The sequence below is a fragment of the Urocitellus parryii genome, chromosome 6, assembly GCF_045843805.1.
Source record: "Urocitellus parryii isolate mUroPar1 chromosome 6, mUroPar1.hap1, whole genome shotgun sequence".
Classification (NCBI taxonomy): domain Eukaryota; kingdom Metazoa; phylum Chordata; class Mammalia; order Rodentia; family Sciuridae; genus Urocitellus; species Urocitellus parryii.
This window is the reverse complement of record NC_135536.1, coordinates 37,031,131-37,152,312: the sequence shown is the minus strand read 5'-3', so window position 1 is coordinate 37,152,312 and position 121,182 is coordinate 37,031,131. Positions and strand designations below refer to the sequence as shown.

At 48.5% G+C, this 121,182-nt stretch overlaps 12 protein-coding genes and 1 long non-coding RNA gene across 38 annotated transcripts; 4 read left to right on the top strand and 9 right to left on the bottom strand.

Moving 5' to 3' along the window:
• Positions 1-2,620: 2,620 nt before the first annotated feature.
• On the bottom strand, positions 2,621-7,579 carry Irf9 (interferon regulatory factor 9). Its single transcript, XM_026406047.2, is given in 10 exon segments — positions 2,621-2,729; positions 2,732-2,762; positions 2,918-3,033; positions 4,115-4,456; positions 5,065-5,136; positions 5,240-5,333; positions 5,452-5,582; positions 5,814-5,997; positions 6,347-6,527; positions 7,474-7,579. Coding segments are annotated over 9 exon segments (1,185 nt in total). The 5' UTR covers position 6,527; positions 7,474-7,579; the 3' UTR covers positions 2,621-2,694.
• Positions 7,580-7,967: 388 nt separating this feature from the next.
• Positions 7,968-20,311, bottom strand: Rnf31 (ring finger protein 31). Its single transcript, XM_026406046.2, has 21 exons — positions 19,918-20,311; positions 19,682-19,828; positions 19,382-19,537; positions 19,099-19,158; positions 18,923-18,998; positions 18,504-18,681; positions 17,707-18,094; positions 17,260-17,550; positions 16,757-17,005; positions 16,482-16,667; positions 16,155-16,361; positions 12,569-12,742; positions 12,389-12,487; positions 12,210-12,299; positions 10,411-10,525; positions 10,177-10,295; positions 9,795-9,908; positions 9,580-9,637; positions 8,795-8,891; positions 8,366-8,534; positions 7,968-8,255 (listed from the first exon to the last, which is right to left on the bottom strand). The coding sequence occupies exons 1-21, from the start codon at positions 20,104-20,106 to the stop codon at positions 8,202-8,204; spliced, it is 3,216 nt and encodes a 1,071-aa protein (XP_026261831.2). The 5' UTR covers positions 20,107-20,311; the 3' UTR covers positions 7,968-8,201.
• Positions 20,312-20,511: 200 nt separating this feature from the next.
• On the top strand, positions 20,512-24,620 carry Psme2 (proteasome activator subunit 2). 2 transcript variants are annotated; one of them, XM_077799762.1, is made up of 11 exons: positions 20,512-20,666; positions 21,539-21,571; positions 21,987-22,049; positions 22,293-22,379; positions 22,489-22,519; positions 22,606-22,703; positions 23,473-23,541; positions 23,675-23,742; positions 23,895-23,949; positions 24,328-24,414; positions 24,507-24,620. In XM_077799762.1, the coding sequence occupies exons 3-11, from the start codon at positions 22,026-22,028 to the stop codon at positions 24,585-24,587; spliced, it is 600 nt and encodes a 199-aa protein (XP_077655888.1). In that variant the 5' UTR covers positions 20,512-20,666; positions 21,539-21,571; positions 21,987-22,025; the 3' UTR covers positions 24,588-24,620. The 2 variants fall into 2 exon arrangements, with proteins under 2 accessions (XP_077655888.1, XP_026261850.1); XM_026406065.2 differs by lacking the exon at positions 20,512-20,666 and adding an exon at positions 21,101-21,221.
• A 1,220-nt stretch (positions 24,621-25,840) lies between these two features.
• Emc9 (ER membrane protein complex subunit 9) lies at positions 25,841-28,125 on the top strand. Of its 4 annotated transcripts, none has more exons than XM_026406031.2 (5): positions 25,841-26,265; positions 26,418-26,494; positions 27,492-27,561; positions 27,676-27,743; positions 27,898-28,125. In XM_026406031.2, the coding sequence occupies exons 1-5, from the start codon at positions 26,068-26,070 to the stop codon at positions 28,076-28,078; spliced, it is 594 nt and encodes a 197-aa protein (XP_026261816.1). In that variant the 5' UTR covers positions 25,841-26,067; the 3' UTR covers positions 28,079-28,125. The 4 variants fall into 4 exon arrangements, with proteins under 4 accessions (XP_026261816.1, XP_026261815.1, XP_026261814.1 ...); XM_026406030.2 differs by having other exon boundaries at positions 27,649-27,743; XM_026406029.2 differs by having other exon boundaries at positions 26,064-26,265; positions 27,320-27,561; positions 27,649-27,743.
• Positions 28,126-28,128: 3 nt separating this feature from the next.
• Positions 28,129-30,896, bottom strand: Psme1 (proteasome activator subunit 1). Its single transcript, XM_026406028.2, has 11 exons — positions 30,727-30,896; positions 30,030-30,062; positions 29,821-29,883; positions 29,609-29,719; positions 29,473-29,518; positions 29,261-29,358; positions 29,004-29,072; positions 28,841-28,908; positions 28,681-28,735; positions 28,520-28,606; positions 28,129-28,352 (listed from the first exon to the last, which is right to left on the bottom strand). Exons 1-11 carry the CDS (start codon positions 30,763-30,765, stop codon positions 28,272-28,274), a joined length of 750 nt encoding a protein of 249 aa, XP_026261813.1. The 5' UTR covers positions 30,766-30,896; the 3' UTR covers positions 28,129-28,271.
• Positions 30,897-32,926: 2,030 nt separating this feature from the next.
• Positions 32,927-34,233, bottom strand: Fitm1 (fat storage inducing transmembrane protein 1). The gene is made up of 2 exons (XM_026406088.2): positions 33,953-34,233; positions 32,927-33,564 (listed from the first exon to the last, which is right to left on the bottom strand). The coding sequence occupies exons 1-2, from the start codon at positions 34,216-34,218 to the stop codon at positions 32,952-32,954; spliced, it is 879 nt and encodes a 292-aa protein (XP_026261873.1). The 5' UTR covers positions 34,219-34,233; the 3' UTR covers positions 32,927-32,951.
• A 3,218-nt stretch (positions 34,234-37,451) lies between these two features.
• Positions 37,452-45,341, bottom strand: Dcaf11 (DDB1 and CUL4 associated factor 11). Of its 16 annotated transcripts, none has more exons than XM_026406001.2 (15): positions 45,223-45,341; positions 44,434-44,617; positions 43,266-43,393; positions 42,904-43,031; positions 42,582-42,646; positions 42,211-42,311; positions 41,834-41,980; positions 41,572-41,626; positions 41,164-41,232; positions 40,760-40,817; positions 40,486-40,671; positions 39,884-40,037; positions 39,264-39,416; positions 38,387-38,493; positions 37,452-38,291 (listed from the first exon to the last, which is right to left on the bottom strand). In XM_026406001.2, the coding sequence occupies exons 1-15, from the start codon at positions 45,326-45,328 to the stop codon at positions 38,157-38,159; spliced, it is 1,776 nt and encodes a 591-aa protein (XP_026261786.1). In that variant the 5' UTR covers positions 45,329-45,341; the 3' UTR covers positions 37,452-38,156. The 16 variants fall into 16 exon arrangements, with proteins under 16 accessions (XP_026261786.1, XP_026261787.1, XP_026261789.1 ...); XM_026406002.2 differs by having other exon boundaries at positions 44,434-44,590; XM_026406004.2 differs by having other exon boundaries at positions 44,411-44,645; positions 45,028-45,314.
• An 11-nt stretch (positions 45,342-45,352) lies between these two features.
• Positions 45,353-67,716, top strand: LOC113194804 (uncharacterized). Of its 2 annotated transcripts, none has more exons than XR_003302338.2 (4): positions 45,353-45,411; positions 49,896-50,023; positions 67,240-67,338; positions 67,647-67,716. It is a non-coding gene; the product is annotated as an uncharacterized LOC113194804 (long non-coding RNA). The 2 variants fall into 2 exon arrangements; XR_013343795.1 differs by having other exon boundaries at positions 45,393-45,422.
• Pck2 (phosphoenolpyruvate carboxykinase 2, mitochondrial) lies at positions 50,458-59,721 on the bottom strand. Its single transcript, XM_026406064.2, has 10 exons — positions 59,462-59,721; positions 57,194-57,439; positions 56,590-56,774; positions 56,301-56,504; positions 55,776-55,963; positions 55,309-55,471; positions 54,828-55,046; positions 52,060-52,197; positions 51,681-51,776; positions 50,458-51,413 (listed from the first exon to the last, which is right to left on the bottom strand). The coding sequence occupies exons 1-10, from the start codon at positions 59,488-59,490 to the stop codon at positions 50,959-50,961; spliced, it is 1,923 nt and encodes a 640-aa protein (XP_026261849.1). The 5' UTR covers positions 59,491-59,721; the 3' UTR covers positions 50,458-50,958.
• A 4,182-nt stretch (positions 67,717-71,898) lies between the features above and the next one.
• Nrl (neural retina leucine zipper) lies at positions 71,899-75,444 on the top strand. Its single transcript, XM_026406000.2, has 2 exons — positions 71,899-72,320; positions 73,121-75,444. Exons 1-2 carry the CDS (start codon positions 71,940-71,942, stop codon positions 73,451-73,453), a joined length of 714 nt encoding a protein of 237 aa, XP_026261785.1. The 5' UTR covers positions 71,899-71,939; the 3' UTR covers positions 73,454-75,444.
• Positions 75,445-76,589: 1,145 nt separating this feature from the next.
• Positions 76,590-82,120, bottom strand: Cpne6 (copine 6). Of its 2 annotated transcripts, none has more exons than XM_026405997.2 (15): positions 81,953-82,120; positions 81,345-81,524; positions 80,168-80,242; positions 79,926-80,000; positions 79,675-79,758; positions 79,488-79,577; positions 79,020-79,124; positions 78,697-78,783; positions 78,396-78,455; positions 77,996-78,129; positions 77,868-77,922; positions 77,728-77,779; positions 77,283-77,416; positions 76,903-77,139; positions 76,590-76,727 (listed from the first exon to the last, which is right to left on the bottom strand). In XM_026405997.2, exons 1-15 carry the CDS (start codon positions 82,118-82,120, stop codon positions 76,590-76,592), a joined length of 1,674 nt encoding a protein of 557 aa, XP_026261782.1. The 2 variants fall into 2 exon arrangements, with proteins under 2 accessions (XP_026261782.1, XP_026261783.1); XM_026405998.2 differs by having other exon boundaries at positions 76,903-77,136.
• A 3,509-nt stretch (positions 82,121-85,629) lies between these two features.
• Carmil3 (capping protein regulator and myosin 1 linker 3) lies at positions 85,630-101,929 on the bottom strand. Of its 5 annotated transcripts, none has more exons than XM_077799890.1 (40): positions 101,890-101,929; positions 100,286-100,380; positions 99,970-100,020; positions 99,823-99,882; positions 99,622-99,737; positions 99,339-99,436; positions 99,033-99,103; positions 98,860-98,933; positions 98,561-98,636; positions 98,397-98,485; positions 97,798-97,892; positions 97,488-97,574; positions 97,168-97,277; positions 96,948-97,025; positions 96,335-96,411; positions 96,151-96,255; positions 95,991-96,060; positions 95,472-95,553; positions 95,277-95,373; positions 95,073-95,127; positions 94,820-94,992; positions 94,556-94,624; positions 94,266-94,359; positions 94,074-94,172; positions 93,582-93,710; positions 93,305-93,418; positions 92,685-92,860; positions 91,846-91,933; positions 91,582-91,719; positions 91,256-91,319; positions 90,909-91,117; positions 90,301-90,404; positions 89,369-89,684; positions 88,891-89,019; positions 88,162-88,228; positions 87,964-88,053; positions 86,271-86,389; positions 86,012-86,192; positions 85,760-85,879; positions 85,630-85,658 (listed from the first exon to the last, which is right to left on the bottom strand). In XM_077799890.1, the coding sequence occupies exons 1-40, from the start codon at positions 101,927-101,929 to the stop codon at positions 85,630-85,632; spliced, it is 4,134 nt and encodes a 1,377-aa protein (XP_077656016.1). The 5 variants fall into 5 exon arrangements, with proteins under 5 accessions (XP_077656016.1, XP_077656017.1, XP_026261780.2 ...); XM_077799891.1 differs by having other exon boundaries at positions 90,301-90,401; XM_026405995.2 differs by having other exon boundaries at positions 85,763-85,879; positions 90,301-90,401.
• An 861-nt stretch (positions 101,930-102,790) lies between these two features.
• On the bottom strand, positions 102,791-114,943 carry LOC113194764 (dehydrogenase/reductase SDR family member 4). Its single transcript, XM_026405999.2, has 9 exons — positions 114,716-114,943; positions 112,984-113,161; positions 108,453-108,554; positions 106,074-106,144; positions 105,923-105,974; positions 105,503-105,637; positions 104,997-105,052; positions 103,173-103,316; positions 102,791-103,066 (listed from the first exon to the last, which is right to left on the bottom strand). The coding sequence occupies exons 1-8, from the start codon at positions 114,844-114,846 to the stop codon at positions 103,202-103,204; spliced, it is 840 nt and encodes a 279-aa protein (XP_026261784.2). The 5' UTR covers positions 114,847-114,943; the 3' UTR covers positions 102,791-103,066; positions 103,173-103,201.
• Between the last annotated feature and the right edge of the window lie 6,239 nt (positions 114,944-121,182).

Here is a 121,182-nt window from a genome sequence, read left to right as displayed (position 1 = left end):
GAGAGGATAAATGGTAGGCAAATATATCGAAACAGTGGTCAGTGCTACGATGAAAAATAATGACATAGAAGGAGGACAAACCCTAATGAGCATAGGAGGATAAGAACTATTTGGGGAGGAAATAGCTTCCTCAGGGAGACCCTCTCTGAAGAGATGATATGATTACCTAAAGGAAGAGAGTTTTAGACAAAAAAGAAAAAAAAAGCAAGTGCGAAGACCCTAAAGTAAGCCAGGTGTGGTGGTGCACACCTGTAATCCCTGTGGCGCGGGAGGCTGAGGTAGAAGGACTGTGAGTTCAAAGCCAGTCTCAGCAAAAGTGAGGTGCTAAGCAACTCAGTGAGACCCTGTCTCTAAATAAAATACAAAATAGGGCTGAGGATGTGGCTCAGGGGTTGAATGCCCCTGAGTTCAATTCCTGGTACCAAAAAATAAAATAAAAAAGATCCTAGATCCTAAGGTAGAAACGTGTTTGGTGGATTCAAGGAGGCTGCCTAGAGCAAAGCAATGGAGGGAAAGAATGACAAAGGGCGAGGTTGGAGAGAATTGGAACTAGGTGTGATTATGCACATCTGTAATCCCAGCTAACTTGGCTGGGCAGGAGGATCACAAGTTCCAGCCAGCCTCAGCAACTTAGCGAGGCACTGAGAAAGTAGTGCAGTAATGGAGCACTTGCCTAGCATGTAGCATGTGCAAGGCAAGTATGTAGCATGTCCCAAGTATGTGGGGGTGCAGGGGATAGAGAGAGAGGCAGAGGGCCACAAAACAGGATGTTGTAAAGGTCTTTTACCTTGAGGGGGTTGGGAGTCAATGGAAAGTTATGAGCAGATTTATATGCCAATGAAGATCTCTGCTGCCTTGAGAATAGGCTGAAGACAGACAAGAGTGGAAAAAGAGATGTGGAAGGAAGCAAAGAAGAGAATTAGAGATCATGGTGGTTTGTTTTGTTTCAAAGTGGTAGTGGTGGAAGCAGAGAGAAGTCAGATTCTGGATATATTTTTAAATAAAAAGATTTACTGATGGACTGGATGTGGGATGAGAGAAGACGGAAGTAAAGGAAATAATTTCAGCAAATTGAGGACACAAAAAGGTTTGTGCACCTGGGTACTCAGTATCTTTCTCTGCTGCTAGTGCGGATGTCTGTTTAGGCTCTTGACTTCCCAGGAGGAGAATGGATAGACCAAAGGAAAGAGGGAAGTGTAGGAGGCAGAAAGGCTCCAAGGCAGCACTGAGGCTGATCGATTGGGATAGTGAGATCCTAAGAGCGTTTAGGTATCTAGATTTGATCATGAAGGTGAGCCACTGAGGGTTTATAAGAGTGATAGAGCAGGAAGGAGTCTGGAAAACCAATCTGGTATCATGTGCAGGAAAGGGAAAGCTAGAGGCTCTGACAAGTCAGGTGAGCAAGTGACCTGGACTGGAATTAGTCTAGTGGAAGTGAATATTCAGAAAAGTGAATGACAGTGGCCATGTAAAGGAAGAACTTCCAGTTTGGTGGTAAAATGAACATGGAGTAAGGGAGAGGAGTGTCAGCCAATCTGGAGTCCACAGATTTCAGCAAACAAGGTGTTGGGAACAAGACATTCTAGGCCAGGTGGTCTTTTATGGGTCTCAGGTGGAACAAGGAATCCAGTCTGGAAGAACTTTTTTGTTTGTTTGTGTGTGTGTGTTATTGGGAATGAAACCCAGGGCCCCACCCATGCTAGACAAGTATAGTTTACCACTGAGCCATATTCCTAGCCATTATTTTTTTTTAGAGGCAGGGTTTTACTAAATTGCCTAGGCTGGCCTCAACATTCTGATCCTCCTCCTCAGCCTCCTGAATTGCTGTGATTATAGGCATGCACCACCATGACCTCCTGTTGGGTGACAGTATACTCTGTGCTGGAGGAAAAGCATCAGGGTCTGATATGGCCCCACAGAGACAGGAGCAACAAGCACAAGAGGTTCAGCAACTCTTCCCTCTCTTCCCTCTATCCCCAGGTCCCAGGGCTTCTAGACCATAGTTTCAGGTCAACCTCAAGTATCTCCTCCTTCAACCCAACCCAGGCCTGAAGTAGAGGTGTCTAGCAAAAAACTGGAGCCCAGATCTTCCAATGTGAAGATGGTGGCTGTAATGTCTGGCTGTTTGTCTATAGGCCCATACCCTCTTGGGGGATGATTCCAACCTCTCCCTTATCTTGGTTACCTATTGGGTACCCCTCTGAAGAATGCCAGGTCCAGAACCCACAGAGCCCAGACAGTGTCCCAGCTAGTATGTATGGGTGGAGTAGAGCAAAGGGGCCTAGATATGTCAGGAGGAAAAGAACCCAAGTGCCACCTTCTTCTTCCAACAAATCAGATACTGATTCATCTTTCAATAAAATTTTTATTTTAAATCCTTATTGGAGATGTAGGAAGAAAATGTAAAGTGCTTGGCTTTTGAATTGGAGGTTGGGTGAAAAGGGAAAGGCCCCCTTGAGTTTCTACCACTTGGAATATCCCAGTTCCTTAGAGATAAAAGAGAGTATGTTTTTTTAAAAGGACAAAAATAATCCTTGAGTTTCTCATGAGCCAGGGTGGGTAAGCAGTTCAAGGACATAATTTACAGCCATGACCATTATCACAAGGGGAAGCAGTAAAACAGAGTGAAGCATGAGTTTATTTCAAAGGAGAAAGGAGGAATAGAGAGGTGAGGCAGCAGGTGGGTCCCCTAGACTACAGCAGGATAAAAGTGGCTGCCTGCTCCTCTTCTCCAGTAAATGTCGGGCAAAGGCCTGCTCCATCTGTACAGGAAGAGATGAGGAACAGGGCTCAGTGAACACAGCAGGACAGACACTACCCCCAGGAGCTCCCTTCCCACAAAGAAGACCCCTTCTTCTTGAATACCTCTTCCCCTCTCCCCAGCAGACAGGTTATTCTGCCCCTGCTCTGAACTCACTTGCACTGTGATAAGATTCTGTGAGGTATTGTTGGGGTCAGAGCTTCTCTCCCAGAAATGCAGTGCTACCTGGAACTTGGGTAGGGGGCCCAGGCCCTGGGAGTACCTGTCCAAATCTAAAAGATAAAGGGACAAAGGTTAGAAAGACAGAGAGAGAAGACCGAGTATGATGGAACACTCCTGTAACCCCAGTGACTTGGGATGCTGAGGCAGGAAACTGCAAGTTCAAGGCTAGCCTTGGCAACTTAGTGAGACCCTGTCTCAAAATAAAATAAAAAGGGCTGGGGATGTAACTGAGTGATAGAGTACCTGTGGGTCAATCCCCAGTACCAAAAGCGGGGGGGGGGGGGAGAGGAGAGAGAGAGAGGGTCCACAGACAAGGAAGGACTATCAAAGAATCCATGTTGGAGAAATAGAGTTAGGAGTGAGCCCACATGGAGACCAAGGCCAAAGAAGGAGCTGTGGGATAGGAGGAATGCTATAAACTAAGCTGCTACTTGCCCATGTGCAAATAGGAAAGGGGGCCCGTTCCTCAAAAAGTGTTTAGAGGTAGCAGCTCAACTTGAAAAATTCTCCACTGAGAGTTTAGCATCCTCAAAGGCAGCAGCCCTGGTTGCTAACACCTTTGTTGCTTGCTCACACCCTTCCAGCACTAGGGTACCCACAGATCTGGGAACACCCATACTCTATCTCCTGTGTTCTTGACCCCATTCCTAAGGTCAGATTTAGAGTTGAATGGAGGCAACTAGAATTACAAGACTGGATGGAAGAGAGAGATAGCTTTAGAGGATAACTGGAGTGTGGCAGAGACAGGGGCAGTGCACCAGGGCATATAAGGTACACTGGCTCTCTCACACATGCAGAGTTGTATATGCCAGTGAGTATGTAGGAGATGGCCCCAAGGGTCAAAATCTCTGTGCTGACTTGTTCACTCAACTTCATATAATTACAGTATCCTTCAAAGTGATGATGTTCCCCAAAATGTGACTCTCATACTAGGCTCCACCTGAAACTAATCTTCCATGACCTTGGCTAGGGAAGGAGAGCTGCCAGGGATGAGTTTATGACTACACTGGATGTGCACAGGTTACAGTGAGGATCTGCTGGACAGGCTGGTGGCAGGACCCATCAAATCAGACCCAGGGAATATTAAGAGCTAGGGGGCAAGGCCTAAGTACCCAGCTGGTGCAGTCTTACCTCTGCAGAAATAGGTGGTCCTGAAGAGCTCTACACACTTATTGCTGGGTAGCAAATGCGGGCCTGGCCCAGGTGGGGCCTGGGGTGCATTCCAGGAGATGGGGATGGGGCAAAGGCGTTGTACAAAGAGGCCTCTGGAGTTACTGGCCACCAAGATGCCTCTCTCAATCTGGCTCAGGAGGCGCTGGATGGGCTCTGATGGATCAGGCTTGGGAAATACAACCTGTTCCATGCTGCTCCTGGAGTCTGAGAACTCAGCAACAAGGCGGCAGTCCAGGCTGTGCACCTGGGCTTTACCTACCACACGCCCACTGTAGATGAAGGTGAGCAGCAGCGAGTAGTCTGGGGACAGAAAAGCAGAGCTGCACCAGGTCCTGGAGGAGCATGCAGGCTATAGCAGCCTCTACCCCCAGGGATACACCTGGTCAACACGGGCTTTAAGAAAACGAAGTAGAGCTTCTTGCCATCTTATGTCCTCATTTTGCTAATGAGGTCCAGAAAGGGAAACCAAACAAAGGCTGGGGAACACAAAGGAGGCTCTAGGGCTAGGGCAGCAACTGCACTTTCTGAGGTGGCTAGTTAGGAGCTTCCTATTGGGTTTTCTTGTTATTCAGAAAATCAGCTAGCATATGGGTTCACCCATATCAGTGCTTACTTCATGCAATTTATAAACTTGAGGATGAGGTCTTACATTTTACAAGAAGGTCCCTGAAGACTGGGCCTCTGCTAAACCCAAAGAAATCAATGTCTCAACATGGATATCCAGGGAACAGAGCATGTAGGGTGGGGTCTGGCCAAGTACATGGAATTTTCACTGCCTAGAAACCAGTGCCTCTGTCTAAATAAGGTGGGCTCAGTTTGCTGTAACTGGTGGACTAGACATGCATGCAAAGTCAAAGGAAGCAGATCTGAGGGAAAGGGAGCAGGAAAAAGTCAGAAATGCCAAGTACCTGAGTTCAGAGGGGGGAGATGCTCCATGGATACCTGATCCTCTTGAACAGTAGCCTCAGTGGTATCCACACCTGGAAGGGAAACAGAGACACTGGTTATTCAGAGTGGAACTGGGGAGTCCAAGGGCCAGAGGATGTGGTAAGGCAGACAACACAGAGGCAGGGGAGGTAGTACCTTCCTGTGACTCAGGGCTGCTGCTTCTGCTGCTGCTGCTACTGCTACTGCTTCTACTGTCTGAGTGGCTTGCTTCCCCATTAGTCCTTACCTCCTGCAGATAAAGCATCTATCATGAGCCCATTTCTCTAGTTCCTGTACTGCTCTTAGGCCCACCCTTTACTATCATCCCCTAACTCTCCCACCTTTTACCACCACCACCCAGCTCTCACATTATTGAGGGGGTCCTGGAGATAGTTGGGACTGAGTGTGCAATTGTTCGAGGTATCCTCCTCCTCCTCCTTCTCAGAGGACACGGAACTGTGGCGTCTCTTTGATGGTGATTTCTGGGTCTCTGGCTGGGCTGTGGAATTGTTGAGAGGAAAGACAGGAAAAGAAGGTAGAGGAGAGGTCTATAGTGTGAAAGGATGGGCAGAACTGGAAAGGGAATCTGGATAGCAGCTTCCCAAAGGTAGGGACAGGGCAGACTCTGAGAGGCCAGGGGGAGAACCACCACCTTCCCAAGAGACTCGTATCTCCATCTTTCTGCTCCAGGCAGCTGATTCTAGGAAGGGTTCAACAAGGGAACACTTACCAGGGAGAGTGCCTGGTGGCAGCAGCCGATATACCTTGTAGGGTTCGGCAACATCCATACAGCCTCTCTCAGGAACTTCTTCAAATTCTGGACTCTTGTTGAGGGCACAGCGCAGGCGAGTCTTCCAGACAGCAGGGCCTCCTATGTCGCCCTCCTTGGACTTTCCCTTAAATATAGCCCAGGCCTAGTAAAGAGAGGAAGCAAAGAAGAGACAACATGTCACATATATCAGCTGTCCCTCCAACACTATTGGCTTTACAGGTGTGCAGCCTGAGCACTTGCATAGGCCCTTAACTCAGATGGGCTTGGAATGGGTTTGTGTTCTGATGTTGCCATCTTGCAATGCTTAATAAATGTTTAATGTGGGCTCTGCATTTTCCTTTTGTACTGGGCTCTGCAAATGACACAGCTGGTTCTACTCTCCAATATGCTCTTTGTCTGAAATCCAGGTAGATAAAGGTGTTCAAGGGGAAGTATGCCATGGTATACTCCATTTCTTGCTTGGGGGGGATGGTGGCTTCCAGGCCCTTCACCTTGAAGAAGGCAGCATCCTGGTCCTCCCGAAAGTCCTGCTTGCCTGCGTGCTTCCAGGGAATCCGGAACATGGTCTTATTTGTGTCATCCCAGCACACTCCTGGGAAATTCCCACTCTCCACTTGCTCTACCACCCAATTCCGGAGCTTTCGCGTAGAACGTGCCCTGCCTGTTGCCATCCTGAGAGATAAGAGGAGCAAGAAGCATCAGAACTAACACTGTGAGAGAACATCTGTTAAGATTCTGACCACTGAGGTGAGTTTCTAACAATAGCTCAGACCCATGCATCTTCTTTTGGCTCTAGACATACCTCTATATTCTCTGAGGCAAAATTATTTTGTTTCTGCTATCACTAACAATTATTATTTTTTAAAAATTCACTGGACATGGTGGCACATGTAATCTCAGCAACTTGTGAGCTGAGGCAGGAGGATTACAAATTCAAGACCAGCCACTGTAACTTAGGGAGTCCTTAAACAACTTAGCTAGATACTGCCTCAAAGTGGAAAAAAAGTGAAAAAGGTGCTCAATGGCTAAGCACCCCTGAGTTCAATTCCCCAGTACCAAGAAGAAGAAAAAAAAAAAAAGAAACAAAAAACAAACTAAGCTCTAACGTTTGGAGTTGATATTTGGAAGGAAACCACAGGTCTTAATTTCAAGACTTTTCAGATATGTATTGTTTAGGAGAGAATTCCCTTGATGTTCTGGTCAGAGGCTCTGTCTAGACTGCTAAATTTCTGCAGAAGCTATATCCTTCTGAGATGTCCATCAAACTTTTGCACCTGCCACTCTTAAAATTTATCCTATCTCTCCTTTGCCCAGGGGCCATGAGGAGGGGGGAGATAGGGGTGGAGTTTCAGCATAAGTGGGCAGGGCCAAAAAGCAAGAAAATAAACAGGGTAATCTGAGGTTGGGCCAAGAACCTTCCTCCATAGACAAATGAGTTTTTTCTATGGCCCTTGCCTACAGGGGCCTAGGGTACTGGCCCTTATCAGTTTTTCACTCAGGCCAAACCTCCTACTGACTCTCAGGCTTTTCTCTCTCTGCCTGGCAGAAGCGTCCCAGGAGCCACCAACCCCTACTAGCTCCAGATCCCAGGAAAAAAATCCATCTTGTCTGCTCTTACCTGAATTGCTGTGCCTCAGAGATCGGAGAGCCTTAACTCTGCTTGAGCCTAAGCAGTCTGATTTCTCCACCCCTCTCTACAGTCCCCACCCTCTAAGTTTCGATTTCCTCCTGGGAGGTCCTTTTCCCAGAAATCACATGGTCTGAGTTGTAGGGCAACTGGCTACCACTAGGGGGAAGCAACATCTGAGAGCCTCACTGTCAATTCCACTGTCAGCAAAGGAGGACCACTTTCTACAGGCTCAACTCCTGTCTGGCTCCTTCCTCTCTTCTTCTTCCCTCTTACACTCCTTTCTTATATCTAACCTTCTCTGTGTGATGTTGCTGCTTCCCCAGTGAGGCCATTTCCTCTGGATCGTTGTGTTGCACATCTGTGTTCCCCCATAGTGCCCTCTTGGGGACCTCAAATACCAGCAGAATTTGATGGAATGATGAAGGGAGAAAGGAACGGAAGAAGCCTAGGCTGGGTGGTTGGATGGGGAGGTCCTCACTTGCCCATCCATATGTCAATTTCTTCCTTGCCCTGGGTCCAGAGTGAATCAGATGGTAGGCTGCAGGGGGCCCTTTAAGCAAACTCTGTTCACCCCCCTTTCCCTGGTGCCCCTAGATGGTGGGGCCAGGAAGAAGGACCACCAAGAAGCTGGGGCAATAAGATGCCTCTTTATTGGTGCTGGAGCTGTTCCTGAGGGAGCTGGGCCACAAGACCCTCATCAGGACCTTTGCCCTCAGTTACTTCCTCCTTCGGGGGATACTCTGTCCCAAGGGCACTTCTTCCATCAGTTTCTGTAGAAGGAGAAAGGATAATGATAACAGAAGCCTGGAGATCAGAAACAGGATGGGACAGGAGACTTCCAGAGGGTGGTGTCAAGGGAAAGGCTGAGTGAAGGCTTTACCTGTAACAAGCGGGCTTGGTAGACAGGGGGATCTTCTCCAGCCAGTGGCTGGGGGTGCACATGCAAGTATCGCTCAGTAGCCGTCTCCAGCTCCTCGACCTCATAAAGGGTGGCTGGGTCCAATGAGTGGGCATTGATGAGACTCACAAGATATTCTTTGTAGTGTGCCCTGGGGATATGAAAGAGCAGACTATTTGTTCTTCTATTGGCTAATATTAATTGAGTGTGCCTAGCACCTTGATGAACACTGGAATCCTCAGGGAAGCTAGACTAGGCAGAGCCAACAAGTGTATGCTGCCTGCTACTACCCATCCATGCCCTTGTCTACTCTTTGTAGGATCTACTGTTCCCATTTTACTGCCTGGGCATACCCTCACCATTTCTTTCCCCATTTCCAATATCATGCTCCATGCCCTGCCTGGCACTTACTGGCAGAGGCCGGCATAGCCAGGTGGGGTTTCTTTGCCACAAGCTTCATCCCTGAGACCATTGGGAACCTCTTTCTGCTCCATCACTCGGCACCCACCTAAGGGTAAGAGAAGAAACCTTTGGTTAGGAGAAGCTCATTGACCACAAAGCCCCTGGAGAACTGGGATATGCATGCAGCATGGGAAGGAAGCTTCCAGACAGGGGACTGAAAACAGGGACTCTTGCTCCTGTGGGAGATACTCAGAGACGCCATCAGCAGCGTACAGAGGCAGGGACCTTGCTCTTCCTACTTTTATCCAAGCTGACTTTTGGCCCATGAAACAGCTCTCTTGGTCGTTATTTAGCTCCAGCATAACCAGTTAACTTATTCTGAGGAGATCTTACCTCTATCTAGATGATGAGAAGTAAGGCAGGTTAGAATCTTATGTAACATTTTTCTGTTGCCCCCAAGGAACCCAAAACAGTGCCCTTCAGCTAGCGGGCCTCATTATTCATGGAGTTAATTAATGAATCATTATCATTTATGAATCATTACCATTTGAGAATGTGAGAAAAAACTCAGCATTAAGGACCACTGCTTTAATGATCTTTTACATAAAATAGCTTAGTTGCATGGAGGGTATTATTACTCTCATTTTACAGAGGAAGAAACAAGATATGAGGGGGTTAATTAACTTGTCAAAAGGCACTCAAGTGATTCCAGACACAAGACTCCCCACTTTACCTACCGCATGGTAGGAGCCAACTCACTACCTTCCCTTCTCAGAGACTGTACTGATACTCACCCCCAGGGACTGTCCGGGCCCCAGCTGGAGGCTCTGTATTAAACATGACGTTATTGTCCTGAGGAAGGGCAAAGACAGATAGGCATTATGTCCCCTGATGCCAGTCACTGTTGCATCTCCTAGCATACATACAGCCTTTTCCATTTTGCCCACCCTGGACTCTGTCTCCTCTTCCTGGATAACTTGCAAACTCAGCAAGGCTGGGGACCTCTGACCTGAAGCAGTTTCTGAAGACGGACAGCAGTCCAATCCCGAAGGTAGAAGAGACAGTCTCGCGGGTGGTGGCCATGCAGGGACTTTTTCACCCTACAGTTAGGGTCTGGACATTTCTGGTGGAAACCCAGATGGGAGAGGGGTAGTTGGAGACTGCTGGAGTCCTAGACTCTCAAGAACCCCTATGTGAGAGGTAAGGGGGTGAGGGGAGATAGAGACACTGGAGGGTCTGGAGCAAGCAAAGGGGAAAGAGGAGAGAGAAGTACTTTACATCTCACTGAACTCCTCTTCACCTGGGTCACTCCTCAATGGCCTCTGTCCCTCAAACCAATGGCAGCCCCCCACCCTTCACCCTTCTCTTCCTTCCCCATTCTCTGAACTCACATTCTTGGCATAAAAGGCATTGTAGCAGCCACTGCAGAACTGGTGGCGGCACTGAGTACAGTGAAAGTGCATGCAACCTCCTCTGGCCAGTGCGTATGAGAACTTGCATTTGGGGCAGTCTGTAAGGGACACTAGATTAGGGCTGGAGCTGCCACTGCAACTCAAGGCCCTCAAGAAGAGAGCTACTGCCAATGACAGACTATTGAGTAGACAGGTCCAGAGAGGCAGCCTTACCAATGCCATTTTCCTGAAGATACATTGCCAGGCCCTGGGCCTGGTATTCTGGGTCATTTGTGCGTTTCCAGTTCTGGAAATCCTCACAGCTCCGCCCTCGGTGCTGCTCTTCCCACTGGCAGAAGGAAAGTAGGTTTTGCATGGAAGTTCTATCTAATGCCCTGCCTTTCTTGCTGGTTTCCCCACTTATATCCATCCAGTGGTACCTAGCATAGTTTATGTTGCTGCCATCTATCATTTGTTCAATTCCTAAAATTGAGGAGCCATCTTGGTTTCCTCACTTTTCCCCACCACTTCAAATTCATTCATAACTCTTATTGTTTTCACCATCCAAACCTATCTCAACCCTGTCCCTTTTCTTCATCTTTACTGCTACTGCTACCATCTTACGCCAAGCCATCATTAGATATTGGCCTCAATCGCTTGCTTGAATTATTAGTCTCTCTGATACTACTTCTACTCCCCAGTAGCCTATTCTTCACACTGTAGCCAAAAGACCTTTCTTTTTTTTTTTTTTAATTTTTTTTTTTTAAAGAGAGAGTGAGAGAGGAGAGAGAGAGAGAGAGAGAGAGAATTTTTAATATTTATTTTTTTAGTTCTCGGCGGACACAACATCTTTGTTGGTATGTGGTGCTGAGGATCGAACCTGGGCCACACGCATGCCAGGCGAGCGCGCTACCGCTTGAGCCACATCCCCAGCCCAAAAGACCTTTCAAAGTATAAGTCAGGAAGCATATTAGTAGTGTGCTAGTTCTGAAGTCGGGTGGTAGGGTTTGGGATATTCATTTTATTATCAGCTTTCATAAAAGAGATGCAAGTTTTTAAGTATCATGCTTTACATTTTTATTTTTTTTTTCATGGTACTGGGAATTGAACCCAGGGGTGCTCTACCACTGAGCTATTCTCCTAGTCCTTTTTATTTTGAGATAGGTCTCACTAAGTTGCCCAGGCTGGCCTTGAACTTGAAATCCTTCTGTCTCAGCCTCCCATGTAGCTGGGATTATACACATGAACCACCACACTGGGCTCAAACACTGAACTTCTTAAAAGATAAATAAGAGCGTCACCCCTTGCCTAGTCTCAGAATAAAAGGCAAATATCGGGGCTGGGGATGTGGCTCAAGCGGTAGTGCGCTCGCCTGGCATGCGTGCGGCCCGGGTTCGATCCTCAGCACCACATACAAACAAAGATGTGTTCGCCCAAAACTAAAAAATAAATATTAAAAAAAAAAAGAGCATAGGTTATTTAAAAAAAATAATAAATAAAAAAAAAAATAAAAGGCAAATATCTGCCTCACTTGACCTCAAGGGCTATCCTGATCTGGCAGCTACCTTTTCTCCAACTACCTCCCAGTTTCACCCTTGCTCTCAAGATTCCAGCCATACAACTCTTTTTCTAACTCTGGCCATTCCCTGGGTTGTTTCTTCTCCCCAAATATTTTCTGCATGGCTTAACTTTCAGGCCTGAGCTTAAACTAAACCATTTTGGAGAAGACTTCTCTGTCTTCATTAGGTCCATGCTCTCATTCCTGTCAGATTCCTACTTGTTTTCTGCATAGAACTTATGCCTATGTATAATTATTTCCTCCTCTCCCTTGATTTTCTTCCCTACTTCCTCCTTTCCTTCCTCCTCCCTTTTTCTCCCCACCCCTACCATCTTCCTTTTCTCCTTGTGCCTGGCTTCCTACCTCTTATAGCTCAGAGCTTATGTCTATTCTGCCTTCCAAAATACTCCATGAGTCTAATGCAGTACTTAGCAATAGTTTAGCAAATATTTGTGAAAGAATGCACATGACTCACCTGGCGCTTGCAGCGCACACAGAAGGTCTGGTGACACTGGGGACATGTTGCCTCCAACTGTTCACGCTCATATATGAAACCAAAGGAACACTGAGTGCAAGAGCATAAAGTTATTTGAGGACCAAGCTGGCATCATCCCCTGTTCCTCCACAGTCAGTTGTTATGGGCAGGGCACTTACCTGGGCACACCACAAGAACTTGGGGTCCCGCATCAGCACACCTTCAGTTAGCTTCTTATGGAACAGTGCATAGGCATCTGGCTCTAAGCTCTCCCGAAGCTGGGGACAGGATGCAGAGGCAGTGGGTAGATAGGAATCCTATTTGATGCATAGGCACCTGAACATTAGGGGCTGTAGTACCTGGATGTCAAGGGTAGAGAAGTAGCTGAGCAACTGTGTGTCATCCGTAAGGTCAGGGCGGCCACAGGCAGGACACACCATATCTGTGATATGCTTTTCCTTCACGGCAATGGTGAAGTGTTGGCGGAAGCAGTCAGGACAGATGGTGCATTCACAGGAAATCAAAGCCTGCATCTAGAGAGAGATGGAAGAAGAAAGGGAGGGAGTAAGAAGCTATACCCAAGGAAGGGACAGTTGCCAGATGTCCACTGAGAAACCAGGGTCTAATTAACTGGGCAGGGATAGCATCTCCAAATGCCAACATGTGCCAGGTAGGCAACTCAATAACCCAAATGTCTGAGGACAGCTGAGTGGAGGAAAATAGGCAATGGCAAAAGTAAATGGAATAATTTCTCTGAAGGCATTCATTCAATTAAAAGCAAACATACAAAAAAACCTTAAAATGACAACACTACAGAGATGAAGAACAGACTAGTGGTTGCTGGGAGACTGAAGGCTGACTACAGGGGGTAGTAAAAGACAATTCCTTTGAGGCAACTATCAATCTGTATCTTCATTTACTTATTTACTTTATAATTTTTATAGCACTGGGGAGAGAATCTAGGAGTGTTCTGTCTCTGAGGTATATCCCCAGCCCTTCTTAACAAAGGGTCTTGCTGAATTGCACAAGCTGGTCTTAACCTCCTGAGTAGCTGGGATTATAAGCATGCACCTCTGTGCTGGCTCAGCAGTCTGTATTTTGATTACAGTGGTAGTTATATGAATTTAAACATGCAGCTTATACAAAACTGCAAAGAACTACACACATTCAAGCAAATAATGAACAATTAGAATGTTGTCAGTATATATTTCTTTTCGTTCTTTCTTTTTTTTTTTTTCAGACCTGAGGATAAACCTAGGCGCTCTACCACTGAGCTACATCTCCAGTCCTTTTAATTTTTGAGATAGGATCTCACAAAATTATGAAGCTAGCCTTGAACTTGGAATCCTCCTGCTTCCCAAGTAGGATTATAGGTATGCACCAGACCTGTTTTTTTAAAAAATATATTTCTTTTTGGTTGTAGATGAACACAATACCTTTATTTTATTTATGTGGTGCTGAGGTTTGAACCCAGTGCCTCACATATGCTAGGCAAGCACTCTACCACTGAGCCACAGCCTCAACCCTAAGACCTGGCTTATTTCTTGGTCTTGATAATGCACTATAATTATATGTCAGTATTAGAAGGTGGGTGAAGGGCTGGGGATATGGCTCAAGCGGTAGCCCACTTGTCTGGCATGTGCATGGCCCGGGTTCGATCCTCAGCACCACATACAAACAAAGATGTTGTGTCCGCTGAAAAAACTAAAAACTAAAAACAAAAAAAAAAAGGGTGGGTGAAGAGTCCATAGAACTCTGTACTATTTTTGCAACTTTCTGTGACTCTACTACTATTTTCAAGTAAAAAATAAAAGCAAAACACAGAGCAAGACTAAACTAGACCATCCTGGCCCAAGAACTGCCATTCTGACCTAGTTTAAGAAGTGGTTCAGGAGATAAGGGCCTGTTTCTACCAGATGGATTTTCTGTGGGGGAGGGGTACTGGAGATTGAACTCAGGAGTGCTTTTTGTTTTCTGAGACAGGATCTTGCTAAATTGCTTAGAACCTCACAAGGCTAGCCTCGGAACTTGTGATCTTCCTGCCTCAGCTCTAAGTTGCTGGGAATATAGGTATCCGCCCAATACCAACTGGATATATTTGTTTTTTTTGGTATTAGGTACTGAACCCAGGGGTACTTAATCACTGAGCCACATCCACAGCCCCCCCCTCCTTTTTTTTCTAAATCTTGAGACAAAGTTTCACTATAATTGCCAAGCCGGTCTCAAACTTGTGATCCTTCTGCCTCAGCCTCCCAAGTCAAAATATACAGCTGGTGCTAACTGTATATTTTCAAGTAAAAAATAAAAGCAAAACACAGAGCAAGACTAAACTAGACCATACTGGCCCAAGAACTGCCATTCTGACTAATTTAAGAAGTGGCTCTGACATTACAGAATTCTTGGAGCAGTAGTACATCTGTAACCCCAGCTACTTTGGGAACCAGGCAGGAAGATCCCAAGTTCAAGGCCAGCCTAGGCAACTTAGACCCTGTCTCAAAATGAAGAAAACAAAACAAGACCAAAACAATTACTGTGGGCTGGGGTTGAGGCTCAACCGTACAGTGCTCGCCTAGCACGTGTGAAGCCCTGGATTCAATCCTCAGCACCACATAAAAATACATGAATAAAGGTATTGTGTTCAAGTACAACTAAAAAATAAATATAAAAAATTATTGTATTATTGTTAGTTCTTTTTTTTTTTAGAGGAGAGAGAGAGATAGAGAGAGAGAGAGAGAGAGAGAGAGAGAATTTTTTTTTAATATCTATTTTTTAGTTCTCGGCGGACTCAACATCTTTGTTGGTATATGGTGCTGAGGATCGAATCCGGGCCGCACGCATGCCAGGCAAGTGCGCTACCGCTTGAGCCACATCCCCAGCCCCTATTGTTAGTTCTTTTCAGTGTGGCATGATATTGTGGATGTGTTTTCCAGATTTTTACCTTTTAGATACATACACTGAAAGATTTACAGATAAACTATATGACACCTGAGATTTGCTTCAAAAGTAATCACATGTACAAAGATGAAATACAAATTGGGCATACACTGATAATTGCTGAAGCTTGGTGATAAGTACACTGAGGTTGGAGGGGTTGTGGAGAAAGGGAATTCACTAACAATTTTCTCTACTTTTTTATGGTGGTTTCCTTTTTTTTTTTTTTAATGTGGTACTGGGAATTAAACCCAGGGGTGCTCTACCACTGAGTTACATTCCTAATCTTTTTTTTTTTTAAGTTGTATAATTGCTAAAGTTTGGATCCTAAGTGCTCCCCAAAGGTCCATTTGGTAAAGGCTTGCTCTCCAGGTGGGCACTACTTGGAGAGGGTGATGTGTTCAGGAGGTGGGGCCTAATGGGAGGTCCTTAGGTAATAGAGGAGGTGTGCCCTTGTGGGGATCCTGGTCTCTTCTTTTTCAGCTTTCCTGTGAGGTGTTTTTGCTCTACTACATGTTCCTTCCATGTTGTGCCACCATAGGCAAAAGCAACAGACCAACCAATCATAGGCTGAAACCTCTAAAACTGTGAGCCAAAATAAACCTTTTTAAAAGCTGATTATCTTTGGCTTTTGTTATAGTACTAGAAAGCTGACAAATATAATATCTGAAAATTGCCATAATAGAACATCTAAAGAAATGAAGAAGGCAGGGCTGGGGTTGTGGTTCAGTGGTAGAGTGCTTGCCTAGCACACGTGAGGCACTGGTTCGATCCTCAGCACCACATAAAAATGAATAAAGATATTAGGTCCACCTACAACTGAAAAACAAATATTAAAAAAAGAAAGAAAGAAAGAAAGGGAAAAGGCAGCCTGTTCCTGTGCTCCCCTTCTCAGAAGCCTTCAGAAGTATCTGGACAACTATAGAAAATAAGAGAGGATCAGATAGGAATGAGGTGGGGGTCCCAAAAGGAATAGTGCCATTCTAAGGCCAGATATAGTGGGGAGTGGCTTACTCTGTTGCGGGGCAGAGTCCAACCACACACAGCACATTCCTGGGCAAGCAAACGCCGCAGGAAGGCCCGGTCCTGGCTTTGTCTCACAGCCTCTACCACATCCAACAATTCATAGTTCCTGGGTGTCTCCTGCAGCAGTGAAAGTGCCAGCTCTGCTCGGCCCCAGCTGGGGAGTGTGTAGACTGCCAAAAGCCGTCTGACAAGGCTCTGTAATGTGATTCAGATGGAGAAGACAGAAGTGGTAGTAAGATCCCAGGAGATCCTCTCCCTCAGTCTTCCCACTTGCATCTCTAGGTGGGCTCTTGGGCTCCTCATCTACCCCAGCACCTGCTTGTCTGGCCCATCCCAGGACGGAGTGAGCTCAGGGCCACTGTCCCAGAGGCGCTGGTGGAAAGGCTCTAGGCGCTGGCGTTGTAGCTCAGTTAAGGCTCGTGCCACGTCACCCCCATGCTGGAACAATGCCTGAAGAGACCCGTCCTCAGGCCCAAAGCCCAGCGACCGGAGCTCTTGCACCTACAAATTGGGAGGAGGGAAAGGAAGTAAAAAGGGAAAAATAAGGGAGAATGTGAGAGACTCTGGAACCCCAACCCCAAAGCTGGTACCTTTCTCCTTCGGGTTCTCACACACTCTTCCACAGCTTCATCAAGATTGCCATGACGATCCAGCCAGGCTTTCCGAGCTTCCTGGCAGGAAAAGGCACCCAGTCCTGGGTCCTGCTGTCCAGCCATCTCAGCCACCATCTCCAGCACGTAGGGAAGCTCTGAGCGCAACCACTGTAGGGGTACCTCAGTTCCTGAATATTGCAAAGCTGAGAAGATCTCCTCTGGGCAGGCCCCTGCAGCTTCTCCTTCCTTATGGGATAGTCACACGCAGACAGAAGACCCATCAGCAGGGGCACTCTCACCCTCATTAAAGATGCTGACAGTGGCTCAGACATGCCAGTCACATGACTACCGCACACTATAGTAACTGCCATGTAGGAAGTATTCAATAAGAGACAGATGCTGCTAACAATGACAAGTTTTATAAGAACTCCTATTATAAGTTACAGCATCTTCCTTGCCCCGCCAGTTCAGTCCCACTTCATCCCAGGCCCAGTCCTTACCCGGATCATGATCACTAGCTGGAGACCTTCTTCTCGCATCTTGTCTTGGCGCTGTTTCTCAGGGTTTCCACAGGAACTGGGCAAGGGGGCACTGAGATATCGTGGAGGCCCAGGCTTTGGGAGTTCTTTTTTCAAAGAGCTGGCATGGGGCTGGGGGGCATGTTGTTCAGGGATGGGGCTGCTGGTCCGGTTGCACATAGCACACACCCAGCCAGGGCCCGAGTTGCAGAAGGTACAGTGAATACAGTACCAGACTTGAGTCTGGACAGAGGACAGCAAAGAATCCCCCTGCTGGGAAGGTAGAGAAAATTATCCTATTAACTGGATGGCTGAGGTTCATGATGTAATTAGAGGGAGCTGGGGGGGAACTGAAGGAAACAGGGAATAGGAAAGTAGAGAATGATTTAAGGTAAGAAGTACAAATAAAAAAGGCCAGGAAGAGGTTACCTGAAGGGGCTGCAGACAAATTCCAGCATCATGGGAATCTACCACCAAGCTGGGAGGTTGGGCCAGCCGAGGTCGCTCACATATGGCACATAGTACAGCTGCCGCCTCATTCTCAAAGGTACAGCTCTGGCAGGCCCATTGACCTCGTGAAAGCTCAGGTTCTAGGCCTCCAGTTCCTTGGGGATCCTCAATCCCCAACCCCAATACCTTACAGCCTCTGGGCCGATCACAGGCCACACAGAGCACTGTCCAAGGCTCATTTAGCATGGCACAAGCAACACAGTGCCAAGGAAGACAGGCATTTGCAGGATCAGGTGAAGAAAGAAAGTTGTCTCCTAGGGCTAACAGGGAGGTTGAATGTGGCTGTGGTTGGGCTGAGGCAGATAAGCTGTAATAGAAAAGTAGATATGATCTGCTGAGGTAGAACCTGGTACCTGGGTCCCTCGCCCCTGGGCACCTTCTTTGCACATGCTATTCTCTATCTCTTGAACATTTAAATGATACTCTATAGCCCATTTCTCCCAGATAAATATCTTCAACATAGGGCCTGACTTATAGTAGGTAATTAAAACACTGCCAACTGATTGAGCTTATCCTTTAGATCTGTATACCATAATAATGTATCTTACTGTGACTGCCACTTGCTTGATATAGATGTTTATAATCTCCCTGAGAGCTGTGATTAGTTGCTTATCCTTTATTAACAGTCTTTAATACAGAACCTTGCACACAATAGATAAACAAATAATTTTAAATTTTCTTAATTTCACTCCCACCAAGAAGAGAAAGCCTCTCACCTGGGGCTCAGGTGGGTGGCCTGGAGGGCCCCAGGCAGGGTCTGGCGGAGGTGATGAGCACGTGATGGGTGTCCATGGAACAGGCGGTCACAGGCTGGGCATGAGGCCTGCTTACAGGCTGGACAGTGCAGTGTGCCTGGGGCAGAACCACAGAGAAAGCAGGGTCCAGGAGTGGAGTCTAGAAAATAGGAGCCAAAGAACAAAACATTGTTTATTAAAAAAGATCAGGGTATATCTGAGTCTACTATGGATGAAGGCAAATCATAAGACTACTTTTTAGCACATCTGGACCCAATGAAATAATTTTAATCGCTTTACAAAACAACAAGAGCAACAACAAAGATAACAGAAAAGGTAGAAGGAAGTATCCCCAAATTTCCATCAAAATAGTTACTGTCCCTCCAAAGGACCAATAATACCTGGGGCAGAGGATATGGTAAGGTGGCTAGGAGCAATCTCTCTCAGTAGGGGGTCAAACTCTGAAAGTTGCAGGATCTGAGGAAGAATAAGCACAGAATGGGCAAGGGTTTAGGGACTCAGAGTACCACAATTCCTTGTTACCTTTGTTCGACAGCACCCTTCCTGCCTTCCTTACATCATCTTCCACTTTGTCTTTTAGCAGCTGCTCCAGGGCCTTCTGTCTTGGATGGGTATTCTGTAAACAAGATAAAAGGGTTCCCACCTAGAGCTCTAGATAGAACAAGACTCTCTTAAGACCTGGTTCCCTAACGTTCACAGAAAGAACCGACCCGGGAGCTCCCAAACTGTTGTGGGGACAAGACCCATGGTTCAGCAGCACAGGATCCTCAAACTGACTTTAGTTAGGCTGGACTTACCAGCCTGGTACTTAAGGTCTCAGAACTAGAGGAACATCTCACCTGCAACAGCAGGCTGAGTTCTGTCCGAAGCAGCAGTACTTCCAGTGTGACTGTAGCAACCTGATGCTCATCTGGCTCCTCTTGACCTTCTGGGAAGCTCAATCCATCTGGACGTTCCTCTGTATAGCCATACAATCGCAGCACATCCCGGCCCCCCTGCCATACATTCATAATCAGTCACTGCCCTGAAGGCCCTGTTGGCAATAGAACTGGACCACTCCTCATTCAGACTCAGGCCCTTTCTAGCCAACCCGCAGCCCAGATCTAGTCCCCTTCTCCCATAAGGTCCAAGGGTCTCACCTGCACAGCATCTACCGTGCTGCGAAAGACAGGGTTATTAAACTTGACCCCACGCCAGTACCGCGGCCGCTGAGGGCTGAGGAGGTTGCGGCCATATTTCTCCAGGATATTCAGGGCCGTGGACAGAGTATTGAGGTAGATTCGGGGCTGGGAGCAGAGAGCAGACCTGTGAGCCTAGCTCTGGCCTCAGGACCTATGTCCTCCTCCCGAGCTGGGTTGGGAGAGCCTGGTCTCACCTCCCCACGGGCGTTGCAGCGGACCAGGCGTGTGGCGTCCAGCTGCAGGTAGCGGGCGGCTGGCGGTAGGGAGGTGACCAGTAGTGGCCGAAGCTGCTCCTGGGAAAATGTCTGTCCACAATCACTCCTCAGGGCGCTCACCAGCTCCTTGCGGGCAGCCAGGAAGGCTTGCTCCTCCTCCCCGGGCATCCCGAGATAGGAGTCGGCCCCAGCCTCGCCGCCCGCCAGGACCCGGAGCAGTGTGCGCGAGGCCGGAGAGCCACCCCTCGCGCCTGACGTCGGACTCTGCGGCCCGACTAGCTCCCCGCAGCCTCCGGGTATCACTCAAGGCTCGGTCACTCTCGGGTCTCCGGCCCAGGGCCAGGGGAGGTCTGGAACAGGAAGTACTGGGGAAGAGGGCGGGACTGCCACCCCTTTCGGAGGAAGAGGAGGGATTTAGTAAGGAAGGAGGACGTCGGGAAACGACAGGGCGCGGCCTAGAAGGGTAACAGTGTTCCAACCAATGAAGAAGTAAATCGCCAGGCTCCTCCCTCAGCACCTCCCAGCACTTTTCTCAAATTTAAGAGTCCTTCCCCGCCTTTCTGCAGGCTGATTCCGCTCCTTCCGGGTAGCCCTAGGCGTGGGGTTAACCTATTTCGCTCACAGCAGCCTTCTATCCCGCGCATTCTGCTACGCTCCGGTCCCCACCGGGGGATTCCAACCTGCCAGGGACCCGATTCTGACCGTCCCCTCTCCTGTTTGTCCTCAAGGCAAGGCGTTCTCTCAGCGCCTGCTCTCTTCCACATCCTGCTAGCCCGCCTCCGCCCCACACCTTCTCTCTTACTATTCTGCCCATCGCTCGGATCCTTCTCCGTCCTCCCTTCGGAGTTGAACCCTCTCGGGCGACCCTAGACACCAGATACCCACTGTCCCTTCTTCCACCCCTCTCCAACCCTGACTTCCCCGGGACTGCCCTCGCCCTAAGCCCCGCCCCTCTCCGAGGAACATCCCCAGTTCCCGTCTCCAAGTCCCCACTCTAGTCCCTCCCTTGGGCAGCCCCTGAGATTGCGACCCAGGCAGCACCGCCCCTCCTAGTGGCAACTGGCTGGGAATGGCTGAGGGACTACCTACTTTTTGCAGCCCGACAGAGGGTGTGTGTGTGGGAGGGGGTAAACCGAAAGGGGGCGGGACTGAGGGGGGCGGGCCTGGACCCAGGGAGTGAAAGCGAAAGCCGGGGCTAGAGTCCCGGAGATCGAAGATTTGGCAACTGGAGCAACATGGCCAAGCCTTGTGGGGTGCGCCTGAGTGGGGAGGCCCGAAAACAGGTAACGGGGAACCGGAAACCAAGACGGAGACGGGGGAGACGGGGAACCCTTCTAATGGAGGCCAAGCTGGGTGCTCTAGGGGACCGAGGCCGTGCCAGAGAACTCCCCCAACCTGTCTGTAGTGCTTTCACTTCTGTACGGTAATTTCCAGATTCCTGCCCTTTCATCTCTTTCTGTACTGGAGAAGGGACTTCCAAGGAAAACTGACATGTGGAAAAGGCCATAGCCACAGTTGGATGGCAACCCTTTGGGGCTGGGATCTTACTCTTGTCAACTGAAAAACTCTTAAACTAACATCCGGGTATTGCTGTCTGCAGGTGGATGTCTTCAGACAAAATCTTTTCCAGGAGGTAAGTTTCTGAATTCAAGTGATTTGGCCCAGAATCTTAGAGCAATATTTGAGTGTCACAACCCCTCAGTGACCCCGAATCCACCCTAGACTTTGTCCCTACTTTCCTTACCAAGTCTACACCCAGGATGAACTCCTAATTATTGATTTCTACCTTTAATTTGACCCTCTAAGAATTCTTCCCCACTTTCCTCCTCTCTTTTGATGGGGAGGGAAAGGCATGACCCTCAAAGCAGGAACACCTCAGTCCTAAACTTGGTTCTAACACTTACAATCATGGGCAAGTCCCTTCATTTCCAAGACTTCAGTTTCCTTATTTGTAACTCAATAATTTCCAAGGGCCTGTCCAGTTTCACTTTTCACACATTTCACTGATGGTCTTCTATGGTTCCCCAAACTTTCAATGTAACCCACAGGCTGAGGAATTCCTCTACAGATTCTTGCCACAGAAAATCATGTACCTGAGTCAGCTTTTGCACGTGAGTAGTGTGGGTCCCTTCTGCCCCATCCTGTGGCCTCTCCTCTCTGCACACCCTCTTTAACTATCAACTGGGTTCAGCGCACAGAGAACAATTGTGTGTTGTGGATTGAGAGTATCAGAATGGTATGTAAGGCCTGAGCCTAGATTGCAAAGCAAAGGGCAAATGGAATGTGTAGAGGGAAGGCTATGACTTAGGGTGAAGGGAAGAGGCTGGGCAGCACCGACACTGAACTCTGTGCAGGAGGACTCCCTCAATGTGGCTGACCTGACCTCCCTCCGGGCCCCTCTGGACATACCCATCCCAGACCCCCCACCCAAGGATGATGAGGTGAGGCACCCAGGGTACAGGGTTTAGACTATAAGCCCAACTGAGCTGATAGCCTTTTGGCCTCCATGACTTTTCTAAAGAAAGCTTCTTTACCCCGTTCTTGCCTTAGATGGAAACAGATAAGCAGGAGAAGAAAGAAGGTAATGGAGGAAGGGGTGATCAGGGAAGGGGAAATGACACACTGACTACTAGAGGAGAAAGGACCCAAATCCCTTCTTTCTCACAGTACCCAAGTGTGGCTTTCTCCCCGGGAATGAGAAGGTCCTGGCCCTGCTTGCTCTAGTTAAGCCAGAAGTCTGGACTCTCAAAGAGAAATGTATTCTGGTAAGCCTGGGAACTGGGAGAAGTGGGAAGAGAAAATAAATATCTTCTTCAGAGATGCAAGGCCTTCATCCAGAGACCTAGTCCCAAACAAAGAAACTTCCTTCTGTGCTTTGGATTTAGATCCCCTTTGTTCTAATTCTGTTAGACCTTTGCTATTACAGTAGCACCCTTGAAATCTGAGACTGCTATATCCACTCTATAATCTCATATTGTACTGCTGTATCAGGTACACAGTGGAGATGATGGAATAGAGTGAATTGGTTTAAAGGTGTGGATCCTAGAGGGAATCTGGGTTCAAATCCTTATTTTCTCACTTACCAAGTTGATAACCCTAAGTCACTTAGACATTCTGTAACTCGGCAGGGGGGCAGGGGAGACATTCTGCGACTCTGGTGTTTTATCTGTTAAATGAGTACAATAAGAATATATAAGTTGGGCTAGACATAGTGACTCCTAGGGAGGTTGAGACAGAATAATCACAAGATAGAGGCCACCCTTGGTCACTTAACAAAATTCTCTCTCAAAAATAAAAAGTAAAAAGGGCTGGGGATATACCTCAGTAGTAGAGTGCCCTTAGGTTGTATCCACAGTTTTGCAACACACACACACATACACACAAACATGCACATGACAATTAAAAATTAAATGAGATAAATAATTTATAGCACAAAGCCTGGCATATAATCAGTGCTCAATTAAATTGAGCTGTTATTAGAAAGTGGCATAAGAACCCAGTAGGTTTGTTGAATGATTCTTCCTCTTAATGTAGGTGATCACTTGGATCCAGCATCTGATCCCTAAGATTGAGGATGGAAATGATTTTGGGGTGGCAATCCAGGTAAGAAAAGGGTGACTGAGGACACAGAAAGGAAACTTGGGAGACACAGGAGTTATGCATGAATTAGGTGGAAAGGGAGCTAATGAAGGAGATAGGAGATGAAGTATTCTCTTTGCCTCCCATGTCACCACAGGAGAAGGTGCTGGAGAGGGTGAATGCTGTGAAGACAAAAGTGGAAGCCTTTCAGACAACCATTTCCAAGTGAGGGCTGCTGCATGAAAGGCTGCAAGGACATTGATTTGGGACTGCCAAAGCTAGGCAGTCCTATCAGGGTGATGGGAGATTCTGGGAAGGGGGTTTGAATATATCTCCCTGAACACAGATTGCTGTGTTATATCCTTTGCTTGTGACAGGTACTTCTCAGAACGTGGGGATGCTGTGGCCAAGGCCTCCAAGGAGACCCATGTAGTGAGTGCATAGCCCACCAGTCTTTTAGCTGACTATGGGTGGGACTGGAGGTGGGTGGGAAGAGGTCTTCTTCATGACTTTCCCAATGTGGAGAATATTAAACCAAAAATATTTCCTAAAAAAAGTAATTACAAAAATTAACAAAGAAAAAAACCCTGTCCCCTAAAAATTTAAGAAAAAATTACGGAAGAAAGAAAAAGCATTGCCTAGTTTGGGCTTCCACAACCATGACATTTTCTTCTGCCTTATCCTATGGGATACCCTTCCTTGGTGCTGAGTAGGAGCTTATCTTCAAGTTACCTATTACCTATATGAGGAAACCAAACTGATAATCCAGCCTCCCATGGGACTGAGTCAGCTTTGCCTCCTGTATCCCAGATGGATTACCGGGCCTTAGTGCATGAGCGAGATGAGGCAGCCTATGGGGAGCTCAGGGCCATGGTTCTGGACCTCAGGGCCTTCTATGTGAGTGTGGAATAGACTCCTAAGGGAGTTGGATGGATGGGGTGGTGCTGGAGGCTAAGAACCTAACTCCTGCTTTTCTGCCCTTCCTGCAGGCTGAGCTTTATCATATCATCATCAGCAACTTAGAGAAAATTGTCAACCCAAAGGGTGAAGAGAAACCATCTATGTACTGAGAGGGAAAATAAATGACCTATACTGTGTGATTACCTGTGGTGTGTCATTGATTGAAGCACATTCATTGAGTGCTGAGGTGAATGTGGTGGGAATGGGAAAAAGTACCAGGAAGACAAAAATGAATTAGATGCTCATTTTCTTCTTAAGAGGTCTTCTTAAAGAACAGGGTGGAAATTGTTATACGCCATGCAGATAATCCACATTTTGGAGTATCACAGTTATTTCCATCTAGTGGTCTTATGAATGTTTCATGGTAAAAACACACCTGAACAGAGAGCCCTTACAGAAATAATCAAGTTTTAGATAGATGGGAAAGTTCTGTGGCTGAGGTCCAGGAATACAAACCAAATGAAAATCCTTAGCTCATAGCAAGCCTGGAAAGAGAATGTTGTTTCCCTGGGAGGATTAAGGGCGAATAGCTGAACTTCTTAAGGGCTGGCAGAGGGGGAAAGTCCTTCAAAGCCATTGTGATAAAGTTAATGTATCACAGATCATTATGAGAACAATGATTTGTAAAGTTTGTTTTGTTTTGGTCGATTTCAGCTATTTGCTTTCTTTGTAATTGCCTTTTGGTATTCAGCTCTGAAAAAGGTGGTAGAGACAAGGATCCTCTGTTGTGATCTTTGCTATAAACTCCATAGGACTGTTCTTTAACCTAGGGCCTTGTCCCGGTTTTTTTTTCTTTTTATGTTTATATTTTAGTTATAGGTGGACACTATCATTTTTTATGTGGTGCTGAGGATCAAACCCAGTGCCTCACGCATGCTAGGCGAGCGCTCTACCTTTAAGCCACAACCCTAGACCCCTCGTCCCGTTTTAAAATATGGAATAAGAACGCTCCATAGCATTTGACAGTTTGGAAGTCCATCTATATCTACGTCTTTATATATCTCATTTATAATAGGAGCAAGGGAGTCGGCTTTTTCCCCACCTTCAAAGATCCTCTGTTGCCTGATTTCGGGCACCCAGCTAGTTCTGAGGGGATCATTGGAGAGATAACAGGTAATTCGCAGAACCAACCAGCAATCAAGAGCAAAAGTCGGGTAGCCCAGCAACGAAGCGCGTGGTTTCCTTTCTTTCACTTCTGCGCATTACTTCCTCCTCGCCCGAGGCAAGGGCGGGGCAAGACTCGAGCGCGGTCGTTGATTGGACAAGATGAGATCCTCTAGACCTATCAAAGAGCGGAACTTGGGCGGGACTCAAGCGTGTACTTCTAGGAGCCGGCGCCGACCTGAGCCTGTCGCTAGGGGCCGAGAGGAGGAGCTTGGCGTGGCGGGATGCGATCGCGACCGCCTTCTCCGCCACGCTGGGGGCGGGCTCCCGACCTAGATCTCCCTGAGTCCACCGGCTGCCTTCCAGACGTGTCATCATCACGGTCAAATCTAAGTGATAGGGCACCGGGAAAGGCCAAGCTCGCCTGCGCGGGGTGGAGAAATCACACTAATCCGGTTTACTGCGTCCCAGCAGGTCCCGCTTGTCATGGGGGAGGTGGAAATCTCGGCCCGGGCCTACGTGAAGATGTGTCTGCACGCGGCCCGGTACCCGCACGCTGCGGTCAATGGACTATTGCTGGCGCCAGCGCCGCGGGCTGGAGAATGTCTGTGCCTCACCGATTGTGTGCCCCTTTTCCACAGCCACCTGGCCTTGTCCGTCATGCTGGAGGTCGCCCTCAACCAGGTGTCACTACTGGGCACATATCCCCAACCCCGACCCTCTGGCTAGTCTCCTAACACCATTAGCTCAAGAACATGCCCAGCCCCTTGGCAGCAATGCGCACCCACAGAGCCAGCAGCATGGTTTAGTTACTGATGGCTCCTTTCCCACGACAGGTGGACGTGTGGGGCACACAGGCCGGTCTGGTGGTGGCTGGGTACTACCATGCCAATGCAGCTCTGGATGACCAGAGGTGAGTGGGGTAGTCAGAAGTAGAAGGCAAAGGATTATGGAGATTGTGGGTGGGATGCAAATGAACTAATGTCATTCATTCCATCTTTCTTTCATCAAACGCTCAGGAGCAGGGTCTGTACATCAGGCACTATGCTGGATAGTAGAGTAAGGAGATATAAAGATAAATAAGAGATATAAAGATAAATAAGACGGGCTGCCACATGGGTGGGAAGGACAACTGTGTTTCAACAAGATGGGGCTGATCTTGCTTTAACTGAGGTGTCACCCAAGTGCTGCAAGAACACAGAGGAACCCTAACCAGCAACTTAGAAAAAAAAACCCTTGATATATGTAATTATATATATGTGTTTATATATATACATCACATATATAAATCAAGTTAGAAATACTGTTTTCTAATTTGCCTTTCTCCCTCACTTAATAAATATTTGACATCTTTTGATCTCCACACCAAGATCTGCTTTAACACAACAGCTATAGTATATGAATATGGATTTACCATAATTTATTTAAACATTGAGGTTATCTCCATGTTGAGACTTTTCTATTACTATAGTTAATTATTATTATTATTATTTTTTTTTGGTGGTGCTGGGGAATGAACCCAGGGCCTTGTGCATTCGAGGCAAGTAGGCAAGTACTCTACCAACTAAGCTATATCGCCAGCCCCTACTACTGTTAATTCTTTATAAATCGACTCTCTTGGTTAACATATGCTAAATATTACACTTTCAATTTGGATGGTTTATGCCAAATTACCCTCCAAAAGACCACCTTTGATTTCTGCTCTCACCAGCAGTGTCTGAGCACCTGTTTCCCACAGCACTCAAGCATCAAGCAATTCTTCATCAAGCATCCAGCAGGCCTATCCCCCTCAGGCCAGCTACAGGGAAAGTCCACAACTACGACCACATCTATGAGACCTGGGAAGCCCAGCTCAAATGGATGGGGTCTGCCCACAGTTGGCTGCTCACTCTGATCTTCCCTCTACACAGCCCTGGGCCCCTGGCCTTGAAAATTGCTGGGCGAATTGCAGAATTCTTTCCTGATGCAGTACTTATTATGGTGAGGCTTGGGTTTCAAGATGGGGAGGTGGAGAGAGTCAGGAAGGAGATCCTTGAAACTCTTACCTGCCCTTCTTTGTCCACCCAGTTGGATAATCAGAAACTGGTTCCTCAGCCTCGGGTGCCTCCAGTCATCGTCCTAGAGAACCAAGGTCTCCGCTGGGTCCCCAAGGACAAGAACTTGTGAGTGCCCCACTCCCTCCACCTCTTCTTAGAAGCCCAAGGTTCCTGGACCTTCTCTGTCCTTGGTTTCTTCTTCTCAAAACCCAACTTCTCTTAAGTCAGTGTCTGGCCCCACTGTCCTGCTGTTTGACTTCAGTGGGGTTTTCTATTTCAGAGTGATGTGGAGGGACTGGGAAGAGTCACGGCAAATGGTGGGAGCACTACTAGAGGGCCGGGCCCACCAACACCTTGTGGACTTTGACTGCCACCTTGATGACATCCGGCAAGATTGGACCAACCAACAGCTGAACATCCAAATTACCCAGTGGGTTGGTTCCACAAATGAAAATGTCTGAGCTAGGACCAGAGGGTTCAGGATCCAATAAAGAGACTTGGGCTGGTGGGCAACAGTATGACTATATTTATTGTGCCTGGGAGGCAAAGTGAGGAAGATACCTCAATGGTAGGAAGGTAAGGGAAAGTCTGGAATCCCTGGTAAAAAGCAGGAAGATCTCTGCTGTACTCATCACAGAGTGAGAGAGAAGTCTCTCAATAGATCATTCCCTTTGTTTCTCCTCGGGGCTTCTTGAGCTTCTCAAAGTTCTTCAGGATGATGTCATATAACACAGCCTATAGAGCCAGAGAGGAGTGAGGGTCAGTCACATGGTTCTGTACCCCACTTCTAGCCTGTGGAGAGGCCAAACTTTTGTCATTGTTGACACTTAGCCTGCAAGGCCAGGGAGTAGATGACCTAGGAAAGGGGTCTGCCCACCCCTGCCCAGCCCTCGCCCCCTCACATAAGCGTTGCGGATCTCCATGACCATCAGCCGAATGTCCCGGTACTCTGCTTCATCCAACTCATGGACCAGCTGCCGATAATCACCCTGTGGAAACTCAGGGTCAGACCTGATTTGAAATGTGTACTTCCTCCATGCACCCTGACCTGGATATCACCTACCACATGGGGCTGTTTAGCTGCTTTGGTAACTGCATCACCACGCTCAGAGAAATACCTGTGGATAGGAGTATTATGTATGGAGTGGAAGAAGGAGAAAGCCCAGGCCTCTTTCCCCAAACAAACAGAGTGTGTACAGGGGTGCAGGTGGCTGGTCACTTACTTAGAGATTTGAGTGTGGAAGCCTTCCAGCTTGGTGTGAAGGCTAGTCATCAGCTCAAATACCTTCTCCTAGGAAAAGAAAGCATGGTTGTGGGTGTGTGGGGTCGTAGGGAAAAAGATATACAAGTTATACAGGAAGATTGGGGGTAGGGTGATGCTCTTACCTGGACAGCCACTCCAAAATTATTCCCATCCTCAATCCGAGGTATCTGTAGCTGCAACCATGTAGTGACCTGGAGGGAGGGAATAGCATCAAAACCACATCAGCTCACATCCAATTCCAGGATCCCATCTTTCCTTGCCTCCTTCATTTGCTGTGTCCTTTCCTGCTGAGACCTAGCAAGTGCCATGCCCTAACTGTTGGACCAAGAGCACAAAGGGTTTCACATGAAGGCAGGAGGATAGAAGTGGGAGGGCTCACCAGGTTGAGTTGCTCAATGACATCCTTGATTTCAGGTTTCAGACGTTGCAGGAGGACCACAATCTTCTCATTGCAGTTCACTGGGCCACAGGGAGGGCCTAGAAAGTGAGCAAGGGGTCAGTTACATGGCAGCCTGTGTGGAAAGGAATCCTTTGGAAGGAGCTCCTGCAGTTTGGGACCCAACTCTTTTTCACTACATAAATTTCAAGTACCTTTGTCTTCATCTTCCCCTTTCTTCTTCTCATCCTTATCTTCCTTCTGTAGGGAAAGAAGGGCTCTTTGGAGACAGGACTAAAGCTGATGATTTTCCCCATGGTTAGGCCCCTCCTCCCAGGTCTCCTAGCTTGCCTCCTGCTGTTTCTTCCGCTCCTCCTTCTCTTTGTCCTTGACTGGATCAGGCACTGGGATGTCTAAAGGGGCCTTCAAATTGCTCAGGTTGGCTTCATTGAGAGCTGGTTCCTGGGTGCAGGGTTGGAGGAAGACTGGAGATGAGGATATCCCTCTCAAGGCCCACCAGACTCTCCTCTTGGCCCCCACTCTCTAGTTCCCTGCCCTGATACCTTTAAAAATGCATCCAATTCAGAAATCTTCTTGGGGAAATAGCTCCCGAGCAGGTTCTCTGTCTGTGTGTGAGGTGGGGGTGGAGGAGGATGGGGTTCAGATTCAAATGCCTTTACAAGGCAGTGAGGCTGGGGTGACACTGCCCAGCAAGGGATGGCTGAGCAGCAAGAGCTGGGTAGAGAAGGGTTGCTGATGGGGCAGGTCTTACCTTGGTACACAGATCTTCACGAAACACATCCACCTGTGGGGCACAGGCAACACTTCAGAAAGGTGGCTTAAGACCAATGTATTTGGGTACAGTTAGAGTTGTGTGAAAGATGGAGTGGATCCCTCCAAAGTGACACCTGAAGATGGGGGATGGGTCCCTGTGAGGGTGGACTGGAGTGGTGGAGGAGGGGATCTCTGCAGACCTGAATATGGGGAGGGTGAAGTGGATCCCTGTGAAGCTGGATTTGGGGGATGAGAACATTCCTGGCAGTGAATGGTGACAGGTTTAAGTCTCTCTAGATGAAATGCAAAGGCCCTGGGGTCGCCTGGGTTGTGTGAGGAGGAGTGTGAAGAGAGCCCTCTGTCAGTGGGCTGGGACGGAGTGTCCCACAGAATGAGATCTGAAGCCCTTTCTAAGGGAAAGACCGCGGTGGCAAGGGCAGGTCTGGCGCCCCAATTGTGTGTGGCCCCGGGGTTCTGGGCCAGTGGACTTCCCCTCCTGTCCTGTTCTCTGCTTCACCTCACTCCGCTGAAGCATGGCCACCTCGCCTCTCCCGGGGCTCAGGTGCTTGGGGCACGTAGCCCCCACACAGGTGGCGGCTGGGCAGCGGGCCAGGGGCCGGGGGCGGGTCAGGGGAACCCTCAGCGTCTCCGAGCCACGCCTCCCCAGTGGCCTGTGCTCCAACCGCGGCGCTCACCTTGGCTTGGGCTTCAGGCTGGACCCTGAGTGTGGCCATGGCGGGGGCGAGGGGCCTCGCGCCGCACGAGGAGCCGGGAGTGGGCACCGGGAAGGGAAAGCGAAAGCAGCGCTCGCTCGCAACCCGCACGGCCTTCCTGGGTACTGGGGAGTGGAGGGACTGGAGGAGGCGGGGACTGCCCGGGAGTGGGGCGGGGCGGACCGCGCAGGAAGGCTGCTGAGTCTGGGCTCCCCCTAGAGCCCCAAAGGAGTGCTTCCTCCCGGTTCCTCCGCCTCTCCGCCCTGCTCTGGTTCCCGCCTCCAAGGCTGGCCTTCAGTCTCGCATCTCCCCCCGCCTCTCAGTGCCAGCCTTCTGCCTCCGCCCCTCCAGCCTCTCTCTGCCCCGGCCTCCCATCTCCCTTCCTCCGCCACCGGCTCTGTTCTTCCCCTGCTCGGCCTGGAACAATAAACCTTATTTGGTATTCTTCTGTTTTTTTTGTTTTTTCTAAAATGGAACAAAACCTGGCATCTGTTCCCTAGCCTCTCCAGTATGGTCCCCTGGCTACATGGGCATCCTCTGTCCCACCAATCCATATTCAGACATTGGCACCATGCCTACTCAAGCCCTTATCTGCTCCCCTCGGGACCGGAGCTGCAGACTCCATTCCTCTATGACCTGCTCTCGCAGAGCAACAGGTCTCTCTAGATGAAATGCAAAGGCCCTACCTGACACTTGTCTCCCCTTCAAGTTCACTCTCTATTTCTTTCCGCCTCATTCATTACACTTGCAAATACTTGGGTTTTTCATTTGTCTTTCAAAGGCCTCTTGTTCATTTCTGCCTCAGATAATTTGCCCTTGAGAAACCCTTTGCCTCAAACACCCTTCCCTTGGATGTTGACATTCAATTATCAGATCAGCTGTTTCTTCTTCAAGGAGATCTTTCTCCATTATCCCTTATAAAGTACTTCTCTCCAAACTTCTGTTATAAATCAGTGTTCTAGTGCCTTCACAGCACTTATCTCTGATATTAGCCAGTTTGTGGTGTGTGTGTGTGTGTGTGTGTATTTGTGTGTGGTTAAGAGAGGGTAATGTAGTGGTTTAAACTAGGGCTAAGCAATCTTTTTTTTTTTTTTTTTCTGTAAGAAATGAGATGGTAAATATTTCAGGCTTTCTGGGCCTTACTGTGTCTGTAGCAACTACCCAATTCTGCCATTGTAACAGAAAAGCAGACTATATAAATGAATTAGTGTGGCTAGGTTCCAATAAATATTTATGGACACTACAATTATAGTTTTATATAATTTAAATGTGCCATGAAATGTTATTGATTTTTTTAGCCACTTAAAAATGGAAAAATCAGATGCAGCCATACATGACTGCAATCTCAGCCGCTAGGGAGGATGAGGCAGGAGGATCAAAAATTTGAGGACAGACTCAGCAACTTAGCAAAGCTCTGCCTTAAAATAAAAAATGAAAGGGTGTGTGTAGATCAGTGGTAGAGCGCCCCTGGGTTCAATCCCCAGGGAGCTGGGGGAGAGGGAAGTAAACCACTTTTCGTTCGCAGGCCATACAACAACTGGCCACAGGAGGGCAGTAATTGGCTAATCCCTGGTTTAGGGCACAGCCATTGCACCGTTATTGCCTGGGTTTCTGTTCCTGTCTCCTCAGTATCTGTGAACAAATTACCTAGCCTCTGTGCCTGGGTTTTTGCAATTGTGAAAGAGGAACACTATTAAATCAACCTGATAGTGTTGTTTCGAGGACTAAATGCATTAATTTATATAAAAACTTATAGATATTTAGACATTGTTAAATAAATGAGCACAGAGATGCCCTATGAGGAAGACAGAGATAGGAAGTGTTCCTTTATGGGGTCTCCAGAGAGGCAGCCCCTTGAGGATAGTGGACAGGAGATTTAGTGGAGAAATTAGAAAAAATAAATAAATTAGGCTGGAGAGAAGCACCTACTTAGGGAGGGTGATATACACACCTAAAGACACTATCACCTGCCTTAGCACCACCATCCCTTGAAACCACAGCCCCAGAGAGCCAGAAGTCTGCAGATCAGGAAACTGAAAGGACAGCAGGAGGAATGGAGGTCATGTACAAAGAAGGATATTCAAGGCTGATGACAGAAGGAATAGTTGAGGAGCCCCAGTGACTATCAGACCCCTTTCTTATCCTTACCAGGACCCAAAGGAACAATGAGAGGAGACAGAGCTAGGCCTGATGTGCCTTTATTTCTTTCAGTTATGCTTGCGGCTAGAGCGGGGGTGAGGGAAAAGCCCATGGCCTGGGCTCCCTGGAGACCAGGGCTGATGATACCAGCTACCATAGGTAAGGTACCAGGCAAAGGTGCCTACCGCGGCACCCACCACCTTGTGAGTGTACTGGTGGAAATAGATGACGGTACAGAGCAGCAAGAAGTTCCAGAGGCCCAGCAGCAGCACGTTGAGCAGGAAGACCAGGCGCAGGGGGGTGCCAGCAGGCAGCCCATGGGCCAGGTACTTGGCAAACACTGCTGCTTCCTCAGCCATAAGCAGGCAGCAGAAGGTGAGCAGGAAAGTGTGGGAAGAGACGGTGTAGCCCCGCCACTGGTGGCCGGCAGCCAGGCAGCTGCGGCGGTCAGGTAGCTCATGAAGCAGCAGGCCCTGGGGCAGAGGCTCGAAGCAGGAACCAGTCAGGTCCTCGATGAGCAGGAAGGCCCGGCCGGCCCCCCTCCACACTGCTGCCCCCACCACCAGTCTGCTCAGGTGCCTGGCAGTCACTGCCACTCGCCGTGTAGCCAGGAACACCACCAGCAGCACAAAGCCCCCCAGGAAGGTGCATGTCCAGCCCCAGGCTGAATTCACAAACTTGCTGTGGGCAGAGAAGAGAGAAGGCTACTGAGACCCCCCAGCCTCACCTCCCCATCCTGGTCATCCAGTGTTCCCATCATTGGTCTGTCCCCAGTTCTACACATCATCACTAGTTCTCCTGCCCATGTCCTTTATAGCCCCCAGTCATTTAAACGTCACTATCCCTTTAGAGGACCACTGAGCATTCTAGGGCCCACATTTCCTCTTCAGTTCTACTCCTGCCCCTGCCCTGTACCCCCACACTGTCCCCCTCCCCCTCCCTCTGACCTTCTCCTCAACCTCCTATACTATTTTTAGAGTTCAGACTGGCAGCAGAACAGAAACCTAGAGAAAGGAGCTGGGATCCCAGAGTGTAGGGAGCCGGGTCCCATGCCCTTATGTGGACTCACATGTTGAAGAAGTTGCCGTGGCTGGCGAAGATAGTCCGAGAGTTGACATGGAACTGTAAAAGGGGCCCAAAGATGACCACCGCTGCCAACCAGGCATGGTAGAGGCGCCGTAAGCAGGGGCTTCCCAGAAGGCGGGCAGCCTGTTCACTTCCAAAGTATAGCAAGGCAGAGGCTACCCAGAGGAGCACCTTCACCAGGCAGCCCAGCAGTGCCCGGATTCGGGTCCCAGCCCCCGGCCCTGCCCCCACCACCGGCCCCCGCTCCATGTTCCCTCCCCTCCCCACTAACTGCCTGCTCTGCTGGGCAGCTGAGGAGGGGCTGATGGGCCCCCCTCCTCGCGGGGGCAAGGACAGGCAGTGACAGGTGTGGCAGACACAGGGCAGAGCCCTGTTGGCAGCTGGCAGGCGGGGGAGAGGGGCGGGGGGGGGTAGTAAGGGGCCAGGGTGAAGGGCTGTCACGTCAGCAGGGTCCTGGCCTTGGGTGTGTGATAGTGTGTGTCCTGACAGCAGCCTGAGTCCTTTCCTATTAGCCCTGTGTCCTTAGCTCCCTCCAACTACATTCTAATTCATGTCTCAGGACCAGGCCTACTGTTCAGGGCTGTCATGTCTACAGCCTGCTTGAGTGTGCCTGCCTTAGTTTGGTCATCCCAAATCCCTCTACTCTGTACCCAACTCCACAGGGAAATAAGAGGTCATGAAGTTAAAACTAACCAAATTTTAAAAGTCATTCAAACAAATCTGTGTCTGCCTTACTATCAGTGTGGTCTAGTCCTTCTCCTGGGGTTCTGGGAAGCAAGGTGGGTGTGCACAATAGTGTCCCCTTCAGGTTGCATAAAGCCTATCAACTGTGGTGTCCACTTCAATGAACTGTGACCCCTGGACTGAGGGGGCTCTAAAGGGTTAATTTAGCCCAGGGCTGCTGTGCAAACCAATGGCTGTGCAATGAATGCACAAGGGAGCACATCTGATGAGGCACCATTTGTGTTTATGATGACGACCAACAGAAGAAATTCAAATGTTCTGAGAAAGGCATTTTGTGTGAAATGATTAGTAGCTCAGGTTAGACTCTCAGAACCCCAAAGATGAGGTTTATTCTCAGGTCACAGGTGACCCTAGAAAAAAAGAAATCCCCAGTCTGGACAATTCTTCAAAACATTAGGTTTACTCAGGTGTGACAGTGAATACCTATAATCTTACTGACTAGGGAGGCTGAGGCAGGAGGATGGCAAATTTGAGACCAGCTTCAGCAATTTAGCAAGGCTCTAAGCAATTAAGTGAGACCCTGACTCAAAAAAGGGTTGGGGATGTAGCTCAGTGGGGGTAAAGCACCCCTGGGTTAAATCCCTGATACCCCAAACAAAACAAATAAACAAAATCTTTAGTTTCAGTTGGATGTGGTGGTACAAGCCTATAATCCCAGTGATTTGGGAGGTTGAGGCAGAAGGATCCTAAATTAGAGATCAGACTCAGCAACTTAAATAAAAATAAAAAGGGCTGGAGATCTAGCATGGTGGTAGAGTTCCCTTAGATTCAATCCCCAATACCAAAATCAAACAAACAAAAACTTTAGGTTTTGTCCTCAACCAATTACCCTGAGCCTCAGGTACCCAGTCTGGGCCTCCTAAACCCACCACTGGGCTGGAGCAGCAAGAGAGCAACTGACCCAAGAAGTCCCTGTTATTCAGTAACTATTTCAAGATCACTTTTTTTGTCTTCCTTCTTCATTCCTCAAAACTGATGGTGGGCTTTCAGAGCACAGTAGAGGCCCATGAGGCAGTGAAATAAATGAGCAAGAAAGGTTCCCCAGGTTGTGTCCTAACAGTGACTTTGACTTTGGGAAAATCTGCCAATCCTTCTCTGTACTCAGGGCCCTCATCTATAAATTGATCAAGATAGATTAGATAATCAGCGAAGTACCTTCCAAATCCTAAAATCCCAAACTTCAACAGAGTGGCCTTCATGTCTCTTTGCTCAGACACTATAAGAATTTTGAAGACCTACAGACCTCCTCACACATTTTTTAAGTTGGACATGAAATGTTCCATTTGTGATTCTGAATAGTTGAAAAAGACATAGCTTCCAGTGTATTTTATCTGCTGACATTTTAATATAAAGCTATCACTTTTCTTTTTCTTGCAGTACTGGGGATGGAACCCAGGGCTTCATGTATGCTAGGCAAGTGCTCTACAACTGAATTACATCGCCAGCCCTATATCACTCTTTTAAATGTTTCCAGTGGAATCTAAACACTACAGTAATGAAATATCTCATCATTATCCACTTTAAAAACATGTGAGAAGATATTAAATCAGAGATCATATTTCTTTTCTATATTCCCCACAGAATTTATCTTAATGTTTTTATGCTGGAAAATCTTTTATTGGCCATTTGTCACATTCTTTGCAAAAAAGCATATGATTTAAAATTTAATTAAAAATTTTTCCTGTGATCATGAAGTCCTAAAACTTTTTTCCTTCTGGACTGAATTTGCATTATAATTGTTAGTAGTACAAAATATACAATTAGTATTAAAAACAGTTTACGCAGTTCAATAACATAAAATTATACTGAAAATGCCTGAGAGGATGGATGGTCCCTGAGACCTTGATCAGATGAGGCTTTGGGGAAACTGATTTTAATTTGCCTCTTAATTTGGCACCCTGGAATTAATAGATTCTGGGTGAGCTGGGAGGGATCCTGGGGGTGAAGTGATGCAGGAGGAATGAAAGGGCAGGTGGGAAAGGAGATCTGGCATGATAGTTTCACACTAGGTAGATTAATCTAAGGAATAAGAACATGTAGAGGCTGAGGAACTGGACAGTTATCTTTTAATAGTATCTATTTGGGGCCAGGCATGATGGCTACTCCTGTATTCCCAGCTACTTGGGACGCTAAGGCAGAAGAATCACTTGGGTCCAGGAGTTTGAGACCAGCTTGGGTAAAGTGGTGAGACCTCACCTCACAACAAAAACACCATACCTATCTGGCTCTTAAATAGGTACCCCTTTTACCCTTTGCTGTGAGAACCCCTGGAAGTGTACACCTGGGTTTCCAAATTGCCTTAGAGAGCAAGACATGCTGTGGGGAAAGATCTCGTCAGAGCCAGATGTGAAACAATCTCACTCAGCCTTCAGTTTCCTCTGAGGCCTGAAGTTCTAAGTGGTAGGCATCCAGATGGGGTTTTCTCTGGCTCTGTGTTCACTCACCACCTCTTATGAAGACTGGAGCAGCTCCAGAACAGAGCTATTCACAGTATTCCTGGGCTGTAACAAAAACTGTGCTTATCTTCTGCTGTCTCCTGGGAAGTTTCTGAGTTTGACAGGGAGACCCTGGTGCAAGGCTCAGTTAATAAACAATTTTAGCATTTTCTTTTCTCATAGGGTGTCAAAAGGATGTTTTCTTCTACTGAGGAGCATACCTGAAGGCTTTGTTGAAACTGTTAAAGTGAGAGGATAAAAGAACTAGATTTGAAAAAGAGACAGTGAGCAGAGACACTGAGCCAGGTTCCCACAGAGGATTTATTGAGGGAGCCAAAGCCAGTGAGAGGACAAAGGAGCCCTATTTCAACCTCCTTCCTTGAAGCTGCTGACCTCCAACATGACAGGACTTTCAGAAAGGTAGGGCCTGTGCCATGTGGGGCTGCGTGAAACTTTTGGAGACCCCTGCCTCTCACATCACAGCTTGTCCAAATCCAAAGACCCAGGCAAGAGAGAAGACATAATCTTCACCCCAGGAGAGTGCTACGGAAACACCTTTATCTATCCTGCCCTCCCCACCCCCTTAGACCTCAAGAAGAAAGGCCAGGACACCTGGCTCTCTGACTGGCCAATCTAATCCTCAATGTGAAGACCTGGGCAATGGGCCTGGCTGACAGGTTAATTTACACCTGTCCTCAGGTATCTATCTAGGAGCAAACACCTAACATCATAACATGATTAAAAACACTCAGGACAGTTCTCTTGCTGGCAGAAGTCCCACCAGACTCTGGCCAGAGATAGGAACCCAAGCCTACTGGGTGTGCATACATGAGAAGACCACCTGGCCTTGTGGGGTGGATCTTCCAGGGCTAGCCAAAAGCCTGGGCTTCCTTTTCTTGCCACCCAATTCCAGAGATTCCTCCAGACATTCCCCAGAAGAGAAAGAGGAGGAGAAAGAGGAAGAGAATTTGTTGAGAGGTTCACCCTGTAAGGAGCTGGATGTCTGATCTACTGGGGTGAGGAAAAGGCCGTACAAGAGCGGAGCACTGGGGTAGGGGCACTGGTGCGTTCCTCTGTCTCTGGCATGTCATCCGGGAAGTACTCAGCCTGGCGATACTGCCACAGACGCAGGTTCCCGTCCCACTGCAGGGCAGAAGGTACCAAGTAGTCAGGGGGTGCTGCCCCTTCCCAGGTCTAAGTCCCAGACACGTGCTGTTCCCTCAAACTAGCGACCTCACCGAACTGCTGACAATCTTCTCTTCAAAGGGGTGCCAACTGACATCACGCACACAGGCCTTATGGTTCGTCAGCTTCTTCACGATGTGGCCACTGAGGAGATCGTACACTGTCCGGGAAAGCCAGAGTGGAGAGGAGCTGCCACAGAACTTTAAGGCACCCACTGGCTCCCCAAAAGGCACCAATGACCTAACTCTTGGGCAACTTCCCATTTTCCCATGGGAATGGGGTTATTTTGGATTCCTTCCCCAGCTTAGGTTGAGGCTATGGTATGTTGGTATCCCTGATCCTCATCTAAAATTCAAAGGCCTAACTTAAGAAAACAGTTGCCTTAAAGCTCTTAGCAAGATACAGACAGTGGCAAAAGTGAACTCTGCACCTGCTTGTCCTTGGCTGGACAGGGTGCATCTCATTTCTGCAAGGGTCTCTGTGTACCTATCTAGGTGTAGCATGCTGTCAAGCTTTTTCTATCATCTATAGTTCTGCTTGTGTTTCTTTTTGTGCATTCCTCCTGCTTCAGTGATTGCAAGTCCTTTGCTACTTGATGCTCTCTTTTTGTGTCATTCTTTTTGCCTGTTTCCTCCTACCTTTCATCTGTAACCCCCCCTTTCCTTGACTAAGAAAACATAACAAACTATATTTTTAGTAATCGATTATGTTTACTGACTAGAATTCCATGTCCCTTTTCTTAATTTAAAATGCTCACAAACAGAATGGTTTTTATTCTCTGTTTAAGCCTCCCCTGCTCCAGGCCAAATTAAATTTCATTAGGAGTTGTCATTTGGCTTTTTTTTTTTTTTTGGTTGCTCTGGTTATAGGTGGAATGCCAGAAAAACATTCCTGCTCTTCCCAAGCCCCCTGTTCTGACACAATCCTTACCAACCACTTTGCCAGTAGAGCAGCCACTATAGATGAACTGCTGGCCTGTGCTATGAGTCGGGGAGAAGCGGCAGCGGATGAGGGTATGCAGCACCCCGTGGCCTCGGTAGGTCATCAAGGAGCTGTCCCCTGGGAGCTTCAACTTCCGCCAGGCTGGGTAAGGATTCATGGAAAGCTCTAGATTAGGGAGTCTGCTTCTGGATTGTCCAGTTGTTCTTAACAAAGACTCAGAGTCTAGTCTCGACTTTTTTTTTTTTTTTGGGCAATACTAGGGATTGAACCCAGTGCCTCACACATGCTAGGCAAGTGCTCTACCATTGAGTTATGTCCCCAGCTCTCAAATATTAACTCTTTCCCCACCCAACAGTCAACAGTGATCAATATACTTTTGTACTGGTTGGCTCTGGGTGATCCCCAGCCTTCAACCCTGGGAATCCCTGGATATCCTCGTGGGCCAGTGAATCAAGGGTTAATGCCTAGAAAAGGGGGTTGTGATAGGGCTCCGGGACTCCTGGGCTACAGATGAATCCATTGAGCCCATGCCAGACCCTACCAGTGATTAAGTACTTTCATTTCCAACCCAATTCTTAAGTCTAAATCTCAGTTCTTTCCATTTTCACCTTTTTTGGGCACCTGCTGCCAACGGTAGTCCCAGTTTTGCTGGGTGGCAGCCTGGCGTGAGGCTTCCATGCCTTCCCGGCTAGAAAAGCGTCGGATATCCCAGAGCTTGATGGTCTGGTCTTTGGAGTTGGAGATGAGATACCGGGCATCACCCTATGAATCCAAAGATAGATCAGAGTTTGCCATGTCACTACCTGTTAATCTAGTTCCCTGCTCTAGCTGAGGGGTAAGAACCTTTCCTTTTCTGATTTTGCTTGCCTCTTTATTCATCCAGGTGAGTTCATCTTTGATGCTCTGCTTCAGATCTCACCCCCTGGTTAGGTTTTTCCTTTCTTTTCCCAGGGTACTGATTAAATATCCTATTTTATTCTAGATTAGATGTCCTCTACTTTTCTTGTAAAGAAAACCCTGTCTGCTTCTTAAGGATTGGCAGATATGAGGGAGCTCATGTTTCCTAGTTTAAGCCCCTTCTCCAAACTCCTGCTCTTGCACACCCCAGCTAATGAAGAGCTTGTCAAATACCCACACCAGTATCCTTCACACCCTCCTAGGCAACCAGAACTTCAGTAGCCTGGCTGTGCTGCCCTGCCTCTCTGCCCACCTTGCTGTCAATGAATGTGATGCCATCCTGGTGTCCAGCCAGTGCACCCACAGGCTTGGGGTCATCCTCCCGCATGGTGCGTCGATCCCACACTTTGCAGATGGCATCATCTCCCCCAGAAAACAGGATCTGGGAGCTTATATCAGCAAAGGCCACTGCATTCACATCATCTTCATGAGACTCAATCTAGAGGAGAAGAAGGCTAACACACTTAAGATTCCTTAAAATAGGTCAAAGACCAGAAGACAGAGGCTATAAGTCTCAGGAATAATACCTGAAGGGTGCGCCGGTTTTGTTCTCGGTCAAAGACATACAGACAGCCATCATTGGCCCTGAAAGGGAAGGGATAAGGAGGGTGCTAGAGCCATGATTGAGTGGACCAATTTTATGTATACTCTGGAGAGTCCCGCTGAGAAACTTTATTGAGGGTCAAGCCCTTGTCTGTTCCTATACAGGAAGTAGGACAAGAGTGAGCTTTGTTTTCAAGGAGACTTGAGAACTGTCTCCTCATGTTGGGAAAATGGTGAGCAAGAGGGGAAGCAGCTCATAAACCCCAACTTTAGAGAAGACTGGTTGTTTTCCGTAGCTAACAGTTCAAACTCTGTGACAGCAGAAGTGATCTCTAGCAGAACTCCTCTATCTCATTAATTGAGGGGGACATCCCCCACAAACACTTACCCCCCAAGTATTTCTCGTCCATCTGAGGAGACAGCAATGGAAAAGACAGCAAAGCGACGCTCATCTGGTCTGAAGAAAGCAAAGGAGTTGTGTTGGGTGGACTACCCTATAGCTTTTGTTAATCTACAGAGAATCTGACAAGGATTATAAAAAAAAAAAAAGAACAAGAAAGCCTTCCGATACATGCTAGAATGCAGACCACCTTAGTGAGAACTTATAAATAATCCTGTAACTGTCTATTTCACCCTGGTCTTCTGGCTGACAATTCCCTCCCAGGAATCCATGCAGAGAAACTTGCAACCAGTATACTTTTCCCTCTAAGCGGGAGTTTCAGTTCAAGAGGTTTGCTCCTGGGGAGACTTCCTTGAGAAGTTTCTAGAGAGTATGATGAGAAAGAGAAGCCAATACCTTAGATCCAGGGCAGTGTGTGTGTCTCCTTCCCCATAGATATTGCAAATATGAACTAAGAGAAGCAAGAGAAACAAAATTTTTTCAGGGCTGTGGACATAATGTGGAAATGAAGCTATGGAAGACACAGGAAAAAGGTAAGGTCATCAGAGCACCTTGAGAGTGATTTTCTCAGGACAGGACATGGAGTCTTGTCTCAGAGAAAGATGCATGGAGATCTCATATTCTAGGCTGGAGACATAGAAGTCTGGTGTATACTCACTGTAATCAGACCAGCTGGAGTAGAGGAAGTGGTTCCCATCAGGGGTGAAGGCCACATCCAGGACGCTCCAGCCTACATCCCGGGCCTTGATACTCTTGAATTTATGGAAACGGCCATATCGGCAGTCATACAGTCGGATTGTCTGGTCTGTGTAAGTAGGAATCAGGCAGAATTATGGAACACCTTTTTTGTATCCTTCCTAGATCATACCTCTCTCTCAGTGTCTGTAGACTCTTTCCTTTATCATGGGAAGCAGGTGCTAACTAAGCATCACTAAATTAGGTTCTGAGCTCCATGGTCTATGACTTTCTGTCCTCAGTAAACTCATTCCTTGTTCCAGAGAAAGGCAGTATAATTATAGGAGCTGGGTCTGGTACCTTGGCAAGCAGACATGAAGATTTGACCATCTTTGCTGTAGATACCACAGAAAGCCTTCTGTGAGTAGGTATCAGTGAAGCCCAGACTATTGGGCAAGAAGCTGGGGAAGCAAAGTGAAAAGTAAGTGGAGCTCAGAATAAGAATTTCAGTTAGCAGAATGTAACACGAGTACAAGCACATTATTCCTTTTTACCTTCAGCTATTCCACCATCCTCTAAATTTCTATACTTTTCCATTTTGTTTATTCTCAAAGCCTCAACCCCTTAACTAACCTTAATATCTTGGAAGATCCTTTAACACCTATCCCTTCAATATTAGGAGAAAAGATCTATCTGGCCCTTAGAATCTCTCCACCAAGCCCCATACTCACTGAGACATCACTCGAGACCGTTCTCCAAGGGAGAAGCTTCCCCGGTGGCAGAGGCCCCGTTCTCTCTAAATGGAAGGGATTGGGGAATATTGCTAGCAGAAATAGAGGGCCACTTCAGTCACACCAACCCCCTCCTCCAAGGAAATTGTTTTTGCTACTGAAACAGACACCATACACAGTCTATCCAATATGGACTAACTCTCCAGCCCCAGCATTTGAGGTTTCCTTGCAAAGTTTGCTTCTTTTTTCTCTCTGGGGCTAGCAGAGCTTCTGGTTGCCTAGCAGGTCTGCTGCTAGGCTGGCTGGAGGTGGAGAGGCCTACCTGGTGTAGCATTCGAGGAAAACTGTTCTCCTGGGATGCCTGCCTAAGTCCCAGCCGCCCAGTGGCCAGCTCCACCTGTGTCTTGATCTCATTGCATTCCAGTTCCCGGGTATCAGGGGTTGCGTCCACTGTGAATACCAAAAAGAAGTTTCTGGGTCTTCCAGCCCCAGAAGACAGCAAAATTATGCCCAAGCCCACCCAATATGGCTGAATATATACAGGGGCTATATTCCCTCATTTCCTCAATTATCCCATCCTCTTTTTTTTTTTTTTTCAAATTAACCTATTATCCTTCACCAGAATAAAAAAGGGTTTCCTAGTGAAAAATCTTTAAACATTAAGGTTTTGGTCTATCTTCTTACCAGGTGGATTGTATCGATCTCCCAGACGACCATCCCAGGCACTGTCATGCTCTTCCTCCGAGTCCGAGAGGGCCTGGATGAGTTGTAAATTTGCTGCACCTCCTCCCTGCACCAACCTCACTTGGCCTCTGTGGAGAGACCCCCCCCCATTATAAAGGAGGGGACCCCTTTCTCCAAACCAACTAAATTCAGAGTCAATAGCTATCCAGTACCTTTGGTACTCATTTTGACGTTTGAGGCTAACTAGCTCTTGGCTGTTATTTTCAGTCTCCCGTAAGACACTGTAGAAAACTGATTTGTACTTTTGGTGCAAGAGCAGAGAACCCTAACATGCTATGGAGGCTGACCTACTAAGCTGACCTCTCCAAGAACTAAAAAGGAGAGCATTTCCTTCTGAGCCTCTGTTAGAGGAATCCAGCATGGTACACAATATTATTAAGGGCTCTCAAAGTTTATCTTCTAAGGAGCCACACACAAAGAAACAAAGCCAGCTGCACCCTTTTCCAGTCAATTCCTGGTGGTTACTCCCTTCAAGGCATTCTTTCCTCAAAAACAGTGTTAGAGTTTGGGGCTGGGGTTGCGGCTAGTGGTGGAGCACTTGCCTAGCATGTGTGAGGCACTGGGTTCAATCCTCAGCACCACATAAAAATAAATAAATAAAAATAAAGGTATTATGTTCATACAACTAAAAAAAACTTTAAAAAAACTGTTAGAGTTAGGCCAATTTAAACTTGTTTTTCAAGTAAATCCACATGGTCTCATATCATGTGTCAATTACTTCAACATCCCCCTCCCCAACTCTTTACCTCTCAAATAACTCCTTTCCCTTCAATGCCCCCCTTTTTTTCTTTCCTTTTACTTACATGGAAGTTAGATCACATTCTGTAGTTATAGCCAGAGAAATTCCCCTAAGCAGCCCCTTCAACACAAGAGTGGGTCCTTTGTTGACTGGCTCCAAGTAAGAACCACTCTTACTGGGCATGGAGCTGAGTGCCATGGGTGTGCAGTAGGGAAAGGCTGCTCGGTTTAAACAGAACACCGTCTTGGACTAAGCTCATTCCCTATCCTCTGTAATTTTCTTGCCTAGAGTTGGGATCAAGGGACTGTGGTGGCACCTTGTGGAGCCACACCAGAGAGGAAGTTACCTGCGAAGGAGATAGGCCAGTACCTGGGCCAGATCCACATCTTCATCCTCCTCTTCCTCTTCCTCGCTCCGACGCAGGCCAGCCCCTCTTCGGGACAAGCCCTCAGAGGGGTCTCCAGACCCGGATCCTGCGCTGCTGCTGTTCCGAGAGCCCATCTTCTGGTCACAGCATCCTTAGGTCCTGTGCAGAGGCTCCTTTTGTCAACTCCTTGGGTTTGGTGAAAGCAAAGTCTGCTCTAGAAAGACCAGGGTCTCCTGAGTTGATGGCAGTAGCTATCTCTAGGAGGGAGACCCTTTTTAGTGACTGAGATCCCGTCTCTTTAGCCTATGACAACTCCCAACGCTTCGGGAACACAAACCTTCCCCAATCCTGTGAGCAAAGAACGCGGAGTGAAGCTTAGGGTGCGACCTTAACTCACAAATAAGAATCCTTTCAAGAGGAATTTCTCAGCTTCCTACCTCAAACTCACCTATCAAAGTCCCCTGGGGGGTGGATTCCCAGGTAACCCCTCCGGTCAACCAATCAAAACCACTCGCGGAAGAAAGCGCCTCACTAGCTTATCTCATCCAACCAATCAAAAGCCTTAGGACTCAGAGACCCCCGACAACCCCCCTTACCGACCAATCAGAGTGCTTTCTTTCAGGAGCCGGCAGCAACGACAGCCAATGAAGTTAGAAGTCTGCCTAACACCCCCTCCTTCTTTGCCTCACGCCCACGTGGTGTTCCGGGGGTGTGTACACCAAAGGGGAGAGGAAGCCGAGAAGCACCTCCCACTGGAGCCGGCGGTTACCGCCCCGTGCGGGACCACCCACCAGCCAGGAGCGGTCGCAGGACCCGCGGAGGCGCGAGGCCTTGTTTACACCGACTGCTGCCGCAGCTTCCGTCAACCGCTCCTCCGTCACGCGCCTCCTTCGTCATGCATCTCCCGGCTTCCCCGCTGGCAGGCTGTCTACGTCACGCGACGCTCCTGATGGCTCCGCCCCCTTGATCCGCTTGATCCGGTGATTGATAGGTGGGCGGGAGGAAGTGCGTGACAGAGGAGGGGCATTCACTCTTGGTGGAGAGGACTACAGGGAAACTGGTAGCTTTCTGCTTAAGAGATAGCGGAACTAGACGTAATGACTGGGAGGCGGGATTCACAAAAGAATCTGTTGATGATTAGCTACTGAGAGGTATTTTAGCGAGGGATGCAATTTACCGTTGATCCCTAAAGATCATTTGGCCTTGAACTTCTTGGACACTGCCCCGGAGCCTCCACTTTGTCCCATCCCCCAGCGTTCTCTTTCGTTCTCTTAGCCGGCCTAAGCTCCATCGACTCTGTCTTAAAGAGTGTCCGACGCCTTTACGTCACAGATGGGGGACTCAGACCCACACCTTCCTTCTGGGTTTAGCTTGTGGAAACCTTTTTCTTGTAGGAAGAGCCTTTACTAGACCTCCTCCTTTCTGCTTAGTCCTTTTTAGACGATCCCTGGCTTCCCTCTGCAGTCTTTGCAGACACTCCCTAATACACCCTTCTGTCTCCTTGGGCCTTTCGGGTTCCTTCAGTTCCCTGAGACCTCCCTTGGCCCGTCAGGATTTGCTGATCTTCCCTCTGTTTTCGCGGAGCGGCTCAGTACCCGGCCGCGGGTTCAGGGTGTGCACGCGCGCCGCCTCCTACCCTCTCCTGCGGGTTTATGAGTAACAGGGCTGAGTCCAAGGCCGGGACCTGCCACGTCTGGGGATCCTTGCCCAGTCTGGGGGTTGGGAGGCGTGACCTCGCTGTGCGGGTGCGAAGGTCCGGGGTTGAGCTCCATGAAGCCCCACCTGCTCGGGACCCTTAGAAGTGCTGCCAGATTTCCTCGTACCTAGCCCCCTAAGGGCGGAGAGGGGTTGGCGGGCCCTCAGTTCCTCTGGCTGGAGCTCACTTGCTGGAGGACTTTGGGGTGATATCCCCCGGAGCCCGTCGCTGGGACCTGCTTTGTGGGCGTGCGACTTTTGTGGTTGAACAGAGGGCTTTGCCCTTAGAAGAGTCCCATGCTTTGTGTAATAATGTTCTGGTGTCACCGTTTTGAAATTCTTAATCACTTAAGTGGCCCGTATTTTTATCTTGCTCTGGACTCCATAATTATGGAGGCAGTTCTGTGCCTTTAGAATAACATGTTTCTGGGTTGTCCAGCGGGGAAAATCTGGACTTATTTTGATCTTTTCCTTGCCTTTTAAGTTCAATTTTTAAAATTCCTATAGATATTTTACCTGAGGTTAATTTTTCCAGTCACCACACATTTTTCTCCATGCCTCCCCACCTCATTGATTCTCTGAAGTATCCTCCTCGAGCAGCTTTTAGTTAGTTCCTAAGAACCCATAAGTGGTCCATTGTTCATTTTATTCTTTCTAATAAAAACTTTTCCCAACCTACTTGTATTGTTTTTGTAATCTGTATTTTTTTTCCCTTTTTAAGTATTTCTGCCAGGCATAAAATAAAAGCCTTGCTTATTTCCACTTCTGCACCCTCCCAGAATGTTTTATCTGAGGAAAGCTTTGTCTCTCCGCATCAAGTTCTCTTCCTCGCAGCTTTGTACTTTGACTAAGTGGTATCACTTCGGCTTATTTAGCTTGACCCTGCATAAAATTTATGTTTTGCATAGCAATCATTGATAATAGTGGAACATTGGGAACAAAATAGACCCAAATATCCTACAAAATGGGATTGGTTAAATAAATTAGGAGCCACATGGTACAAGAAGTGCCTGGTAACCGTTAAAATGGTGTAGTGGGCAGAGAATGGAGCTCAGTGTTAGAGTTCTTGCCTAGCATGTGCTAGGTCCTGGGTTTGATTCTCATTAGGGCGAAAACAATAAATAAAAAAGGGATGTTGACTTCTTCTATTTTTATTTCTTGGAGAATTGTGCAAACAACATTAAAATTTTAAAAAGGTAGTAGGGCCCAGGGGTGTAACTCGCTCAGTGGCAGTGCATAGATTCAGGCTCTGGTTTCAGTTTCCAGCACTAAAGAAAAGGTAGTATTTAGTCCTTCTGGTGTCATATTCTGGGGAATACAAAACCAATATGGCCTTATTTTTGTATTAGAAAGTATAAAAATAACCCAGGCTCATTGTATAGTTAAACAAATACTGAAATGGAGAAGGCCTTGCATGAAACAGTGACAAAGATGTACCATGAACAAAGGATTATGATTAATATGATTCTAGCACCTATGGTCCAGAAAACAAAACAAAATTTCTGTTAAACTCAGGGTGTGTGTGTGTGTGTGTGTATTTAAGTACTGGGGATTGAACAGAGGGCCTTGCATATGCTAGACAAGTGCTCTCCTGCTGATATACACTCCCAACACCACCACCCCAACCCACCCCAGCTTGGCATAAACTTGGGATTCTCCTGCCTCAGTCTCAGTAACTTATTTTTTGATGATCTCTTTCCTTTTCTTCTCTTTACCATTTGCAAATCTAGCTTACACCTGAAGAACATCTTGTTAATTCAATCCTTAGTAATGTAGAACTTATACATTATTGAATAAAACATTAAAATTCATGGTAAATATTTTTAAAAATCATGTTTTAGGACCAAAGTAAATCCTTCTGAATATTAAATGCTAAAGTAGCAGTATATGCTAGGTGCAGTGGCACATGCCTGTAATTCCATTGGCCACATTGGCTTGGGAGGTTGAGACAGGAGGATTGCAAATTTGAAGCCATAGTAACTTAATAAGGCTCTTAGCAACTTAAACTCTGTCTCAGAATTCAAAACAACACACAAAATGTAATATCCATCACTGGATCCATTGATTTTTTTGTGATCTTGGGCATTGAACACAGAACCTCATGCATACTGGGCAAGTGCTCTACAACTGAGCTATACCCCAGCTCTGTTGATTCATTTTTTTTAATAAACTTTTTTTGTTGTTTTTAGTTGTAGGTGAACACGATACCTTTATTTTATTTATTGTATTTTTATGTAGTGCTGAGTGTTGAATCCAGAGCCTCCTCACACACTTGAGGCAAGCGCTCTACCACTGAACTACAACCACAGCCCCTGTTGATTCACTTTTGTAGGTAAAAGATCTTAAACCTATGAATTTTATTATGTTCCTTGTGTCCTATAATGATTTTTGAAATGTGTACAAGTACACATGTCTAGAAAAAAAAATCAATCCAGGAGCATTTATATTTTGGGGTTTATTGAAAGAAATAAAATGACATCTTTAAAAAAATAATTATAGGGCTGGGGATATAGCTCAGTTGGTAGAGTGCTTGCCTTGCATGCACAAGGCCCTGGGTTCAATCCCCAGCACCACAAAAAAAAAAAAAAAAAAATTACAGTTGTCATTTCTATGATTCTATAGGCCTTCCCTTTCTTGATTTTGATGTTTGACTTGTTGCTTGGTGAGTTTGTAAAGTGATTCTCATTTGGGCAGCCTCTACTCTCCCCAGCTACACTTAGAGTTACAACTACAGAAAAATTTTTATCTTCAGCACCCATTTTAGGATCATTTCTAGTATACCAAGAGTTGACTTCCTGTCTGAGCTGCTTTGGTCTGTTTCCTGCTCTTGAGTATCTCCACTAGGGGGCGGGCTGCACTAGAGAGGAGTGAAGGAAAGCAGTTTTCAATTTCTGATTGACCTGACTTTTTCTGGCCTACTGAAACTTCAACCCCCAGCTTGGTGACCACTCGGAGGTCAGAGAGATATCTCTAGGTGACTTTATATTTTTTTATATTTTCAGTACTAGGGATTGTACCCAGGGATGCTCTACCACTGACCTGTACCCCAAGCCCTTTTCTTTTTTTTGAAACAGGGTTCTTGCCTCAGCCTCGAGAGGAGCTGGGATTATAGGTGTATGCCAGTATGCCCAGTTTAATCTAGGCAACTTGAAGGCAAAGTTCCATCTTCTGAAGTGACTGATGCCCACACATGTGTTTATACCTTGTCTTCTTGTATCACTCTGTGTAGACGGAAAGGGAGGAGTATTATAATTTACCTAGGGACTTAAAATGTGTTGATTAGAAAGCAATTGAGTAATTATGAGATATGCCAAGACTCTCATCTCTCATGTCTTAGGTCCTTAAGAATCAGATTTTTTTTTTTTTCCGTGTGTGTAGGATAGGAGCTGCAGATATAATATAGAAGTAAAAACTCTTTAGCCCTAATTTTGGACAGGAAGTGGAAATATCAATATGACTTCATGGGATGTTTCATTTCCTATCTCAAGCCACCAAAAAAGTCTAGTAAAAACCACCAATCCAGAAGCAATGAACACTCTTAGTGTATAGATTGTAATCTTAAAATACCATTCTCAACTGAAAGAAATTGGAGCTTTTAGAAGTAGTTGATTCCAGGTCTGGGGCAGGAAATATACGAGTGTGGAACAGTTAACCATACCAGACGTGGAAGAATCAAGTAGGAACTATAGAATATGTCAAACAGACTCAGGAACTGAGCTCCCATGGCCAAAGGATGATTCAAGCATTTTTTTTAATATTTATTTTTTAGTTCTCGGCGGACACAACATCTTTGTTGGTATGTGGTGCTGAGGATCGAACCCGGGCCGCACGCATGCCAGACGAGCGCGCTACCGCTTGAGCCACATCCCCAGCCCCATGATTCAAGCATTAATAAAGGTAATTTAATAAACACTAAATGTGTTTAAGTTCATGAGTGTATAATGGTGTGCATGTGTTTATAACTAATTGGTCATCTTTTTGAAGAATAGTAGGAAACCAAAAAAATTTTTTTTAAGGTACTAGAGATTGAATCCAGGGGTAGTCTGCCACTGAGCTACATCTGCAGCCCTATTTATTATTACTTTAAAATTATTATCATCATTTTCATACTGGAGATTGAACCCAGGAACACTTAACCACATCCCCATCCCCTTTTTGTATTTTATTAGAGACAGGGTCTTACTGAGTTGTTAGGGCCTCCAGGGCCCCGCTAAAGTTGCTGAGGCTGGCTTTGAACTCACAATCCTCCTGCCTCAACCTCCTGAGCTGCTGGGATCACATGTGTGCACTACCATGCCTGACTCCGAGTCATTTTCATTTTGAGACAGGGTCTGACTAAGTTGCTGAGTCTACCTTTGAACTTGGGATCCTTCTGCTTCAACCTTGTGAGTTGCTGGATTACAGGCCTGTGCCATCATACCCAGTAAGAACAGATTTTACTGTCACTGGTAAATAGAGCTACAGAAGCTTTTGCATGTCTCAGTGGGAGATCAAGAATTTTAGTCCTGGAGACTGCCTTGAGGAACTAGCTCAGGCCTACATCTTTTTAAGACCTCAGGATACATGAGGGCAATGCCTTCTCCTAACAGTTCCTACTTATGTGACCCAGAGGTGAGATTGATGTTAGAGGGAAACCTGTGAAGTAGGTAGGAAATGAAAACAGTACAAATGTTATATAAAATAAATGAGCATCTCTTATTATTGGACAGTATATGGGGAAGGTCTGTGGTCTGGTCTCAGATGTTAACACCAAACTGCTCATATTTTCTGCAAGCCTGGGGCTCCCTTTTCCCAGATGTTGGTATTGTGCTATTTTGCCAGTATGAGTTGGGTCACATTTTGCGCACACGTCCCTCCAGGGCCTCCAGCTCAGCCAACACCTCCTTGGGCAGATCCTCATTGACCTGCTCTGTCAGATAGTTCCGAATGTCACGAACCTCCTGTTCCCAGAAGTCCTTGGGGAGCGAGAACAGCTGAGTGGTGTCTATGGCTCCAAGGCCTCTGAGATCCAGAGCTCCTTCTTTTGGCACCAGCCCGATGGGTGTCTCTCGGCCACTATCCTCCCCTTCTAATCTCCGGCAGATCCAGTCTAGAACCCGAGCATTCTCCCCAAAGCCTGGCCACAGGAATTGGCCTGCCTCATCACGCCGGAACCAGTTGACATGGAAGATGCGAGGTAGCCGGGCTCCCTTGCGCTCCTCCATGCTCAGCCAATGTTCCAGGTAGCGCCCAAAGTTGTAGCCAAAAAAGGGCCGCATGGCAAATGGGTCATGCATGATGATCTTCCCTACGGCAGGAGAAGGATGGGTAAAGAATCTTCCTCTTTTAAGGAAGGAAGGGAAGGGCACACTGTATCCAGTTGGAGGAAGTTTAAAAGGTTCACAGTTCTGGAATGTCCTCAGAGAAAGTGAAGACAAAGAATGGGGGTAAAGGTAGAAGTAGAAAGAGGTGGAGTCCCTGAAGACTCCAGGGAGGGCAAAAAGATCTGGCTCAGAAAGGGAGACAGAAGGGGATGTGGGCACACATGAGAGGAAGCGATGAGCAATGTACTTACCTTTGTGTTCAGCTGCCGCAGTGGATTCAGAGCGCATGGCACTACCCACGAATACCCCATGACGCCAGTTGAAGGCCTCATATACCAGGGGCACCCCTAGAACACCAATGAACAGGGTCACAGACAGCCCTTTTCTTTGGATACTCACTCTGTCCCTTCTGATAACGACAATCTCATTCTTCTAATACCTCAGCTATCCCATTTTCAGACCCTATTGTTTCCTTCAAATTCTGCATTTACCAGGGAAAAACTCTGGAGACAGCCAGCTACAGTTGGAGATCCAGGCTGAGGCTCCCTGAACTTTTAAGTACAGGAGGGACAGTGGACCCTAGTTTAGAGCTAGGCCTTTTACCAAGAAGGCACAGAGTCCATGTGTTACCTTTGGGTCTGCGGCCTCCAAAAATGATGGCATCAATGGGGACACCCTCTGGGGCCTCCCAGGCTGGGTCAATGATAGGGCACTGACGAGCCGGGGCACAGAAGCGAGAATTGGGATGTGCACAGGGTTCCTTGTCACCTGGCAGAAGAAATACAAATACTGTCACTTCCAAGGTTATGTCCACCCCCAACACACACATACGTGTGCGTACACTCTTGCATAATTTCTTTTTGCCTCATAAGCTAGCTACAGCCTTATGTGGTAAAGAACAGGATGAAGGGAGCCAGGAGACCGCCCCCAAAAGATCAGATATTTTTTCCATCTGGTACTAAAGATTGAACCCACAAGCCTTGCACATGCTAAGCAAGCACTCACTCTACCACTGAGCTACATTACCAGACCTTTGTGTTTTTTATTTTGAGACAGGATCTTGCTAAGTTGCTGAAGCTGGTCTAGAACTTTGTATTATCTTGCTTTAGCTTCCTGAGTTGCTAGAATTATAGGTGTGCACTACTGTGCCCAGCAAGGTCTGGTTATTTTTCCATAATGGTGCTGCCAGAGAAAAAGAGTGGAGGAGGAATTGGGGTTCCACAGGGCACTAATGTTTATGCCAACCTACAGGTACTTGGCACTGACCAGGGCTCATGGAATAGGGCTAGACACTGATGTGAGATTACAATAATTTTTCCCCTATGAACTTTTTTTTTTTTTTTTAATATTTATTTTTTAGTTCTCGGCAGACACAACATCTTTTGTTGGTATGTGGTGCTGAGGATCGAACCCGGGCCGCACGCATGCCAGGCGAGCGCGCTACCGCTTGAGCCACATCCCCAGCCCTCCCCTATGAACTTTTAAAAAATATTAATTTTTTTAGTTGTAGTCGGGCACAATACCTTTATTTATTTATTTTTTATGTGGTGCTGAGGATCGAACCCAGGGCCTCACACATGCTAGGCAAGCATTCTACTTCTGAGCCACAACCCCAACCCCTCCCCTATGAATTTTTTATTTATAGGATTATTATTTCCCAGACCTAAAGCAAAAACTGCATTCACTAGGGGAAAAATAACAGTTTTGTATTTCAGACAGTTGACTTTCTATCATCAAAGTAGAGATGACAGAACTACCTGAGCTATCAAAATGCAAACACGAACTGATCTTTTTTTTTTTTTTTTTCGGGGGGAGGGAGTACTGGGGATTGAATTCAGGGTCATTCAACCACTGACCCACATCCTCAGCCCTATTTTGTATTTAATGTAGAGACAAGGTATCACTGAGTTGCTTCACGCCTTGCCCTTGCTAAGGCTGGCTTTGAATTCTCAATCCTCCTGCCTCAGCCTCCCAAGCTGCTGGGGATTACAGGCATGTGCCACGGCGCCCCACTATACAGGAATTGGTTTCAAAGCTCCCAGAATTTTGTTGATTTCCCTAGGCCTGCTTTGAGCCTGACAGAATGGTAGGACTAGAGTAACTCAGAGAGAGACATAGCCTAGGCAGTATAATCTGAGAAGCCCTGATCACCTGGCACCTTTAGGTGCCCTGGAGAGGGCTTTGGACCAAATCAGGCGCATGTGTGAAGTACCAACATGGGGACCTTGAATGGGCACAGTGCCTTCTCTATTGGAGGTTGCTGGTCAGACCTGGGGAGCAAGGGAGCCAAAAAGTCAACACTCCTACGCACTGCCTCTCCCCAATCTCTGCCTACTTCTCAAATAAGAGCCATCCTTCATTAGCTGCCATTGTAGGACCCTAGCACAGGGTATTTTTTCTGGGAATTGAAGCTGGGTGTAAGATGCCCTAGTTATACCCCTGAATCCAGAGTTGATGAAAGGGTTGGGGAAGTAGCCTGTGGGGAAAGATTAAAGTTTCTCGGATTTCTCAGTTGGATGAGGGGGGTTTAATGATGGTGTTAGAGAAAATGAAGGGCAATTAGACAAGGAAGGTGCCTGCTAGGCCAGCCTGGCAAACTTGAATACAGGTTTTAGCAACCACAAGGCCACCTTCCTAATACTACACACTTCTCTGCTTCTACCTCTTGGTCTCTGGGCTCTCTGACTACAGAAGGCCAGAAAGCTGAAGGTCCAGAGTGCAGGGCTCAGGGAGGCACCTGGGAAATGACAGGGTTGAGAAACTAGCTTCTGGGAAACACTAAAGTGCTAGGCTGATTTAGTGTGGAAGAAGGGTTAGAGTACAGGGGAAGGGTGACAGTAACAACACTGACATTTATTAAGTAAAAACAATGGCCATTATGCAGGGGACAGTGGGAGCCAAGTGGCAGGAGGAGTTAGGCAGAAGAGGGGCAGGCTTCCATATTTCCTAATGCACCAAACTTTATGGATTCTGCTCTGAGTTCAATTCCTTCTGTAACAATTTTCAAGACAGTCCTTCCTCTTCCTCTTTTTTGTTTTTTAATCCAGCTTTATTATAGAAAATTTAGTATATATTCAGCAGTAATACTAAACCCCTTTTATGCATTATTTAGTTCTCCAATAATCTTGAGACCAGTATTTAACAAACATTCTCATCCAAACAAACATTTTCATCCACTGGTGGAGAAACTTAAGGGAGTAAATTTAGCCAAATTCCAAACCAATGATTGGTGGAGTTGGGACATGACCTAAGATCTTGCCTGGGATTGGAAACTGCAAACATTCATAATTTCCTGTGCCTCCCAAAGGAACAGAAGATAGATGGGGGATGTGGAGGAATATTTGCATCATTAAGGTCTGGGCCCTGGGGACTATGTCATGACTTTCTACCCCACATACCAGGTTGCCAGGGTTTGCCTAGCCAGGAGGTCACAGTGACACCAGGTGGAAGAGGCTGGTCAATCCCTTCCCAGTACACGCCGCCATCACTGGTTTCAGCCACGTTGGTGAAAAGAGTGTTACTCTGGATTGTGGCCATGGCATTGGGATTGGTGGTGGCAGAGGTACCAGGGGCCACCCCAAAGAAACCATTCTCAGGGTTGATGGCCCGGAGTCGACCTGTCAGAAGAAGAAGTGAAAGAAAGGAAGGACCCACCAGGAAAAGTTGAGGTGCAAGGCTGGAGAAGGTCCTGCTCTACCCCCTCCCTGCCTTGAACTGGACCCTAGATCCAGTGTGGAAAGGCTTTTTGTCTCTGGGGTGGCTGAGTGCAGGTATGGGACAGAGTGAGCTGTTTAGGAACAGGTTCTCACTGAAAAAGCTCACCACACTGGAGGGGTCCATAAGAGCCAGAACTGAGATTGTGATCTGAGTGCTCCTCACCTTCACTGTCAAACCTCATCCAGGCGATGTCATCTCCCACACACTCTACTTTCCAGCCTGGCAATGCAGGACGCATCATGGCCATATTTGTCTTGCCACAAGCACTGGGGAAGGCAGCTGCTATGTAGCGCTTCTTCCCTGCAGGGTTGGTGATGCCTAGGATCTGTGCATCGGGACAGAAGGAACAGGAGGTCACCAAAGATCAGAGCATGGCCTGCATGGGGAAACAGAGCTAGGGGCTAAAAGGGGGGAACAATATTTATTCATTGAACAGGTGTACTGCTCTGCCACAGACTTGGGTAGCAGTGTTCAGCAACCTGGAGCCAAAGCTTCAAGCATTTGGGCAGAGTCTCTGCACACCAGCTTGACACCTGGCAGGAAGGAGGCAAAACTAAGGCAGACTAGCCAGGCCCGCCCCTGCCCTGACCCCCTCCCCACGGCTGCCCAGTTCCTCACCAGGCCCTCACCAGCATGTGCTCCGCCAGCCAGCCCTCATCCCTGGCTAGGCGAGAGGCGATGCGCAGGGCAAAGCACTTCTTGCCCAGCAAGGAGTTGCCACCATAGCCGCTGCCGAAGGAGATGATCTCCCGCTGGTCAGGCACATGACCAATCAGGGTTTTCTCTGGATTGCATGGCCACTGGCTCACCGGCTCCCCTGGGGACAATGGGGTCATAGGACTGCTAGCAATGGCATCAAGAACTGGGTGTCAGGGCTGGAGGGATCAAGATTTGGCAAACTGAGAAACACTTGGGAGCAGTGGTTGTGCCCAGAATGGCTCAAGCCCCCTGCCTCATCAGCTCTCCCGTCTTTACTAGATAGGAAGACTGACTTTTCTCAACTCTGTTCAAACTGCTCTCCAAATACAGTTTCACCCTTTGCCAAGAATGCTACCCTAGATTTGCAGAGGACAGGTTCTCAGGGTCTGAGAGTGGAGTTTGGGGTTCTCTCTGAGTACAAGAGGACCTCTGTGTCAAGCAGGGCAGGTACTCACCTTGTGAAGTCAGAGGCTGACCCACAGAATGTAGACACTTGACAAAGTCTCCATCTCCTAGGGCCTGAAGCACAGGTGTCCCCAACCGGGTCATAATACGCATGCTTGCCACCACATAGGCTGAGTCAGTGAGCTGCACCCCGATGCGGGACAATGGGGAGCCCACAGGACCCATGCTGAATGGAAGCACATACATGGTGCGGCCTGTGGAGGAAAGCATCACCTGGATAAAGGGTTCCAAATCTGGTCATACCATCTGTGCCCCTGCCTGTGTCCCTGCCCTGGTTACCCTGCATGCAGCCCGGAAACCTCTCATCCACAGCTCGCTGGAACTCAGCTGGGGACATCCAGTTGCCCAGCTGCCCACGGGCCCCACCAGTTGGGAGGGGCACCGTGTCCCGCTGAGAAGGAGTTACAATCACCGTCTTGCTTTCTACTCGTGCCACGTCCTTGGGGTCTGTGCGGGCCAGCCAGCTGGGAGAGAGGGGATTGTCAGGAAGGTGTGGCCAGCAGGTCTCCTTCATTCCCAGAACTGCTTTTTCAAGTTCAATTTTGTCTATAGTTCTTCTGTTGACTCAATTTTTTTCTATCCATTCATATCTTAATCCCTTTCTCCAAGGTTTGTCCCATCTAAGAGGAGGTTCCCAAGGCCCTAGTCCTCTGGTAGACTTTATCCTTGGCAAATGACTCCTGAATTGGTTGGGGCAGGAACCCAAATAATTTTATTTGTATTAACTTCTTCCTTTAATACAAAAACATCAATCATTCCTAATTCCCATTCTGTTCCTTCCATTGGGAGGTCTAGTTCAATTTGATTTTGTCTTGATAAACTCAAAATTGACCTTAATCCAAGCAGCTGCCCCATCCTGAGGGGTGCTGAGCTCAGGGCTTACCAGTTATTGTACTTGGGAAGTTTTCGGATGAGGCCCTGCTGTTCTAGCAGGGTCAGTGTGGCAGTATTCTCAGCCTCAGTCCCATCACAGATATGGATGCTCTCTGGTTGGCACAGGCGGGCACTGTGCTCCACAAAGTCTCGAACTCCAGCAGGCAGCTGGCCCAGATCTCCACTGACCACACGCAGGGTCTGGATGCTGCGGCATGATGACCAACACCAGGGGCTCAGCCCATGCCAGCTAAGCCTATAAGAGAAAAAACAGGGAGACAAGTGCTTGGGGGATAGCAGGAAGCATGTTTCGGTGCAGGCACAATGAAGAGCAAATTGTTTGTGGTGTGTGAGATAGATTCAGGCCATATGCATCCTGTGACCTTTATGAGGTTTAAAGAGGATATGTCCTGATCATCCAAAGACAGATATGACCAAATGAGCATGAAGGTACACACCTGGCTGTGGAAGTATGTGTAGGCATGCTGATACATAGTCCACACCACCCATATTTCACTATGTCTATGTTTATAAATGAGCAGGTGCCCTTTGGCCCAAGTGTCAGGAAACTGCCAGATAAGTTGCATGGGTCTAGTGTTTAAATTTCCAGGCATGGTCTTTCCATTCGCAAGTATAGTTTTTGGAAGTGGAAGCTGTTTTTATTTATTTATTTCTTCTGATGTGAATGCTGTAAGACTGTGAAAGCCTCAAGCAAAAGGCCCCATTTTGTGAGAAGATACAGGTCTTTTCCAGTGCCAGGTTCTTAGATTGGGGCTCACACAGAGATAGGGGACTGGATGTTGGGGTTCTAGGAAACAGATATGCTGCTGCCTACCTGTGTCAACAAGGGTTACTTAAATGTTCTTACTAGACAGGTATTTTTGAACTATGTGAAAGACTGAACACTGAGGTATGAGTGTTACTAGCTGGGGTTTTTGCCTTGCTTCATAGAAGGGCAGGGTCCCTGTATTGTGTGTCTGTCATGCCCCTGGGACAGAGAGAAGCAGGGTCTGTTCTGATTGGCTGGGATCCAGGGTGGAGTGATCCAGAGAGAGCAAAGGCCAGAGGAGTTAGTGATCTTTTTCTAAAATGCCAAGGCCTAGCCCACCAGAAGCCCATCACATACTAGGATGGCTTGAGCCTAAGCCTCCCCTGGCTTTCTTTCCTAGAAACCACATGCCTAGAGAACTTTTGGGGTTGGTAGTAGAGTGGAACATCAGATGGCAGGAAGCTCAGACTCAGAAACTTTAAGCCTGGGGAAGGGAGAAAACTCAGACCATGGATGTGGGAGCCGGGGTGGTTTCCAGCAGTCAGAGCAGGATGGATGCCCAGTGTGGCCTACTGGCAGGGAAGAAGGACTCCTGGGACCTGGGTCTATTGCTGCCTGGGAGAGTTTTCCCTGCACGTTGATTTTAAAGGCACAGTCTTCGGGAGAGCTTTTCTTGTTTGGAGCCTGGCTCTGGTTATCTCTTGTGAGACCCCTACATTCTCCTCCAGTCCCCTAAGAGGGACCTTTTTCTTATCCTCCAATAAACCACCCACTTGGCTGGACAAGTAGAACGGTTGTCGGAGAGATATGGGATCAGTTCAGACAAAAGCTAGGGAGAATGGGGGGTGGGGGGTGCGTCCATAGAGAAGAGAGGAGGCTGTACAAAGGGAGGACAGACAGGACAAGACTGGAGCTCCGGGCCTACACAGAGGAAGAAGCCAGCCATGTAAGAAAGGAAGGCAACTTGGCCCCATACTCCCGTCTGGCTTCCCTCCCTCCCCAGGACCCCGGGTCCGTCTGGCAGTGCTGGGCTTCCCGCCAGGTTCCAAACCCGGGAAGGCTGGGAACGGATGTTTACCTTCTACCTTCTTTAGGGAGCTTTGAGCTCAAACCCATGGGACTCATGTCCCTTAGCCCCAGAGTGCTACTGTTTTCCACTACACCTTGGGGCGTGGAATGAACCCCGTCAGGGGTCTGAAAGTTACATCCGCGAAGGAAAGGCAGCTAGCGGAGACTGAGCTCCGCAGGGGCGAGCGAGAAGCGGAGGAAGTTCTAAGAGTGGCAGATAGAGATGGCGCGGGCAGACAAGCGAAGCAGGGAGGGGGAGGAGCGCACCAGAACCTGGAGACCAGTGCAGCTGGCTGTAGGAGGCACGCGCTGCGCGTGAGACCTGCATCGAGAAACAGTCGCCCAGCCTGCTTCCTCCTAGGATGGGGAACTAGGAGAAGGCAGCCTGAGGCGGGGAGCGCAGCGGGAAGTGCGATGGGCCCCAGGCTGGGGGTCACTCACCGCAGGCCGGGGCGGTACACAGCAGCCATGGCACCTGGGCGGAGGCTGCGGGGTGGCCACAGGAACCGTGCGGAGTCGGGGAGATAAGGAAGGCGGGGAAGGAGGGAGCGCGTTGGAGCGAGCGGGAGTCGAGGCTGGGCAGGAGGTGCTTAAAAGGGAGGCGGGCAAGCGCAGGGGCGGAACCTAGCAGGATCTCTCCGCCCCTACCGCAGCCCCGCTTCCTGGGCCCTGGACTCTGGGGCTTGGGACCCCAGGTCCTCACCGTGGTCCCAATCCAGCATCCAAGCCCCCAAGCCCATCTCTCCCATTGGAGGACTGGGTTTGCTCCTGGGTCCCTCCTACGTCGAGGCCCCGCCTCCTGGCCAGCCACGTTGCCCTGCATATGATGTAACTCCGAGGACTCTTGCTCCCGGGAGTTAGCGACCGAGAGACTCAGTCACTAACCGACGGATTGGCAACAAGCCAGGAATGAGGGGTGAAGCCAGAGGCGGGAGCCCACGTGTGTATGTGTAGTGCGTGCTGGACGTGGAGAAGCTCTCTGGTTGGGCATTGCCTTTCCAGTTTTTCCTGGGGAATGGACACTCCCAGCCTCAGGCTTTTCTGATTTCTAAGACCAATGCTGAGGTCCCCTTAGTCCTCAACTCCTAAAATCCCCTGTTTCTTTTCTCCTGGTCAGTGTTCCTTTCTGCCTTACTACAAAATGGTGGTGCCTCTCCATCCCAGGAGTTCTTCCTTGGTCTTTTTTTCACACTCCCTTGTGGGGTCATTCTTTTCACATTCCCCCAATAACTCATCTGATCCACCCAGCCTACCATAAAGTCCTAGGGTAATTTCTCAAGCCATGTCTCCATTCAGACATCTCTCTTTAACTTGAGATCACTGGATATCTACTATTGCAAAGGTTGCAGCACCTCAAACTCAACAGTGCATGGTGGGTATCTGCTCAGTATTCTTTCCCTTTTCTGATATTAGCACCCTGGTTTTCCTTTGGGGAGCAATCTCCTTAGTCTGCATGGTGATATGTGTATGACCTCACTCTGCTTGGGGGGTAGGCTGTCAGTTTGGTGAGTTTACATATTCCTTGATCTGGTCTTAGTAACCAGGGATGTTTGGGGGTGGGGGCGTGATATCCCTCTCTGGGACTTTTTCTGTAAACTTTGGAAATAAGCTTTTCTTCTGTTGTGCCTGCTGAGCAGGTAGAATTATAAGCCTGGATCTGCTGGGCAACAGCTTAGCACTGCAAAGCAGGAGACTGCTTGAGACAGAAACCAGCCTAGAGAAACCAGAGTACGAGGCTGGAGATCAAAGAATTCCTGACTTAAGTTATAGAAATTAATAAATTTATTCTCTTGCTCAAGCTAATTTTAAGTGGATTTCTTACACTTTCCATAGAAATAATCTTGATTCTCAGATATCTGAGTTCTATGCTGGAACATAGTGACATAAGAAATGCTGGCTTCCAACTGTGGGCTTGCAGCTGGTCCCTGACTTCCCACTCAGGCTACAGCCTGCACTCAACCTCATGCATGTATTTGGAACTCTCCCTCCTAGTCCTTGAATCCAAATTCATCCACATCCACCCTGCTACAAACTGCTAACTCTTGGGCACCCATTGGGTCTAAAGTTATGCATTGTTGGTGCCAGGACTGTTGACCTTCTGAAGGTCATCATCTTGTTCATAATGTGCCTACTTCCATTTTTCCTTATCTCAGCAAATGGCACCACAATCTTGCCAGTTACCCCAGAGGAAACCTGAATTAGTCTAGACTTTTTTCTTATCCTTTATAAGTAATCAGATACTAGAGAACCTTTGGATTTTTTCTTCACAATTAGCTCTCAAATCTGTTTCTATCCCTATAGTCACTGCCTTAGTCCAGGGCTTATCTCTCACCTGGTTGTAGGTGATGTCTTCCAACACATATCTCTTGGCCTCCTACCCCTCAAACACCTCCCCTCTCCCTCTACTAAGTTACCCCCCCCCCACTGTACATATAAGTTCACTCTGGAAAGTTAAGAGAGGAATAATGTTTATGGTGTGGACAGCAGGTGCTAGGCTCTGTGTCATTCAGCTTAACAACAAATCTATTTTACAGATATGGACACTGAGGCTTAGAGAGGTTAAATCATTTGCTCAAAATCACACATCTCATCAGCAGGAAAAATGGAATCTGAATCTAAGTTTCTGGTTCTGATTATCAAGGTTCCTTTCCTCCTATTGTAATCCTATATATTTCCCCTTAATTTATCATTTGATAAAAATAAGTTTATACCTCTTATGCTTAATATCCCTTCAAGGCCTATCACATGGCATCTACTGTTCTTCAAGATCTTCTGGCTCTTATTTATCCAGGATTATAATTTCCACTTCCCTACTTGTGGTCTTTTCGCCTACATAGACAGATCATCCAAATTTTAGTCTTGTTTTTAATTCTTGTATCCTAGCAATATCTGACCTAAAAATTAATGTTGGTTGAATTAAAAGAATGAATGAGTCCCACGTTTCTGAATCCTCTCTCCCCACAATTACTTCTTTCTTTAGCTTTGGGCAGACCAAACAGGGGGCTCAGGTGAGGCTTTCCTTGCATTGCTGATTCCCCCTGATCTGCCATACTCTTGTTTAGTTCCTTCTTCACCCCCAGCCTGGCCCACCAGCTGACCCAGTGTCCAAGGATTACCACCAGGGGGCAGGGTGTTACCAGCCTTGACCTTGTCTGTTTTTCTGCTTCCTAGATAGATGCCTTCTAGGACCATCCCTTTGATGTCTCACAGATTCCCTGTACTGGACACTGTGGTACCCTGGCCATCCCCCTTTTAGGATTCTCGTGCACATCACAGCAGCTAAATATTGGCCATAAGTTCCAACTGAACACAGTCCCCACTTACTGAGGGGTATACATTCCAAGATCACCACTGGATGCCTAATACCATAGATAGTACTGAATCCTATATATACCATGTTTTCCCTAAGCATATATACTTATGATAAAGTTTAATTTACTTATTAGGCATTGGCAGGAGATTAATAATAATAACAACATATAATTATAATAATATACTGCAATAAAAAGTTATGTGAATGGGGTCTTTCTATATCACATTGTACTGTACATATCCTTCTTGTGAGATGTATTACATTGCCTATGTGATAAGATGAAGTGTGGTATTGTAACATAGTGTTGGGATCCTATTGACCTTCTGATGATATGTCAGGAAGGTCATCACCCTGCATCACTTCTACGTGGTACTCTTGTGCATGCACTGTGATTCTACAATAGTCAATCTTGTAAGTAAGATGGCTACTAAGTGACTAACGGGCAGGTACATATTCAGTATGGATATACTAATTAGGGATGAACAGACCCCACATCCTGAGTGGAGATATCATTATATTACTCAGAATGGTGCAAACTTTAAAACTTATGAATTATTTATTTATTTCCAGAACGTACCATTTTGTATTTTGGAACCATGGTTGACTATAGGTAACCAAAGCCTTAGAAAGTGAAACTGCCAATACGGGGATCCTACTGTACTTCCTTGAGCACTACATGTGGCTGAAGGGATGTCTTGCCAAGTGCAATATCCCCTTCCCAGGGGCAGTGTGTGTCTAATTATAGAAGTACAAAGGCCTACTCCCTTGCTTTAATTTGTGACAACTCGGAAGGTCCATTGGAGCTCCAGAGCTCCTATAGGATCAGCTGATTGCAATTGCAGTGCCATTCAATGCTTCTCTCTCTCCAGTCCTGCTTCTCTCATTCCTCTTGAAAGTCTCCCCCAATAAGCCACTTATACACAGATTGGAATGGGTAGATGGAATGGCCACATGTTTGCAGACAGAGCCCCTGGAAATCCAAGATGGTGTCAATGGTGATAGGGTTAGAAAGAGAAGTGGTCTCAGTTGCCGATCTAGCCATAAGCTGCCTTTTCCCACACTACCACAGTGTGATACAGATACCTGTTTAAGAAGTCCCCAAACTCAACTTGCTCAACTTGGACATGGCAGTCTTCTGGCATTGGACTCTGATCCCATTTTTTTTTTTTTTTTTTTGGTATCAGAGATTGAACCCGGGGACACTTAACCACTGAGCCACATCCCCAGCCCTTTTTTTATGTTTTATTAGAGTCAGGGTGTTCCTGAGTTGTTTAGGGCCTAGCTAAGTTGCTGAATCTGAACTCTCAATCCTCCTTGCCTCAGTCTCCCGATCACTGGGATTACAAACATGGGCTACCGCACCCAGCTTCTCTGATTCCACAGAAATGCCCAAGTGATCTTTTCAAATACAGATCTGATCACATCTCCATTGACACCCTTTAGTAGCTTCTCACTGCTTTTAAAATTAAACCCTAATCCTTGGTCTGGCCCCTGCAGACTGCTCCAATCTCACCTACCACCGTTCTGTACACTTTTCTTACTTTCTCTCTCAGGCTACATTGGACATGTAGTTTCCTAAGCATGTCTACCTCTCTCCTGACTCAGTCTTTGCATATGCTGTTTCTGCAAAGGAATCCCCATTTTCTTCATATTTCCGGGCATGGTCACTTTTTATTCACTTGACCAGTCTCAGATTAATGTGACCTTTCTCAGGCAACCTGTCCTTGCCACACCCTCCCTGCTCCCTGACTCTGTCCTAGAGGAGTCTTTTTTAAAAAATATTTTTAGTTGTAGCTAGACACAATAACTTTATTTTATTTATTTATTATTATGTGGTGCTGAGGATCAAACCCAGTGCCTCACATGTACCAGGCAAGCACTCTGCAACTGAGCCCAGCCTCAGCCCAAGAGTAGGTCTTTATGATAAAAACTCATAGCACCCTCTCTGCTCCCTCGTGGCACTCATCTCATTTGGTTGCACCTGCAGTCCCAGCTCCTTGGGAGGTTGAAGTAGGAAGACTACTTGAGTACAGAAATTCGAGGCCAGCCAGGTACCAAAGTGAGACCCTATTCCTAAAAATAAAATGGGAGTTGTTTTTTATGTAGATACACTTCTAACATATGTAAGGCCTAAAGCAAGAGTACAAACCAAGGCTCAGAAGCTCATGTTTAAATGTTTAAAATGTATAATGCAAAGTAACAAATTGTTAAATAAGATATTTTATTTTTAAATTTTTTAAAAAAATATTTATTTCTTAGTTGTATTGGACACGATACCTTTATTTTATTTATTTTTATGTGGTGCTGAGGATGGAACTCAGGGCTTTGCACTTGCTAGACAAACACTTTACTGCTGAGCCACAACCCCAGCCCCTCTAATTTTTTTTTTAAAGTTCTCTTTATTTTTGTGGTACTAGGGACTGAAACAAGGGGCTCTACCACTAAGCCCCTTCCCCATCCATTTTTACTTTTTATTCTTGAGAAAGGGTCTTGCTAAATTGCCAAGGCTGGCCTCAAACTTGGGATTTTCCTGTCTCAACATCCCAGGTCATTGGGGTTACAGGCGTGTGACACCATATCCAGCTAAAATGTGTTTTATTTTTATGCCTTGACAAATATATACTTCATAACACTCTGGAAGCCCAGGTTCAGTTTTAGATTTTGTTTGGAATCCTCAGGGTTCTGTATAAAACTTTTGGGGGAGAGGCAGCTTTCAGCCACTGGTCTTCAGCTGGAACCGCTTCTCTTCCCACCTGCCCCTGGTACCACTGTGGACTGTGCCCAGCTGTGTTTATAAACACGTGGGCCTGCTACCTTCCCATCCCAGCTCTGTCCACACTCTCCTGCAAGCAATCACCCCTTGACTGACTTAGGGATGCGTGTACCAGTAGTGTCTAGCTATGGGAAGGAACACCCAGGAAAGAAATCATGTGCATCCTAGATGTGAGCTTGGGCTCTTTGAGCAGGAAATTCCTAGATATCTGGAGTATGGTTCTAAGAAGGATGGAATATGGGCAAAAGAGTATTGGACTTCTCACAACATAGGAGTGCTCTATCAGAAGACTGCCAGCATGGAGCCTTCTAAAGCACGGGCCAGGGTAGATCTGCTCTTGTCTGGACCTAAGGGCAGTAATTTGATGCACCATGTCAGTTGCATGTAGACCAACTGACAGTGTAAGTCCTTGAGGTATCCCTTGTGCCTAACCCAGTGCCTGGTACAGAATAGGTGTTTGATAAATATTTGTCAAATAAATGTGGGAGGTACACCAGGAATAGCTTTGAGGATTTGGATCCATTACTGAAGATCTAGATAAGCAAGGGCCAGAAGTAGGAGTGACACTGGCCTTCTAGGGTTCCAAAATGGGTGTGTGGAACAGATGAGGTTGGGGCAGCATCCTGGATCCCATTCCCATTCCTCTTCCTTTGCCTGTCTGGCCCTCTTACCCCACAGTCCAGCATCCTTCTGTCCATAATCTTTCTACTTTTTATGGCTGCCACTCTTCCTCTGCAGCATGACAATCCATCTGTCTCCTTCCTTTTTATCTACCACTTCTAGGTCATTGTTCCTGTCTATCTCTCCTGTTGTCTCTTACTGTCTTCTAGTTGTCTCCCAGAAACTGTCCCCCCTTTTTTTTAATTGTAGTTCCCCCATGGCTCCTTATTCATCTCTTCTATATGCCCGTATCCTTCTGTCTCCTTTAATCTAAACCCCTGTGGAGCCCTGACTTATCCCAGCATTAGCCCTACTGCCTCTTTAGCTAGTCTCCTTTACTTATTCTGTTCTGTCATTCCTAGTGTTCACCCTGGTTTCATCCTTTTTCACCCATATTTCCCTGTCCCCAGATGTCTCTTTATTCTCAGTATCTATTTCCCAATCTCCATGTCTCTGTGCCCTCTTGGGATGGGCTCTGCCCCCTTGGTTCCCATTGGCTGGCATGGCCTCTCCTCTTGGTGCCCGTGTTCCCTTCCTTTGGCTCAGCCTGAGCCCAGCCCTCATTCCCCCAACTCCTTTCCCTAGTTTGTGGTGCCTGGTCTGAGCCATGAGCAGCTCAACTCGCCTGAGCTTGTTTAGTCTAACTCCCTTAGCCCCTTAGCAGCTTAGCCCTCCCACCTCTCCTGTGAGCCCTCCAGTAAACAAGAGGATCAGGGAAGACCTGACAGCTGTCAGGTGGGGGCAAGTGTCTGGCCAGCCTAGAGCAGGCATGAAAAGGAGGCTGCACTCAACACTTCCTATTCCTTCTTTCTTCAGGGAAATTCTAGAGCCTCTTTCTTGATGTCCACCCCCGAGTATGGAGTTTCTTGTCTCCAGGATCCCTATTGCTATTTTTTAGCTGGTTTCTAGGCCTTGAGCTTTTTGCTTCTTCTGAGAAAATGGCTCTAGAAGCAGGCAATCACACAGAGAAGCCTTTCAACTTGAATGATGATGATGGATTCTGCTCTATAAAATGGAGGCCCTAATCTGATCTAGGTCTTCTAACAAATGTGTGAAAGTACATGCTATATTATGGATCTACTTTTTGGGGGGTGGGTACCGGGGATTGAACTCAGGGGCATTCGATTGCTGAACCACATCCCCAGCCCTATTTTGTATTTTATTTAGGGTCTCACTGAGTTGCTTAGCTGATTTTTACTGAGGCTGATTTTGAACTGGAGATTTTCCTGTCTCAGCCTCCCGAGCCACTGGGATTACAGGCATGCGCCACCGTGCGGGCTAGTGTGGATCTTAAATGTCTGCAAAAGGCCCATGTGTTAAAGGCCTAGTCCCCAGCTTGGTGCTTTTCGGAAGTGGTGGAAACTAAGAGGTGGGGCCTAGTAGGAGGTCTTCTGATCACTGGGGATGTGCTCTTGAAGGAGGCGGTTGGAACTCAGCCTCTTTCCTTTCCTCTCTTTTTCTTTTCCCATTCAGGAGGTGAGAAGCTTTTTTCACCATGCTCTCCCTTCCATGAGCTACCTCGCCACAGACCCAAAGCAACAAGGCCAATTGATCATGGAAACCTCCAAAACTGTGAGCCAAAATAAACCTTCTTTACTTATACATTTATCACCCCAGGTATTTGGTATAGTAACAAAAAGCTGATTAACACAGCATGGTAGGAGAGACTACACACACACACACACACACACATACACACACACACACATGCTCACAAGCAAGCATACACTAAGAGAAGCTGGGTTGAATGCAGAAAACTATAGAACAGTTGTTCTCAAATGTTAGTGTGCATCAGAATTGCTAGAAGAAGTTGTTAAAACAGATTTCTGGGCTCCACCTCCAGAGTTTCTTTTTTTAAAAAAATATTTATTATTTTTTAGTTCTTGGCGGACACAACATCTTTGTTGGTATGTGGTGCTGAGGATCGAACCCGGGCCGCACGCATGCCAGGTGAGCGCGCTACCGCTTGAGCCACATCCCCAGTCCTCCAGAGTTTCTGATTTAGTAGGTGAAGTGGGAGATTTGAGAAGGATTTCCCCACATTTCCTAGCTTTGAACTCCTGGACTTAAGTGATCCTCCCATCTTAGTCTTCTGAGTGCTAGAACTCTAGGCATGTACCACTGCACTGAACTTGAATTTATCTATTTAACAAATTCCCAGGAAATGTTGGTGCTGATGGCCTAGAGACAATACTTTGAGAAATATTGTCTTAATAATCTTCATCTACCAGCTCTTTCCTAACACCTAAGACTGGGGCCAGTTAATTTTCAAAACTGAGGACCAATCAATGAGGTGAAGAGAGAACCTACATTTTGGGAGCAAATTTTTGCCACATGTACATCAAATATAGCACTAATCTCCAGGATATATAAAGAACTAAAAAAAAAAATTAACATCAAAAACCCCCAAACAACCCAATCAATAAATGGGCTAAGGAGCTGAACAGACACTTCTCAGAAAAAGATATGCAATCACTCAACAATATATGGAAAAATATTCAACAACTCTAGTAATTAGAGAAATACAAATCGAAACTACTCTAAGATTTCATATCATGCCTGTCAGATGGCAGTTATCAAGAATACAAACAATAATAAGTGTTGGTGAGGATGTGGGGGAAAAGGCATACTCATACATTGCTGGAGGAACTGCAAATGAATGCAACTAATCTGGAAAGCAGTATGGAGATTCCTTAGAAAACTTGGAATGGAACCACCATTTGACCCAGCTATCCTGCTCCTTGGTATATACCCAAAGGACTTAAAATCAGCATACTACAAGGACACAATCACATCAATGTTTATAGCAGCTCAATTCACAATAGCTAAACTGTGGAACCAACCTAGATGCCCTTCAATAGATGAATGGATAAAGAAACTGTTGTGGGGCTGGGGTTGTGGCTCAGAGGTAGAGCACTTTCCTAGCATATGCAGGGTCCTGGGTTCGATCCTCAGCACCACATAAAAATAAGATGGAGATATTGTGTCCAACTACAACTAAAAATATATATTAAAAAAGAAACTGTTGTATGTATTCACAATTGAATATTACTCAGCATTAAGAGAGAATAAAATTATGGCATTTGCAGGTTAATGGATGGAGTTGGAGAATATCATGCTAAGGAAAGTAAGCCAATCCCCAAAAACCAAAGACCGCATGTTCTCTCTGATAAGTGGATGCTGATCCATATGGGGGCGGGGCATAGGAAAAATGGAGGAACTTTGATTGGGCAAAGGGGAGGGAGGGAAGGGGTGGGGGCATGGGGGCAGGAAAGATGGTGGAATGAGATGGACATCATTAAACTAGGTACATGTATGACTGCACGTTTGGTGTAGCGTTACACTGTATGCAACCAGAGAAATGAAAAGTTGTGCTTCAATTGTGTACAATGAATCGAAATGCATTTTTCTGTCATAGATACCTAATTAAAATATTAAAAAACTGAGGACCTTTGGGGCTAAGAGAAACCTAGTGTCCTCAGAAGGCATGGAATAGCTTTTAAACTCTTGGAGTTCTATTCTAGTAGAGACCCCATTTAAACAGCTTTGGACAGGTTTAAACATCTCCTTGGCTAATTCCTAGTATCTCTATTCCAACTCCTACTGGGGGATGATAGCTCTAAGAGGTGTTAGGGGATTAGGCTGAAAATATGGGTCATTCACTAGCCATCTGGGAACCATGATGAGTGGGAGAGAGGGAGAGGGGCAGAGACACAGGAAAAAGGTGAGAAAAAGCAGAGGGCTTGTGAGGGCAGTTACAAAAGTGTATCGGATAGACTGGTGATTAGATTTCAGTGTCCTTTGGTGGCCTGGAAGGAGGAGCAGAGTTTCCTGTTCTCTCTTCTTCTGCACCTTCTTCCAAGCTGGGCTACCTGTCTGGGGCTGGGTTATTAAGAGTGGGAGAGACTGAGAATCGGATGGCCAAGTCCTGGAGATTCCTCATGGGGAAAGCTGCAATTTTTGTGAGAGGCATAAGGCCATTTAGGGTTAAGGTGGACAAGGAACAGAAATATGAGTATACTTGAAAAAGGGAAGCAGACCCAACAGGTGAAAATGGGCTTGGGAGAATCTGTACTTCCCACAGACATGGATGAGGGGCTCAGAGCCTTAGAAGTTGGGCTGCTGGGAGCTTGTCTGGCCCTCCTTCCCAGGCCCAGGCTTTGAGGGTAGAGGGCTGAGAGTTGTATTCACATAGAGGGGTAGTGGTTGAGGGCATTGTGGGAATGAAGCATACATGAGTCGGACCATCAGTGATCAGCTTTGTAGGGGTAGATGGTCCCTCTCCTTTGAGAATAGGCATGCCTGTCCTCTCCTCTGTCTCTCTCCACTCCAATCCCCCACCCCATGTCAATGAGATATGCAAATTATTCCCTTATCTTATTGGCTGAGGCCTAAGGACCAAAGATGAGCTCAGAGAGCTGGCCTTTTTAAGAGTGCCCTTTGGGCTCTGTGCCTATAGCCCCATAGTTCTGAACACAGAGGCACCAGGCCCTGCTCCATGGGGACTCCAATCTCTGGGGAAGCCGTGCCTGTCTGGCTCTGACACTGACCATATCATCTCTTGCCATCCCTAAAGTAAGTATGTCTGGGTACCTGGGTGTCAGACTTCTCACCTGTAGTTCCTTCCTCAGACACCTGCTATTCCTGTTGTCAGTTTTCTAGAATCCTCAAATTTCTGCACCCTACCCCACCCCTGTACTGGCTGCCATCATATCAGAGAGATAATCAATCTTCCCCACTTACCTCTTCTCTGCACATCCAGTTCTCTCTGGACCCTGATTCAGGTCTCACCATCTCCTTCCAGTCAAAGACCAGTTCCTTCAATCGTGTCTTTGTTTTCAACTCCTCTGTGCTCTAAGGGCAAAGAGCTCCATAGAGAATACAGAACCTTTTCTGAGACAAAAAAAGAGGACTTGTCCTTCCTTTCACCTCTGTAGCTATGGTCTGGGGATCTGAGATGTGACCGAGAAGAGAATTACCTAGGCTTGGGGCATCAAGAGGGAGCCAAAGTCTAAGGGGATGAACACTCCTTGCTCTGCTCATTCTGAGGGTGGGAGTGGAGCTGTTGGAATTGGGAGCTGGGCGAGAGCTGGGACTTTCAGGCTGGGAAGGATCTCTGAAAGGCAGAGGTCCCCCAAGTGCACATGTGCTCTGTGGTTGGTAACAGAGAAGAGAGAGTTATTTGGTGTCATACGTTTGGGACACTCTGTGTTGAAGTTGAACAGATGGTTTGCTAAAGGACTTCTCAGATTAATTGCTCTTCTGCGAGAGGTAGGGATAGGAGGCAGCCTTTCTAAAATTATTTGAGCATAGACCTCTTCTTGGGTACTTCTTAGAGTTTGTGTTTAACAGAACACTCTTTGGGAGATGTTATAAAGTCTAAATGCCCTCATTGGGAAAAAAAAAAAAGGAAAGTGGGTTAGAAAAGCACAGGCAATCTGCTCAATATAGCAGATTTGAATCAAAGGGGTGAAATTCAGAGTTGGTGGGTTCTTCTTTGGAGAGATTGGTTTTGAGGAAAGATGGTGGCCACTCAGTTCAGATCTTTCTAGAACTAGTTCTAGGACTTTTATTTTTCTCTTAGAAAGTCTCTTTTTTTCTATAACAGGGAATCAATGACTAATCCATAGAACAAATGAGCACCAAGAGTCTTCCTGAGACACTGTTCTGAGTGCCTTGAAAGACAGAAAAGATAGAGATGTAACAGCACAGTATCCTTATGTCTTAAGATTCACAGCACACATGCCTTCCCACTGTCCTAAAACACACACACATTCAGTCACAGTTAATTAAGCACAATTTTTTAATTGCTTGGAAATGGAATGCTGTCTCTTGAGATGACAGGGCCTCTCAGTATGTCTCTGCACTAGGGTTGGGAAAACTGCATATTCCTCTTGTTTTTCATTAATTCCAGAGTCTCCTGTGGGGTGAGAGTCCTCTTCTTCCATCAGGTCTTCAATTGCTTGCCCCTGTCAGGAACCCATGCTAACTGAAAGGTTGCCTCCGGCTCTGGAGGAACAGGACTGCACCATTAATTTGGTTTTTCAGAACTCTGGCTCCAGCACATTTGAACTTTGGAGGAAGAGGGTTTGGTAGAAGAGGATGACAAGCAGCCTCCACATACTCCAGACCTCTCTTTCTTGCAGGTGCACATCTCCTAGCCCAGACACAGAATGGCACTGTCCCCCAGCCCCCTGGCCATGGAATATGTCAATGACTTTGACTTGATGAAGTTTGAGGTAAAGCGGGAGCCCCCGGAGGGACGATCAGTGGCCTCAACAGCCTCTCTGGGCTCTACACCTTACAGCTCAGTGCCCCCTTCACCAACCTTCAGTGAGTCAGGCGTGGTGGGGGCCACTGAGGGCCCCCGGGCAGGCCTGGAGGAGCTGTACTGGCTGGCCACCCTGCAGCAGCAGCTGGATTCTGGGGAAGTGCTGGGGCTGAGTCCTGATGAGGCTGTGGAGTTGCTGCAGGGTCAGGGCCCTGTCCCTGTTGAGGGGCCCCATGGCTACTACCCAGAGAACCTAGAGGAAACAGGAGCCCAGCATGCCCAGGTGAGTGACTTGTAGGCTGGTCTGAGGGGAGGCAGACTGAAGGAGGCGGTCCAAGAGAGGGAGAGTTCCTGGAAAGGGTTTTGGACTGGGGAAAGAGGGCAGGAAAAGGGAAGAAGGGCTCTTAAAAGAAATCAGAGGAAAACTACGTTTTTTTTTTTTTTTTTCAAAAGGAAGAGAAATGAATAGACTGAATCAGAAGGAACAGGGATAAGTTAGAAAAGGCCCCCGGAGAGGGATTACAGGGGAGTAAATAGATGCCCCATGTGGAATGGAGCCGGGTTAAGACAGTGGTTGAGGTTGGCCTTTCCAAGGCTTTGTGCTTTCCCAATGCCCAACCTTCTCAGGAAGGATTGGAACTCATCCTATTAATTATAGACACAGATGGGGGTATTGAGGGCATTAGGGCATAATCTAAATCTTTTGAGGGTCACCGGGTTGCGGTCTTCAGGACATGGAAACGTGGCTTGTTGGAGGGGAGGGGACTGTCTGGGCACGGGTCCCTGGTACACAACTGGGCCTGAAGCGGGATGCTGCGAGGGGCACCGAGTGTAGTAGATGAGCTTGCCTGACAGTGGGAGGCAGGGCCTGCTCTGCAGGGTGTGCCAAGGGGTGCGAGTCGGGTGTCTAGGACCTGTGGGTCTGGACTGAGATGGATTCTGTTAGAAAAGGGGGCATTCAGGTAAAAGTGGGAACCGGGGGTCGAAGCCTTCTCGACAGCGGGGCTAACCCAGAGTTCCCACCTGTGGATGGAGCAGGGTGGGACCCACAGCCGACCAGGTCCCTGCATTGTTCCTCCTCAGCTGGCCGAGCGGTTTTCGGACGCAGCGCTGGTATCCATGTCTGTGCGGGAGCTAAACCGGCAGCTGCGCGGCTGCGGGCGCGACGAGGCGCTTCGGCTGAAGCAGAGGCGCCGCACGCTGAAGAACCGCGGTTACGCGCAGGCCTGTCGCTCCAAGCGGCTGCAGCAGCGGCGCGGGCTGGAGGCGGAGCGCGCCCGCCTGGCTGCTCAGTTAGACGCGCTGCGGGCGGAGGTAGCTCGCCTGTCTCGGGAGCGCGACCTCTACAAGGCTCGCTGTGACCGGTTGACATCTAGCGGCCCCGGGCCAGGGGACCACACCCACCTCCTCCTCTGAGCAGCTGGGGCAGGGGGCGTGGGCCGTGGAGGTGGTTGAGTTGGAGATTAGCAGCCAGCTAACCCCTGTCCACTGGTCCCATCCACTCCCCGTATGACCACACAAATAACCCCAAACATTCTGGACCTTCAAGGCATGCCCGAAGTTAGCCTGGCCATTTTCTGGGAGAGGTAACTCCTCCACTCATACACCTCCTCAGGCCATAAACCTTAGCTTTCATGAGTAGCAAGCATACTGAGCTCTGCAGGGGCCAATGACAGGCACTGAAGGTGCAGGTGTGGAGGATGGTTGGGTGGCACAGTGAATGGAAGGAGAGGGAGTGGTACATTTCCCCCCTCAGTTTAGTTCTTAATTCAAGGTTTTCAACTTGTAGTGCATTAAGACTACAATTAGCAATGAGGCTGTTTTTTTTTTTTTTTTCACTTGAAGAACTGTAACCTCCCCATTTTAGGCCTACTGCATTTTCAAGATTTAATAATTCTCAACAGCAAGACTAGGAACTCTACCCAATATGTGTTTTCTTGCCCAACCCAGTGGCCTGCAGGGTTCAGAGCAGTACAGGTCTGAGAAGTAAACCCTGGGGAGTGGTTTGGTGTCAACTGGGAAAGAGCCCTTGGTGCTAATCACGGCTCTGCCATAGGAGCCCTTTGTCACCTTGAGCTAATCAATTGTTCCCTGGGACTTAGACACTTCATCTAATTTTCACTTAGATTGGATGACTTCTGGCACTTTTTCAGTTTTGGCATCTCATCCATGAGGGACTCCCATTGGTGTCCCCAAGAGGTCCCTAAGACAAGCTTACAGAAAGCCCTCCTGTCCTGCTTCAGCTTCCTGGCTGCAGCCTAAGCTGTGGGAGAGCAATCCAGGAGGGGAAGCATGCACTGGGAAACAGGCACTGGGCCTCTGCTACTTCCTCCAAGCTGCCTCAGTCTCCAGACCTACTTCCTGCCTCTGAGGGCTGAGGTGAGACTTCCCAGGATGACGGGGAGCTGAGTGCAGCTTTTATGAATTAAACTTGAAGCCCAGGTGAAATTCTAACGTTACTGGCTAAATGTTTTTGCAATTTAAGAAATGTTCCTTCTCTACCCCTGTTTCATGTTACTATTTTGTGCATCTGTGTGTATATCAGAAAGAGGGTGGGAGAAACCACCTGGAACTGAGTGGCACATCTCAGTACTGAAGGGCTAATGAAAATGGGGTAGAGGGGTGGGAATTGGTCCAGATGGAGCCTCTACCTTCCACCACCGCCACCACAAAAGCCCAGGAGCAGCAGTGGTCTAGCTAGGCTTGCCTGTGGTTATCCTCAAGGTCTCACAGTTGCCATGGTAACCCCTCTAGTTCCGCAGCATATGGGGAGGGCCAGTGGGGCCTCTGGGCAGAGCAGAGGCATTGAGCTGGGAGCATCCACCTCATCAGCCACAGTTGTCTGTCCTCTAAGGGACATAATAAATGGGAGAAGTGGTTGGGTATGGGGGAAGCGGCTCCCATATGTCTCTCTTCCTTTCTGCCCCCTCTATCCACCCCCTCCCCAGCTGTCTCTTCTCTTCCCCTCACAGTTCTTGTTCCCTCTCCTCCTCTAGCCCAGCTCATCCCTCCTCCACTCAGGAGCCTGCAACAGGAGTCCTTTCCTCCATCCCCCCTTAGAATTTCTCTTCTCCCTTCCCTACCTTTGGCTAATGGCTATCCTCTCTGGCTCTCATACCCCTCTGAGGGCTCATGGGAGAGGTAACTCCTCTCCTCCATCCTCTTCCACACTTCTCGTTGAAAGGAGGGGCTTGGGTGGAGAAGATCTCTCAGGAGCTCAGCTCTTCTTCCTTTACTCTGAATTTCACCTGTGTCCTTGCCTGTTCCCCGGAACTTTAATCCATACTCTCTGCTTCTCTTGCAAACCTTTCTTACCTTCATTGCACAACAGGGCTGAGATACTCATCCACATATACCTGCGCATACAACTAGGTCATATATACATACACCTGAGTCTCAAGGTGATAAAGCTGGATCAGAGGGCTATACCTCAAATAAAGTTGCACATTGTAATGATGAAGAGTGTGGGTGTTTTATAGCTGGGCCTGGACTCAAGCTCCAGTTCTACGAATTATTCTCTGGCCATGGGTAAGTTAAAAATCAAGCCTCACTTGCTTTGTCAGAAAAATGGGGGAAATGATGATAACTATTAATGAGAATGAATGTATTTAAAGAAGCAAAGTTTGACACATGCTAAAGAATAAACTTTGCTGCTGTTGTTAATGTTATCATCAATAGTGCACAGCTGGGCTTCCTGAACCACTGAAGCCACATTCATGGAGGGCCAGGGATATGTGGTGCATGAAAGCACATACATTTACACACCCAGGAAAATCAGGTTGTGCATTCCTTAAATGCCCTCTCTATGCTCCGACTTCACTAACTGATCTGCTACCTCCTTCAGTCACCACCCCAACAATCTTTCTTGACCCACCCCACAGCTGTGTGGAGTCAGGGGTTCAACCCTCAGGGACTCAGCATGCTTCTCTGTAGACAGCTGTAAGAAAGCATCAGCCTGCCCCTTCTTGACAGCCTCTTATTACCTCCCCATCTCCTATAACTAACCCCCACAGTGTCTGGACCCCTGTGCTTGGGAAGTAAGGGTGGGGGCTCCTTAGAGCCCACTGGCACATGATTGGGGTAAGACTGCAGAGACCATGCCTGCCTGGGGAGCTTTGGTTCAGATTTTGAAGGGTGCTGGCCCACATTTTCTATGGTTTGTATGGGTACTGCAGACTACCCAATGAACATCCGAGACATGATAGGTAGAGATGGAAGTGCTAGGAGTGGTTCCTTTTATTAATGGCAGGAAAGTCAGGATTACTGAAGGAAGTCACTGAGGGCCACAAACTAGAGGGGTATGGGGCTTGGAAAGATGGGGGCAGGGCCCATCACTCACTTCCAGAACCCAGGGGGCACAGCTGGTTCAAGAGGCAGAGGCACTAGTCACTTGAGTCACATGGGTCAGGACAGGCACCTGGGAAGGTGTGGAATAGTCATAAGCCAAAGTAATCTCCTTAGAGACCCCACTTTGCACATCCTTTGTGTGCACCCTTTTCGGGCCCCAGGACTCACTGAGAGGTGGAGGGTGTGTCGATCCGATGGGAGGCAGTCATGGGCTAGGGCTGGGAGTCGTGGCTGGCGTGCAGGGCCTGGGAGCCCCAGGGCTGATGCCCTGACTGGCGTAGTACTCCACCACCTGCCGGGGCACCTCAGCCAGGACGCACTTAGCCAGAGCAGACGGGGCAGCCTGGGATGGGGCGGAGACATGGTTAGGGGCTGGATAAGATGAGCGAAGGACTGCGGAGTGGTCTGCTGGGCTCCAGCGCACTTCGCAGGACATCAAGCAGATGAGACATAGATGTCAGATCTGAGGGCAGGAGGAGCTGAGGAGCCCTTCCGCTGGAGGGGCACCGAGCACTCACATCCTTGAAGTCCCGGAAGGGCACGAATTGGACGATGTCACGGGCTGCCGGCACCCCTCGGGGGCAGCGCAAGGGACCATCGTCGCCGTCCAGCAGCCGCATGTCAGAGAAGTCGGCATTGCCCACACCCACGATGATAATGGACATGGGCAGGCGGGAGGCGTGCACAATCGCTGTGCGGGTCTCAGCCATGTCACTCACCACTCCGTCCGTGAGCACCAGCAGCACTGAGTACTTCTGAGGGCAGAGAGAGGGGGAAGAAAGGTCGTCTCTGTGTGCGAGGATGTTGACACCTATCCCCAGCCCAGGCCCTGAATCTGATATCACCTGAGGACACACAGGGTACAGGCAGCACCTGCTTGTCTATTTTATCTCCTCACCGTGGCTTGGCCGGTGCTCTGTTCCCGCTGTGCAGGCCCAGCAACACGGTTGATGATGGGGGCGACGTTGGTGGGGCCATACAGCTGGATCTGTGGCAAGCACCGACGGTAGGAAGCAATGACCCCTGAGATCTCTGTGGGCAAAGAAAAGAAGTGTAACTAGCAGAGATCAGGAGGTGCTTCTGTTCTTGGGACCTGCCACCCCAATTTCCTCACTAAAACAGGAAGAAAGTTGGGTAGTTTCCTGGGCTGAAAGGGTTGTGTGGGTAGACTCTGGGCTGTGGGAAGGAGTCTTACCCAGTGAAGCCAGGCCTTGGATGGGTGAAAGGGACAGGGCGCTGAGCCCATGGGATTGGAGTCTGTGCTCCTGTGTGAGATGTACAGACATGCGCAGCAAGCATGTGTGGCAGGTAGGAGGTAGGTTGGTGGGACTTTCCCAGTTTACCTTCACATTCAGGATTTTCTGGGTCAAAGTTGATGGCAAAGTCATGGGACACCTGTGTGGATAAGGTGAGCACAATGAGGGGGTGAGTCTTCTTCCTGTCTGACACCCCCATATCCTCCCTTCCCCTACACCCAGCCTACCTCGAAGTTGGGGGGGATCCGGGCTCCAAAGCCAAAAGCTGGGAACCGCTTATCACTGGAAAGAAGAAAAGGCTGTGGGGCTCCTGGGGCAAGGCTGGCCTTCCTGTTCCTCCCCATCTCCCTCTTACCTGTCATAGTCCTGGCAGATGCCTCCCACTGCACGCAGGGCCTGCAGGTAGTGGTTGGGCTGGCGGGGACTGAGGCAGTGGAGGGACTGGCTGCTCCTTGGGTCCCCATTGGAGGCGGTGAAGTCAATGGCCACCTGGTGAGGATGAGGGTGAGGGTGAGGAAAGGATCATGCTGTAGCTATGAGAGCTGCCACAGAGGCTAGCCAGGACTAGAGTAGGACTGTAGGGAGGACTGAGATGAGTCTGGGGGACCACAGGTAGTCTCAGTGTGGTGAGCTCTGTGGTATAAGCTAACATTTCTAAGACTCGTAAGAAGCATGAGTAGGGGCAGTGGGATTATGGGCTCATTGCAGACTTAGTCTCTCCCTCTTATTTGTGCCCTTATTCCCTGGGCCTTTACCGTGAAGCTGATCTGGCAGCCACCCATGATGTAATCCAGGAAGGTGTGCACCTTCTCCACCTGGCAGAAGGAGGAGAGAAAATGAGGTGGAGGCATGGTCTTTTGGGGAAGAAGTTTGGATAGAGCTTCTGTGGGAAAGGTGGAGGGACCAGAGTTTTTGAGGTTGCAGTTGGGGGTAGGATGGGGCAGGGATTCCCAGTTCCCAGGAGCAGAGAAATGGTTAGTCTTTGAAACAAGGGAAGGGTTGAATCAGATTGTGGCAGGGGAAGGGGCAGAGGCAACACTTGAAACAAGAATTTACCGTGCACTGGGCCAGGACTACCGTCCCTGAGCTCTTGTAATTTTTCTTCTTGTCCCGATACTTGGGATTGATACAGTCCCACTGCATCTAGACCACATGCACCCCACAAACACAGGGTCATAAGTCCATCAGGTGGCCTCTCTTGCCCCTTTCCAGCAAAGCCTCCTAGAGCAAGATCCCCATGGCTCCATCCTTTGACCAAATCTGGGGACTTTCCACCCTCTCCACCTCCAGCCAATTATGGTGGTCTCTTCAGAGTCACCCTTAGGATTTTCCCAGGAATTTGGGTGGGATTCTGAGGTGGGGTAGGGTCTCTGTGGCACCTCCTGCCCAGGGTTTGCCGTCCCTTCCTGCATCTCCTGGAAAGTGCTGGTGAACTCGCCAATGAAGTCATGCTTCCCACTGGAGTCATAGTCATACACCAGGAACTGAAAAGGGAGGGGGAGAGGTGGGATCTGGGTTAGGGATGCTTTGTGGTGCTTTCTAAGTGGGGTGGGGGATTCAGGGTGGTAGGAGCTGCACAGTCTCTAGACCCACACAGATATTGACCGGCCCAGAGAGCTACCTGCTGAACTTGGTTCTTTAGCTCAATCTGGCAGGGACTTTGGCCTCTGATAAAAATCACACATGTGGGAAGCTTAACATCGAGCTGTGAACTGTTATTTATCCCACAGTGAGAAGTGCTTATCACATGGGGGAGAGGGAGGCAGCTTGCCACACTCGGTGGGGAAGGTCTCAGACAGCAGGCTGGACGTTCCAAGTAGGTTATGCTTGCTTGGCTGGGGCTTCACCTTGAGGGGCCGGTGGACATCACAGCTGCATAGAGAGTGCAGGGACAGGCGGAATGGCTCCCAATTGGGGTTCAGGTTGTTTTTCACCACCTTGGAGAGACACCAGGGGAGGGAGCTTGTTACCTCCTTTCTCGGTTTCCTTGCTCTTCTCTTTGTCCCTCCCATTTCCATAGCTCTAGGCACTGACCTCAGTTCTCCAGACCAGCTGGTCACTTTGGTCCCCATTGGTCTTATAGATCTCCATGAAAGGGTCAGACTTGCTGAACAGGTCCTGGGGATGCAAGGTGAGGGCCCATGAGCTGATGAAGTTTGTAAGGAGGGACTGGAGGGTGCTAACACTGAGAAGGAAACAGGCCCGAGACTCTGGGATTTGTCTCCAGTGGGAGGAGTAGAGCTCTCTAACAGGGAACATAGGGGACTGGACTCTGGGGTTCCAACCTTGTTGTCCAGTTTGTGGGCTCTGAAGGTAAGTTGCACATAGTCGTTGGTACCAGATACCTCCTCTGCTACAATCTGCAAGGAGGACACAGGTGGTAGGACTCCACCCACACCCCGCCGACCCAGGGCCACCCCATACCCCCCGACTGGTGAATGTATTCCTGGACATGATATTCTTATGGATGTTCATGCAGGGGCATTGACTACCTGGCCCAAGGGTGAGCACAGGTGACCTTGCCTACCGTGATAGTGGACTTGCCCGCTGTCTTCCCATTCTTCAGCAGTAGTGGCTTAGTGACTTTGGTTTGTGACACGATCTGGGGATGAAGGTAGAAGGAGACAGCTGTAATGCCTTCACCTGCTTTGGCCAGGGTATGAAGGGTAGAAGAATCAGTGCTCTCCGTGTGTCCACAAGGGTTGGCCCTTTGGCTAAGTTAGTGGTGGACTCAGTTTCTACAGCAGCCTTTAGAGGGAGGTACAGGCCTAAGACTTGGGAGGGTGAGGCAGGAGGATTGCAGGTTTGAATTTAACAGTCTTAGCAATTTAGCAAAAATCCTCAGCAACTCTGTGAGGCCCCCTCCTGTCAAAAAATAAAAATAAAAAGGGCTGGGAATGTAGCTCAGTGGTAAAGCACCCCTGGGATCAACTCCAGTACCTCTCTTCTCCCCAAAAAAGAAGAAAGGCACAGAGGACTAGAGTGTAGTTCAGTGATACAGTGCCTCCTTGGTATGCATGAAGCCATAGATTTAATCCTCAGCACCAAAACAAACAAATAAAAAACAAAAGAGAAGGAAGCACTATAATATTCTCTCCTACAGGGAGAATGTTTACATGAGGAAATTAAGGTTCAGAGAGGTTAAGTATCTTGCCCTAGACTGTACAGCCACTGAATGGCAGAGATGGGATCCAGGTCCAGAACTACACTCCAGTCCTCCTCCTCCTCCTTCTTCTTTTTCTTCTTCTTCTTCTTCGGCGGTGAGGGATACTAGAGTTGAACCCAGGATTGCTTTACCACTGAGCTACATTCCCAGCCCTTTTTATTTTTATTTTATGACAGGGGGGTCTCACAGAGTTGCTGAGGATTTTGATAAATTGCTAAGACTGGCCTCAAACCTGCAATCCTCCTGCCTCATCCTCCTAAGTCTTAGGCCTATACCTCCCTCTAAAGGTTGCTGTAGAAACTGAGTCCACCACTAACTTAGTCAAAGGGCTGACTCTTGTGGACACACAGAGAGCACTGATTCTTCTACCCTTCATACCCTGGCCAAAGCAGGTGAAGGCATTACAGCTGTCTCCCTCCACCTTCATCCCCAGATCGTGTCACAAACCAAACTAGCTCCAAAACTAATGCTGTCTCTTAATTTGACTTCCAGAGACAGAAACTGATAAGAGTGGGGTGGGATGAGCAGGAATGCAGACCTGGCCCAAGGTACACTCCATAGAGCCAAGGAAGGTGTCATTGCGGGGGCTGGTGGCTCCATCCTCAGCATCAAACACATGGAATTGCAGGGGCTGCTTCTCTTCAAAAAAGTACTCGAGGGCCAGGACCCGGGAGAAGACAGGACTGGAACAGGAGCGAAGCACCTCTGTGTGCTCCACCTGCAGTAGGAGGGGTTAGGGCTTTCTGAGAATGGAGGTTACTTTTCCCTGCCCTTGACTGCTCAGGTCATGCCAACTCTCCCTGGGCCACCACATCCTCAACAACAAGCTCTTCTTTTCCTAGGTTGACCCCTAAGCTCAGGGGGCTGTGGAACCCTCAGCGCTCTGGGGCTCTCAAGGCCTTTGGGATCTCTTGCATCGCCTCAAGGGCAACATCAGAAACCCCTGGGACTCTGTGAGCTTTCAACTGTAAAATGGTTTGGGTTTGTCATGATGGCATACTCGTCTCCAAGGTTACCCACATGGCCTAGAAAAGGTCCCCTGAGCCCTTGCATTTCCCTACACTAGGCTTTCATTGCCCACAACCGCCCTCCCTCTTCCCAGATTAACCCAGAAGGTTAGTTAAGGAAAAATCCAAGCCCTCTCACCTCCACCCACTGCTCATCAGAGTAGAGCTTGAGCAGCACACAGGGGTGGGGCTTGGTGAGTGTGTCTCGGTCCAAGAGGCCCTGGCAGGACACGCGTAGCTCCACACGAGAGGCTCCCAGCGTCATGGCTGGGGGCTCAGGCACCCATCCCATCTCAGGGTCCGACATGTCTCTGTGGGGATGAGCAGATGGCTGGGACACTGGAAGGAGAACCAGAAGAGGAGGACTGTTCTCTGGGGACCCAGGACCCCCACTCCCCCACCTTGCCCTCCTTACTGAGGCCCTGGGGTCTCATGGACTTCCTGCTTCCCCTGCCTTCTGCCTGACTTCCCCAGAACTCTGAGCAGGGTAGGATGGAGGAGCAGAGCCTCTCCCTGTTGTGCTTCTGTCAGCTACCAGCCTAGGTATGTGCGGATGGGGCTGGAAAGTGTTGGGGGACGCAGCAGGGTTCCTGGCAGTCCTGGCTTCCAGGCCATCGATTGATCCATGCTGTCTGCTGGCTCAGCATCTTCTGCTATTTCCCGACTGGTGTTTGAGCCAGCACTGCACTCAGTCTTGGCATGAGCGAGCTGAACTGGGGCAAGGGGGTGGGCAGGGGCTGGAGAGGCCCCTGGAGGTCTGAAGAGAAAAGGTCTCAGGAATGAAGTCTGCAGTAGGCAGGAGGAGACAGGTTGGAAGGTGCTCTGCTGGGCTGTCCCTGTCCTTTCCCTACCCCCACTCACCTTCTGGCTGCCTGATGGGAAAGGAGGGGCAGTGGGCTTGGGAATTAGATTCAGGACCAGAGCTCTGCTGAAGGCTCCCCCAGGCTCCTGGCAGTGGCTCTCACTATGACAAAAATTGCAGCCCTCCCCCCTCCTCTGGTCTCACACTTCTTGGCAACACTGGCGCTGTCTCTTAGCGACAGGGTTTTGGGGGAGCCACAGCCCCCTCCATGCTGCCCGTGGGATGCATGCGCTCCATCCTCCCCCAGCGCTGCTACAAAACCTTGGGCAGCAGCAGACAGGGGTATGCCAGCCCGAGTTCATGGCCGGTCAGTCCATCTATCTGTGTCTGTCCAGGTCTCAAGGGTGAGACTGTCGGATCTCATGCCGTGCTTTCCCCGAATGAGTGTGTGTTAGTGTGTCTGAGTGCCCCACCCTCTGTGTCTGCCCCTTTCTGTCATGTGTCCATCTCCGGGAGGGTGTGACAGTTTCTGTACCTCCTTCAAAACTGAGACCCTTCCCTGGTTGGTACCCATCTTCTCACAATGTATCCTTGTAGGTATGTGAGTGAGGGTCTGGGCTGGGGTTTTCTGCCTTGTAGCTATGAGTCTCCCCACTCTTGTGGGTCTCCTGATTGATATAGGCAGGGACATTTGGTGGTGAGGGGATCAGGCAGGGTTGAGGGACCTCTCTGGGGGCCAGAGGAGATGTTGTTATGGAGACTGGGCCAGGTTGGGTAGGACCAGGGCTGCTCTAGGGAGAAAGGGTGGGCTCACCTGGGCTCTCAGTCGGGGGCTCTTCTCTCCGGCTCTCCTCTCCAGCCCTGGCCCTGACTCCCTTGCTGCTCCAGCCGCTGGCGCCGGCTCCGGCTCCAGCTCTGCTGCTATTTATGGGGCCTGGATGGGGAGGGATGGGGGGGCCGCAGCACAAGCTCCCCCCGCACAGACTGGTTGGGAGGGAGAAGAGGGGAGAGGCAGGGCCATTGCCTGAGAGGGAGCCACAGAACTGGGGAAGGAGGGCGGGCTGGGGGTGGCTCAGAAGCAGGACCCCCGCAGACACAATGACACACGTCTTCCCCTTCACACCACACCCACACCCAGCATCACAGAGATGCACATGCCGCAGTGGTGCATGCACACACATCCACACAGAAAGAATGGCGACACGTGCACCCACGGCTCACACATATCTTGACACACACGGGCGCCAGTACGTAAACTCACTGTGACACCATGACAGTTACAGCCCCACCCGTACACAGTGTGAAACACACCCAGTCTCAGTGCTTTCAACAGTTTTACACTTGTTAAGGATATTTGCAGTCACCTATCAAAGAACACTGGGCTTTACTTGTCACACACATATATATAGGTTCACTCACACCAACCCAGGATACAACAGGATGTTGATTTCACGTGCTGTTTAAAAACCACCACACACCACGCAGACCCTCATGGCTTTAAGAATGATGTCCAGTTTCCTAGCCACCTTTTTATAAGGAGAAACAGGAAACGGACATGATTGGTTAGGACACAGACTCACATCCTGGGTATGAAGCCCTGGAGGACAGGGCTGCACAGTGGGGGCATGTGCTAAAGGACTGATACCCAAGGCGTCTTCCTGGTGACACAGTGTACCCAACCACCCCTCTCCCCAACTGCGCATGTAGGGCCACATCCTTGTGGGAGTGACCGTGCCATGTGCAGATCATAAGGAAGCAAGACATTAGTCATTCTTAGTGATACCAGGGGAGGTGAACAATTAATTGCCCGGGGAGCTATAAGTCACACATGAAGACGTTTGAACACATGGCGATCTGGGATAAGAACACAAGAGCATTCACCAGGACATCTTCCTTTAAGCTGCTCATTTATTAAGGTAGCAACTATTTATTAACCATCTCCTGGGTGCCAGGCATTATACCAGGCACTGGGGCTAACCAGGTGGTTTGAATGTAGCCTCTCCCCTGGGGGAGGCGGAAGTGTCTGGAAGAGAGAGGCGCACATGCAGAGATGATGCACCAATACGAAATGCAATGAAGTGTGACCGATGCAACATCACCGACCTGCTGAGGAGGCAGTGGGGCCTTGTGAGGAGGGGCTGAATGCAGGTGAGTGGGGAGGACATCAAGAAGGCCACACAGAGGAAGAGGCTGTTAAGAGGCTCTGAATATCAAAGGTACTGAGGGAAATGATTAATTTAATCATTGATTTCCTCATGTCATAGAGACTCTGTTCACCTATAAGCTACTCTACTGTTGAGATTTTTGACTATTGAGGGTGCTCACAGGATGACACGTGTGACACTGATAGTGAGCATGTGTGTGAATGCATATACACATGCACACCCCACTGCTCCCCAATCTCCCCCTGGTATGCTGGGGCCTTTCCATCCCATTGCGTCCTCCAAAGCTGGACACACACTATGTTGGTCTCATTTTGCAGCCCTGACCCTGCACTAACAGCCCACCCTCCCAGAGGGACTTAGAAGTCCCCTTCTGAGCAGCTTTGTTATTCCCCTTCTCCTTTCAGAGCCTCAGCCCCATACCTGTGGGGTGTTCCTCATTTTCCTCCACTGAGACCAAGCCCCAGAGGCTTGTGGGAAGGGAGCAGATGGTGGGAGTGTGGGAAGTGAATGGGGAAGACAGCAGAGACTGGAGGCAGACATTTTTTTTTTCTTTTTTATTCTATACAAGTGGGGAGAAGCCCCTGGGGATACAGGGACAGAGATCTACCCTCCCAGGGGAGGAGACAGGCCCCACCCTGAAGCTCTCTGCAGAGAAGGCATCAAGGCAGGCACTGAGAGCCTCCCTCTCTCCAGGTTGCTTCCTCCCTTCCAGTCCCTGGCCTCCAGCTCCCCTATGCCTGTTGGACAGGGCTGGCAAGGAGTCTGGGGGAACAGGGATGGATAGGGGTCTGAGTCCTTGTGAGGCACATGTTGAGAGGAAGGCTGGAGAGGAAGGTGTCGTGGCAGCTGTCAGTCTGTTCCTGGCTCACTGGTTCCTGCTGGGGACAAATTCAGGGAACTCTGTTTCCTGGGCAGGGAGAGCCAGCACCCTGTGTTGAATAGATTGAAAGATAGGTGGGAAGGGGTCCTGCCCTCTCACCACTGGCACCTGAGGGGTCAGGGGGCCGTCTTCTATCAGGCTCCAGTTTATCACAGGACTGCGCCCGCCGTGTCCTCTTGGGTTTCAGTGGGGCAGTCCGGCGGCCTGGATCAGGGGGCCCTGAAATGACATTCATAGCAAGCTTGGCATATGTGGGAGATCACAGGCTGGGGTGCCTTTTAAGGGGAACCCATGTGGTCAGCAAGGTCTCTGAGGGTTCCCTAAGCCCCTCACTTAGCCAGGGAAGCAGACCTTGGACTTCAGGCTCCTCTTGGTCTTGCTGTGAGCCCAGCCTCAGCCGGGACTTGTTGACTCCTGGGGCTGTATTCCCAGCCTCGGTCTCCTCCCTGCCTCCTGGTACCTGAGGGGGCCGGCGACCTCTGGGGACAGCTACTGGCTTGGGAGGCCGTGGAGCTAAAGGGGGATCCTGTAGCTGGCAGAGGAAGGAAGGTGCTGGGTTCGTCTCTTGCGCCATCCAAGCACCTTCCCCACCCACCTTGCTGGTCCTCACCTTGGCATTCCTGGCTGGAACCATCCTCTCTGGGAATAAGGCTCCCTCCTTTTCTTCCTCCCCATCTTGGGAGGCTGGGCTGGGGCTCTGGCAGCTGTGGTTGGGGGCACTCTCCTCAGCTGGGGGATGGCAGACAGAAGAAGCTACAGGAAAAGGCATGCTTGAAGAGCCCTCCTCGGTGTCCTCCTCTGGGGAAGCCCCATAGGCCAAGACTTTCCCCCTTCAGTTCCATTTGCTCCATCTCTGCCTTTGATGTCCCCTTCTACCCTCCCATGGCCACCTTTCCTTAGCTCCAGGATCACCCTGAGGTCATCACCTCTTGAGGGGCCTCTGGCCTGGATGCCTCTCTTGCAGAGCAGAACCCAGGCCCTTTCCTACCAGGGCAGAGCCAGGACATGGGGCCTGTTAGACCCACAGGCATGGCTGCCCATCCAGAGCTGCAGTGCCCCAGGGCTCTGCCAATACTGCAGCCTGACATTCCCAGAACTGTTTGCCAGTCTGATTTAGAGACAGACTCAAGGAGAGTACACTGGCACATGGCTGCCCTCCCCGCGCCTCCTTGCCCCAACTTTTAAGCAGCATGAGTAAACACCTGGCAAATGGAGTCTATATGCGTCACTATGAGGGATGCGTGCAATGAAGCATCTGCCTATTCTGACTGTGGTTTCCTAAATGAAGGATGCAGCCCTTCTTTGAATACTTGACCCAGTCTGTGCGAGGGATGGGAAATCAGCACAGATGCCCCAGTGCTGGGTTGGCCTTGGAGGATGGGGAAAGCACACAGGCACTGTCATGCCCAGGTCAGCTTGGCTCTGGGCACTACAGGGGAGAGAGGAGCAAGGGCCAAAAGGGGCAGGAAAGGACTATGGAGACCAGGCAGCCCAAGTCAGACATGCCTGCCCATCTTTTAACTCCTTCTGGTCCTGTATGTATTAGTCTAGGGGTAGGAGTGGAGGAGGGTAAGGGGGTGTATGTTGTCTACAGGAAGATTTTGTCCATGTCAATATTGTCAGGGCTCATATTCCAGGCCTTGGAAATTCAAGTCAATGCTGAGCTGGTCAGCTTTTCTTTAGTGGCTCCTTATACTTAAGTTACTCTGAACCCAGCAGGAGGGAAATATCATACCTGGAATAGTCCTCCTCCATTTTATTCCTCCAGTCATGAGACCAGAAAATAAATGACCTATTTAAAGTCATGGGTGGCTGAGCAGGACCAATATCCAGGGCGTCTGACCTCCAAAGCAGTGCTCTTGCCCCTCCTTTGGGGCACCTTTCTGAATAACCCGATGATATGTCGATGAGGTATTTTTACAGGAGGCTGAAATGTTTGAAATGAGCCTGGCATAGCTGGCATTCCCTAAGGAGTAGAATGGGAACTTCTCTATAGAGGGCACTGCTGTGCTGATGGTGGTCTGAGGCGGCACCTATCCTAGAGGATTTGCTGGAACCATCGATAAAACATTGCTCCTGTCTGTTAGCTGTAGTGAAACCACTTTTGATCTGGAGATGTTTTCTTTGGATGGAACTGTTTGTCTCTTTTGAATGTAGCTTTGTAAAATACCCTTAAACATTTTCATTGACTTCTCACTGCCCCATGTTGGTGGGAAATTCCCCAGCTCAGAAGCCACAGCTTCTGTTTCTTTGGACATGCCCTGGATATTTGGTGCTGCTGCCTGGGAAGGGGCTCTCCATACCTATGTGCCACGTGGCCTCTGCTCGCCGCATGGCACTGAAGCTTGGCTTGGAGCTTTGAGGTGGAGGGGGTGGCTTCCAGGCTCCAGGCCCTGGAATGGAAGGAGATGGGAAAGGGAAAGGAAGAAAGAGAAAGGGCAAATTAGGAGGGGTTCCTGAGAGAAGGGTCAAAGGAGGGGAGCAAGGATGAGCAATCTCACCTGCATCATCTGAAGAGCGCCTTTTCTGCCAAGCCTGGGTGCTATCATCCAGGTCTGGGCCTGTGCCCTGAAAGAATGGGTAAGTCAGATCAGGTCATGAGAAAAGCCCCCTCCATGGGGGACTGCAATTGACAAATGGTTTCTGCTCTGGCATCTCATGTCATTTTCATGTCACTACTTCCTAGATACTTGGACCATGTTTCCCAAGTGGTACCCATACCATCCTGGGGGCACAAGAAATGGCTTACACAAATTAACATACTTCTATCTTAATAGATAGATGTTTATTCTATGTATAATAGAAAAATAACTTATACAAAGGGCCCAAGATTTTAAAGATGATAACGCTTATGTCCAGACTAAGTTTAAAAAAAGGTGAATTGATTTAAATAAAAATATTACATAAATACTAATTCAGGTGGCACATGGATAAGGTGAAAATCAGTCATAAATGGGCTGCAATCAAGTTACCAAAGTTTGGGAAGAAGAGCACTAGAGGTGAGTAGTTTTATGACTCCTCCAACCACGTATTTTACAATATCCAAGAGGTTTAGTGGCTAGTCCCAAATTCCATGGCAAGCATGGGTAGTGCAGAGAACTGCAGCCAACAACTTCCAACTCCAAAGCACCTGCATTCTCTGTGGAATCACCAGCAATGAGGGAGCAGGAAGGGGGATGGTGGACAGGGACCCACAGGACCCTCAGCTTGTAGTACCAGGTTCCTCTCACCTCTCGTTTCCCGTCGAAGCTCCAACCCTTGGCTCTTCCCAATCCAGGAAGGGCAACACCATGGGCCCTTGGCTGCTGTGCTGTCCCAGGAACTGGGTCCCCCTCCCCTGGCTCTGACCCTTCGGTGCCCTGGAACAAGGTCTCTTGTTTACAAGCAGTTCCTGATGGAGGAGGAACTACACAGGCAGCAGGGGAGCAGTGGGAGCACCCCCCACCCCACTGAGTCACTGGCCCTGGGGAGGCCCTGCCATGACCCTGAGAGAAGTCCTTCCAATGTCATCATTTTCACACAGCACTCCCGGCATGCTCTGGACTACCAGATATTAGTCCATTCTCAAGGACAGGAGAATTGGAATGACCAGTGCTCCTCAGTACCTTGAGTCCTAACATTCTCCCATTAATGTTGGGGTGATGTTAGCGAATGGGCTGTGTGAGGGACAGGAGAAAGGGGGGACGCAGCACCTCCTGCCTGACTTACCATCTTCCTACGGAAGGAAGGTCCCCTTCCCCCACCAAATCCAGGGAGGAGGCTGGTTTCCTCCTCTGGGCTCCAGCAGGGAGAAGAGTTATTGCCGAGGCTTGGGGGGTCTGGGCTGGGAGGGCTCTCCTGAGTTGGGGGTGGGGGTGGGGGTGGAGGAAGGAGGAGTCCAGCAGTGGGGGACCCTGGTCCCCTGTCCCCCTTGAAGCTCCGGGGCCTCCGAAAATGAAACAGGCCTCGGCGCCTCTTCTTCTGGAGTGGAGGCAGTGGTGCCTCTGAGAGGCCTGGCCGAACAGTCCTCAGAGTCCTGGGGTAGCTGGGCAGAGTTGGGGTGAGTTAGTGACAAACGCTAGATGCAGAGCCCAGAGTGGTGCTGGTGTTGGTTCATCCTGGGTCTAATGAATATCCTATTTCTCTCTCTCTCATCTGGTCTCTCCTGCTGCCCTGTGCGCCTTTCCACTTCCTTAGTTCTCAGAGGAGGTGGTGTCCTTTTCTTCCCCATCATAAACCTCCAGTAGTCTTTTTCCCTTAAATTGACTCTCTCCTCCCAGACTGCCTACCCCCTCGCCTTGGCAACAATTTTTCTCCTCCAAGTGTCCTGGCTTTTTCCTGGACATATCCTAGGGAGTCTGTGTAAGACAGAGATGGAGGCCACTGTCCTCAGGGCCTCGTACTACTAATGGGCCACCCATCCCAGGGCCTTTCACCCCCTGCCCTGTCCCTACCATCCCAATCTGGTAGTTCATGCTGGCTCCATCCTTTTTAACTGTCATGAGGAGACTTAGAGGCATAGGAGTTAAAGGATGTGGGAGAAGGATAAGAATGTGGAAAAATGTCCCAGAGAGACTGTCGTGGGGACACTGTTGTTGGAGAGACTTCAGGGGAATTGGGAGGATAGGAACTGAAAATGGGAGTGTGTCTAGGCATCATACCTGGAACTTTCATCCATGACCCTTCGGCTGAAAAAGTCCTCTAGCCCCTCATCTAGGCGGCTGGCCATTCCATTCTCCTGACGAGTCCCAGGTACTGGTACCTGCTAAGAGGAAGAGTCCTGTGGGATAGCTCATCTGGGTCAGAAGTCCCACCTCCCAACCTCTCAGAGCCTTCCCTTTGGACTTGGCCCAATGGAAATTTAGACTTTGATTCACCTAGGCATTTCCTAAGCTTGGTGGCTCTTGGCTTTGTCCTTCATAAAAATTAGAATGTCACTGCCTGGTAGACAGAGATTTCTTTCTTTTTTTGATATGGGGTCTTGCTGTGTTGCCAGGCTGGTCTTGAACTCATGGGCTCAGGAAATCCTCCTGCCTCAGCCTCCTGAGTAGCTGGGTACCACCATCCCTAGCTAGATGGAGATTTATTATCTGCAATAAAGTCTAGCTCCCATCTAAAATGGATAATCCCTTAACTGTTTAATGGCTTGCTTGGGCTCCTGCCCAATTCCCCAAAGCTAATATCTCTGGCATCTAGGTCCTAAAGCTGGAATCCCTGACAATAGCATTGCTAAGGAAAGTCAGTCCTTTGTAAGGTCTTTGGGACTCACACTGGGCCGACCTGGTCCTGGTGGGGTGGTCCTGGGGGGCCGGGGCCTCCCTTGTGTTTGATGCTTTAGTTTATAACCATGAGTAGGCAGCTCAGATAGACCTTCCCAGGAGCCACTAGCTGAAGGCTGGCTGCCCCCGAGTCCTGAGAACCAGCCAGGGGGGATCCCCAGGCTCCCCAGTTGGCTTTCCATGTCCTGAGGGCTCCCACCTGTGGGTACAGCAGCATTAGAGGGACTAGCAGGAGGGATAGGGGAAGAGAGGATGCAGAGACAGAGAAGAAAGGGAAAGAGGGCCTAGGGAAGGCATAGGAGCCCGGAGGACATGAGAACTGAGGCTGGGGACTCACTGATGAAGGCAGACACCGGCCGGATCTTGCGGCAGCGTTTCTGCTTTTTGATGGCCATGGTGTCCTGCAGAAATGGACACAGGATGGGGCCAGGGCTCAAGAACCCTCGACTGGAGCCTCTTACTCCTCATTAAAGTCTTTTCTTTGGAGTTTATCCTCCCTCCTGCTGCTCAGGGGGCTGAGGCACTGGGACCAGGGAAGAGGCTGGGCTGGATTGGGTTTGAGGGGAGGCCAGGCACAGAGAGGTAGAGAGTGGAGTCTTGGGAGGGGGCAAAGTAATATAGGTTCAAAGGCAGGACCCAGGTTAAGGGGGGGGGGTGGCTCACGATGTTGGTCCCAAGTTCATCATCTGTGGTCTCCTCGTGGTCATGGTTCCGGCCTCGACCTCTGGAGGACAGATCCTGCCCTTGGCCTAGCCCCCCTGGTGGATCTGATAGTGTCCTTAACTGGGTCAAGTGCCGGGCCTGGGAAAGGGTAGGTGTGACTCGGATCCCAAGGAAGCTGCCCACCTCTCAGGGATATGGGAGGTTGGGATGGGGTGATGCAAGGTGGAGGGCATGCCCCAGCCTGGCCAGGTTCAGAAGACTTACCAGGCTCTTGTGGGAGTGGTACAGCTCCTGCAGGATCTCATCCACTATGGAGTTGGTCAAGTAGGTGACAACTGAGAGCTTCACCTCACTGTAGGCATAGGTGGGGCTGCTCAGTCACCCCTCGTCTGGCACGGAGCCTCAGCCCCTCCCTACCGCAGATGCCTGAGAGAATGGGTCAGTGGGCTTGGCTGCCCATGGAGAATGTGGCTGCTATAGGAGGCACCTTATGTCTACCACAGTCATGTTTCCACAAACATATGTCTAGTTCCAGCCCTCGTGTATGTGGTCAAAGAGGAATTGAAGGAGGAGCAAGGAGGTTCTAGGTCAGGAGCCCCAGTGGAACAGAGCTAGGCGAACTTGGGTGCTGAATAAACCTTGAAAGTGTAGAAACCTGTACTTCTTGAGCCTGGCTGTTTCAGATTCATTTACTTATTTGCTTTGGTGAGTGGTGGCACCCAGACCCAGAGTGAAAGCACTTTAGGGAAAATGAAGACAGGGAGGAAGAGAACATGGCATCCAGGTGTCTGACATACATCACTTTGCTCACGTCTTTGAGGAAGTTGGGTTTTGTTTCTAGGAAACAATTCCTGGTATATGTATGTGGGTACATGCTGTATATACCTGTTTGTGTACCACCGGGGCTTCTAAACCCCAGCTCAGCACTTACGATTACTAGGGCAAAGACCAGTCAGATTCTAAATAGCAAGGTTGCATTTGGTTAAAGATTTATCCCTCGCAACAGAGATTATGCCATTCATTATTCATTGCTGATAGTTCCCAAGTCCCTATGCACTCTGAGCCAAGTCCAGCCCTACCCCCAGCCCCATGCTCTTTCTCACTCCAGCTTGTTCTGAATGTCCTGTCCCGCCTGCTCCAGCAGTGCCCCTCGGATGAAGTTCCGAGGCACAGTGACGCGCTCTGCCACATTGCTCAGCATCTTATTGTGCCCCTCAGCCACCCGCATGGCTACGGGGCATAACTCCTGTGTTAGGCTGACCATGGATTCCAGGATCACCTAGTGTGGGGAGAAGGGAGGCCAGAGTCCCAAGGGGAGCAGTCAGGGCTGGCACTTCAGTGCAAGAAACGTTAGCCTGTCTATTCCAGTTCCCCATGGTGACACTGGGGGACCTGCCTAAGGTCACAGATCTGTTAGAGCCTTGGACACTCAGGCTTCCCTACCTCATAATCAGTGCTTCTTCTATCCTACCACATAGACAGGGGGAGAAACGGTCCCAGGATCAGAATTCAGAGAAGGGGAGGTTACAGTTTAGGGTCCAAGGTCAAAGCTAGCAGAAAAATCCAAGCCCCATATTGTTGTAATGCTTTTGCACAGGGGTACTGTGGGTAGTCTCAACTGTGCATTTCCTTTTTACCCTCCTTCTCTGACTTCAGTTCTTAGCTTTGGACATTGGTCAACACTGGGTTCCCATCATGGCCTCCTCCCTTCCCCAGGACTTGCCTGCAGCTCCTTGTCCACAGCCTTGGACACCTCACTGGCTACTGATTCCAGCCTCTGCCGCACAGGTCCGTCATTGGCCAGCACATGGCCCAGCTCATAGAGGCTGGGAAACAGCTATGGAAGGAAGGGGTTAGGTTCAGAGACCAGAATCAGGGCCTAAAAAGTCCCTGGGGGCTTTGGGCTAGGAGAGCAGGTGCCTGGACACTCCTGGGTTAGTATGGTTGGCCTTCTTGGGTTCTCCAGACTGTCAGGGAGGGTGGGGCTGCAGAGGGCTCACCGCCCGGGAGTTTTTGGCATCCTTGATGAGGTCCCGAGCGTAGAGCAGCTCATCCTGCACAGGTTCCAAAGGGCACAGCCTCAGTGCCCGCACCTCCTCCTGCACTCGTCCACATAGCCGCTGCAGCATCTGGAGCACAGTGGCAGGATTGTCAGGGGTCCCAGGTCAGACCCTTTGGTCCATGCAACTGGTGCTGACATTGGCAGTGGTGGTAGTGATGTCTTTGGGTAGCCCCAGTCTCCCTCTTTAGAATTCCCTTCCTGAATGCTCAGTCAAGTTCCCAGAACCCTGTGCATCTCTTGTCTGGGGCTACTTGTTGTTTTCCCACATATGTTTGGAGCCCATGTTTTGAATACCCTGTCCTTTTGCTTTCCTACATGCTCAATCCAGTTATGTGATTACATGATGCCTCTTCCTGCCCCCACCCCATGCACTTCACCACCTTACCCCTGTACCCTGCATGCCCCATGTGTCCCAGAGGGAAACGTTTACTTGCTCGGCGCTGCTGGTCACCAGGCCCTGCTGTAGCCTGAAGGCCTGCTCCTGGGGGCATGTCTGAGAGTGGTTGTTCCTCACCAGGCACCATTGGATCTGGAGACCATGAAGTGGGTAGGATCAGGGCTAAGGTCATGGGCTGCCCTCTGCCCCTTGCTTTCTCACCCTGCTTAAGATAGCACCCTCCACCTTCTGCCAGACGTCCTCCGTGCGCTCAGGGGCACTGCGGTAGGCTTGGGAGATGTCGCTCACCGGGAAGGACATGAAGCGCAGTGTGTGGTTGCTGTGGGACACAGAATGGCTGGGTAGGGCAGGACCCCTGCTCCCCAAAGCCCACCCTTTGTGCATCATTTCCCCTCTCTCATGGTCCTTCCTTACACTTCTGTGGAGGAGACTGGTTGGGGCTGGGGTAGTTTAGGCCTGATCCTGGCAAGGGGAGGCAGGGGGCTTGGATCAGGGCAGGGCCTTGGTCCACTTACCTCTCCAGTGCCCTCGCAATATCCAGGAAGCCCAGGGCAGATGTATTGTTCCGATCCCATAGGATAGTTCTGAGGGAAGGTGAGCACTGGTTTGTCACCCCTTCCTCTAAAGCCCTCCCTTCTTTCCTGACTTAGTGATGGTTCTGGGATGGGGGTCTTCCAAAGGTTGGAATATAGGGCATTGAGGCAAGAATGTGTACATACATATGTGTGTGTTGTGGGGGGTTGGAATTTTGGGTCAGAGAGCCCAGGTGTGGATCTCACCTGAGGGAGGAATTTATCTGCAGGGCCTTAGACAGCATCTTGGCCCCGATGTCCTCCATGCCATTGCCGCTCAGATCCACTTTGGCCAGGCAGGTGTTACTTCCCAGAGCATTGATGAGGATGCTAGTACGGAGCTTCAGTCGGGAGTCTGCCACTGACAGTGACTGCAGGGACTGAGTGGGCAAGCAGGGGTTGGGTCCAGTCCCCACAGTCCCCTGCCACTGGAGGTCCCCTCCTAGGCCCCGTCACTCACACAGTCCTCTTCCTGGATCAGTTGAACCAGCTTGTGGAGGATCTCCTCCAGGGTCCTGTGGGGAGTTGGGGCTCAGAGTAGAAGGGGAAGGGGCTGGGGTCATACTATCGAAGGAGGAGAGAGGTGGCCAGAGGTAATACAATGAGCCAAGAGGATGGGTGGATGAAAGGGTGAGGATCTCTGGGCGTGGGAAGGGGGCCTCACTTGGCCTTGACATTGAAGTTCTTGCCCAGGAACAGGTGCTTGAGGGACTTGTTCTTGCCAAGTGCAGGCACCAGGGTCAGGAGGTCCGAGTCGAACCCTGGTCAGTAGATGGGACAGGCCTGGCCTTGAGGCCCGAGGCTAACTGGGGTCCCCTCAGGGCTTCTTCCCTTTGTTCAAAGAGGTGCTCCTACTCACCATTGTCTGACAGATCTAGGCTGCCCACACAGGTGACAGCCCCCAGCTGCTCCTGCAAGGCCTGGGCTCCTGCTGAGCGGAGCTGCAGAGACAGGGTAGAGCAGGGAAGGCCGGGATTGGGGTAAGAGATGGAGTGGGGGAATAGGGAACCTTTAATCCTCATAGACCAGAGTAGTAATGCCAGGGTTCCAAGGTCACACGAAGTTGTGGGTATAAAACCAGGGAGGTCCTTTATCTATACCCCATCCTTTTTCAAGGCTCTCTCTCCCTGTCAGAAAGACTGCTATTCCTAAGACAGCTTGCTCCTGCCCTCTGCTGGAAAAGCCTGGTATCTCCCACCCACCAAAGCTTTAGGTGGGGAGAACACAATGGTCTCTGGAAAAAGGGCCAGAGAGGGGAAGCAGAGGTGTGGTCAGGGCAAAGGGTTGCCGAGGAGTAACACAGAGGTGAGAGGTGAGATGGAGCCGGGGTTTGACTCTGGTTGGAGAAATGAACACTGGGTGACAGGTGAGGATTTACCTCACAGCTGCTGAGGTCCAGGTGCAAATCACTGAGGTGACTGTTGAGGGAGAGGCCCTGAAGTAGCGCCCTGTAGGAGGAAGGTCAGTAGGCCCACATTTACCCTTCCTCTAGGTCCCTTTGGTTCCCCTGGACACCCCCAACCCTGCACCCACCAGACCTGAGGGCCTCCAGGGGCAGCCTTGTGGTTGATAGGTTGACGTGGCTCAGTGTGTAGGCGCTGCTGAAGAACTGCTTGAAGGCTGGTGGGGCCTCCCGGCCCTTCCTGTGGAGATCCCTGAGGTCAGCAAGGGAGGGGGATGACCACAGTTTGCCCTGTCCCTCCCTGCCCCTCCTGCCCCCACCTGTGGGAACAGCTGTTGCGAGCCAGGTTGAGGTAGGTGAGGTGGGAGCAGCAGCCATGAAGCAGGGCACCCAGAAGCTGTGGTGAGAGACATGGGGGGGCCTCAGAGGGGCCAGGAGTGAGGAGTGTGGTGGGTCAAGGACTCCCTCCGCCCTCCCCACCAAGGTCTGGGAGGTTCCCTTTCTGAGAGGGCCCACTGTGGATGCACACTCAGCTTCTTAAAGCCTCAGTTTTGTCCTCTGTAGAAAGTGTGTCCATTCCCTGTCTGGTTCCCTGGGCTATGGAGAGGCTCACAGGCAGCGGATGTGTAAAGCAGGGCCACCACTATTCCTAAGGTGTCTTTACTCAAGTTAGGGGAAACATCCTTTCCCACCAGTGGAGACTCAGCCCTAGGCTAGGGTGCACAGCTGGGTAATGGAGTGAGGGCTGGCTTTTGGCATAGCAGGTGCAATCTCGAGACCTGGATGTAGTGCACATAGGTATGAGCTACTGCTAAACTCATCCTGGCAGCCTGCCCACCTCTGTACTCAGAGAAGAGGCAGGGGTGAGACAGAGACCCACCATAGCCTCCCCAAATCCCCTCAGCCTGGCACTCCCCGTCACCAACCCCTCACCAAGTCAACAGCACAGTCAGTCCCCGACAGGTCCAGGTGCACCAGGGCATTGGGCTGGGCCAGGAAACTGTACAGAGCCTTAGGAAGAAAGGAAAGACAGACTACGGGAGAAGAGATGATAGAGTCTCTCTACCCCCAGGGGCAACAGGGTGAAAACTCCCTGGCCCTGAATCCTGAGCATGCTTCTGCAAAGGGTGGGGCTAACGTTCTGTGGACTCACATTGGCTTCGTCGGTGGCGAGCAGCCCAGGGTTCTTGCTCAGGTCCAGGTATCGAAGGGAGCTGGCGAAGGCTGGGTTGGCCCCAAATGTCTGGCCCAGTGCCTGGAGCCCTGAGCACAGCGAGCACTGGGCTGGGTTGGCCCTCATCCCCACCTCTTCCCCTCAATACATGACCCTTCCCCATTTCTAAATGTGGCTATTTTCCACCCTCAATCCCTGGAATGGTATGTGGATGTGTGGGTGCACCTCTGAGGCTCAGCATCACAGGGAGCACTTGGGGGAGGTCAGCAATCAGAGGTTAAGGGTCCTGGTGTGAGTACCTCGGGGGGAAATGGCAGTCTTGGCCAAGCACAGCTTGGTGAGGCCAGTGGGGAAGCAGAGTAGCTGCTGGCTCAGACTGAGGAAACCTGAGGAGTGGAGAGAATGGGCCCAGTGAGAGCTGGGCAGTAGGTGCAGGTGGTGTAGAGTCAGATGGGGGCTTGAGTAGGGTGCAGGCCTGGGGTCAAGGATAGAAATGCTGGGACAGGGGCTACCATCAGGCTGAAGAGCCACTGTTCAGACCCGGGTTGGGCTCTGGGCTAGGACAGGGGTCTGCATTGTGGTGGGATAGAATTCAGGGCTGGGGCTCACCCTTGTCCTCGATGGGGTTGTGGGACAGAGTGAGGGCATGCAGCACACAGCTCCCGTTCTCCCCAAACACCCCGGCCAGCTTCTGGACAAAGTCCCTTCGGGGAAGGGGAGGAAGGATTTGTCCGGAGCTGAGCCCCAGGTCCCAACCCGTGGGCTTCCCCTCCTCCTCTACCTGCCTGTCTGGCTGGCGCTGCAATGGTCAGAGGCCCTCAGAACAGGGGAGCAGCTTGGGGCCTGCCAGGGACCTTGTCACCTCTCTGGAGTACCTGAGGGCATGCCACACCTTAGGAAGTTGTGCTGAGACAAAGCCCAGCTTTGAGTCCTCAAGACTGCCACCCTGCTTGGCATTTGATGGAAAACAGGGATAAGGTATGGCAAGAACTAGGGAAAGGCCAATGAATTTGGGCATTGGGAGCCTGAGGTCTGAGTTCCAGCTTGATCACTAACTTGCTTTGTGCCCTCTTTGGGTCTCAGCTTCCTTCCTCTCTGGAAAGTGAGGAGCTGGATGAGATAGTTCAGGGACCCCATGCTCTGAGGTTTTAGAACTCTTAAGACTACATGAAGGGGATACCACTGCCCACAGAGGAAGCTGGCCTCACGTCTTAAGTCCAGCATTGTCCAGCACTAGCTCTTCCAGGCTCCCCGACTTGCTCAGGGTATGTAGCACCTGTTCTAGAACTTCTGAACCCTGAGGACAGAAAGGTTCTAAGATCAGGAGCCAAGGAGGACACTCCCCTGCCCTCCCCTCTCTCCTACTTCCTACCAGCCGCAGGTCTTTGCAGTAGAGTTTGGTAAACCACTGGTTGTAGGCCAGGGCTGCCACCATTAGGGCCAAATCTCTGTGGGGATAGTGAAGAGAGGAGGAAGTGGTAAGTAGGTGGCTGGGGTAGGAAAGAAGAGACCAATGATGGGGAAAGATGGCTAGATAGCAGTGGAGTTGGGAGTGTGGAGTTGGGGAGATAGAGCAGGGGCTGGGTGGGACCAGAAGGGAGATCCTGGGAAAGGCCAGGGTTGAACAGAGGTGGGGAATTTGGGGGTTGAGTCTCTGCCCCAACTGCTTACCGGCTCTCTAAGTGGCTGAAATCCAGAAGATTGAACTCGCGGTTATCCTCAGCATGGTAAATGGTATCCACATCCTTGGAGAGATGGAACTAGCTCACACCTGCTCCCCACCCCCTCATCTGCTCCTCCCTCCAGGTCCCACTGGCTCCCTGCTAAGTCCCTGCTCAACGCACCCATTGCACCTCCTCACGGCAGTGCAGCCCATTGTAGTCACACAGGGCAGCATAGGTCTCGGAGAAGCCACCTGTGGAGAGGAGATGGACTGGCTCCATGAAGGGCAAGGGGATGTGAAACAGCTTAGGGTTCAAGGTCACCATATGTGCTAGTATCCTAGGTTCCTGCTACATCATGAAGTTCCTGCGATCCGGGAACATCAAGGCAGGCAAAGACTCCTCAAGGCAAAATCCCATGCACAAAGGGCTCTGGACATGGGGCAGAGTGACCTGGGTCCCACATTCCTTGTGTTTGCCCCTGCTCACCACACACACTATGGGTGGTAGATGTTGAAGTCTCAGAGTTGGGGGATGTGTCTCGGGGGCCCTCAGGTGTGTCCACATTTCCACGTCGGATCAAACACCTGGAAAATGAACAAATCATCCAAGAGTGGGATCGAAAGAGGCTCTCAATTATTTCCCCTGTTATAGCTTTTGTGCCCCCAGGAAAAAGCAGGAGGGGAACATGAGCACTCTTTTTCTAGGTTGTCTAGTTGTCTAAGTCTCATTGTTGTCTAATCCCTTGAGATACCCCTTGTTTGCCACTCACCCAGGGCCAGGGCAGACCTTGGAGAGGGCAGAGCTCACATGTCGAGTCACCTGGTCCACACTCTCAGCTGATGGCAGTCGCATGCTCACCATGCCGCGCTCCGTCTCCACCAGGATCTGGGGGGAGGGAGCGGCAGAGCCTTAGATATTGACTCCCTCCTCCAGTTGGCCCAATAGTGGGATGCAGAACCCTGGTGATCACCTGGTTCTGACTGAGCGTGTTGAAGGCACGGATCTCCAGGACATTGAAGGAGCTCTCCACCTGGAGGGATGGAGATGCTCAGTTCCTGATTAGGACCTTGTTGCCAGGCTGAGAAGGGAGCATGCTAGTCTTCTCTGCTCAACTCACCTTGGCAGGGACTTTAAGGGGGAAGAGGTGGAGGCGCCAGGAGGTCAGGGCCTGCAGAGAAGAGTATCAGCTGCTCATGGCAGCTGCCTGGGCCCTGGTGACCCTGCCTTCCTTTAGCCTCCTCAACTCTGCTCTTGGAGTCTCCTTTTCTTTCCTGCCCTACCTTAGGTTCCTAGACATCAGCTCAGCCCGCCCTGCCCCTCCCCCAGGCTTTATCTCCTCAGCTGTTCTCCCATTTCTGTCTCTCCTGTCTAGCTCCCTACAGCTCAGTTGCTCTCACCAACTCCCTTCACCCCACCAAGATCAATGCCCTCACCAGCACTCGGTCCTCAAACTTCTTGGGTTTTGTCTCTAGCTTCACTCGATGTTGCTGGAGCACAGCCCCTTGGCTCAGGCACCTCCGGATGCTGTCTGCAGATGGGTGGGGGCCTGCTCAGAGCTCCCCTCACCCTGGCCACCCCCACTCCCTCAGGTTTGTTCAGATAGAGGCAGAGGCAGGGGCAGATTGGAGGAGAGAGAAACAGAGACAAAGAAGTATGGGACAGAGACTTTTCCTTCATGGGTGACTTTTCCTATTGGAGAGGGAATGTAGAATGGAGAAAACTCTGGCTCCTGATGTCCCTGAGTTAGGGGACAGTAGCTGAGTGGCACTGCCTGTGGGAGGGTATGTCTTACACCTCTGAGGGTGTGAAGGATTTCTCCAGCCCATCAACACATACACAGTGAGTCAGTATGTGGGGGTGTGGGGGTGTCCCCTGACTGTATCCTAGGTGGTCATGCCAGGGAGCCTGAGTGTGGCATTGGCAGGGACAGAGAAGTGTGAATGAGTCTGCTGGCTTGCTACTGTGAAAGGGCACAGTGCCAGACCGTGTGTGTGTGTGTGTGTGTGTGTGTGTGTGTGTATGTATGTGTGTGTTGGTGGTGGAGGGGAAAGAATTTAATGTTTAAATGAGCCCCATACCCACATACCCATCTGCTGGCAGAACCATCCGGATATCCCATAGTGTGCATATGTACACGTGTGCAGTGGGGGTACATGTGTGTGGTGGAGGTACAGTTTCTGTAAAGATGTGTATACACACATCTCATGATTGTGATCCAGTGTGTGAGGGTATCTGTGGGAAATCGCCACAGTGCATCATGGCTCTTAGCATCCTTGAGCTCCTGCTCTCTGCATGGGCTAGCCTGTGCTTAGCCTCTGGGGTCAGGGTTGTGGCACTGCTGGGGGTGGGGGCAGGCCTTGGTTTGGGCTAAGTATGAGAACCTATGAAACCAGAAGAGGCTTTTAAGTGTGGGTGGTGGGTAATGAGAAGAGGGCAGGTTGGGAAGGGGGCTGTGGGAGGTAAGCTGAAGGGACCCTGCTTTTGATTTTAGCTTCAGTCCAGAGCCTCTTTCCTGACTCCCTTCTTTGCCCCGCTGGCCTGGTCGATGCCAGGCATCTAGGGGGCTCTCTCCTGGGTCAGTTCCGGGGCGGGGCCGAGAAGAGGGAGGGTGTTAAGACAAGCAGCGGTCAGGACCAGGGGCAGCTCCCATCGCCTGGCGGGGCGGGCCTGGCCCCGCCCGGCGGGGGTGGGGGAAAGCAAGGACTCTAAGGAGGGGACACTGGACACCTCACCGAGGGGTGGGTCAGGAACGCTAAGCGTCAGCCCCAGAAAGCGCAAGGGAACTGCACCTGTCACCCAAGAGCGGGACGGGCGGCTCCAGGATAGGAAGGTCCTTGGTAGGGTGAGGCGAGCGGGGCAGAGGAGGATGCTCCGGGGACAGCGATGCCAGAGCTGGGATGCAGGAGTGGGGTCTGCCTTGGAGCGAGGATGCATGAGGGGGCAGGAGGCGCCGGGCTTGGGTTTGACCTCGGGCAGGAAAGCACTGGTCTGGGATGCTCCCGGACGGGGAGTCCCGGAGACCAAGACAGCCTCCTACCTTGCAGCTCGCGGGTGAGCTCCACGCTGGCCTTGGCCATGGCGGTCGCTGCTGCTGCTGCTGCTGCTGCTGCTGCTGTTGCTGCAGAGAAGCCGCCGCCGCCGGGGAGCCGCGGCACATGCTAGTCCCGGCTCCGGCAGGGCCCGGGCGCTGAGCGCTGCAGCAGCGACCGAGCCCGCTCCAGTCAGAGGCGGCTGCGCGAGCGCTCCTCCCCCCGCCTCGGAGCGCCGGGTCTCCCGCCCCGCCCGGAGAAGTGCTGAACTGAGCTTGCGCGCTGCGCTGCCGAGCCGCGTGAGACCCCGCGCGCGCTCGCGCCGACCCCTCCTGCGGGCTACCTAGTGAGAGGCCCAGAGCACGTCGCTTGGTGTTTGGGGTATCTCCCGGGCCGAGGACAGCATTCCTGCTCTCCGTACCACCTACTCACTGGGCACCTAGGGCAGAACCCCCAATTTCTTTGTTCACGGGCCTGGGTACACCTCCTTGGGCCATTCTTGCAGAGGCCCCCCCCCCCCCCCCGGCAGCTCAGGACCCATTCAGCTCGTCCTTGCTGACCCTGGAGGGAACTCCAAACCAAGGGCGATTCTGGGAGAGGACCTGGCGGGATCTGGGGGACTTCGTCCCTATTCCCTGCTTGCCCGCCCAGGCTCGGGGATCCCCGTAGCGTCCTTGGCACATCCCTTGGGTTGTGAGGCTCGGAGTAGCACCTGGGAGTTTCCGAACCACCTCCTCCCAGCTGGCAGCTCTGCAGACACCTCCACCCTCAAGCGTCACACTCAAGTCCTGTAGACCAGGAGGAGGGCTGAGGGGATGCGGAGATCTAGCCTGCCCAGGACCTCTGCTCTGTGCTCAGCTCCATACTTAAGCACCCGGCACAGAAATGAACACGCTGATTCAGAGCAACTCGATCATATGCATTTTATTTGCACCTCATTTGCAAGTTGTTAATTTCCAGCCCTGCTCCTTCCACTCCAGGTTCCTTCCCCCCCACCCCCCACCCCATCTACCTTCAAATTCCCGGGATAGGGTGGGGAGTGGTGGTGGGGAATACTTGTTGGTCTTTGTCAAGGTAGACACAGCCTTCTCAGGTTCACAGTGTTTTCCCGGCAAGCCTTATCCACACCACAGCAACAGTGGGAATCCTCATCAGACCACATCTTGACAGCAGGCAAGGCTGGACCTTATCACAGGGCCGAAGAGATTTTGCGTGATGAGCAATAAGATGGGCAGAGGTGGGAAAGGTCAGCAGAAGAATGCTAGAATGGCCCCCAGGAGCTGGAACTAACCTCTGCCCTAGTGGGCTGCCTTCTGTTCCTCAGAGGCGGGATGGGGTTCCTCCTCCAACTACCACTGTCTCCCCACTGATATAACTAGCGTCCTCCGAACACAAGAAAGACACGATGCCTGCACACTCCTCAGGCTTGCCTAATCTGGGGAACAGCAGAACAAGGAAGGGAGTTAAAATCAAACAGGCCAGGCCTCCTTCACCTGGCCCACAGGAAATGAAATTTGCTTAAAGAAGAATTACCAGTTGATTTTTCAGAAAGAGTGTACAAGCTTTCTGCTTATTAAATAGGGTTACCATTTCATAATAATTAAAATTATAATTACCATTATGATTTAGTATAAATGTAACAACTATACTCTGAAAAAACCGTTACACATTATATTTAAATAATAGACATTCTGTTTCTTAGAGAGCTCAGAATACCAAAATCCAAAGTTATATTGATTAAATGGTGAGTAATTATTTCACACTTCAAAATAATTTGTTTCACATATAGACATAAATAGTGGTTTAAAATGATTCCATTTATAAGGTCTTCAGGACTTTTTCAAGTCTATTTTTGTCCCTTAAAATCTAGTTTGCTTTGTAAGAATGTGCTAATTCTCATTGTTTGTATGAGTGATCTCATAGTTAGGAAACACTTAAACTGCTGTAGAATACTCTTGAGGTGGGTAGAGTAAGTAACTCAAACCTAGAAGGCTTGGATTGTGGTTCTCTGAGCTAACTGTACATTGCAATCATTTGGGAGGCAAAACAAAACAATGACAACAACAAATAAATGAAGAAAGAAAAAAGATTTATAGGCACCACCATGGATCAATTAAAGAAGAATCTCTGGGCAATAGGCCTGAGCCACTTAAATTTAAAAAACTCCCTAAGCCAGGGCTGTCTATAATCCCAGCAACTTTGGAGGCTGAAGTGAGAGGATCACAAGTTGGAGACTAGTTTGGGCATTGTAGTGAAACCCTGCCTCAAAATAAATGGGCTGGGGGGTGTAGTTCAGTGGTAAAGTGCCCCTAGATTCAATTCCCAGTATGGGAAATATATATATATATATCAGATTCAATATATATCCAAGATTGAGATGCATAGGGCTAGATCATTCATTGGGGCTCTACAACGATAATACTGACTTATTAATGGGTTGTGAACTAGGTCTGCAGCTCATGCCTGATATCAGAATGGCTTTGGAAGAACTTGAGGGATTCTGGGATGTTTAGACCAGTAAAGAGGTAGGTATTGCTGGCATTTGTCCTTGAGGGGTCAAACTGGAGATGCTAAAGACAAGAGTGCTCAGAAGCCAGAAGGTGGAGAAAGGCAGGTCACTTAATAAAGGGAACCCAACAAAGGTGTCTGAATACTTCAGCCGGCCCACTAGGGAAGAGGAGTTTGAGCCTTAGTAAAGCTCTTCATTTCTTTTATTTGGATTGTGGGATCACCAACCTGAGCTTTGGAAATGTGACTTTTTATTCAAGAAGAACTACAATAGTCACAGTTTTGATTTTGGTTTCTAGTCTCCATGAATGCCCAGGGGTAGAGGTAGATAGTAAAGAGGAGGACCTGTCCTAGAGCTCCACTCTGCTGAAACCCTAATGCCTCTGCTTTTTTTTTTTTTTTTTTTTTTTTTTTGCAGTGGAAACAGCAGCCTTGTTGGCCAGACCACTGCAAGAGTAGAGTTTATGAACTTGAGAAGTTTGGGAGGCAGAGGAGGGGATGCCCGTGTTCCTTATGGGAGTGAGGTGGTAAGCTATGGGCTGTGACAGAACTTTTTTGGGACAGAACTTTTCATCTTTATCCCTCCTAGTCCTCTCTGACAGCTTACCTTCTGATATGCAAGAATTCTTTCATGCTGTCCTCTCTTTCCTTGTCTTTCCACAACTGCAGGAAAAAGGGAAATCTGTTTATGGTAAGAGGAAACTGAGGGGCAGTGAGGGAAAGAAACTGTCTTCCCATGTCAGTGGAGAGGAAGGATGGAGAGATGCCCCCTTTCATTTCCAGTTCCTTCTTGGCTCCCAACTCCCCACTGCCCTTCTCTGTTTCATTCTTTTCAGGAGTTAGGGAGGCATCTTGCTGGGTCTCACCAGTTCTCATCAACTTCAGAAGACATGAAACAGTGTGAGTAGAGTCAGAATTACTACAGCTCAGGAAAGGAGTGTGTGAGACTCTGGTCTGGGGAAGGTGGCTGGTATAAAGAGGGAATACAGAAAAGCCTAGTAAGGAGGTATGGAAATGGGTGATAGCTCAGGATTCAGGTACTGGGTTTCCCTATCCAAAAAGATGAATGCCCTTCCAGGGGTCCCAGGGAGATGCAGGGCTCCCCTTCCTCACCACACCGCTGAAATTGGTCCTGATGAGTCCAGGTGCCAGGCAATTCACTCTAATATTCTTTGGGGCCAGCTCTAAGGCCAGGTTCTTGGTAAGGCCCAACAAGGCTGTTTTACTAACATTATAAGGACCCAGGCCCTGGGGAGAGAGGAGAACAGGTTGGTCTCTTAGTTTCCAGGTCATTCTTGGTTCTCATTTGACATCAAGGGCAGCAGTTAATGAGGCATCTTTTGTAAAGGAGGGTGGGAGGAAACCATCTTGTTTCTACCTCTAGGTTAGAGTTCAGGAGGCAAGTCATTTATTTTGTGGGAAGGGGTGTGGTGGTATGATTCTGAAAGGGGACACATACTTTAGGGGAACTGGAGTAATGGAAAGACTTGGGATGGAGAGTGGGAGGAATGTGGCAGACAAAGGGGTTCTTACAGGAAATGGAGTGAAAGCTCCTATGGAAGCCACAATCACCACTGAGCCACTTCTGGAAAAAAAAAGAAAACTGACATCTTCCTGGCAGAAACCACTGCCCTCTGCCTGTGGAGGGCCCCATCTCACCCAGGCTCCCTCTCACTCATGGTACCCTCGCTTCTCCATCTCTGGCACCACTGCCTTTGTCATCAGGGCTGTAGCCTTCACATTAACATCCAGAACCTGAAGTGGAAAGAAGGGGAGATGGCATGAGAAGGACATGGAGGAGCAGATGATGAGCAGGCACAGTGGGCACCTGGCTCTGCTGGTTAGAGCTGGTAGAGACTTCAGGGATCATTTACCTGGACCTGACAAGGGAAGAACCCTGGGCTTAGGGGGAGGTCCTTCTCACCAGCTCATTCAGCTATGTTCAAGTGTGGAAGAATGGAGAGAGTTAATCCTTTCTAACTAGCCAAGTGTCATTTGGCTCAGAATGAGTGAAAACTCTCCAGGCTGCTTTGGATTTGAGCTGGATTTTCTATGTTTCTTCAAAGTAGGGAGAGTCTGGAATTCGATTGCCTCCTGAACCTGCCTTAGAGTGGGCAGCACAAGGTAGTTTTAGCACTCTTCTGGCTTCTGGGTGCAGGGAATGGATTGCTCTTGGCCCTCCAAGATGGACTGTCTGGCTGGTCATTTATCAGAAAGTGGGATCATGAGGAAGTACATTTTGGGGAAGCACAGGCTGCAATCAAAACAACCCACATCCCAAATTTAAAGCAAATGTATTATGATCTTGCTTACAGTGTTCTAAACACTCCTGGGACATTTCTCTCCTATGCCCCCAAGCCAGTTTCTTATTCTGAAAATTTTCAATCTTATAAAAAGTTGAAATAGAAGTGTAGTGAATATCCAGCTGTCCCTCGCCTGATTCACCCATTGTTCACATCTTGCTCCATTTCCCTTTTCTATGTATCCATAGTTTTTTAAAAAAATGAACCAATGAAGGTAAGCTACAGACATGATAATGCTCTATCCCTAGATACTTTAACAACATTGCTAAAGAATAAGAAGATTCTTTTGCACAACCACAATTCATTATCATACTTGAGAAATTTAACAATAATACATTTCATTTATTGCATTGCCCATAATAAACTTTTCCCAAATGTCCCCCAAATTTCTTTCTTAAAAAATTTCAGAGTATAGGGGCTGGGGTTGTGGCTCAGTGGTAAAGAGCTTGCCTTGCATGCATGAGGCACTGGGTTCAATCCTCAGCACCACATAAAATAAATAAATAAATAAAAGATTTTTTTAAAAATTAAGAGTATAATTAAGGATCAATCATTGCATTTAGGTTTGATGCACCATTATATTAAAAATATATAAACTAAAAAGAAAGATTATGTGATTAAAAGCTGATTTTCATATGGTCTCTATTTAGACTTCATGAAAGATGTTTCTTTAAAGAATATCAACATCAGGATCTGGCTCACTGAGGAACATTTTCGCACTTTGGTCTTTATGTGCGTGCAAAGTTGATAAATTATAATATTTTAGTTTCTTATACTTTACTGTTGAGAAATTATATCTGAGTAAAAAAACAAAACCAGAGGAGATCATAAGAATTTTAGCATTTCAAATCATGTGGGAATGTTTGTCTTAGTAAATTAAGATAAATATTTTAATTAAAGTTTTATAATTAAAGGATGTAGGTGTGTAAAATATGAGCATGATGCAATCATACATGTTCACATGAAAACAAATATTCTAGCACTTGGATTTAGAAATCTGGATCTCAGATTTTCTTAATACTGCAATTAAGAAGAAAAAACAATGGCTGGGACTATGGCTCAGCGGAAGTGCACTTGCCTAGCATGTGGGAGGCACTGGATTCAATTCTCAGCACCTCGTGTAAGTAAATAAAATAAAGATCTACCAACAACTAAGGGACAAAATATTAAATAAAGAAGAAAAAACAAAACAAAAAAACTCCAAATCTTTCCCTGTTATAAAACAGCAGAAACTCTGGTCATTTCACCAGAATAGGTATTTCATTTAACTAACAGCTATTAACGTTTTTCAACTAATGAAAAAGCATTCTTTTTTGGCAGCTGAAAAGAGATGGGTGGGTGTGTAAGTTGTTGGCCTTTTAGCTGCCTTGTCTCTGCTGGAAATAAACCAGGAAGAAGGGCGTGGCTAAGTATGCTTGGAGAGAGAGCTGGGGAAGGGAAAGAGAAGGTTGCTAGCACAGAGCAAATGGAAGAAGATAAAACTGAGATGAGCTGGGAGTGTGGCTTAGTGGTAGAACCCTTGCCTTGCCATAAGGGCCACAGGACTCAAAAACAAAACAACAACAACCCAAAAGCCTCAAAGCAGAAATGGAAAAGAATAACAGTATAGAGGAAGCCGCCCCCTTATTTGCCCTTTACAAGGTGCATGCCAGGTGTGTAGCACATCACATTTATGTGACACTTGACAAAGGCATCTAAAAACAGACCAAGTTTGTGCTAAATGTTTTTTGACTGACCCCTGCTGCTTTATGCGCTCTCACCTTGTCCCACACTTCCTCAGTGGCATCCATCAGGCTTCCAAAGAAAGGGTTGACAGCAGCATTGGAGACCAGAATATCAATACCCCCATGAAGTTTCACAGCCTAGGGAGTGAAGGAAGGTCTGGTCAGGGCTGCAGGTTAGTAAGGGAAGTGAATTTACCAATGTTGATAAGAAATTTCTTCTTAGAACAGTTGTCAAAATGATCTCTTTTTTAGAAATATTATTTTTTAGATGTTGGTGGGCCTTTATTCTATTCATTATTTATATGTGGTGCTGAGAATTGAACCCAGTGCCTTACATGTGCTAGGCAAGTGCTCTACCACTGAGGCACAGCCCCAGTCCTCAAAATGATCTCTTTTCCTTGAAACATTTTCTCTCCAAAGTTACCCTAAGCTCTGCTGTTAACCAGTTAAGGTTGTCTTATTTCTTTTACAGTGTTTCCAGCCTGTCTGTTCTCTTCTAAAAGTGTCCATAACCCTTTACTCTAGCCTTTATACTTTCGCTTTGGGAGCTCTTTCATTCTCGACCCTCACCTCAAAATCTGTTTCTATACCCTTCCATTTCACAGTAAACTCTAGCCCCATTTCCCCCAGTGCTTGCTGTCCATTCTCCTTGAATGAGCTGCCATTATCTCAGAGTAAAGCTGTCCACACTTACCTGAATGGAGAAACTGTTTAAATAGCTTTCCCATGGAAAGTTACCACTGCAGGGGCCTTTGATCATCTAGCCCAGTGTCCTCTGGTGGAGGTATAACTCCATATGTAACTGAGATCCAGGGAAGTTAATTTTTAAATATCATATTAAGGTAGGAGAGAAGAAATAGAAAAGAAAGGTAGAAAGGAGACCAAAGGAAGGACAAGAAAAATATAACTTTAATCTGGAAGCCATACTTTTCCTCTTAGACCTGTCACTTCTCACGTCATTTCTCTCCCAGGCCTGTCACTCCCAAATTTCTGGGAATCTGTAAGCATTAGACTTACTGTAAATTCACCCATTTATAAAAATTACCTTATGCACTGTTAATTAGCACATGTAATAAACAGATAAAACAAAGAGAGATACGATATTTTAAGAAACCTGTAACCTAGGGTACTTTCCAATGTTCTCTACTGATCAGAAAATGGAGACCATGTCAGCCTAAGGATTCTGAAATTGTGAGACCACCATAAACTATCTTGTAATCACTAGACTGATATCATTCTCACATGCCCATCTCTCACAAAGAAGAGCCCAAGAATCCCAAAAGCATCTCTCACTCCCAAAATGCCCACATTCTCCCTGGAATGTACACGCATGACTTTCCTATATAAATCTCTGTGCTTCTAACTGACATGTCCTTAAATTCATATCTGCAACATTTGTCAAGAACCCCACTGCCCAGAGTTGAGGACCCCTCTCTGGGAACTCCTGAGACTTCTTCAAGTGACTGTATAACTCAGTAATGACACATTAGGATCAGCTAAGAACAGGAGGCCAGATCATTCCATGTTTAGGAAAGGTAAAGGGATTTGATTTGCTCAGGGGACAAAACTAGTTGGTGGTGGCAGAACTGAGACCTGTCTCCTATTTTATAGCACAAAGCTAATTTATAAGAGCCCTCTGAAAGTGACTTGAGATTATGAAACCGGCTGCCCAGGAGAGTTAGGATGGGTTTAAACCAGCCTGGGTTTAAAGGAGCTCCTCACTCAACTTTGATGCCATTTCTCTCTCATCTTTCTGGACTGGAGACATGGGAAATTCAAGGTAGAAATTTGAGATTTAAACTGGGAAAGCCAAGAAAGGGAGATATCTTCTTAATAAGTGGTAAGTAGGTGGAGAGGCAAGTGCTAGAGTAACAAATGGCTAAGGAGAACCTGCCAACAAGGGTTTTCAATACTGAGCTACCCTGAAACCAGACTTTGCATTTGCTCAGTACTGACAATTTTGATGCCTTGGGCAAGTAGCACTAAATGGGCCCTCAATCAACTTTGTGCCTCAGATTTGGCACACGAGGGGTGTTATTAACAATGTACACCATCTGCTAGTTTCTCCTTTTAACTAATTATTCTTGCTAACTAGGTGCTAAGCTTAGTTGTTTCTTTGCTGCTAAAGGAGTGCCTGAGCTGTCAACATGGAGATTTAACAAAATTTAAAGTCACATAATCTTTTAAAACCAGTACCAATACTTTCTTGTATTCTCTAAATTTGGGTGCTGTGGCTTGAAGCCCCAGTCACCTGCCTCAACTCTTGTGTATGGACCTGTGAGAAGGAAAGCACAGATGTTGCTAAGTGATGCGTGTGTGTGCTGTGCTTTGTGTGTGCCTGTCTGGGGTGGTGAGAGGATGGTAGATTGCACTAGAATCACTCTGCTGTGCATCCTGTCTTCCTCCCGTTCCAGGCCTGTCAACACAGAGAGGGGGAGAAGGCTGGGTTTTGATTGAACAATGACAGAAACAGCAAAGATGAATGAGGACGTTACCTATGACCATCGGGTTGTCTTCTAAGTCTTGCTCTACATTGTGTGATCACTATTATAAAGTGGCTAGGAATTGTCTGTATTTTGACAGGTATTTTTCTTTTTAGAAAAAGTATAATCAAGCAGAGAAGCTACTATTAATCTGGTGTCTGCTCACTGGCACACCATTGAAGAGCTTTGCGGTGTAATTAGGAGGCCACCAGTAGTAACCATCCTCAGGGCAGCAGCTTTTCTCATCACATGGTAACAGCTGGCAACAGGCAGAACACATCTCAAATTGCTGACAATTATCCTATCATTCTCTATCCTGACAATATCCATGCAAACTCCCAGAAAGTTGGTTTTGATTTTTCTCTCCTATTTCTTATTTCTTGACATGTGTTTGGGAAAATATTGTTTGGTTCCACTAAAGTTCTCTTGGGTGATCCACCACCACTAATGTCCTTGGCTCAGGGTCTTCTCTATTTATTCCTCCCACCACTGTCAGATTATCCTTCCTCAATAATCATTTTTATCTTGCTTAAAGCCTCACATGGTTTCTTATTTCCTACACTGACATCTAAACCCCTTTGGGAATCTGTACTCCTGAGCCTGTGCTCTCTGCTGTGTACTGACAGTGTTCCCCATCCCTTTCATTCCCTTCTTGGCTGTCTGCTCATTTTTGCAGGGTCATCTGGCACCCCATCCCTGCTCTGTCTACTCCCACTCATTTATCAAGGTCTAGCTCAAGCCCCACTTCTGGGCCAGGGCTGAAGGATTTGTTAAGTGGACCTGATGGGTGCCAGAGGATGTATTCCCAACAGGACTTTGACATTAAAATATTATATTGTAAAAACAAACAAACAAAATTCTTAAATTGTGTGAGGCCCTGGGTTCGAACCCTGATACTTCAAAACAAAACAACAAAGAAACAAACAAACACCCCCCTCTCCCCAACTATATACATTTCAAATGGTTGCTCATTAATGGCCCAGTCTCCTCTACCCTCAGTATCAAGGCCCCAGTGTTAGGCTCTGTCCAGTAGTCTATGCCCAGCAAGGTGACCTTCTTAGATTCACATTTGACCCTTTGCAAAGCATTTGAGCATTTGCCAAACTGTTCCTTAAAAATGGAATTACCTTGTTCTGTGTACCATACTACTGTCTACTATTGTTTAAGGTTCTCCGTTTCCAAGAAAATCACCCAAATTATGTCTGTTAACCTTCCAGTCTGTTAGTATAATCCTGTACCTTCCCGTAGGTTCTCTCATTCACTCTGTGAAATAAAGCATGTGCCCCAAGGCTTGAGGGGAGAGGAGCCTGATGGTCCATATTTTCTTGTGCAGCTGGAAGGCTGGCATCAAGTACCAACCCTGTCTTTGGCTTAGCACTTTCTTTGAGACTAAAGTCCATATGGATACCTAAAGCCTGGCCCTATGCCAATGAGGAAGTGCTGATAGTTCATAGGCAGCCAAAAAAGGAAGTCAGGGTTGAATCAAAACTCTTTCTCTACTGGCTGTGGAAACTTGGGAAGTGGCTCCACCTATCTGAATCAGTCTCTGTAAACAGGAGGAACAGTTCTTCCCTTGAGTGGGTTGTTGTCAGGTTGTAAGGTTTTGAACACAGTAAATGGTACATAGTAGACAGCTGAAACATGGTAGGCTGCCTCTGATGAGTTCCCAGAGACTCTATAAATTGGAGAACAGGGGATTATTTATTAGTTCATGGGTGAGAACATTTATTTTGTGATTATATTTATATTGACCCTTCTCATCTGTACCATTACATTGAAAAGTACTAGGTAATGAGGCTGAATGGATTTTTGGGGGAGTACCCAAGAAATGAGGCAGAGTTGAAGCATTAGAGTAGTTTTTGGATTCTCTGGGATGGGATGGTTCTCAGACTTCAGGATATAGACATAGCAGAAAGGCACACAATAAAATGTGTTAGTGGACCAGTACAGGCATATGAAATGCATGTTATGTTAACAGCACTATATTGGATCTCACCAATACTAGCTAGGAAAACACAAATGGAGGCTCAGCCTGGCTTCCTTCTGCCATCTCCTGGCTTGGTGCCCATATCCCTGCTGCTCACCATAGCCACCAACCGCTCCCGGTCCTCGGCCTTCCCCACATGGCACACGGTGCCAGTCACGCTCAGCCCCTCCCCCTGCAGCATGTTCACGGCCTTGTCCACGTTCTGCTGCTTCCGGCTGCTGATAACCACATGGGCCCCATCCTGGGCCAGGCGCCGGGCAACGGCTAGGCCAATCCTGTGGGCAGAAAGAGACAAAGACTGTTCAGGCCTGTACAGGGGAGGAAGCTGAAAGGATGGGCTCTGCTTGGGTTTGGATTCCAGATCTCTCTTTATATGACTTGGTGCTTCTTTTTTGGGGGGTACCAGGGATTGAACTTAGGGGCACTCCATCACTGAGCCACATCACCTATTTTGTATTTTATTTAGAGACAGGGTCTCACTGAGTTGCTTAGGTCCTCACTTAGTTGCTGAGGCTGAGGATGACTTTGAACTCACGATCCTCCTGCCTCAGCCTCCCGAGCTGCTGGGATTACAGGTGTGGGCCACCGTGCTTGGCCCTTGGTGTTTCTATTTGGTGTAACATAGGCCTAATGGCACTGTCAATACCATGCAGGTGGACATGCTTAGCTCGTTTTATTATGATTTTGTCCCTCAGCCTTGGTTCCCAGGAACAGCCTTAGTTCCTGCCCCACCCTGCTGACAGGCCTCATACCCAGTGCAGACTGAGGGGAGAGAAATAAGCTGGTGTGCTGCTGCAGCAGCTGTGTCTGTGCTTTGAGGGTCTTACTGGAGAGCTACCCTATCCTCCAAAATCTCCTTTACTAGAGGCATCTTTTTTTTGGGGGGGGGCGGTACTGGGGATTTAACTCAGGGGCACTTAACCACTGAGCCACATCCCCAGCCCTATTTTGTATTTTATTTAGAGACAGGGTCTCTAAATAAAATACAAAATATTTAGTTGCTTAGGGCCTCACTAAGTTGCTGAGGCTGGCTTTGAACTTGCTATCCTCCTGCCTCAGCCTCCCCAGCCTCTGAGATTACAGGTGGGATTACAGGGACATGCCACCACACTGGGCCAACTACATCATTCTTAAACATTCTATCCTTAGTTATGTTTTGGGGTACATGAGGAATGATGGCTAAAAATTTAAATATTTAAATGTAGGCCTGGGAAGCAAGGGTTACACATTTTACAATTGCCAGCCATTAGTGTTTCACATACATCTGTATTTCAGATTCTTGAGGAGTTGGCATCTAGCAAAGTCTTGTGGGATAAAGAAACAGGATGGATAAGAGTAGTGGGTAAGAAGACAGAGGCTATAGGTAGGGTGGGCCAAAATGTACTGACCTTAACAATAATCTGGAGACATGGCTCTATGTCCCATCTGGGTAAGGGGTGGGGGTGCTCTGGGAGACTTGTCAGATGCCCAAATGGGTATCTGGAACATTTTCATGGTGGACGGAAACAGTGAAATAGTTTTGAAATCTGAACTCTTGTGTTTCTGGTCTTCCCATGTTCTAGGTGGAGCTGTTAATTGGGCAGCCCAGAGCACTGCGGGTCTGGATCGATGGGACAACAGCGAGTCTTGTGCCAGAGGCAGCAGTGGAGGGGCCCGTGGAGGGGCCAGGGTCAGGGGATTCAGAAGGACTTCAGGATGAACACGTGGTCTTCCCCCACCCTCCCGGCAGGGCTTTGGACACGTGGGAGGCCTGAGGAGAAGGGACTGCTAAGAGGCCAGTACCTGCTCCAGGCAGCTAAGGCCTCAGAGAATCCTGCCCCGGCACTCACCCTTCGGTGGAAGCCGTTACGAGGGCCACCTTATTCTCAAGCGGGTTCCGGCGGGTCACCCCCGAGCTGACCATCCTCACAAATTTCCAAACTCGACCAAAGCCGCCTAGCAGTAGTCCTGCCTTCTGCATGGCCCAGGTCTGCACGGCTGGTTTCACTCTGCTCTGGGAGGTGACTGCTCAGTAGGACAAGGGGCAGGAGGCCGGACGCGCCGCCTCCCGCTCGCCTACTCCCTCCTCCTGCCTGCCAGAGCCTGCTCGGTGGGGACTCCCGCCACCCAGGAGCGGCCCGGGCCGCGGGCGCCCCCTGCCGGCGCACGGCCGCCGCGTCCTGCAGTCTCCTATTCTCTGCCCCCTTGCTCTTCCCAGGCCCAGCGGGGAAAGTGCTTTCAGTGCTTTTCCATTAGGACTTACCCCGCTGCGAGGAACCCGTCGCCTTCCCCACGCTCCATCCTCTCCTTTCACGTCTTTATTTATTTATTTATTTATTTATTTATTTATTTATTTATTTATTTATTTATTTATTTATTTATTTATTTACAGGGAGCGTTGGGGTAAAGGGGGAGATGAGGTTTGGGGTTGATTTCTTTTTCTTTCCCAAAGCCTCAAAATGGAATTCCTCCTTCAAGAAAGTCTGGGTTTATGTAGGCAACAGCCCAGAGGAGGGCAAATGCTTTGAGATCAGCTGTGGAGATGATGCCTGTGGTCCCCCAGGGAGTTGAGCCCAGGAGACAAACGCGATAGGAGTCTTGGCTCTGTCCAAGAGGACTTTCCATTTTACAGAGAATAAGTGGTAACAAGGATGCTAGAGGGTCCCCCAACCAGTGGTAGAAGTACAGAGAGCTCAAGTGTGCTCAAGATCTCCATGGACTATGTCCCCAGGTCTTAGCCTCCATCCTAGTTCAATAAATATTTGCTGAATACAAAGGCACGTTATGAACTGTAAACTGCTAAACACATCGTAACTATTGCCACCACATAGTAATTATTATTGCTGCCACAGACCAAACTCTTCATCTGCAAACAAGGATGTGGAGTAGATGATGAATAAAGTCCTCACCAGCTATAAATTCTATGTTCAAGACTTCAGCCTCCATTTCTGCCAAGTGGGTTGAAATGATCTCCCTCCTGGGTTTCTGAGAGAATTAATAAATCTGAGTGGCTTATGGTACACTACAGAAAGGCCCCAACAGACCCCAGTGCAAGTGTGTGAGTCAGTTCAACCCAGTGACTTCCAAATGCCAGGCTGAGAAGTAGTGCTGGTCCATGGCAATATTTTCAGTAGTCTGAGTCAAAATGAGAAAAATAAAGACAATTTAGTGAGCTTGATAAAGCTAAACATATTTAACTTAACAGTTAGTCCTTTATTCTGGAATGTGCTTTTGCTCTTTCTTTTTTCCTTTCGATTAGTCTTTTCTCTCAGAAAAGATGATGAAAACAGATGGATAGACTTAGTAAAGTGTTGTTAGTTTGTGCAACCAACAGTTTGTCAACCTTATGTCAGTCCCTACAATTAGAGGGAAGATAATCCTAATTTGTGAAGTCCAGTTATGGGGATCACTTTGTAATAGGATTCACACTTGCTAAAGGCTCATTTAGTACATTTGTAGGTCAGCTGAGTGTCTCAAGAAAGGGTTTCAGCGTTCAAAAGGGGGCGTATGGATAGCAGGTGATTTAAGAGGCCTGCACTGGATTTATGGTGTATTTCTCGACCGAGAAGTTACAATTGTGGTACTCAGCATATCCGGATGAGATAAGAGAGCTTAAGTCTAATTTTCCCCATGTTGGGGGGAAAACTGACTCTCTGACTGGCGCCCCTCAGTCTGAGCCTCATGAATTATTGACAGAGGCTGGATAGTGCCACACTCCTTTTCCCCTTCACTCTTAGGAGCTAATGCACTGTGGGAACCCTTCCCAGCTCTGTACCTGAGTGTGGGGCTGCAGGAGGATGCACAGGACTGCAGCAATTCTCGGGGCTTGGCTCAAAGCAACAGGCCTGCAGGCAGACCTGATCCTCTTTACCTTCCTCCCTGGAGGTGGATGGTCAGATCCAGGGGGTGAGGGTGGGGCCTGGGGTGGAGGAGGTAGACCAGGTTCAAAGAGCAAAGAATTCTGGGAAAAAAGAATTCTGTGAAAAAAGAATTCTGGCCTGGTTGCTCCCTGAGCATTACCTGGCCACTTCTTATCTGGGCATCATTGATTTTTTTTGGCTTCTAACGCTATTTCTTTTGGAAGAGCACAGGGGACATTAGGGAGAGGATCTGTGAACCAAGAAGGATAGAAAGAAGGAAAGAAATGTGGGTCTCTAAATTCTGCTCAACAAGTTTGGTTTGTTGAGATGGGGATTGGGGGGAAAATATGCACATGTAGGAGTATCTCTTTGAAATGGGAACTTTATTTTTTATTTTTTGGTACCAGAGATTGGTACCCAGGGGTGCTTAACCACTAAGCCACATCCCCAGCCCTTTTTTGAATTTTATTTAGAGACAGGGTCTCACTGAGTTGCTTAGCGCCTCACTGTTGCTGAGGCTGGCCTTGAACTCATGATCCTCCTGTCTGAGTCTCTAAGCCTCTGGGATTACAGGTTATGCCACTCTGCCTGGCTTTCCTATGCTTCTTTACCTGCTTCCCCCATAGTTTTTGGTATTGTTTATTCTTTTAAACATTTCCTATACATGTACATGCATTTTTTCCCCTCTAAAAAATCTTTCTCATGAATGATTTTTTTTAGTTGTCAATGGACTTTTATTTATTTATATACAGTGCTGAGAATTGAACTCAGTGCCTCACATATGCCAAGCAAGCACTACCACTGAGTTACAACCCCAGCCCCCATGAATGATTTTTAAGAGGAAAAATATACATAATATGTTATTCTTCAAATTGCTTGCTTCTCTTCTTTCTTCCGTTCCTCCCCCTTCTTTTCTTTCACATCTTAAAATATATTCTTGGAATGTTTGAGTGGTACATAATAGATTTACTTCCTTCTTTCTGCCCTTTAAAAAATAGCTGTACCGTTTCCATTATGTGAAATAGCCAGTATCCTACTGATGAAAATTTCAATGGCTTACACTGTTCCTATTTCAAACAATTCTACAATGTACAACTTTGAATATGTTTATATTTTATGTTTGGTATAAATACACTTGTACCCTGGGTCAAATGTTTTTAGGTACTGGGGATTGAACCCAGGATGCTTTGCTACTGATCTGGGTTCCCAGCCCTTTTATTTTTCATTTTGAGACAGAGTCTCACTAAATTTCTGAGGCTGACCTTGAACTTACCATCCTCTCTATCAGGTTCTTAGATCTCAGGGATTATAGGTGAGTGCTACCATGGCCAACTTGGGTCAAATGTTTTAAATCCATAGCTATGGTCAAATTAACTTCAAAAGGATTTAATCAGTTTTTATAGATCTGTTTTTCTAGAGTGAATTTACTCTGCTACCTTACCCACATACACATAGTATACATTATGGTTTAAACTTTGGTTGTGGCTAAAGTTTAGCAATAAAGGGTAATATACCCCGGGCTCTGTGGCTGGGAACCTATAAGGATTGGTGGCCCCTGTGGAACTGCAGTGTACAGGCAGGCTTGAGGCATAATTGTTTCACCCATCTTTGTCATTGAGAATGCTGGCCCAGCATTGACAGATATTTGGATTTTGAAACAGAACCTTGAAATCTGGATGTTAATAGAAAATATTTGGTTTTTAAATGTTGATAATTTACTTAAAAAAACAAAAAGCAAAAACCAAAATTGAACGAATCTGTAGGTTCCAGAGACTGACACAGCCTCTGCCTATTTAAATGTGATGGGTTATTAATTTTGTGAGATATTGCTCTATCAAGAATTCTGTAGCTCTGTTGTATAGCTTATTCAATGTCTGGGTTTTCAATTTTCAATTGCCCTGTATTTAGGCAGTTATTAATGAACACCATTTAGAAACCAGCCATCCAGTCTTTGCACAGGTCCTCTTCAGGATCTCCATGCAGCGGCAGGGAGAAAGTTTTTATAAAACAGACATGGGTTTCTCGTTCCCCACATGCTGTAGATTGCTTTTGTTATCTGTATTTGGGAGTGGGGTGGTCTCTTGCAGTTTTCCAGTTTATTTTCAAGAGGCAGCTTGCTTTATTTTGGGCCTCAGTGCTCTCTGCTGCTGCTGGTCACTTCTGGGAACTCCCGGATTATGGTCCTTAAGTGGTTTCCACATAGATACTGAGATACAGGCTTGAGGATGGGGATGAGATGGGATAGCCACACCTGCCCAGTTGTCTTCTTTATTCCTCACAATACAAGAAATTCACTGAAGATTTTGGGGCAGAATAAATTGTAATGTAGAGGGAAATATCCCTCTACCTCAATAGGTTGCCTGATATAACTTCCCACTAGGTCTCTTGCGGGCACAACCAAATTCCTTGCCTCTTTTATTTTATTTTTTTTAAATTGTGAAAATGACCTCAGAGGTAGTACCTGTGGCAGACATGAAGATTTATGGTCTGATTACAGCCGTTAACTCCTTCAGGTCTTTTTCTTTTCTTTCTTTCTTTCTTTTTTTTGTTCTAGGGACTGAAGCCAGGGACACTTTACCTCTGTGCTACATCCCCAGCCCTTTTTATTTTTATTTTGAGACAGGGTCTCAGGATCTCATTGAGTTGCTAAGACTGGCCTGGAACTTGTGATCCTCCTGTCTTAGCCTCTGGAGTGACTGGGTTTATAGGCTTGCGCCACAATGCCTGGCTCTGCTTCAGTTTTTGAAGGGAAGTCATGCTTTTCTCAGGGTGGCCCCAGCAAGTCACTGAGCTGGATAGTTACAGGGACCTTGCCATTTCTGCCTACCACAGGGCTCCTCTGAAGGTTGTCTTTGCTTTGGAGACCCCAGGGGGAGGCTGGTGTTTGCCAGAGGTGCATACTGCATCTAATACTTCTCTTTTTAATCCTATCTTCTCTTTTTCTTTCACAGGTGTTATCCCAAATAGACCCTTTGGAATCCTACTTCCAACCACGTGTCAGCTTTGCTGGGGACTGGTCTCCTTATGTCAGGAGTTTTACAGTGTAAAACCCCATTCCTAGCACATGGGGTGTCCAGCACATCTTTCCCCCTAAACTTTTCTTTCAGAACTTCAGGGTACTCTGAGCAATAATTCCCCGTCACTACAGTTCCTGCCAGTTTGAGTTATTCAATGAGGGGCTTTAGTAGAAATTGGCAGGGTGGGCTTTGGCAGGCTAAGGCAGGCACAGTATCTTGAGTCCAGTTCTGAAGATGCACTTGTGTTTTCACGGAGGTCTCTGCCAGTATGAGACAAGGAAATGTCCCATCACTCCTGCTGAAGTATTCCATTTTCCTGCCAGAAATTTCTGGGCAAACTGAACACACACACCCCTTCCAAGAGCCAACAGTAATCCTCAGAGACAATGCTATCTAAACCCACGTAATTTCCCTAGAGGTGGCCAGCCTGTCCTCTCTGGAGATAACATTCGTACTGATTATGCAAAGTTCCCATCTCCTGCTTTCAGAACAGTGTAAGAGGCCTATGGTACAAATAAATAAGCCTTTTGCCAAAGGACAAAGAAGTCTGCTTCTGGACTCTCTTTGTCGAGCCAGATCAAATTCTTGAGCAGAACTGTACACTCTCTTTAATCTCTGCAAAGGGAAAATCCTTGAGGAGAGAAGGGAATGGGTGGATTTGTCCTTCTGGTTACATATGCTCTAGCTACTCATTTCAATTTTTTAAAAATATTTTATTTTTTAGTTGTAGTTGGACACAACACCTTTATTTCACTTGTTTATTTTTATGTGGTACTGAGGATCGAACCCGGGTCCCGCCCATGTTAGGGGGGCGCTCTACCGCTAAGCCACAATCCCAGCCCCTAGTAGTGACAACTTTTAATGGTGAGATCTGTAGTGTAATGTCAAGACCAGGAAATAGATGTTGGTACAATACTGTTAACTGGAATATAGACCTTACTTGATTTTCATCATTTTTACATGAACTTGAGTCAATTCATGTGTGTGTGAGATCACACATGTGTGCTTCTTAAATTGGTATAACTCTGATTAGGTGTTTACACACCTAATAATTCTTACTCTTTTGTTCATTATCTGGATGAACTATCAGTTATCAGTTCTCTATTGAAGTCCATTTCAGTTGTTCATAGTTTCCCCTTAATACCTATGATAGGTATGTTGCAATAGGCATTAGGATGTTGCAATAGCATCTTTGTATACATAGCTAGGAGAACTTTGTACTAGTCCAAGGGGAACGGGCAAGAGGTGTGTGTCTTTAACAATTTGTTAGAAACTTCTAATTGCCCTCCAAAAAAGCTGTATGCTTCCCCCAGGTCAGCTAACCTTCCTGAGGTTTAATTCAATGTGGTGGTGTTTGTTTTATTAAACCTTCATAGCTTCCAGTTTCACCAAACATTTTAATTATTGACAATCTGGGTGAAAAAAATTTACAATTCTTTA

Bases quoted from the DNA above. Each gene is read 5' to 3' on its own strand.
- Cpne6 (XM_026405997.2), bottom strand. From the start codon at position 82,120: ATGTCGGACCCTGAGATGGGATGGGTGCCTGAGCCCCCAGCCATGACG. The intron at 80,243-81,344 runs GTCTGCATTCCT...CTTCATCCCCAG, and splicing joins TGGAGTGTACCTTGGGCCAG to ATCGTGTCACAAACCAAAGT. The intron at 79,125-79,487 runs GTGAAGCCCCAG...CTCCCTTTTCAG, and splicing joins ATGTCCACCGGCCCCTCAAG to TTCCTGGTGTATGACTATGA.
- Emc9 (XM_077799586.1), top strand. From the start codon at position 26,147: ATGGACTATTGCTGGCGCCAGCGCCGCGGGCTGGAGAATGTCTGTGCC. The intron at 26,266-26,417 runs GTGTCACTACTG...TTCCCACGACAG, and splicing joins TGGAGGTCGCCCTCAACCAG to GTGGACGTGTGGGGCACACA. The intron at 26,495-27,292 runs GTGAGTGGGGTA...TGCTCTCACCAG, and splicing joins GCAGCTCTGGATGACCAGAG to CAGTGTCTGAGCACCTGTTT.
- Psme1 (XM_026406028.2), bottom strand. From the start codon at position 30,765: ATGGCCACACTCAGGGTCCAGCCTGAAGCCCAAGCCAAG. The intron at 29,720-29,820 runs GTATCAGGGCAG...CCCTGCACCCAG, and splicing joins AATTGGATGCATTTTTAAAG to GAACCAGCTCTCAATGAAGC. The intron at 28,607-28,680 runs GTAGGTGATATC...GAGTTTCCACAG, and splicing joins CAGCTAAACAGCCCCATGTG to GGTGATTATCGGCAGCTGGT.
- Fitm1 (XM_026406088.2), bottom strand. From the start codon at position 34,218: ATGGAGCGGGGGCCGGTGGTGGGGGCAGGGCCGGGGGCTGGGACCCGA. The intron at 33,565-33,952 runs GTGAGTCCACAT...CTCTGCCCACAG, and splicing joins CACGGCAACTTCTTCAACAT to CAAGTTTGTGAATTCAGCCT.
- Dcaf11 (XM_026406001.2), bottom strand. From the start codon at position 45,328: ATGACGAAGGAGGCGCGTGACGGAGGAGCGGTTGACGGAAGCTGCGGC. The intron at 41,981-42,210 runs GTACCAGACCCA...CTACTTACACAG, and splicing joins CTTCATGTCTGCTTGCCAAG to ACCAGACAATCCGACTGTAT. The intron at 38,494-39,263 runs GTAAGGATTGTG...TTTCCCGGACAG, and splicing joins CTCTACTGGCAAAGTGGTTG to TGTACGATCTCCTCAGTGGC.
- Psme2 (XM_026406065.2), top strand. From the start codon at position 21,174: ATGGCCAAGCCTTGTGGGGTGCGCCTGAGTGGGGAGGCCCGAAAACAG. The intron at 23,542-23,674 runs GTAAGAAAAGGG...ATGTCACCACAG, and splicing joins ATTTTGGGGTGGCAATCCAG to GAGAAGGTGCTGGAGAGGGT. The intron at 24,415-24,506 runs GTGAGTGTGGAA...CCCTTCCTGCAG, and splicing joins TGGACCTCAGGGCCTTCTAT to GCTGAGCTTTATCATATCAT.
- Nrl (XM_026406000.2), top strand. From the start codon at position 71,940: ATGGCACTGTCCCCCAGCCCCCTGGCCATGGAATATGTCAATGACTTT. The intron at 72,321-73,120 runs GTGAGTGACTTG...GTTCCTCCTCAG, and splicing joins CAGGAGCCCAGCATGCCCAG to CTGGCCGAGCGGTTTTCGGA.
- Pck2 (XM_026406064.2), bottom strand. From the start codon at position 59,490: ATGGCTGCTGTGTACCGCCCCGGCCTGCG. The intron at 57,440-59,461 runs GTGAGTGACCCC...TTTCTCTTATAG, and splicing joins GTGTACCGCCCCGGCCTGCG to GCTTAGCTGGCATGGGCTGA. The intron at 56,505-56,589 runs GTAACCAGGGCA...TTTCCTCCACAG, and splicing joins GTTTCCGGGCTGCATGCAGG to GCCGCACCATGTATGTGCTT.
- Rnf31 (XM_026406046.2), bottom strand. From the start codon at position 20,106: ATGCCCGGGGAGGAGGAGCAAGCCTTCCTGGCTGCCCGCAAGGAGCTG. The intron at 19,538-19,681 runs GTGAGACCCTTG...AATGTATGGCAG, and splicing joins GCACGGTAGATGCTGTGCAG to GGGGGCCGGGATGTGCTGCG. The intron at 10,526-12,209 runs GTGAGTCATGTG...TCCTTCTGCCAG, and splicing joins GTGTGCGCTGCAAGCGCCAG to TGGGAAGAGCAGCACCGAGG.
- Carmil3 (XM_077799890.1), bottom strand. From the start codon at position 101,929: ATGGCCAAGGCCAGCGTGGAGCTCACCCGCGAGCTGCAAG. The intron at 91,118-91,255 runs GTGAGTCCCCAG...CTGTACCCACAG, and splicing joins GCCGGTGTCTGCCTTCATCA to GTGGGAGCCCTCAGGACATG. The intron at 90,405-90,908 runs GTGAGTCCCAAA...TCTTCCTCTTAG, and splicing joins CAGGACCAGGTCGGCCCAGT to CAGGTACCAGTACCTGGGAC.
- LOC113194764 (XM_026405999.2), bottom strand. From the start codon at position 114,846: ATGCAGAAGGCAGGACTACTGCTAGGCGGCTTTGGTCGAGTTTGGAAA. The intron at 106,145-108,452 runs GTGAGAGCGCAT...TTTCCACTTCAG, and splicing joins CTGAGGAAGTGTGGGACAAG to GTTCTGGATGTTAATGTGAA. The intron at 105,975-106,073 runs GTACCATGAGTG...TTTTTTTTCCAG, and splicing joins CCAGAGATGGAGAAGCGAGG to AAGTGGCTCAGTGGTGATTG.